Source organism: Bos mutus, chromosome 1 (genome assembly GCF_027580195.1).
Source record: "Bos mutus isolate GX-2022 chromosome 1, NWIPB_WYAK_1.1, whole genome shotgun sequence".
In the NCBI taxonomy this organism is placed as follows: domain Eukaryota; kingdom Metazoa; phylum Chordata; class Mammalia; order Artiodactyla; family Bovidae; genus Bos; species Bos mutus.
In genome coordinates, this window is record NC_091617.1 from 65,335,454 (window position 1) to 65,461,632 (window position 126,179).

Consider the following 126,179-nt stretch of genomic DNA (forward strand, 5'->3'; position numbering starts at 1 on the left):
TGCAGATGACACCACCCTTATGGCAGAAAGTGAAGAACTAAAGAGACTCTTGATGAAAGTGAAAGAGGAGAGTGAAAAAGTTGGCTTAAAGCTCAACATTCAGAAAACAAAGATCATGGCATCTGGTCCCATCACTTCATGGCAAATAGATGGGGAAACAGTGAAAACAGTGGCTGACTTTATTTTTCTGGGCTTCAAAGTCACTGCAGATGGTTATTGCAGCCATGAAATTAAAAGATGCTTACTCCTTGGAAGGAAAGTTATGACCAACCTAGATAGCTTATTAAAAAGCAGAGACATTACTTTGTCAACAAAGGTCCATCTAGTTAAGGCTATGGTTTCTGCAGTGGTCATGTATGGATGTGAGAGTTGGACTATAAAGAAAGCTGAGCACCGAAGAATTGATGCTTTTGAACTGTGGTGTTGGAGAAGACTTTTGAGAGTCCCTTGGACTGCAAGGAGATCCAACCAGTCCATCCTAAAGGAGATCAGTCCTGGGTATTCATTGGAAGGACTGATGTTGAAGCTGAAACTGCAATACTTTGGCCACCTGATACGAAGAGCTGACTCATTGGAAAAGCCCCTGATGCTGGGAAAGATTGAGGGCAGGAGGAGAAGGGGACGACAGAGGATGAGATGGCTGGATGGCATCACCGACTCAATGGACGTGGGTTTGGGTGGACTCCGGGAGATGGTGATGGACAGGGAGGCCTGGTGTGCTGCGGTTCATGGGGTCGCAAAGAGTCAGACACGACTGAGTGACTGAACTGAGACTGAGTATAGAAATTGGCTCAATTATTGGTTATAAAGGATGAGAATTCCCACAAGCTGGCTTCTGCAAACTAGAGAACCAGGAAAGTCAGAGGTATAATTTAGTCCCAGTCCAAAGGCCTGAATACTATGGGAGTCAATGGTATAACTCCCAGTACGATGCCAAGGGCTTGAGAACTTGGAGACTGCTGGCGTTAAGTCCCAGAGGCTGAAATGCCTGAGAACCAGAAGCTACTATGCCTTCCATCCTAGCTCAGAAAGAGACAATAAGAATTTGCCCTTCTTTCACCTTTTTTCTTCTGTTTGGGCCCTCAGCAGATGGATGATGCCTGCCACATTGGTGAGGGCAGATTTTCTTTATTCAGTCTATTGATTCAAATGCTAATCTCTTTCAGAAATGCTCTCACACACACCCAGAAATATTGTTTTACCAGCTGTCTGGGTATCCTTTAGCCCAATCAAGTTGACACATAAAATCACATATGCCACTGAACTTTTGTTTCAGTTCAGTTTAGTTCAGTTGCTCAGTCGTGTATGACTCTTTGTGACCTCATGGACTGCAGCACGCCAGGCTTCCCTGTCCATCACCAACTCCCAGAGCTTGCTCAAACTCATGTCCATTGAGTCGGTGATGCCATCCAACTATCTCATCCTCTGTCATCCCCTTCTCCTCCTGCCTTCAATCTTTCCCAGCATCAGGGTCTTTTCCAGTGAGTCAGTTATATCCAGTGATGTGCTTGTAAATGTTTAACATCTGGGGAAAATATTTCTTCAGGGGTACCATTTACTGATTTCTGTGGTGTAGGCAAACCCACCATGACTGAGTTCAATCTACTAATACATCATCACCAAATGTGCAGAAATGATGAAAAGCACACACAAAAATAGTATTTCCTACATACAGATACAATAGATATAATATTTTCAAATATGATTTACTGAATTGTCAGTTTATGTAATTTTATTTTTAATTAACATTGATATGTATTCAAATGTGAATTCATATTAATATATTAAAGTTGAAGTTAAATAAAATTAATTTTTACTCCTTTATTAAGAACATTCTTAAGTGAAGGTCTCATATTTTGTTTCCAATACTATGAATGCATCGCTATGAAGAATGCAATGGTTATTGCAGCAGTCAGGTTCCTCTGCCTTGATTTGTGCCAGCAGTCTCACCACCATTGCTTCTGTACTATCAGTGTAAATATCAACACAGTATAAAAGGCAAATAACATCTTAGTATTATTATGAAAATAGTTTTGACCCTTTGGTGACTGAAGGGGTCTCAGGACCACCTCTTACAGGGGTCCATGGGCAACAAACACATTGAAAATTGTTGTTTTATACTGTAGACTCCTGAAGGGAAAAGTGTTATTCGCCCAATCATGTCTGACTCTTTGCAACCCATGGACTGTAGCCTGCCAGATTCCTCGGTCCATGGGATTCTCCGGGCAAGAATACTGGAGCGGGTTGCCATTCCTGTCTCCAGGGGATCTTCCCGACCCAGGTATTGAACCCAGGTCTCCTACACTGCAGGCAGATTCTTTACCATCTTGAGCCACCAGGGAAGCCCAAAGGGAAAAGATTGATGTTAATTTTAAAGAAAAGTTATGTTGCCTGAGTTATATAATTTGAAACTCGTTAATCCAACTACTTCATACAGATTTACAACTCTCCAAACAATTTTTAGTCTTACAGACATGAGGTATGTGTCAGTTAACTTTTGCCTACAGAACACAACTCTTCAGTCAGTTCCTCTCTTTGGCTGACAAAGAAACTATAGAACCTCTCTTCAAAAAACTCATTTAAAAATTGAAGTAGAATGTTAAAAATTTTATTAAGAAATAGCAAACAATGTTTTGAAGTATAATTTTTAAGCCCTTTAATTCATGAGTGAGTAGCTATGGAAATACAGCTATGTTGCCATGAATGCCCTTGACACTTTGGCAAAGAATAAGTAAGGTCTATGAGAACATCATGTTTCCCTCATTTATTTGAAACATTTTCAAACTCAAGAAAATACATTTATAAGTCAGAAATAGACATTTTAAAACAAACTGGACCAATATTGGGATTCCTAGGTTGTGCAGTTGTAAAGAATCTGCCTTCCAATGCAGCAGATGCAAGAGATGCAACAAACATGGGCTCGATCCCTGGATGGAGAAGATCCCCAGGAGGAGGAAATGGCCTCTCAGTCCAATATTCATGCCTGGGAAATCCCATGGATAAAGGGGCCTGGTGGCCTACAGTCCATGGGGTCACAAAAGAATCGGATACAACAAAGTGATTGAGCACACATGCACAGGCCTAATGTTTCCACATCGTTGCTTTTATTTTAAAATTAAATGTGACCCGTGAGAGTGATTCCTATAAATGCTTTTTTCTCCCGTAGATCATATTTTAAATGTATAACCTCTCTGGCATCCTTTGAGACTTTACATATTGCTTACATATATGAATTATTTTGCAACAGTCCTAAATAGGAAATGACTAAGAGTCTATGGAAAAACCACAGCCATGAATCCATGGTATGTACACCGAATCATCCAAATGGTAGGGTTTCTATTTTCTTAGATGCTGTTGTCTTCAATCAGATGCCTGCCATCACCCAGATTCCTTCATAGAGATATTTGTTTCTTTATACCAGCTTTGACTATCTAATGTCCTTTCATTTCACCCTCCAGGACTCTCTTAAACATTTCTTGCAGGGCAGGTCTAGTGATAATCAACTTCCTCAGCTTTGTTTATCTGTGAATGTCTTAATTTCTCTCACACTCCTGAATTACAGTTTTGTCAGATAAAGGATTCTCCATTGACAGGTATTTTCTTTTAGCACTTTAAATATATTGGCCCACTGCTTTTTGGCCTGTAAAATTTCTGATGAAAATTCTGCTGATATTTTTTTGAGGATCTTTTGTACATGAAAAGTCACTTCTCTTTTGCTGCTTTTAAGATTCTCTACTTTTGACAGTAAATTAACTTTTAAATTGATTAAAAATAAGAAAAATTCTTTTATATTTAATTTTTACAATTTCCCTCACTTTTTTCTTTGTGTAGATCTCATCTCTATCTTGTTTCTTCTGTCTAAAAAATCTTTGTTGTTGTTCAGTCACTCAGTTGTGTCCAGCTCTTTGCGATACCATGGACAGCAGCACGTCAGGCTTCCCTGTCCTTGACCATCTCCTGGAGTTTGCTCAAACTCATGTCCGTTGAGTCAGTGATGCCATCCAACCATCTCATCCTCTGTCATCCCCTTCTTCTCCTGCCTTGAATCTTTCCCAGCATCAGGGTCTTTTCCAATGGGTCGGCTCTTCTCATCAGGTGGTGAAAGTATTGGAGCTTCAACTTCAGTATCAGTCCTTCCAATGAATATTTAGGGTTGATTTCCTTTAAGATTGACTGGTTTGGTCTTGCTTGCCAAGGGACTCTCAAGTCTTCTCCAGCAACACAGTTTGAAGGCATCAATTCCTTGGCACCCAGCCTTTTTTATTGTCCAGCTCTCACATCCGTATACCATACGGATATAGCTTTGACTAGATGGACCTTTGTTGGCAAAGTAATGTCTCTGCTTTTAGGTTTGTCATTACCTTTCTTCTAAGGAGCAAGCATCTTTAATTTCATGACTGCAATCACCGTCCACAGTGATTTTGGAGCCCAAGAAAATAAAGTCTGTCACAATTTCTATTGTTTCCCCATCTATTTATCATGAAGTGATGGGACTGGATGCCACGATCTTCATTTTTTGAAGTTATTCCTTTATGATCAGCTTTGTTTTTCTGGAAAAATCTTTACTTTCATTTTCTGGTAGATATTATTGCTGTATATGGAATTCTGAGTTGATAATTTTTGTTTAGCATTCTAAAGATGTCATTTCCATTGTCTTCAGGCTTGTATAGTTTCTGATGAGAAATCTAGCAAAACTCTATTTGTTCCTTGGTATATGATTTTTCTTTTTCCTCTGCTCTCATGATTTTCTGTTTATATTTGATTTGAAACAATGTAACTATCATGTATTTAGGTGTGCTTTTACATTTTTAACATAAATGTAATTTATACTGCTGAGATTCTCTGGGATTACTGGATCTACATTTCATTAATTTTCAAAAGTCGTTGGCCATTTTCCTTTACCTTCTTCTACCTCATTTCTCTTTCTTCTACTTTTGGAACTCCAGTTACTTGCATGTTATACTGCTAGTATGTTTCATAGCTCTTGGAGGCTCTATTCTCCCTACTTCTCCACCCCTCATCTTTTTTTTTTTCTTTTGGTGTTTCTGTTTGGAACATTTCTACTAATGTGTTGACAAATTCATATATTTTTTTTAATTCAATTCTAGTCTGCTAATGAACTTGTCAAAGCACTGCTAATGAACTTAACTTCTGATATTGTACTTTTCCTAGCATTTCTACTAATCTATTTTTAAACTTATATCTCTGAAAGTCCCCATTTCTTTATGCATGTTGTCAACTTTTACATTTTTATTTTATTAATCACAGTTATTAACATCTTTTTGTGTGTGTGTTCCAATATCTGAGTCATCTCTGAATATGGTTTTATCTCTTGATGAAAGTTGGTTTCTTTCCCTAGCTTTTTTGTGTGTCTCAGACTAAACATCATAGGAGAAGGCGATGGCATCCCACTCCAGTACTCTTGCCTGGAGAATCCCAGGGACGGGGGAGCCTGGTAGGCTGCAGTCCATGGGGTCGCGAAGAGTCGGACACAACTGAGCAACTTCACTTTCACTTTTCACTTTCATGCATTGGAGAAGGAAATGGCAACCCACTCCAGTGTTCTTGCCTGGAGAATCCCAGGGACGGGGGAGCCTGTTGGGTTGCCGTCTATGGGGTCACACAGAGTCGGTCACAACTGAAGCAACTTAACAGCAGCAGCAGCAGCAGCAGCATACAGTATAGAACAGAAAAGAATAAGGTAGATACAGCTTATGCCCAGATATGGGTACATCTCTCTTTATATCAGACAGTTAATATGTGGGTGTTTCATAGAAAAGGATATGTTCTTTGCCTTGAGTTCCTGAGATGGGGCTTCTAAACCCTTGAAATTTCCCAAAAGACAGGAGTGTGTTTATTATTTGTGGTGGGTGTAAAGGGACTAAGGTGTTAAGGCTTTGAGCCATATATCAGCTTGACTTCCTGACCATTGGAGAGGTGGCAGGGCTGAAGATTGATTTAAATCACATGGCAAATAGTACAATTAATCATGCTTATGTAATGAAACTCCAGTGAGAACTCTGAACATTAAGGCTCAGTTGAACATCCTGATTGGTGAGCACTTCAGTGTGCTATGGAGAGAGGGTAATGCATCCTGATTCCATGGGGAGAGGGCATGGAAGCTCTATGTTTGAGATCCTCCAAACTCTTGCCCAACAAATTCTTTACTTGGCTGAATCTTATTTGTATCATTACAGCAAAACTATTCAAAAGTATAAAATTTCCTGAGTTCTCTGGTTTGTTCTAGTGAATTATGAAACCTGATAGGTTTGCATCAACTCCCAAATTTGTGGTCAGTTGATCAGAAGTGTGGGCAGCCTGGGTACACCTGAATTTATGGCATCTGAAGTGAGGGAAGTTTTGTTGGAGATGACCTCAACTTGTGGAGTTTGAATTAATTCCAGTGGATAGCATTATGTGCCTAAATAACTTCTTGGCACAAATGGCCAAAAAATACATGAAAATGTGCTCAATATCAATAACCATCAGGGAAATGCAAATCAAAAGTACAATGAGATAACACCTCATACCTGTTAAGATGGCTTTTGTATTAAAGAAAAAAGACAATGAGGTAACAAGTGTTGAGAAAATATGGAGAAAAGGAAACCTTTGTACATAGTTGGAATGTGAATTCATTTAACCATTATGGAAAATAGTATAGAGATTCCTCAGTGCTCCCATTCCCCAAATAGAACTACCATGTAACTCAGAAATTCCCATTTTGGGTATATATCTGAAGAAAATGAAATCAGTATCTCAGAGACATCATTGCAGCCTTATTCATAATCATCAACAGGTTGTAAAAAAACCTAGGTGTTAATGGATGAATGGATAAAGAAGATGTGAGAAAATATAAATATGATATTATTTGGTCACAAGAAGGGAGGAAATCCTGCATTTGTGACAACAAAGATGAACCTGGAGGATACTGTGCTAAGTGAAATAAGCCAGAGAGAGAAAAACTGTGTGATTTTACTTGTATGTGGAATCTAAAAAAAAAAAAAAAGTCACACTCAGAAGGTAGAATGGTGGTTACCAAGGCCTAGAAGGTGAGAGAAATAGTGAGATGCTGGTCAACGCAAACAAACTTTCAGTTATAAGGTGAATAAAATCTTTAAAATTTAATCATTATAATAGCAATCATGCCTTTGGATTCTATTTTGTCATAATTTGAAAATGACTTAAACAGATATGAATATTCCGAAAATGAAAAACAGGATGCAGAATAGCTTTTCTATGGAATTTCTATTAACTAGCAGAAATTTCTATTTCTAGACACTCACTCTATGTTTATAAAAATAAATGTTATGTTTTGGGTCTCTATTTGTATTATACCCACTCTAGTACTCTATTCTGTATAGAAAATGAGCTATGATGTGAGCAAGACATCCAATAAAGTTGTTGCTGTTCAGTTGCTCCGTCATGTCCAACTCCTTGTGACCCCGTGGACTGCAGCACACCAGGCTTCCCTGAGTTTGCTTAAACTCATGTCCATCGAGTCAGTGATGCCATTCAACCATCTCATCCTCTGTCACCCCTTCTTCTCCTGCCCTCAGTCTTTCCCAGCATCAGGGTCTTTTCTAATGAGTAGGCTCTTTGTATCAGGTGACCAAAGTATTAGAGCTTCAGCTTCAGCATCAGTCTTTCCAGTGAATATTCAGGGTTGATTTCCTTAAGGATTGACTGGTTTGATCTTGCTCTCCAAGGGACTCTCAAGTCTTCTCCAGCAACACAGTTCAAAGGCATCGATTCTTTGGTGCTCAGCTTTTTTTATTGTCCAATTCTCACTCCATATATGACTACTGGAAAAACCATACCTTTGAATATGGAAAGTCAGCATATATACTTTGTCAGCAAAGTAATGTCTCTGTTTTTTAGTACACTGTTTAGGTTTCTCATAGGTTTTCTTCCAAGGAGCATACATGTTTTATTTCACAGTTGCAGTCACCATCCACAGTGATTTTGGAGCTCAAGAAAAGAAAGTCTGCCACTCACTGTTTCCATTTTCCCCCCATCTATTTGCCATGAAGTGATGGGACTGGATGCCATGATCTTAGGTTTTTGAATGTTGAGTTTTAAGCTAACTTTTTCACTCTGTTCTTTTACCTTCATCAAGAGGCTCTTTAGTTCCTCTTTGCTTTCTGCCATTTGGGTGGTATCATCTGCATATCTGAGGCTATTGATATTTCTCCCCTCAATCTTGATTCCAGCTTCTGATTCATCTAGCTCGGCATTTCTCATGATGTATTCTGCATAGAAGTTAAATAAGTAGGGTGACATTATATAGCCTTGACATACTTCTTTCCCAATTTTGAACCCAGTCTATTGTTCCATGTCTGGTTTAAATTGTTGCTTCTGAACCTGCATACAGATTCCTCAGGAGGCAGTTAAGGTGGTCTGATAGTCCCGTCTCTAAGAATTTTCCACAGTTTGTTGTAATCCACACACACAGTCAAAGGCTTTAGAGTAGGTCAAGGAAGATTTTTTTTTTTTTTCTCTTGCTTTTCTATGATCCAACCAGTCCATCCTAAAGGAAATCAGTCCTCAATATTCATTGGAAGAACTGATGCTGAAGCTGAGACTCCAATACTTTGGCCACCTGATGCAAAGAACTGACTCATCGGAAAAGACCCTGATGCTGGGAAAGATTGAAGGCGGGAGGAGAAGGGGACAACAGAGGATGAAATGGTTGGATGGCATCACCGACTTGATGGACATGTGTTTGAGTAAGCTCTGGGATTTGGTGATGGACAGGCAAGCCTGGCATGCTGCAGTCCATAGGGTCACAAGGAGTCGGACATGACTGAACAACTGAAATGAACTCAACTGAACTGAACAGATGTTGGCAATTTGATCTCTGGTTCCTCTGCCTTTTCTAAATCCAGCTGGTACATCTGGAAGTTCTTGGTTCACATACTGTTGAAGACTACGTTGAAGGATTTTGAGCATTACCTTGCTAGTTTGTGAAATTAGCACAACTGTATGGTAGTCTGAACACTCTTTGGCACTGCCCTTCTTTGTGATTGGAATGAAAACAGACCTTTTCTAGCCCTGTGGCCATTGCTGAGTTTTCCAATTTGGCTGGCATACTGAGTGCAACACTTTAACATCATCTTTTAGGATTTGAAATAGCTCAGCTGGAATTCCATCACCTCCACTAGTTTTGTTTGTAGTAATGCTTTCTAAGGCCCACTTGACTTCACATTCCAGGATATCTGACTCTAGGCAAGTGACCACACAACCATGGTTTTCCGGGTGTTTAAGACCTTTTTTTTTTTTTAAAGACCATTTTTGTACAGTTCTTCTGTGTATTCTTGCCACCTCTTTCACTCTCTTCTGCTTCTATTAGGTCCTTAGCATTTCTGTCCTTTATTGTGCCCATCTTTGCATGAAATGTTCCCTTGGTAGCTCTTAATTTTCTTTAAGAGATCTCTAGTCTTTCCCATTCTATTGTTTTCCTCTATTTCTTTGCACTGTTCACTTAATTTCTTCTCTCTCCTTGCTATTCTTTGGAACTCTTTATTCAGTTGGGTATATCTTTCCCTTTTTCCTTTGCCTTTCACTTTTCTTCTTTTCTCAGCTATTTTAAGGCCTCCTCAGACAACCATTTTGCCTTCTTGCATTTTCTTGGGGATGGTTTTGGCCACCACTTCCTGTACAATGTTACGAACCTCTGTCCATAGTTCTTCAGGCATTCTATCAGATCTAATCCCTTGAATTTATTTGTTAAGTCCACTGTATAATAATAAGGGATTTGATTTAGGTCATACCTGAATGCCCTAGTGGTTTTCCTTACTTTCTTCAATTTAAGTCCGAATTTCACAATAAGGAGCCAATAAAGTTAAATTGTGACAAATGTTGATGATCAAATAATTGACAGTATCACTTTTTAAAATGTCTTATTTTCCATTTATCTGAGTAATACTGAACTAGTTTTGTTATAGTAAACATAGCAGCGTTTTAAGTCAGAAAGTGAGACAGCCTTAAGTCAGAAATTAAAAGAAAAAAATGAATTATACTGCAGTGTTGCAGGGAGGCTAAGTTAAACTTCAGGAGTTTAGTCAGGTCTGGCTTTTCATTTCCAATGTACTATAGGCTTCAAGTGCCTGTATTTTTTAGCTGCTGTTACCTTATGCTTATAGTAGGGTCTGAAAAGCTAAGTTTTTTCTATGTTCCTGCTTTACTTCCATCTTCAAGCATCCCTGTTTGCCTTTGCCACAGGGTGGGGTGGGGGAGTGCGGGGAAGGGGTGTCTCTACATGCTTCCCTACCCCAGTGGTTAATACTGCTGCTTATTGCTTGGTGCTAGGCTAGTTGTTGAGACTTGGGTGGTCTTCCTAAATTTTAGGCCAAGTTTCTTCTTCCTGGGGTTGGAGATAGGGCTTTCTTATGCCATGGTAGTCAAACTGCTTCATATCTGTGGTTGATTTTTAGCAGGAGTTTGCTCCTTTTCATTAGCTTACCAGACATCTGCTTTGTGTGGATGTAGGATTTCTGGGCCCAATGTCATTTTCTGCCTCCCTCCCAGAAGATAGGGTTTTTATTTCCATACTTCCCTTAGTAACACTGGACTCACCTGTATCATGGTAGACTATTTCCTATCACCCCGTCCCCAGCACAGATAGCTAGGTTTTCTGTTTCTTCCTTAGATGCAATGGAATTTTGTCTGAGCCTTAGATGTAAGAGGGCTTGCTGCCCCTGCTTTAGCAGCCTAAGACCTTTAAGAAAAGGGTCTGGGAAAGCAGGTGAGGCTTTGGGCATGTCACCCAGTAGCAGTCTGTCATCTCCTGTTTGCCTATGACACAAAGGTATCTCTTCAGGTCTCCTGCCCTGCTCCCAAACTTTCTTGTATTTGGTAGAGCTCTAACTTCTAAAGTTCCTAGATATTCTGACATGCAACTCATACTTCACCTTTAAGAATCTGTTAAAATTTTAGTTTTGTCCAGCCACTTTTGTCTCTTGTGCTCTCAAAGATAAAATGGTTTATTTCATAGATACTGAGTCCCATTGATTTATCTTGAGGCCTCAACTATCTGATAGGCTCAAGAAAAATGATTTTCATAGATTACTTTGCAATTTTTTGTTGTTAAGATGGAAGAAATGTTCTCATGGAACTTTTTATATTCTAAGTGAAATCAGAACTCTCATCTGCTTATTGTTACAAATGAATTTTACTCATTTTCTAAATTATGAATAAAAGTTACATTAGATTTTTGACTAGAATTTTACTAAACTTCAGAGGGATTTACATTATAGTACTGGTATTTCTACTCATTTATAGAAAAAGCACACTCCAGGTTCCTTATGATATGGAGTCAATGATTTAATTGATTTTAACGTAAATTCTGTATTATCAAAACACAAATAGAGGTGGCTTTTGGTATTAAAACACAGAGATAATAGCAAAATTTAAAATTATTAGGCTAGAACCTAATAATCATGTAGACATTAAGAATCATAGCAGAAATTAAACACTATTTTAGTTTTGAGACTCCTAGGAGACAAGACCAAAGTGGAAATAGTAAGTTATATTGTTCTCTTAGTTTAATAGAAAGAATGCAGTTTTATTAGCAGAAATTTTTCTGGCATTGAATCCCAAGTGGACTTTTTAAATGTAGTTACTTTTAGAAATTACATTTAAATGTAGTTACTTTTAGAAATGGCTTCCCTGGTGGCTCAGAGGATAAAGCGTCTGCCTGCAATGCAGGAGACCCGGGTTGGATCCCTGGGTTGGGAAGATCCCCTGGAGAAGGAAATGGCAACCCACTCCAGTATTCTTGCCTAGAGAATCCCATGGACAGAGGAGCCTGGCGTGCTACAGTCCATGGGGTCACAAAGAGTCAGACACGACTGAGAGACTTCACATACACTTTTAGAAATAAGAAGAAAGAAGCTGAATTCAAACACTGGTAGAAAATAGTTAATTGTTTTTCTATTGACCATTTCTTTCTCTCAGCTTAATAAATTCCAAGAGTACGTTTCCTGTGAGTGCATGCACATTTGCTAAGTCATGTCTGCTTCTTTGAGATCCCATGGACTACAGCCCTCTAAGCTCCTCTGTTAATGGGATTTTCCAGGCAAGAAAAGTGGAGTGGGTTGCCATTTCCTCCTCTAGGGGATCTTCCTGACCCAGGGATTGAACCTGTGCCTCCAGTGTCTCCTATATTGCAGGCAGATTCTTTACCACTGCACTATCTGGGAAGCCTATTTAATAGAAAAATCAATAAATGTGAAAAGTTGAAGTAAACCTGACAAGTTTTTCAGAACAATTGTTGAAAATATTTATTGAGAAAACACCTTTAGTTGGAAAAAACAGAAACAAAAAAAGAAATATCACATTTCAAATATATATTAATAACAGAATACAATGCTGAGTTTAGTTTCATAATAAAAGCCATACCAATTTGTATGTGTGACCAAGGATGGAGGTGTGGAAAAAGAATTGAAATTGAGGTAGAAAATAACTCTTTGCCTATTTCCTTCAAGTCCTGTTTGAGAAGAACCTCTGGAAAGCCATGAGTTGAGGATAACACTAGTCTACTAGCATGTAAGAGGTAGAACCAATATAATCTCTTTAAATATAGATATATCATTCCTCCAGGTAACTCTTTTAAGGTGGTTTTGTTCCACCAATGAATAAAGTTCCTAATTCTACACTAAGTTCATCCTTTGGGATGTCAATATCATCTCCTGCTTCTTCCCCAAGCTTCTTCCACCAGGGTGCTTGTATATGTTTCAGGGTGGTAAGATGGGCCTGCTTGGCTTTGGCTGCCACGGGCCTGGATCTACTCAGGAAGAGTTCAGGATCTTTTCCTTCTGCCTCCTTCAGACTTGGTGCTTCTGTAGTAACAAAAAATGTTAACAGGTGAGTGGAAGAGTTCTGCACCAAACAAAGGGAAACTCAGAAACTGCAGAGCTGGAACTCTACAACAGCAGCAGAAACTAGATTCTAACTCTGAGTCTATTCTTGCCAGCTGTAGTTGGCATGTGACTATTCACAAGATGTAGCCCATCCTTCTGTGTTTATAGGGAAAGAATAAAGAGGTAGATTTTTTTAGATGGTTTATTTAAGAGTAGGAACTTAAAAACAAATAGCAGAATTCTTACAGATGAGAGGCTCAGTTCTGGACACCCATCCATTCAAAAATACAGAATTTACAAGTAAATGGCACTGAACAGAGGATCCTGACCCTTTCTGCTCCACAAGTAATAAAAGTGTTTCAGAACTTGTCTGAAACACTGGCTTCATGGATGGGATCTCTCATTTAATGCACCAGCAGTTGTGAGAAGCAGGTGAATTAATTTTTGTGAAAACAATTCATTAAAAATATAAAATGGCACCATAAAATACTGTCATTATCTACTTTTAAAGTAGGCTTAAGAAGCTTTTCTTACTCTATAACAGAGTCTGGCTAGTAGGGCTCAGCATCTTTGAAATTAATAACTTTGTCTGAGTTGGTACATATGAATGATATAAAGGCTGAGGGGAAGCAGTCAGGAAGGTTACGGGATATGCATCAGTTGAAAACATTGTGTGCTGATATGATCCAGAAGTAGAAATATAGGAAATGGGCTAATAGACCACTAAATGCTACTTTCCTTCTGAAGATTATGGCTGTCACCAAAATCTTGCATAGGGTGTTCCTTTTAGGAAACAAAAATGGAATGAGCACATACTCATCAACTGTTCAATGTTGGTGCTGATCTGAGCCATCAGTGCCTCCCTGTGCTGTTGAGATCTCTCTTCTAGAGCCCTGCCCATGAAGTAGCGTTGCAGTCGTTCTTGTGCTTGGGAATGGAGCTCCCTGCTGGTCACATCTGATATCTGAGAGCCCTGGGAACAAAGGACAGAAGAAAATTGTCACACAAAGGACACATGTATCAAAGTATGTTTCACTTTCAGTAGTTGCTGCATGTGGGTTCAGTTAAAAGCAGATTTCATTGAACATGCAAGTGGGCAAGATTCTTTTTTATATACTCCTACACCTCACTTCTTCACATAGTGTAATATTCTGGGAGAAGAGGTAAGATTGAGGAATCACAGTAACAATTACAAATAATTTGGTAAAGACACTGGCCTGGAGGAGTAACAGGACCAATCCCTTTGTTCTGAACCCCACCTGAGAAACTGCCTTACTTCTTATCTTATTCCTTCTCTCAAACTTACCTAAGCCATAATATAGCTTCTAATTTCACAGAACAAGGGACAGAATCATTCAAAGGATCATATTCTTCTGGCTAGTTAGCTACTTTAAAGGGAACTGACCTAATTATTAATATTTAGAACACGGATGACATAGCCTCAACACTGAAACTGATAAAGTTTCTAACACTACAGTTTTCTCAGGTATTCCAGTTCCTGGATCATGGATGCTGCCTTGTTCTAACCAACATCTTACTTGTCAGGCACAGAGTAACAGCTGTACTAGAGCATGGCTAAAGCAGTAGTTCTTTTTTAAATAGAAGAATGCATCAGAATCATGCACAGTGCATTAATAAAAAATAGAGATTAAAGCCCTAAACAATAAGGGCTAAAATTACAAAACTCTTAGAAGACAAGATAGAGGAAAAGCTTTATGATATTAGATTTGGCAATGATTTCTTTAATATGACACTGTGAAGGTATAGACAACAACAAAAATTAGACAAATTGTACTTCATCAAAATGAAAAAGTTTTGTGCATCAAAGGACACTATCAATAGAGTAAAAAGGCAGCCCACAGAATGGAAGAAAATATCTGCAAATCATATATCTGATAAGGAATTAATATCCAGAATATACAGAGAATTCCTAAAACTCAACACTAAAAAAAAAAAAAAAACCTGATTAAAAATGGGTAAAGGACTTCAATGGAAATTTCTCTAAAAAAGGATATACAAATAAGCAATAAACACAAAAGAGATGTTAAAAATCACTAATTATTAGAGAATGTAAATAAACCCAAATCACAATACCACTTCACGTTCATTAGGATGTGAAAATAATTAATGTTGATAAGGATGTACCAACAGTCTTGCTGATGCAGTATGGAAAACCACTAAGTTGAAGTGAAGTGTCCTTTACTATTGACTTTACCTTTATGGTCCACGCAATTATAAGACTCCAAAGCCATAGTAAAGTCAAGGTAATGCCATGGTAAGGCTACAATAAAGCCATTACATTACCTTATGCCAATAATAAATGTACACATACAACTGAGACGCTTATTTGTTGGTGAGTATCACACACTGCAAAAATGTAACACAAAAGCCTACACACTGGATGTCTTCTGATATAGTCATCCACTTGTTGTTTCAGTTCAATTCTGCGTGCATCAGTGACTTCTCTGAGTCCAGGCCAAGGAGCCAATAGCTTCTTTTTCTTACGGCATTTTGCTAGGAATTTAAGAGTCTGGGGGGGCGGAAAAAAAAAACAAAAACTTGTGATTTTTCTTCCCTGACTGATAGAACTATTTTCTTTCTACAACAATATATAGTAGGGACAACACTGTAATAGTTGTTAACTCATAGTGTGTATAGAGGGAGAGATGACAGATGTGACAGAGGACAATAACTTTTTAATCTTTTGTAGTGTTTTAATATTTTATAAGGATATATTCATGTATTATTTTTACAGAAGGCAATAAACAGAAATAAACGGGGAACCAGCTCTGAGTTCTAGTCTAAGTTCTAGTCCCTTATAAACCTGTTTGATTTTGGGCAAGTCACTCAATCTCCATAAGACAGGTTCTATGTCTACAGAAAACAAGGACCCCCAATTCTACTTAGCCAAAAGATAGTAAAGATCAAGGAGACACTGTATTAGAAAAAGTTTGGTAAACAAATGTGCTTCCTTTTGTTCTTCAGAATGAACTCCAGATAAGAAATCTTGTAACAGGCAAGATTTGGAGACAAATTATTTTGTCCAATTTTTTTCACTCTTCTCCTTTGTTCTATGTTCACATTATTAAAGGCAAAAGTTGGAAAATTATGGCCCACAGATCAAATCCAGCTGCTATCTGTTTTTGAGTAGGTGGAGAAGAATGATTTTTTTACATTTTGAAAGTGAAGTGCAAGTGTTAGTTGCTCAGTTGTGTCCGATTCTTTGCGATCCCATAGACTGTAGCCTGCCAGGCTCCTCTGTCCATGGAATTCTCCAGGCAAGAATACTGGAATGGGTACCTATTCCCTTCTCCAGGGGATCTTTCTGACCCAGGGATCGAACCAAGGTCACCTGCACTGCAGGCAGATTCTTTACTGTTTGAGTCACCAGAGAAGCCCTTTTACATTTTATATGATTATGAAGTTCAAAAGGAAAAGAATTATTTTATGACATGTGAAAATTAAGGGAAATTCAAAATTCAGTGTCTACAAATGTTTACTGAAACACAATCATGCTCATTTGTTTCCATCCTGTCAATTTCTTTTGTGCTTCAACTATAGAGTTGAAGAGCTGCAAGAAAACTGCATGACCTGCAACCTAATATATTTTACAATTTGATGTTTTCCAAAAATTTGTTGATGTAACTCTATTGTTTAAAGTATCAGTTTTAGAAGAACTGTTAAAAATTTACAGCTCTCTGCCCAGTTATCCTGTCCTCTCTGCTCAAAGACATCAACTTTAGTTTTTGTTTTTTTTTAAACTTTACAATATTGTATTGGTTCTGCCATGTATCGAAATGAATCCGCCACAGGCATACATGTGTTCCCCATCCTGAACCCTCCTCCCTCCTCCCTCCCCATACCATCCCTCTGGGTCGTCCCAGTGCCCCAGCCCCAAGCATCCAGTATTGTGCATCGAATCTGGACTGGCGACTCGTTTCATATATATTATACATATTTCAATGGCATTCTCCCAAATCATCCCACCCTCTCCCTCTCCCACAGAGTCCAAAAGACTGTTCTATACATCAGTGTCTCTTTTGCTGTCTCATATACAGGGTTATCGTTACCATCTTTCTAAATTCCACATATATGCGTTAGTATACTGTATTGGTGTTTTTCTTTCTGGCTTACTTCACTCTGTATAATCGGCTCCAGTTTCATCCACCTCATTAGAACTGATTCAAATGTATTCTTTTTAATGGCTGAGTAATACTCCATTGTGTATATGTACCACAGCTTTCTTATCCATTCGTCTGCTGATGGACATCTAGGTTGCTTCCATGTCCTGGCTATTATAAACAGTGCTGCGATGAACATTGGGGTACACGTATCTCTTTCAATTCTGGTTCCTCGGTGTGTATGCCCAGCAGTGGGATTGCTGGGTCATAAGGCAGTTCTATTTCCAGTTTTTTAAGGAATCTCCACACTGTTCTCCATAGTGGCTGTACTAGTTTGCATTCCCACCAACAGTGTAAGAGGGTTCCCTTTTCTCCACATCCTCTCCAGCATTTATTACTTGTAGACTTTTGGATTGCAGCCATTCTGACTGGCGTGAAATGGTACCTCATAGTGGTTTTGATTTGCATTTCTCTGATAATGAGTGATGTTGAGCATCTTTTCATGTGTTTGTTAGCCATCTGTATGTCTTTGGAGAAATGTCTATTTAGTTCTTTGGCCCATTTTTTGATTGGGTCATTTATTTTTCTGGAATTGAGCTGTAGGAGTTGCTTGTATATATTTATTTTATTTTATTTTATTTATTTATTTATTTTTTTACTTTTAATAATTTTTCTTAAAATTTATCCTGAACCCTCCTCCCTCCTCCCTCCCCACACCATCCCTCTGGGTCGTCCCAGTGCACCAGCCCCAAGCATCCAGCATCGTGCATTGAACCTGGACTGGCATCTCGTTTCATACATGACATTTCACATGTTTCAATGCTTGTATATTTCTGAGATTAGTTGTTTGTCAGTTGCTTCATTGGCTATTATTTTCTCTCATTCTGAAGGCTGTCTTTTCACCTTGCTTATAGTTTCCTTTGTTGTGCAGAAGCTTTTAAGTTTAATTAGGTCCCATTTGTTTATTTTTGCTTTTATTTCCAATATTCTGGGAGGTGGGTCATAGAGGATCCTGCTGTGATGTATGTCAGAGAGTGTTTTGCCTATGTTCTCCTCTAGGAGTTTTATAGTTTCTGGTCTTACATTTAGATCTTTAATCCATTTTGAGTTTATTTTTGTGTACGGTGTTAGAAAGTGTTCTAGTTTCATTCTTTTACAAGTGGTTGACCAGTTTTCCCAGCACCACTTGTTAAAGAGATTGTCTTTTCTCCATTGTATATTCTTGCCTCTTTGTCAAAGATAAGGTGTCCATATGTGTGTTGACTTATCTCTGGGCTTTCTATTTTGTTCCATTGATCTATATTTCTGTCTTTGTGCCAGTACCATACTGTCTTGATGACTGCGGCTTTGTAGTAGAGCCTGAAGTCAGGCAGGGTGATTCCTCCAGTTCCATTCTTCTTTCTCAAGATAGCTTTGGCTATTCAAGGTTTTTTCTATTTCCATACAAATTGTGAAATTATTTGTTCTAGCTCTGTGAAGAATACCGTTGGTAGCTTGATAGGGATTGCATTGAATCTATAAATTGTTTTGGGTAGTATACTCATTTTCACTATACTGATTCTTCCAATCCATGAACATGGTATATTTCTCCATCTGTTAGTGTCCTCTTTGATTTCTTTCACCAGTGTTTTATAGTTTTTCATATATAGGTCTTTAGTGTCTGTAGGTAGATATATTCCTAAGTATTTTATTCTTTTTGTTGCAATGGTGAATGGAATTGTTTCCTTAATTTCTCTTTCTGTTTTCTCATTATTAGTGTATAGGAACACAAGGGATTTCTGTGTGTTGATTTTATATCCTGCAACTTTACTATAATCATTGGTTAGTTCTAATAATTTTCTGGTGGAGCCTTTAGGGTTTTCTATGTAGAGGATCATGTCATCTGCAAACAGTGAGAGTTTTACTTCTTTTCCAATTTGGATTCCTTTTATTTCTTTTTCTGCTCTGACTGCTGTGGCCAAAACTATGTTTCAACTTTAGTTCTTTCAGGTTTTTCTTCTGATATTTATTTCTATCTATATTTTTGTGATTTTTTTCAGTAATCGGTATTATCTATTGACTTTCTTATATGAAAGGTAAGGACTTAGCTCTCTTTCACACATACTTTCTATATCTCTAAATATTCAATATTATTAAATCATAATTTTAGTTATGTTAATGTTCAGTGTTTACATTATGCCTGCTGCTAAGTCGCTTCAGTCGTGTCCGACTCTGTGCGACCCCATAGACGGGCAGCCCACCAGGCTCCCCCGTCCCTGGGATTCTCCAGGCAAGAACACTGGAGTGGGTTGCCATTTCCTTCTCCAATGCATGAAAGTGAGAAGTGAAAGTGAAGTCGCTCAGTCGTGTCCAACTCTTCGTAACCCCATGGACTGCAGCCTACCAGCCTCCTCCATCCATGGGATTTTTCAGGCAAGAGTACTGGAGTGGGGTGCCATTGCCTTCTCTGACATTATGCCTACATAAAGGCTATTTATTTTATGATCATATAGTATGTGATTACTTTTTTCTTCCTTGCATATTTTAATACATTAGAAAAATAAGGAATGAATAATTCTGTTATTGATTATTTTTATATGTATTTATCACTGATTATATATAACAACTTCTGCCCTAATTGACCATACAGTAAAACATATCAGGCAATCTACCAAATTAATTTTCTTGGATATATATTCTGGAGCTTTTTGACCTGCTCCAATCTGGATCAATCATTCTCTATGCTTGGTGTATAGCTGTCATCCTGATATCCCATCTTGGTGACTCTTCTCATTTTTCCTTTGTGTTTTCTGGATTCCTTTCTTGAGTTATTCCTTTGTTTCAGAGATTTATGATGCATAAATATATCTTTATAGTCTATCTTTATTTTTAACTGATGGTTTGGTTGGATGCAGAATTCTAATTGGAAGTCATTTTCCCTCAAACATGTGTCAGCCTAACTCTAATACCTTTTAGCTTCCAATTATGTTGTTGAAGAGTACTTTTGTTCCCAGTGTATTTCACAGTAATGTGAAATAAATGTGAGTGTATTTCTGTCATTGTATTGGACAGTTGCTCAGTCCTTTTGAACTGAACCACATGGTATTTGGTTTTGGGAAATCAAACTATTTTATTTTCTCTCCTCCAGTTTTTTTTTTCTTCTCTGTTTCACATGTTTGGATATTTGACCTCTTAGACTGGTTCTCTTTTCTTTTTGCCCTGCTCTCTAGATTTCCCAATCCTTCTTTCCTATCCCTTTTATTATATCTTGTATTATTTTTTCTGGCAAATTTTATTATATTTGTTCCCTGTTATACAGCATCTTGATTTTGTTTCATGTATTATTTTCTTTTAGCTCTCTGAGAAAATAATACATTTAAAATGTTTTCTTATGCCTGCAATAGCTGTTTCCACCGAGTAGTAGTATTCTGTTTGTTTGGCATTAGCTTTCCTCAGATGTCCAGTGATACTTTCAGCTGTTTAGAAATGCTGAGCAGGAGGGTAGGGTTAATCTACTATGTACTTCTTTTTAGGGCTACGGAACTGGGCTGTTTCATTGGAGCACCTCAAAGTGAGTTTAACTATTCTCTTGGACTGTTCAGATTTCCTCAAGAAAATGTTTTCAACAGGATTTAAGCCAGGGTAACAGCACTGAGAGCTGAGAAGTAAAAAGGGGCTGGAGGTTTTCACATCAGTATATAAACTTTCCTTATGTTTTTACTATAGTACTCAAGTCTTCAGCTGTGTTTTCATTCTCCTCTTGAGAGATTTTTCTCCTTTTCTTCTGTTCTTCCCTTTTCTTGATTTTTCTTCCTTGTATTTCCTATCCTTCCTCTGCCTCTTGTTTTTAGTACCAAGTCAGGTTTATGATGCTATGCTGGGAACTCAAAAGTAAAGTTTCCAGAACAGGGGAATTTTTGCCCTTAGATCAGACAAAGTTCACCTTGACATCTCTTTCTCTGTCTCTTCTTCATTCTTTGTTATTTTAGGACTCTCTGAGATTATATCTATCTCCAAATGTTTATTTTTTTCAACTGCCAATGTTTTGTTTCAGTAAGTGCTTTTGCAGTTGGTCTTCAATGGATATGTATACATGGAACTTTTCTTCTATAATCAGGTAGCAAGAATTAGCTACCATTCTGGCTCTAGAGAGGAGATGCAAGCAAACATCACCTTCTTTCTGAGCTTCTTATTTTTTGTAAAAGAACCAATAATTAGGTTTATTTGCTGGTGCCAGGAAATATCTCACATTCATTGCTGTAAAAACCATGTTTATCAGTGTGGAATTCTTTAGAAGCACTGGCAAAGTCAGCTTTGGAAACTGGATGCACTGAATATGAATAGGTGGATCCCACAAATGGAAAATTCTAGAAGGCAGTCAGACCTGCCCTTGTGCTTGTCACTCGTTTCCAATATTTGATTTTCAGGTTTTGGCTCTTTCAAAGTCATTTTCCACATTTCTGAAATCAAGAATGGTCTGAGAAATCTCTACCACTAAAATGGTATGCGTTCTGTAGTTCTTAGTTTCAAACAAACTCAGGCACATGTAAACAGCAAACAGTTATTTTCCCAGCATCTGATTCCCAAGGAGTATAAAACAAGTTTTTAAACTAGGATTGTGAATGATTTATAAAGACCAAATTTCAGATAAACGAATGCAATTATATCTCCCTCACCCATTGCAAGCTGTCATCAGGAATGACAATCTCTTTATTCAAAATATTCTTAGGCTTGGCTCTTTCACAACCATTTTTGAAGTTTTAGTTCTTTTTATCTTCTTTATTTTTTAAAATTGAGGTACAATATTATTGACATACAATATTATATTAATTTCAGGTGTCCAACATAATGTTGATATTTGTGCATATTCAGAAATGGCTGTCACAGTAGGTATAGTTAACATCTGTCGCCATACCAGTTACAGAATTCTTGTGGTAAGAACTTTAAAGATTTACTGTAGTTGTCAATTAAATAGCATTGGCTAATGTCAAGAACTGAACTGACTTGATAAAAAAAAATCTCATCATAGTTTTGATATCTCTGCAGTATATGAGGCTGTGTCCTTTCATGAAGGTCTAAGTTATGTTTGAAAATTAGCAGCACCTCACTGACAATAAATAGAAGATTACAAAAATTTCAAGTCAAGAAAGCATCACATTTTGGATTCTCTAAGGGTAAGTATACTTTTCCATGCTGAACAGCTGGTTCTCTTAATGGCTCCTCAAGAATTAGGATGGAGTGGCTTCTCTCAGGATCTTTATTCTCCACCTGGACACTGTCACCTTCCCGTAACACAGCTGTGTGATGAGGTTCTGTTTTTTGTTGCATATTATCTGTACAGTATACACATTTCCAGATATGGTACAAAGGGAGCTTGTCCATCCTTTAGGAATAGGCTGGGAATGCTTTGCTCCTTTGTCCAATTTGAAGTCCAAATATAAGGTTGGTGTGCAGATGTAAATCTTTGACTTGACTCCCAGGGCTTCTCCAGAAATGACAGCAATGGTCACATTATCCTTACTGGGTTTAGGGATTTCACTGCTTTTCAGTTCCTGGTAGCAAGGCTCTAATATCTTCTGTGAGGTCCTCAAATTAACCCAGAGTGGATGGTCATGGACTGGCTCCTCTGAGCAAGGCGTCTCCTCATACACAATGCCCCAGCCTGAGATCATCCAGTACAGGCCTCCTGAGTTCAACTGACCAACATGTCCATGGCAGTCTTCCTGGGCTATGCTACACCCTCCTTCCAGGAGATAAGATATTGTTTCAAAACCTCAGTGTGGGTGATCAAGAAATCCGCCTGGCCTGCTGCTGCTGCTGCTGCTAAGTCGCTTCAGTCGTGTCCAACTCTGTGCGACCCCATAGACGGCAGCCCACCAGGCTCCCCAGTCCCTGGGGTTCTCCAGGCAAGAACACTGGAGTGGGTTGCCATTGCCTTCTCCACCTGGTCAACTACCTTTAAATTCATCAAACAGTAAAAATGGAGCCAGATTTTAAAACTCAGGTCTGCCAATACTCCTGCAGACCCATGCTTCAACCCCTCTGACTGCTCCTGGCTGAGCACTAACAGGGTAACTTTAGAGGACACAATGTTGAAGGATAAAAAGAGAGCATTTGTAGGCTTAGCAGATCACAGTGCTCGGCAAAAGAAAAGTTGTCTGCCATTTGCACCAAATTGCAGAGGACCAGTTAAGCATCTCTGGCCATCTCTCTCAGAGACTCTCCTGGGAGTCTAAAGCCAGCCAAGGAGGGCAGTGTTCTGCTAACTGACCACCAGCACAGACCCTGCTTGGTCCTATTGATGCCTGGTACTCCCATGCTCTTGGGGGCCCCCTTTGAGTTTCTTAAGAGGTGTAAAAGCAAGAAAAGAAAATCCTGGAGCATTAAAAGGGTAAAGGCAGCTAATTCTTCAAATTTAATTCCAATACTATACTACTACAGAAAACCCTAAGTTGTCTACATGAGTAAGGATGTGTAATTTGAAATTAGTTGGTTTACACAGGGTAAAAGGTAAAAAGAGGTGAAGTTAGTATTTTGCATGTACTGAGTTACATAAGCATAACTCAATATAAGTAAAATATTAACATTTCAACATGTAATCAAAATAAAAAAATTGGGACTTCCCTAGTAGTCCAGTGGTTAAGACTCTGCACTTCTGCTGCACCACTGCAGTGGGCATGGGTTTGATCCTTGGTCAGGGAACTAAGATCCCATATGACAAGCAGCACAGGGGGGGAAAAAAAAAAGGAGGTAGTCATGAGGTGAAGGTATTAGAAAGGATCCAGAGGTTCCTCCTTTCACCATCAGTCTCTAACACTAGTGCTGTGCTATGCTTAGTCACTCAGTTGTGTCCAACTCTTTGTGATCCCATGGACTGTAACCTGCAAGGTTCCTCTGTCCATGGAGATTCTCCAAGCAGGAATACTGGAGTGGGTTGCCATGCCCTCCTCCAGGGCTAACACTGGTATCTATGGGTTAATCCTTAGACGGCCTTGCTTAGCAGAAGGTAAACAGCATGCATGGATGTGATTCAGTGACAGAACAGGACCATCTGTTGCAGACTTGGCCTGAATGAGAAAGATGAAGGCAGCAGACTCTTTCTCTTTCTCCTAGAGTAGAGTATGACTCTGTTTTTTGAATGGTTTGAAAAAGACTTTGTAAAAGCTTAACCAGAGAAATCAACAAAGAGATTGTTTAAAATCTATGACTGTGAAAAACTGAAACTGATCTAAAATTTTACAATAAGGGGTTATAAATCTAAATGCTTTGACTGAAATCCTAATATGAACATTAACCATGTGTAAGTAAATAACTACATATTAGGAAAACTAGATATTAAGTGAAATAGAGTTGTGCTATAAAATATTACTATGCTCCAGATAAACCCCAGGAAAATCACTGAAGAATGCCATTCTATAATTCAAGAATTATAATGATCCTATTATACCTAATATATTATCTATACATTGAAAACATCCAATATGATATGCTGCACTTAAACAGGACTTTACAATTGACAAAATACTTTCCCATATATTAGGTCATCTGATCCACAGAACAACTGAGTGAAAAACACAGGGTAGACATTCATTCATGTATCAAGCATATGGGAGAAGTTGACAATAAATAAGACTTAGTGACTTATCCTTGAGAGACTCATAGTTCAAGTAAAAACAAAAAAAATTAACAAATAACAACACTGAATTTTGGTAAATGATGCACAAGGTTCTATCAAATTAATAAGGACTGAATATCTAAATCATTTTGGCCCTAAGGAGGTTCTGACAGAGGAAGAAACAAAGGCTTAGAAAAAGCTAAGTTAAAAGACTTAACCAAGACTTTACAGCAGGTAAACAGCAAAAGTCAAGTTTGAACCCATGTCTCTGCCTACTAATCCAGTACTCTTTTTACTACATCAGACTTACTGCTCTCTGAAGTATGACAGCCGCTTTATATTCTGTAAGAGATGGCCTCTGTTGGCGAAAATTTTTCCTTTCCCTGTACCCTTTCCAATGTTTCTGGATAATCAATGCTGATTTCTCTTCTATTTCCCGATTATGTTTTTCCACCTGACCTAAAAAGATGACAGACACTATTACAACATACTCACTTCTATGCTTTCTCAAATTCTAGAATCAGGACAATCAAAGTAACAATCTTGTAGTCCTTTAATTATTTTCAATATGATTTTCCCAATTCTATTACTTTACAAGAGCTCCAAAAGCCTTCTCAGTTTATGCATCTTCTTTAGAAAAAAGACTCACATAATTATTTTGAATCCCAGGAATGAGAAAGGACTAAAAATCCAATAGCAAGAATATTTAGAAAAAAAGAATCATAAGTAAATAGAAAGTCATTCAGTACCACCAAAAGGAAAGGGCACATTGTGCATATACGTTACCTACTCTGTATGGTTCTAAATTTCTCTTTAGTCACTCATTTGGTTCTACAGATAATTTTCTTTTTAGTTTCTAGCAATTGGTCAGCATATATCCTAGGGTTCACAGTAGCTAATTTAATTTTTAAATTAAAAATTTTAATTTAAAAAAATTTTAATTTTAAAAATTAAAAGGGATATATTTGAGAGATAGTGCCAAAATTCATAGGACTTAGTAGTGAACTACATGTGGAAGGAGGGGAAAAAATTCCAGGATGTCTCACAGATGGTACATTGAGTAGACTGCTGGTGCAATTACCTGAGAGATTAGAAATACAGGAAGTGGAAATCTGTGGGGACAGATAATGACTAGCTTTGGGGATGCTTGTGGCTATCTAAGTAAAGCTAATCAATAAGCACCTGGCTACAGAGCTGAGCTGTCCAATGTAGTAAGCACTAGTCACAAATGGCTACTTAAAGACAATAAAATAAAATTTAAGGCCCTCAAGTGCACTAGCCACATTTCAAGTCAACAGCTATCTCTATCACTGACACTTTACTGAACAGTGTAGACAAAGAACATTTCATTTTGTAGAAAGTTCTGTTGGGTAGGGCTGATCTAGATCTTAGGAAAAAGGGTGAGGATGCAGACAAGACTTAAGAATGCTAAGCACTCATTTGGTAATTGAAACTACAGTTATGGATGGGATACCCCAGGAAGAGCAATATGAGAATAATGGGGTAAAGAAGGAACCCTGGGAAAGATCTGTATTTAAGGCAAAGGAAGACAAGTAAGAGGCTATTGAGGGATACTAGGAATAAGTAGTAGGAAGGGGAAGGAGAATAAAAAAGGAATCTTGAAATGACTCAGATTTCCCAGGCTACACTTTAATATTAATTTCAGCTTTGTGTGTCAAAGATGGCAAGAAGGTGTCACCAGGTTTATACTGAGGCATGAGTTAAGTTCTGAGAGCAGAATGTAGCAATATTCTAACACCTTACTTAAGTTCAAGGGGTTCTTTCTTTATGTCAAAGACATCTATCTTTAAGCATAAAATTTTGTTTCACTGATTTATCTGAAAATTAAGAAAAATTAGTGGAGAGATTGCTCATCATCAACTAGTAAGTCTAATCAGAAAAAAATAAGACTTTTTTTTTGACTGAAGAGATTTATTAAGATTTACCTGAAAAAGCTGAAACAGGGGTAAAGGTCCACATTTAAAAATTAACTCATCAGGTAGCTAGGAAATTTGGTTTATCAAAAGCTACCCTATCAATCTTATGCTTATAAACTGATAATGCCACACACCTGGATGAACTATTTCAAGCATATTCAGCCGTATTTCTCGGGAAAGTCTCATGGCTCTCTGCCTTTGAATTTGCAGCTGTAATCTGTGGTCCTCTTCTTCCTTCTGTCTACTTAGCTTCATTAACATCTTTGTTCGTTTAGATCTATGACAGAAACATTAAGTACACATAATTTTCATAATCATATATCTACTCAAGAAGTATATGAAAAAAGGCTTAACCTTGATAGTAATCATATAAGTACAGAGAGCAAAAAAATTTTTAAAGTGTAGTTAGAATATGATGAAATAAGTTTTCATGTGCTGCGTGTACAACATTTCTGAAGAAATATTTGGATATATGCATCAAATTTTTTTCTGGAGAAATATTTAAAATATGTATCAAACACCTTAAAAATCATAACCAATTAATTCCATTTCTAATACTCCTTAAGGAAAAATCTGATACATATGTCAATATTTATGTTCAAGGATTTTCTCCACAGCATTACAATAGTAACAAGTTGAAAACAAACCGTATGTCCTACAATGTTGTTGCTGTTTAGTCGTTAAGTCATAGCCCACCAGGCTCCTCTGTCCATAGGACTTCCCAAACAAGAACACCGAAGTGGGTTGCCATTTCTTACTCCAGGGGATCTTCCTGACCCAGGGATTGAACCTGCATCTCCTGCACTGGCAGGTGGATTCTTTACCATTGAGACACGAGGGAAGCACATATCCTACAACAGTGAGTTATATAAATAAATTCTGGTTCATTCACTGGATGGAATTCTATAAACTATGAAAAAATAAAAATTTCAAAGAAGCATTTAAAGGATTTTGTTCATTTAACTCAATCAACATTTATCTGAGTGACTGCTGCCTATAATCACTGTCCCTAAGGCAAACAAAGAGACACAGTTATGCCTTTGAGATCAATTTCAAGGGGAAGTTGAAAGGTAGTGGAATATGCCACTTTGGCATAAAGACTGTTTTGAGCTGGGGGCAAAAGAGAATGACGAAGCACAGAAAGAAGTCTTCCCAGAGTGTCTTTTAACTGACTAAAAGCAGAAACATCTGAGAAATGAGGACTGTCACAAACTTTTCCTCCCAAGGTTTGGCCATGAAGATGGAAAGTTATGCTAAGACGAACCTGCACAAATAACACATATCTTTCATTAGTTAGTTCCCCAACATATTTACTTTCCCCAATATACTTACCTTCCCACAGTTCACTGTCCTTAGAAGCCTAAAAACCTTTTCTTTTCACCTGTCACTTCTCTATAAATTATTCTTTATATATATATACATACATACAATATATATATTATATATATAAAATTAAGCCCAAGTTCTTTTCTTTTTTTAGGTAAGAAGTGGATTTATTTAGAGAGATACACATTACGTAGACAGAACGCGGTCTGTCTCAAAAGGCTAGAACAACCCTGGGAGAAACACATTCCACTGACAGAGTGTGGGCCATCTCAGAAAGCAAGAACTATATAAACCCCAGTTCTAACCACCCCTTAAGTTATGCATCATGTCAGGTTTCTTCCATGTGATGTGTGCTTCACATGTTAAGAAATTGTTTTTCTTTTGTTAATCTGTTTTTGTTTCTGTCAGTATAGTCTTCATGACTCCAACCAATGAACCTAAATAGATAGAGGGAAAAAAACTGTTTTCTTCCCCTACAAGTAAAACAAATAAGATAACTTAAATACCAGCACCATGTTAGAGGTAGGCAAATTGTGAGCTTTCCTGAGAGTAACTGAGACGGCTGTTAGCTGCTTCAGAAAACCTTGCTGAGGAAAAGGGCAGAAAATGAAATTTTAACAGAAAATGAAGTTTCTGACCATGAAAAATGATAAAATAAAAAAGAAAGCCCCAAGAAAGTGCTTTAAAAAGAGTGTGACTATACCAGAATATCTCTTGTTTAATCCAAAGCTCTGATGAATCTAGGTCCATGATAATGAGTGGTGGGCAGTCCCTCCCCCAAAAAAACATGGGGGAGGGAAATTACTCTGAGATAATGACCTGACCACAAAGAGACAGAAATAACCTTTGCAGAAAGCCCAGCTACAAAGGAAGCAAAAGAAATTTGCATAAACTGTTGCAACTAATAGAAGAGGAAAGGTGCTCAAGCCTGGAGCAAACTGGAGTTTAAAAAATTAAAAACATTATAATGTGAGATTTAAGCAATTTTGGCCTCATGGAAAATGCCTTTTAAGAGATATATTTATAACCACTCTGGTCTTGCTACATAAAGAAATGGAATTTCTATTTTAAACAGTGGACTATTAATTAGATTCCATAGATACATTTCTAAGTGGACAAAATCTGTAATTCTAGGATACTTTTAAATAGATTTTTTAATATTGCAAAGGAAAATAGACTGGCAAATTTGGCAACTACTAAACATTAAAGGTCTGAATCCATGGCACAGGGGCACCTTTAACTGTTTAAGAGGATGTACAGCGGAAAATGATAGTAGGTAGAATTCACGAGTGGTAACTATTCTACCTGAGTTCACTACAAAGGTAAAGCTATACCAAGAACATCTCAGATTCTTGTAAACAATATATTGTGACTCTCAAAATATCCATCATTTCCCAAATTTATTTCACCAAAGAAATAATTAATACTTTTAAAGAAACAGCAGGTAAGATATACAATAAACCTTGAGCAATGCCTGAATGGATTATACTTGCCTCTCATGTGTACTATTTATTTAATAGATCTGTCTGCCTAATTAGATATGTAAATCTTCAAGGGCAAAAAATGTGCATTTTCCTCCCTACCACATTCTCAGTGCCCAGTAACATGCTAAAAAAATTTTCTATTATTTTAATCTTGTGAGTTACACAATTATCCCACCTTATAGATGGGAAATGTGAGGCTAAGGGAGGTAGGGAAACTTGTCCAAGATCATTCAGCCCATAAGTTGCTGAGGAGGGATACAAACTCAAGTCTGTTTAATTCTCCCAATACCTAGGATAGGCTCTGGAATATATTAGGCACTTGAAACATGTTTAAAAAATTACATGTTTAAAAATTCCATTGGTAGCTTTTTTGCTACCAATGAAATTCATGCCCAATGATATCAGTTAACTTTTTAAGTCTTCTCTGAAGGAACTTTTACCAATGAAAAGAATGTCCATTAGGGGACACAGCCAGAGTGGCTTCAATACCTACCACTAATCCACACAGGTTCTTAGAGGCAACTGAAAGAAAACACAGATACAAACAACTTAGCTCCTAACGTCATTAATGATAAAGCAGGGCCATCTCACAGGTGTTTCTTCATGCAGCCTATTTTAGTTCACTATTTTAAAACATGTTTGTAACTGAGAAACACAGCTGCAGTTATTAAAATAGTTTCAGTTTTCTTAAAAAAAAAAAAACACTGACTTCTGGAATATGCAAGTGACACTTCAGTGAACCAAATTTAGCTTTAAGTTAGGTTACATGAAAACATCTCTGAGATGGCTCCAATTTATCAACAATGACCTAGGAGCTAACTCATATGTGTGTGGCATGTGTGTATGTTCTTTTTATTGCCTCTAAGAATCTAGATGTAGTCATGTAAAAACTGGGCCATGACTTCATTATTTCATTTTTAGTCTACTTGAAATAGAGATAAATGTCAAACTATGTCATACGTCAATGGCCAAATCTATCCATGACATATTTACTGAGCAAAATCAGGTTAATATACTTAAGCTTTTTAATATTCATACACATTTTTACCATAATTACATTTGAACAATTATGGCAACTTTTGGTTTTAAGGGTTTAATGAGATATTGACCATTATTGGCTCCCTCTGTAGACCTGGCTCACAAAAGTCTTAAGTGAATAGGATTAGGTATTTGTTACATTAGATTCCTGTTTCATGTTATGTCCTCTGTTTTTGAAAGTATAATAAGGTTAATGAAGTGCTGGCACTCAGAAATGTATGAAGCAAGAATGAAAGAAATACACTAGAATATTGAAAAAGAAAAAAAAAAAAACTCTAAGTTTTCACTCAGCTATACTCTAATAAGATATATCTAGCCCTTTCAGGGAGAAGGCAACAGCACCCCACTCCAGTACTCTTGCTTGGAAAATCCCATGGACGGAGGAGCCTGGTGGGCTGCAGTCCATGGGGTCGCTAAAGAGTCAGACATGACTGAGCAACTTCACTTTCACTTTTCACTTTCATGCACCGGAGAAAGAAATAGCAACCCACTCCAGTGTTCTTGCCTGGAGAATTCCAGGGACGGGGGAGCCTGGTGGGCTGCCGTCTATGGGGTCACACAGAGTCGGACACGACGGAAGCGACTTAGCAGCAGCAGCAGCCCTCTCAGATCATCAATCCTCTCACCCAAATTTTTTACCTGAAACTCCTCTGCAAAGTAATCACAGCAGATGGAAGCTTCTTCAATCTCTTTCTAGTCTGGAAACCCTTCCAATAAGCTTGAATCAAGCAAGCTGCTTTATGTTGTTTCTGAAATTAAAGGCCAGAATTAATTTAAAGATATCCCTAGGCAAGTTGTTTTTAGAAGTTTACTTCTTAAAATATCAGCCTGGGCAAGTATGAATCTCCATCTTTAATAAGTTGAGCAGAAGGCAACATTTGTATAAACCCAGGACAGGAACAGCCTAAGAATATTAAACCTCATCTCCCAAAGGAGGCTCAGTTAGGCAATATCTAAAAGGTATTCAAGATGCAGTCTGGTCAGCTTCAAATTCTCCCTAATTAATATCACTTCCATTCTCATTACAGGGATTTCACAATTTTGCTTATTTAATGCTTTAACATCTTTGCTTCCATTCTGATGCTTAGCTTCACTTATTCAAAGATACAAGGGTATGAAGGACTCTGTATAGATTAAAAAAAAAGGCTCTAGGGTTAAAAATTTAGAACATAAAACAACTTCTCTCATCAAACAATAGCTGCTCTGGATTTTAGGGGAGAATAAGTAAAGGAAGGGGAAGAGAAAGCAAATAAAAGATTCAGGAGACTACTACTAGCCAGTATTTTCAAACTAAATTGTTTACTGAAATTTTAGTAAATATGCAAATTATTTTTATAATTCAATACCTGGTCTTTTACTTCCTGACAGGCCTTAGGGCTTAAAAAACCAATGAGCTGTCCAAGTTCTTGACTAAACTCTGTCCCAGGTTCTTGTTTATTTAGTAGACTTCTAAGTCCTGAAATGGAATAACAAAGGCATAGCTATTAATAATAAAATATGATTTTGTTATCTAATCAGAATTTGAGGTTAAAATGTATAGTTTAGAAACAAATGAAAATAACAAGATTAATCACATGATTTTTCTTTTTCTTTTTCTCAAAAACTTCTAGATAGAGGTCTTTAAGATATTCTACTGTCCTAACAGTTCTGAGGTATTTACTTGTGAGATCTGATGCAAAATCTGCTTAGTCAATCTCTTTAATTAGAAAAAACAGGGAGGAGAGTGGAATCATTATGCTAAGTCAAAGGGTAAAGTTATATATATATTTTTTCCTGTTCCAACATAAATACCTTACACGAGAACATTTTTAAAAGATATTGAATATATACTGAGTAAATGCCTATCCTGTGGAAGTACTGAAGCTGGCTATTAGTTACTATTAATTAAAGGAAGTTATTATTAAATAAAAATATCAACAATGTATGTGATATGGGGTTAATTAATAGGCTCCTGAGCATTTATTATAGAAGTGTTATAACATTAAAATACTGCACTTCCATCCCAAATTAAAACTGAGTAGTAATGTAAGTTACAAAATAAGTACTATTTCTAAGGCATGGAGGAATGATTATTATAATGCATGTGTGCAATATACATAAGCAAGAGAATGGGCTTGGAGTGTACAACTGGGCTTCCCCTTGGGGGCTCAGATGCTGAAGAATCCTCCTGCAATGCAGGAGACCTGGGATGCCTAGATTGGGAAGATCCCCTGGAGGAGGAAATGGCAACTTACTCCAGTATTCTTGCCTGGAGAATACCCATGGACAGAGGAGCCTGGAGGGCTCAGTCCAGGGAGTTGCAAAGAGTTGGACACGACTGAGTATCTAAGCACACCATAGCAATATATGGGTCTTTCCATGTCTTCTACTTTAAGACTCAAGTTCTCAACAGTATTAATAACTGTAAAATATCTTGAGGAAACTGAATAAGTTCTACTGTTGAGAAAGAAAGGGAGACAGATTAAGATAGAATTCCTTTATAATGAACTCTGTTGGGCATTCACATTTCTATAGAAGAAATAAAATTACAGAAAGAATATGTATCTAGCATAGTACCTGGAGAAGGCAATGGCAACCCACTCCAGTACTCTTGCCTGGAAAATCCCATGGATGGAGGAGCCTGGTAGGCTGCAGTCCATGAGGTCGCTAAGAGTAGGACACGACTGAGCGACTTCACTTTCACTTTTCACTTTCATGCATTGCAAAAGGAAATGGCAACCCACTCCAGTGTTCTTGCCTGGAGAATCCCAGGGATGGGGGAGCCTGGTGGGCTGCCATCTATGGGGTTGCACAGAGTCGGACACGACTGAAGCGACTTAGCAGCAGCAGCAGCATAGTATCATCTAGAGTTTTATTACTGGGACTTCTCTCTCACAAAGTTCACAGTAATGACTCAAGTAAGGTATGTCACTCACATCTGTGTGTATTAAGTCCCTTCAGTCATGTCCGACAGACTCTTTGAAACCCTATGACTGTAGCCTGCTAGACTCCTCTGTCCATAGCATTTTCCAGGGAACAATACTTGAGTGGATTGCCATGCCCTCCTCCAGGGGATGTTCCCAACCAAGGACTGAACTTGCATCTCTTGTGTCTCCTGCATTGGCAGGTGGATTCTTTACCACCACTACCTAGGAAGTCCATTAAATATATCACATTGTATTCTAATTCTTGAAATTTTATATACAATATAGTTAGTTGCTCAGTCTTGTCCGACTCTTTGCGACCCCATGGGCTACAGCCTGGCTAGGCTCCTCTGTGCAAGGGATTCTCCAGGCAAGAATACTGGAGTAGGTTGTCATTTCCTTCTCAATATATAATATAAATTATTATTATTAATATATAACTCTATATTAATAAGATACTTAATGAACTAGAAACCTATTTCTTGACCATACTGAATAAGAAAATATATTGTAATAAATTCATGACTCTGCCTAACAAAGAAATAAAAGCTCACATTAAACTTTGCTTAGCAGTTGGAAAAAAAAAACAACTGAGTGATTTTGGATAAATTACCTACATGTTCCACACTTTTGTTTCCACTGCTATATAATGAGGATAGCAAACATCTCACAGGGTTGTTATGAATATTAAATATTCTAATACACATAAGGTATGCAGAATAGTATCTGACTTATAGTAAATGCTCAATTAAAGAAAAGCTATCATAAGGTAACGGTAATACACTGAACCCTTTCCTTCTCAAGTTTCTGAATTTTTATTCACATGATTTTGGGGGTGATGGGGATTTTTTTTGTCTTTGAGGAAAGGCAGTATAGGAGGTAAAGAGTAATTAATAAATGATGTAAAGATTAAAAGGCTGTCAAGCTCTCAAGCAAAGCTCTATTTTCTCAATAAAGTTAGGAAAGATCACTGATCTTTTCGGTCATTATGTTACTACACTACATGGCATATTTAACACACAATCTTTTGTGAGGAAGGGAGCAAATTATTCACTGTAACCTCATCGATAAAGTATCATATGCCATCTGTTGAGATATGAAGATGGCTGGATTATATAGTTTTTCCCCTGAATTGTTACCTGTTGTGACAGAGTTTTTATCTGCATGCTTTAATGACTTTTTCACAACACAGGTATTTTGTTTTCCATATACCATCAATAAAAATGTTCTTTTTAAAAATCTCAAGAAAAGAAAGAATATATGTATTACCTTTGTAGCAGGCACTTAGTCTCAGTAAAATCAAAATTTCCTGATGGGATTCAGCCATCAACAGTAGTAGCTTTGTAGCAGTACCTCTTATGACTGGACTAGGAGTTGATAAAAGTTTGAAAACAACTTCATCTAAAATTGAATGCAGGATTTTCCCTTCTATTCTGAGTAAATCACCACTAATAGAATAAAAGAATAAAAAATGTACCATTACTAAATGATGGATCAGTATCACAACAAATTAAACAAAAAAGGTGCAGCAACTTAATATCTATGGACTGATCCAGGAAATTAACCAATATTTTAAGTGGCTAGCTTAGTTTCAAGAATATATCACATTATATCAACTAATTGAATTCTTATTGTATGTAAGGCACCATGCCAAGTAAAACAGTGAATACAAAGTAGTCAAAGAAACCTGCAATCAATTATTGGAGAAAGATTAATGTGCAAAATAGTAAACAGATGGTTCAAAAGTTTCAAGCAATAATAAAAGGAAAATCACAGGACAGTAAGTACATGGTTCATTGCTTAATGATGGATGAAGACAAACATGTTATAGAAAATCAATTATCATATACTCAGGAGGAAATTTTTCTTTTAGTATTCCGTCATTACACAACAACTTCATGTTGCATTACTGATGTCATGAAAAATTATCTGAAACTCATAAACAGTCAAAAGGAATTACTAGGCGTCCTTTTACTCACCCCACCAAGCAGTATATGATTTTCTAGGGGTATGTTCCTTTGATTATCCATTTACTACTGATTAGGATATTTTACAATTCTGTAAAAGTAGCTATTGCATAAAAAGATGCTCAACACTGCTGATTATTACAGAAATACAAATCAAAACTACAATGAGGTATCACCGCACACCAGTCAGAATGGCTATCACCAAAAAATCTACAAAACAATAATGCTGGAGAGGATGTGGAGAAAAGGGAACCCTCCTGCACTGTTGGTGGGAATGTAAACTGACACAACCATTATGGAAAACAGTATGGAGATTCCTTAAAAAACTAGGAATAAATCTACAGTATGACCTAGCAATCCCAGTCCTGGGCATAGTCCCCGAGAAAACTGCAATTCTAAAAGACACATGTATCCCAATGTTCACTGCAGCAGTATTTATAATAGCTAGGACATGGAAGCAGCCTAGGTGTCCACTGACAGATGAATGGGTAAGGAAGCTGTGGTAATATATATACAACGGAATATTACTCAGCCATAAAAAGGAACACACTTGAGTCAGTTCTAATGAGGTGGATGAACATACAGCATATTATACAAAGTGAACTAGGTCAGAAAGAGAAAAACAAATGTTGTATATCAACGCATATATATGGAATCTAGAAAGATGGTACGGTTGAACCTATTTGCAGGGTAGCAATGCAGACAGGACATAAGAGAACAGACTTATAGACATAGGGCAGTGGGGTAGGGAGGAAGGAGAGGATGGGATGTATGGAGAGAGTAACACAAAACATATATATATATTACCATATGTAAAACAGATAGCCAATGGGATTTGCTGTGTGACTCAGGGAACTCAAACTGGGGCTCTGTAACAACCTAGAGGGTGGGATAGGGACAGAGGCGGGAGGGAGGTTCAAGAGAGAGGACATAGGTATACCTATGGCTAATTCATGCTGATGTTTGGCAGAAACCAAAACAATATTGTAGAGCAATTATCCTTCAATTAAAATGAAATAAATTTAATTATTAAAAAAGATGTAATAAAAAAGAATATGTATAAACAATAGAATATTACTCAGCCATAAAAAGGAATGAATTTGAGTCAGTTGTAGTGAAGTGGATGAACCTAAAGCCTCTTATACACAGTGAAACAAGTCAGAAAGAGAAAAACAAGTATTATATATTAATGCATATATATGGAATCTAGAAAAATGGTACTGATGAACTTAGCAGTGAATGACTTGTGGACACAGTGGTGCAAGTTGAGGGTGGAACGAACTGAGAAAGTAGTATTGACATATTTACAACTATCATGTGTAAAACAGATAGTCACTGGGAATTTGCTATATAACAAAGGGACCCCAGCCTGGCACTCTGTGATGACCTAGAGAAGTGACCTGTGGGGACAGGAGGAAGGTTCAGGAGGGAGGGGATATATATAATTATGACTGATTCATGTTGTTATATGACAGAAACCAACACTGTACTGTAAAGCAATTTTCTACCAATTTAAAAAAGAAAAAAAAAAAACCAGATGTTGGCTTGTAGAAAGCAAATAATGGCAAGGATTCCTATCTGAGAGCAATGCAAACAGACTCTTACTCAAAAATATAAATAAACTTTTGTCCAGTTAGAAAAAATAACCATGAATGTTTATAACTGATATTTTCCACTATTCAGCTTTTGTGGAAAAAGGTTATTCTGGTCTTCTTCCATCCTCTGTTTACAGATTTTTGACCTTATTTTTTGTTGTTGTTTTCTTTGTAGGCTTTCCTGTACACCCCTAAAAGGTTACTCCCTAGAATTCCATTTTGGGCCAATTTCTTTTCTTACTCAATTCATATTTTTCACTGAGCTCTTCTCTCATGTTTTTAACTATACTTTTTAGCCTGATAATTCGTAAGTCCATAATTCTAGTCCAGATCTCTTCCACAAGTCCTATTCACTGTCAGTGGACATTTGAGTTGTCTTGTCTTTGACTATTACAGATAAAGCTGCTATAAACATTTGTGTGCACAAATCTTTGCAGGCACTCTTGTTTCTCTACCTGCTGAACATATCTGTCTATGTTGGACAAACCAATATTGAATCTGTTTTGGCTAAGAAGAGGTGGCAAGAATACACAGAAGAACTATATAAAAAAGATCTTCATGACCCAGATAATCATGATAGTGTGATCACCCACCTAGAGCCAGACATCCTGGAATGAGAAGTCAAGTGGGCCTTAGGAAGCATCACTACGAATGCTAGTGGAGGTGATGGAATTCCAGTTGAGCTATTTCAAATCCTAAAAGATGATTTTAGGATTTGATGTGATTTAGATGTGAAAGTGATGCACTCAATATGCCAGCAAATTTGGAAAACTCAGCAGTGGCCACAGCACTGGAAAAGGTCAGTTTTCATTCCAATCCAAAGAAAGGCAATGCCAAAGAATGCTCAAACTACTGCACAATTGCACTCATCTCACATGCTAGCAAAGTAATGGTTAAAATTCTCCAAGTCAGGCTTCAACAGTATGTGAAGAGGAACCAGAGATCAAATTGCCAACATCCATTGGATCATAGAAAAAGCAAGAGAGTTCCAGAAAAATATCTACTTCTGCTTTACTGACTATACCAAAGCCTTTGACTGTGTGGATCACAACAAACTGTGGAAAATTCTTCAAGAGATGGGAATACCAGACCATCTGACCTGCCTCCTGAGAAATCTGTATGCAGGTCAAGAAGCAAGTTAGAACTGGACATGGAACAACAGACTGGTTCCAAATAGGAAAAGGTGTACATCAAGGCTGTATATTGTCACCCTGCTTATTTAACGTCTATGCAGAGTACACCATGCAAAATGCCAGACTGGATGAAGCACAAGCTGAAATCAAGATTTCTGGGAGAAATATCAATAACCTCAGAAATTCAGATGACACCACCCTTATGGCAGAAAGCGAAGAGGAACTAAAGAGCCTCTTGAAGAAAGTCAAAGAGGAGAGTGAAAAAGTTGGCTTAAAACTCAACATTCAGAAAACTAAGATCATGGCACCTGGTCCCATCATTTCAGGGCAAATAGATGGGGAAATAATGGAAACAGTGACAGACTATTTTTTGGGGCTCCAGAATCACTGCAGATGACTGCAGCCATGAAATTAAAAGATGCTTGCTCCTTGGGAAAAAAAGCTGTGACAAACGTAGAAGGCATATTAAAAAGCAGAGACGTTACTTTGCCAACGAAGGTCTGCCAACTCAAAGCTATGGTTTTTCCAGTAGTCATGTATGGTTGTGAGAGTTGGACTATAAAAAACGCTGAGTGCCCAAGAATTGATGCTTTGGAACTGTGGTGTTGGAGAAGACTCTTCAGAGTCCTTTGGACTGCAAGGAGATCAAATCAGTCAATTGCAAAGGAAATCTGTCCTGAATATTCATTGGAAGGACTGATGCTGAAGCTGAAACTCCAGTACTTTGGCCACCTGATGAAAAGAACTGACTCAGAAAAGACCCTGATGCCGGGAAAGAACGGAGGCGGGAGGACAAAGGAAGAACAGAGGGTGAAATGGTTGGATGGCATCACTGACTTGATGGACATGAGTTTGAGTAAGTTCTGGGATCTGGTGATAGACTGGGAAGCCTGTGTGCTGCAGTCCATGGGGTCGCAGAGGGTCAGACACGACTGAGCAACTGAACTGATACCACTGTCTACTATTCAATACAGAAAACTTGGTATCATACCTGAATTCATCTTTTATTTCATTCCATATCAAAATGTTCATCAAGACATGATGATTTTTTTATTTTGACCAGCTTTATTAAAGTATAACTGATATACAGCAAACTGCACATATTTAAATGTATAATTTGGTAAGTTTTGACATTCCCCCATCGCAATAAAGATAATGAATATATCCATCACCCCTTAAAGTTTCCTTTTGTTTCACTGTACTCCTTCTCCACTTACCCTCCCTGGCACCTTATTTACACCTCTGTCACTATAAATTAGTTTACCTTTTCTAGAATTTTATACATAGTTATGACTATAGATCCTATCTGAACATCATCAGTTTGCAGAAATGATTCCTGCAAGAAATGATTACTTTTTATTACTAAAGGAAGAGGGGGGGGGGAAAGAAATCAAAACAGAGATTCTATGATGGCCCAAGTTTGATTTTCTCATCTTATTAATGCCAAATCAAAGTATGACCATTTCTGCTAAACTTCCTGCCTTTGTACACTATTTTAAGATGTAGGCAGTTTCAATAACCACATGAAGTGAAACTGACTGGGAATAATTTGATCCTTTCAGATCTTGCTTTTATTGTTTAGATGATCTACAGTAGTGCTCAGTCTAGTGCTATTATTCCCCACTACCAAGATGAAACTATCCTGAGTACTCTACCTAATGCTCCATTTTTCATGAAGTTTTCCAGTTGTGCAGCTGGATCAGGCAGCATTCTAGCTCTGTTTGAGTTTCTGGTACTGCTCCTTTTAATCCTTCTGGATTACTGTTTCCAAGACATCGAGCAGTTTCCTCAAATGCATGTGCTGATCAATACTCTACTGAAAACTTGAAGGGGATTCTGCAGATCTCTGGGGTTCTTTGTGCAGCTCTCTCTTCCATGATATCTTGTCTTATGAACTCTAGCCTACTTTTCACGTTCTGTATGTTGTTTCTTATTTCTGTGCATTTGCTTATGTTGTTACCTCTGCCTAGAATATTGTTTTCTCTTCTCCTCACTGGTTAATTTCTCATCCTTCATCTCAGTATTACATTCTCCTCATCTATTTATCTCAGTTTCATCTCAGGTGTTACATTCTCCTGGAAGTATCCCCCACCTCAGTTTGGTTTAGGAGCGCCTCTTAATACTTAATTAACATTGTACCTTATTACCCTGTAATATAGTTGTATTTATGTATTAGTCTCTTCCACTATACTGTAAGCTATTTGAAGATAAGGTTCATATCTTAATCGATTTTATAAATCCAATGATAGACAATACTTGGCACATATACTAGATACTTAACAAATCCATATTGAGCTGAAAAAAATCAATGATTTCAACAGTGTTTACTCTGCCTTTCTATTTTAACCTGGGAAAATTTGTCTATAACTTCTTTTATACTCTAGAAGGGCATAGCACTTGGCAAATACTGAGCTTGCAGTCTGCTAAATAAGTACATGATTGTTCAGTCACTAAGTCGTGTCTGACTCTCTGTAACCCCATAAACTGCAGCATGCCAGGCTTCCCTGTCCTTCACTATCTCCTGAAGTTTGCTCAGATTCATGTCCATTGAGTCAGTGATGCTATTTGATTAGTTATTTATTATCGTGATCCCAATATTCTCCTTCAGATATCACAGTAATTTTTCTTCTCTAAGACTGAGATAGGGCTAAAATCTTAAGTTCTGAAATAAGATATAAATTCAGTAATAAACTTTCTTTTACAGTATTTTATATTTTTATATTCATTAAAAAATATAATGGTAATAACAAAGCTTCTTAAATGTTATATACAAGTCATATACAACTGATTTTAGTAAAACTGGCAATGCTTCTCATCAAAAACAAAAAAATTCTATATATTTTATAAAGCCAAGTCACCTATTGATCTGCAGTATGTTCTGTAGCAGAGTCATGACCATAGATCCTATTTGAACATTATCAGTTTGCAGTAAGCGCAAGAAATGATCACTTTTCAGTACTAAAAAAAGAGAAAAAAAGAAAGATTACGATTCTATGATGATACAACTGGGATTTACTTGTCTTTTCAAAACCAGATCAAAGCATAATCATTTCTGCTAAACTTCCTGCCTTGATATACTTTGCAATAAAGTTATACTTGTTTTTTCCATAACCATAATAAGGCAGTTATTCCATTTTTATGGACAATTACAAATAAACAGTAAGCTAAGAATGTATCATTATCTTCCCTTAAATTAAAAATAAAATATAACATATCCTAAAACTGAGTCTCCTTTTCTAACAGTGATTTCATTGAAGACAATCACATTTTCTGTGAAAAAAAGAATATGAAGGAATAGCAATAGTTCAGATGATTATAATCAGCAGCTCATGTACTTAAAAATTTAATTGTTATATAATGTACCATATTTGCTAATACCTTGTCTTAAATAATAATAAAATCACTAACTACCCAGAGGAATATTTGGTTTGTAATTTTTAGGCTCTGAATAGCCAGTTATGAAGACCTGGCACTATATGCTTATGTAAGTCACTTAACCTCTCAGAAAATGTTCTTCCCCTGTAAAGTGAAAACTAACAATTCTCTCACAGACTACTGTAAAATGTCCTAGAACAGGGTTGTTGTTATGTTCAATTGCTAAGTCATGTCAGACTCCTTGTGATGCTATGGACTGAAGCACGCCAGGCTTCCCTGTCCTTCACTATCTCCTAGAGTTTGCTCAAACTTAAGTCCATTAACTTAGTGATGTATCCAGCGATCTTGTCCTCTGTCATCCCCTTCTCCTCCTGCCCTCAATCTTTCCCAGCATCAGGATCTTTTTCAATGAATTGGCTCTTCACATCAGGTAGCCGAAGTACTGGTGCTTCAGCTTCAGCATCAGTCCTTTCGGTGAATATTCAGGGTTGATTTCTTTCAGGACTGACTGGTTTGATCTTGCAGTCTAAGGGACTCCCAAGAGTCTTCTCCAACATCACAGTTTCAAAGCATCAATTCTTTGGCCCTCAGCCTTCTTTTATGGTTTAACTCTCACATCTGTACAGGACTACTGGAAAAACCATAGCTTTGCCTAAACGGACCTTTGTCGGCCAAGTGATGTCTCTGCTTTTTAATATGCTGTCTAGGTTTGTCACAGCCTTTCTTCCAAGGAGCAAGCGTCTTTTAATTTCATGGCTGCAGTCACCATCTGCAGTGATTTTGGAGCCCAAGAAAATAAAGTCTGTCACTGTTTCCATTATTTCCCCATCTATTTGCCATGAAATGATGGGACCAGGTGCCATGATCTTAGTTTTCTGAATGTTGAGTTTTAAGCCAGTTTTCCTCTTTCACCTTAATCCAGAGGTTCGTTAGTTCCTCTTCACTTTCTGTCGTAAGGGTGGTGTCATCTGCATATATGAGGTTATTGATATTTCTCCCAGCAGTCTTGATTTCTAGTTTGTGCTTCATCCAGCCCAGAATTTTACATGGTGTACTCTGCTTAGAAGTTAAATAAGCAGGATGAAAACACACTATCTAGGTTTGTCTAGAAATAGCGTAGGTTCCCATTAAATTTCAGTTAATAGTCCTTTGTTCATTAACTGACTAGAATTTTAATTAAAGTGAGATCAGCTATGCTGGCAAGGCAGCTCTGTGAACACTATCCTAGCTTCTACACATTTTTTCCTCTTTCAGTCTCCTGAGGGGACATATTTGATTTCTTTCACATACTTACTACTGTTCTTCATTTCTGTTTACATAATCCAATATTTCACTAGTTACCATTTTAAAAAATCTAACAACTTCAAAAAACTTCTGATATTATTAAGTATTTTTATGGTTTTTTATTTTCTATTTTTCAATAGCAGAAAAATTCTCTGTAGCTGGGATAAGTGTATATTTCTATTTTTGTCTACCTAATGATGTTTATCGGAGAAGGCAATGGCAACCCACTCCACTACTCTTGTCTGGAAAATCCCATGGACGGAGGAGCCTGGTGGGCTGCCGTCTATGGGGTCGCACAGAGTAGGACACGACTAAAGTGACTTAGCAGCAGCAAAGATGTTTATTAATAACTCTTTAATTCTGAATTCACTGAAATCATGTAGTATGCAATGTTTATATATCTTTTCTCTATTTTGGAAAAAATATGATAAAATAATTTGTTGAAGTTATTCTACTTTAATAACATTTATCTTATTTTATTATAAGATTTATTTTTGGAGAAGGCAATGGCAACCCACTCCAGTACTCTTGCCTGGAAAATCCCATGGACGGAGGAGCCTGGTAGGCTGCAGTCCTTGGGGTCCCGAAGAGTCGGACATGACTGAGCAACTTCACTTTCACTTTTCACTTTCATGCACTGGAGAAGGAAATGGCAACCCACTCCAGTGTTCTTGCCTGAAGAATCCCAGGGACGGCGGAGCCTGGTGGGCTGCCGTCTATGGGGTTGCACAGAATCGGACATGACTGAAGAGACTTAGCAGCAGCAGCAGCAGTATATTGTTTTCAAGTATAGATAACTATTTGGTCTCCCAACAAAAACTGATATTTGCCAATTTTTTAAATTAAAGTTTAGAACATGTGTAAGAGTAGTATATATGACCCTGCATTTATTAGTCACTCAACTTAAACAATGATCAACTCATGGCCAGTCTTGTTTCACCTACCCCATCTATTTCCTGCCTCCCATTTTATCTGAAAGCAAATCCAAGACATCAAATAATTTTACCCAGAAATATTTCTATACATATTCCCAAAATATTATGTATGAATTATTAAAAAATAAAATATAGCTATTATCTAACCTAAATAATTATGATTACCTGATTTTATCAAATATCCAGTCACTGCTCCCATTGCCATTTTTTTGGTGAATTTTCAGAAGTTTACTTTAACTGGGATCCAAACAGGAGCCATACAATGTAACTAGTTATCTTTCAAATTTCTTTTAACTTATGGGTTTCTACTCTACCCTTTTTCCCTTTGAAGTTCATTTGTTTACAAAATTATGTCAACTGTCCTTTGAGCTTCCCACAGTTTACTTTTGCTTACTGCATTCCTCTGGTATAATTTAATGTTTCTCTGACCTTCTACAAATTGGTAGTTGGAGCTCCAGGTTCAAAATGATTCATGTTTGAATTTTTGTTATATACATGTCATATGTGAGGTTATAATGAGACATTACAATGAGGCACTTCATATCTGATTGTCTCTCCTTTTGAGATGTTGACAGTGATGGATAATTAATTCACTAAAGGTTGTAAAACTAAAGGTTGTAAAACCAGACTTTGACTGGTTCCTTCCTATCTAGTATTCAAGATACCTCTGGCTTACCTTGCGTATTTTCTATCTCATACCTATATACAGTCAGCCATTTCTCCAAGGAAGTGGTTCTTTTGAGAGAAAAACTTACTGGACATCCTATTTAATACCTATTTTATTGGTGTTTTAAACTGACAGATTGACCTGAGAAATACTGTCACTTTTGTTATAGTTATTATTTTGAAAAGGAATATGGCATATTTAAAACTTTTTTCACATATTCTGTCTCCTGCTGTCTCTCTTTTAACTAGGTTTTAGTATTACACCATACTGTAGCTAAGCTCTTTACATTTTGGTAAAATAGTTCTTATAGTAGGGAAGTTTATAATATTTTTTTCATAAAGGGAAATGAACAGATAATGCTTTTTTTTTTTTAAAGGAAGTATTTGAGCATGAAAGTAATTGCCTTTGGAAAATGGGAAATGGAGAGAGGTATGAGGGCCAAGGACTGTGTTTTAAATAATCCTTATGGAACTGACTCTGTAAATTATGTACATGCATAATTCTGAAAGCAAAAAATAAAATATTAATATTCAGCTCAATTTTTATTTTCTAAAAATATCAATGTTCTTATATTATTCCTATACATTACATTTTTCTTAGAGTAAATCTTTCAAGAAGGTAGGAACATTGTCACGCTTATTATTAAAAATTACTTTCTAGTCTTAAGGAAACATAAAACTAACATATATTTATATTTTTCAATGTAAGTATAGAAATAGCCTATAAAGTAACTTTCCAGTTTAGTAAAATGTCACCATATAAAAGCTTAATCTTACCTCAATAGTTAGGCTGTGAGTTAAATCATATCTATACTCTTTACATAAGGATTTCTGTCACACTAAGTCTAAAACACAACTGTAATCTTTGAAACAAACATAAAAAACTTTTCCCCTAGAATAAACTGTTAAAATTATTAAGCCTTATCTTAAATTTGCTACATAGAAAAAACTAAGGAGAAAGTTTTATTTTAGCAATATTCCCCTTAATGTAATATTATTGTTAATGTTGTCTGTTTAAAGCTGGAACATCCAAAAAAAAATAAAATAAAATAAAGCTGGAACATCCAAATTTGCCTTTACTTTTTGTGTATGGGGTTATTTCAATGTGCTTTTATTTAACTGTATTTAATTTTATTTAACTGTATTTACTTATCTGTATTTAATGAAGTATTTGTTTTTAGAAAAAAAAAATCAAACTGATAGCAGGTGACTCTACAATGACTATCAGTTACATTAAAAATCTTTTCTCTTACCATTTTGGATGAGTTGAACATGGCCTCCCAATAGCCAGAAGAGAGAATCAGTCACAACTTCAAAAAAGTGTAGTAATGCATCTTTTTCTTCACCCTTAACACACACACACACACACACAAGAATTGACTTCACTGTAATTGTTTTAATTAATAAAAAAGATAGACTTCTCTCCGGAGAGTCTTAGGACCAGGTTTTTGGATCTTAGTTATTTATGAGGTATACAATCTTGAAGCTTTTATTTTCTTAATTTATAAAACTGCGGTTAAGGCTAGTAATATATAACAGAAGTGGTTGCTATTCAGAGGTCAAATGGGACAATATAAGAAGCATAAGAACTGTAAGTTGATACACTAGGGATTTTTTGATACCAGTCATTCATAAGTATCATCTATGGAGTTTTAAAAATATACCTATGTACAGGTTTTAGTCCAAACATACTGAAATGTGAATCTCCAAAGTTAAAAGTCTAGACATCTACTTTTTACACAATTAAGTGGGTGACTTGGGTATGCGGCCAGGGTTGAACATCACTGCAATATGCACATATAGATGTCAATATATAAAGCATTCAGTGTATTTCAGCTGCAGCTTCTACTCTATGACTCCATGAGAGCATGAGACCATGTTATTTAGCTCTCCACTATACACCCATTACATACTATACACCCAGTGTCTAAAACAGTTCAAACACACAGTTAAATCAATATTTATCCAATAAATAAATGACAATTTTTTTCTGCTTCTTTCCTTCTGGAAAGCAGAGTGAGGAATTATTCTAGATTAGAGTATGTGTCAAAGTAGGAAATAAGAAACAATACATTCACAGTTCTGTCTTTCCCTGGCCATGTAATTTTACTGCAAAGTTAATATCAAGGCCATTAATCTCATCCACGTTCTGAATGTACTATGGCATAAAAGTAATAACAGCAAAAATACGATTGCTATGGTTACTCTTTATAATAATGAAAGCATTTTCTTTCTATTATTCTAGTTCAGGGTTAGATAGGTGCTTAAACAGACATGTACTAACAAATATAACAATAATCAAAAAAGAAAGAAGTGCCACATTAGATCAAGAATCCCTTTAGTCCAATAAACTGCCTTAGCGAGTTTCACTGAAAGAAAGGGCACATAATCTTCACTGCTACCAATCTCAAAGAATACTGCTGGGTTCCTAAAATTAGTACTTTCTTTTAAAAGCCCATCAGATAATGTCAACCTTAAATTCATGGCCTCTGAGACCGGTTAACAAAATTTATCCCTAAGTCACTTCAAAATTCTGGCATAGGTGCTTTTCTATTCTTAAACATAGAATATATGTTAGTATGTATGTGTGTGTGTGTATACACATATGTATGTATGCCTGTATGTATGTATATTTTAACAAGTTTTCAGTTTAGGCCATAAAATCCTATGTATGTCCTACTATGTACTCCACTACCAACATACCAACTAATTTAAAAATATATATATATATGACTTGGAAGGAAAGTTATGTCCAACCTAGATAGCACATTCAAAAGCAGAGGTACTACTTTGCCAACAAAGGTCCGTCTAGTCAAGGCTATGGTTTTTCCAGTAGTCATGTATGGATGTGAGAGTTGGACTGTGAAGAAGGCTGAACGCCGAAGAATTGATGCTTTTGAATTGTGGTGTTGGAGAAGACTCTTGAGAGTACCTTGGACTGCAAGGAGATCCAACCAGTCCATTCTGAAGATCAACCCTGGGATTTCTTTGGAAGGAATGATGCTAAAGCTGAAACTCCAGTGCTTCGGCCACCTCATGTGAAGAGTTGACTCACTGGAAAAGACTCTGATGCTGGGAGGGATTGGGGGCAGGAGAAGAAGGGACGACAGAGGATGAGATGGCTGGATGGTTATCACTGACTTGATGGACGTGAGTCTGAGTGAACTCCAGGAGTTGGTGATGGACAGGGAGGCTTGGCTTGCTGCGATTCATGGGGTCGCAAAGAGTTGGACACGACTGACCAACTGGACTGAACTGAACTGAACTATGACTGACAAACAACTAGGTAGACAGAATTAATACATAAGCTCAGTTTTCTTTTTATTCTTTTTTGACAGCAGAAACAGAATTTTAATTAATTTTAAACCAAAGTCCAAACTGTTTTGTTTTAGTCTGTGCTGCTGATGCCATGATAACCCATCAACAAACAAGTGCTACAGGAGGACCTAGATGGGCTCAGAGGCAGAGGCTGGGCCTTGAAGTCAAAGAGAGCCAATCCTCCTGCTCAACCAGCCTGTCCATCACACCAGCACCTGCTCCACTGGCACCTGAGTCATAGACTCAGACAGTAGCTTCCTGCCTGGATTATGGACACTACTTCTGTGCCCTTCTGGGCCTGTGCACTGAATCCTCTTTCTCTTGTCATCATGTTTTTTATCCACCAATTTTAATTTCTTCTGTGGTCAAGGGGCCCTCTTTTTTTTTTTTTTGTAGCTGATTTACTCCCTTTGATGGATATACTAAAAAAATTTTTATCTCTATACAAACACCATAGTAACAAATAGGAAAGTATTATGGAAAGTATTGAAGGACAATATGAATGAAAATAATATAATTATTACTGCTTTTAAATGGGGAATATTAAATAAAAGTGCTTTGATGAAAACATAAAGCTTTCATAATGGTCTGAGCTCTTCATGAGATGGAAATTCATTTTACAAAGGAGGAAACGGAGGAAGAATGAAACCAAGTGATTTGTGTAAGAATCCAGAGTTAGTTTTTGGCACAGCCAGAAAAAGAAATCAGATCCAGGGCTTTCCTGGTGGCTCAGTGGTAAAGAATCTGCCTGCCAATGCAGGAGACATAGGACTGAAATGACACAGTATGTTATCTGACTATGACAGAATTAAATTAGAAACTGATAACAATAAAATATGAAGAAAATCCTCAACTATCTGGAAACTAAGCAACATGCTTCAAAATAATCCATGGGTCAAAAAAAAAAGTACATATAGTATTCAGCATAATTCACTTAAGAAATATTTGTTGGACTGATATGAACCCAAATGTTTTGGCTGAAATATTTTGACCAGAGAGGATCTGAATGAGCAACAGAAAGTTCACCTTTATTCTTCTTTACCATTGGAGTTAACAAAGAAAAGCCTTGGGCTTAGAGAACAATACTTTCCTCTACTATTAATTACAGTAGAAATTATGCTATGGAAATAAATATCTATGGGTGTTGCTCAAAACTGAGTAGTAAAGCAGATACTTCAAAAAGCATAGTGTCATACAATATGCTTCAGTCAGCACTGTAAAATTTTCAACTGTAAAGGTTTTTTTTGTAGCTAAAATGTTTAAATCCAATACTCTAGTTGTTGTTTAATCACTAAGTCATGTCAGACTCTTTTGTGACTCCATGGACTATAGCCCACCAGGCTCCTATGTCCATGGGATTTCTCAAGAAAGAAGTATGGAATGTGTTGCCATTTCCTTCTCTAGGGGATCTTCCTGACCCAGGGATTAAACCCACGTCTCCTGCCTGGCAGGTGGATCATTTATCACTGAGCTACCTTGGAAGCCACTCTAATTGTACTTTCAGCCAAATATTGCACACCTGAAAAACAATGTGGAATATCATCTCAAGAATTAAACAGTTTTGGCTACAAAACACAAATCCCTAAGTAAACAAACATACCTTAGCTGCGTTGATAAAACATGTTTGTAATCGCCTCCCCAAAACCAGAAAATTTTCTGCAGCCGATGGAAGTAATTCATTGTAAAATTCTTCTGCATCTTCTCCTGGTTCCAAGCCCACACAGCAATGGCTGAAATAAGAGCATAAGTTTGTGACTCAGTTTGCACCAATTACAAATTTTAGACAAATGCTAAGGCTTCTAGACACTGTGTCTTAATGAGAATTTTTAGTATCTTTCTTTTGTTGTCAAGCCAGTAAAGAATTTTTAATGGACAGTTAGTGTAACAACTTTGTTAATAAGTAAACAGTGGTATGAATTTTGCCTGTATTTAGAGCTGCTGCTGCTAAGTCGCTTCAGTCGTGTCCGACTCTGTGCGGGTCATAGACGGCAGCCCAATCAGACTTCCCCGTCCCTGGGATTCTCGGGGCAAGAACACTGGAGTGTGTTGCCATTTCCTTCTCCAATGCATGAAAGTGAAAAGTGAAAGTGAAGTCGCTCAGTCGTGTCCGACTCTTAGCAACCTCATGGACTGCAGCCTACCAGGCTCCTCCGTCCATGGGATTTTCCAGGCAAGAGTACTGGAGTCGGGTGCCATTGCCTTCTCCAATATTTAGAGCTAGGACATCTATTTTCTAAAAACTTACTTGTCAGTTCTTCAGGAAACAAAATACACTTGACTCACAATAAAGAGAGAGGCCAAGTTTTCGGTGAATGGGCTACACACACTCTAAAAGCAATAGAATACCTTGAGAACCACTTCAGTACTCTTGCCTGGAAAATCCCATGGACGGAGGAGCCTGGTAGGCTGCAGTCCAAGGGGTCGCTAAGAGTCAGACACGACTGAGTGACTTCACTTTCACTCTTCACTTTCATGCGTTGGAGAAGGAAATGGCAACCCACTCCAGTGTTCTTGCCTGGAGAATCCCAGGGATGGGGGAGCCTGGTGGGCTGCCGTCTATGGGGTCGCACAGAGTCGGACACGACTGAAGTGACTTAGCAGCAGCAGCAGCAGCAACATATGTGTTAACTGATACATTTTAGACATCAGACAGCTGAAAAATAGCTAGGATAGTATTAGTCTACAAGGGACAGATTAGGAAATGGAACACTCTAATTTTATACCAATTCTTTCCAAGAGATCTCCTTTCCTAAAACCTGCAAAATATCTGATTGCATACTCCCTACATCAAAAGGACAAACAGCAAAAACTCTAGTAGACACATTCCACAGCATACAATGAAAGGTCATTTAGAGAAATGGTGGGTCCTCTTGAAACCATACATAAAGTCACTCCGTAGGTATGAAATGAGTATATTTAAAAGGTTCAATAATAAAAAGTATTTCTGCAAACTAATACCAAAAAAAGTCCCCAATCCAAGAACAGTCTCTATGTTTGTACTCTAATGAGTAAGTACTGATGCCTGAGGCTTGTGTAACAGTTACTACATATGTGTATACTAAAAACTTAATACATCCTTTCTTTTGCATATTGGTTCTGAAGGTCAAGAGACTTATACCCACATGCATCAGTTTCTCTTTTCCCTTTTGTTTCTAAAGTTAATTAAAAGTACTATTTTTACTGAAAATGTTAATAAATGAAATACATTTTTGTACATTCACAAATGTGGATTTCTTGAGACTTGGAGTCTACTTCTAAGAGTCTAGCTCAATCAATATTTCCATGAGCTAACATATCTAACAAAACAAAGACATAAGGCCTTATTTACTTCAGGAAATAATCTTGAAAATTAAGGTATAAAAATATTACATACAGTTGTTAAGGTATACCTAATGGTATACCTTGAATCTGGCCTTTATCTATCTTTAATTATGAGCAATCAGTTTCAAAAACTAAGATCCAATTAGTACTGCACATTTTCAGTTAATTAGGAAGCGGCTTAGACACTGAGAACATCTGGCTTATTTTACTGCTGCCTATATAAAAAAAGATTTTGATCTCTTTTTCTCTTAATTTCTAGCATGGCAGTAGATAAGTAAATGCCACTTCTAAATTTATTGGCATGATTTGGGTTACTAATGAAATATAAATTTGAGATAGCTAAATCAATATACTGTGAAATGAATAGTTTCTGTATCTCTCCTGAAATGCCTTTCATTTCAGCACCTCTTTCATTCTGCCTTGTATGATAAATCCACATGACTATCATCCCATCTCTACCATTAAGTTTTTCCAGTGTAGAGCCAGTGTCTTAATCTCTTTGTTTCTTCAATATTCTTTAGTCAGTAAAGAGTTTATAAGGTCCTTGGGATTCAGTGGTGAGAATGAAACAAGATCACCATCTTCTCAGAGCTTATGGAGTGAAATTTTAGACAGTGAAATATTCACAAGTACAGTTAGGAACAATATACATCCATAACATACCATGGAAGCAGCTGTCAATGTTTGTTAGCAAGATTTTAAGAAAAGAAAACAAATTTGAAAATAAGAATCTACTACTATATCCCTCAACAAAAAGCTGACTTATTGCTTCATTTTACCTTAATATCTGTGTTAGCTGGGAAACTGTAGTCCAACCACCCTGGATACGAGAACAATCTTGACTGAGGACCAAGAGGCAATACTGAATGAGATCATAACAATATATATCTTGTTTGATTTTCTTCAACTCTGAGCTTCCTAAAGGTGTGTTGTTTATTATTTCTAAGGCAAAAGGAAATAAGATATACTTATTTATGCTCAATAAATCCAAGAGCTATTTGTATTTCTATAGGCTGAATAAAAACTAAAAACACATTAAAAAGGAAGAAATCACTGCTTTATCACAATGTTAAGATTTCACTGAACAAATTAAAAACAAATGCTAATATGATGGAATTTGTTTTGTTACTTAAACAAATTAGCCAATCACAAAAAAGATTTTCTTACCTTTTAACTTCAACAGTATAACAGGGACATTCTGCTCAGGACTTTTTGCAACTTCAGCAGCCAGAGATAAGATTCTCGGGTCTGTACCTGTTGGCTTCATTTCTCATACCACCTATATTTAACAGAATCAGAAAGATAAAGGTCAACAGTCCTTAGTTAGGTCACCCCCTAAATAACGTATGAAACATAAATGGCAATAGCTTGGCTTGGTTTGAAAAGTGAAAGATAGATTTATCTCATTTCTTCCTTAAAGGAAGAAACATGGATTTCTAAAGTTAGAGATTCTTATATCTTAGTGTAACAGCTACAGTAGGTACTGCTTATTGTGCACTAAGTCCGAAACTGTGCTTGGTGTTTCACACTCACTCTAATCTGCACAACAATCCTAGGTTAGGAGTTCATTTTCTTTTATCATGAAAGAGAAAGTGTGCAGAAAAGAGCTAATCCAAGCCTGTGTGTGCGTGTGTGCTTAGTCGTGTCCAACTTTTTGAGATCTGTGTGTAGCCTACCAGACTCCTCTGTCCATGGAATTTTCCAGGCAAGAATTCTGGAGTTGCTATTGGGTTGCCATTTCCTGCTCCAGGGGATCTTCCCAACTCAGGGTTTGAACCCACATCTCTTGCATCTCCTGTACTGGCAGGCAGATTCTTTAGCATTGGGTCACCGGGGAAGCCCAATACAGGCCTAAGACTACTATCATTTTTAAAGGTCTCCTTATAAGGTTGGCTCTTGGCTGGTGTCTAAGAACTTGGATTTCAGGAGGTTTCCACCAATTTCTTAATATTAGTGTGGTTCACTGGGCCTAAACTGTTTGTAAAAACAATGTGGTTTATGTTGAACACCTGCTTTCCTTCCTGAAGTCTGGAATTCTGGTATATGGTAGCAGAGGACACCAACATGACCATCCTCCAATAAAGACTCTGGTCACTGAGTTGCTAGTGAGCTTCCCTGGTAGACTACACTTCAACACATTATCACAATTAATTGCAGGAAGAATTAAGCACTATCCTATGTGACTCCTTTGGGATAGGGGTCTCTTGGTAGAGAGTACATGTTTTCCTCTGAACTTCACCCCATGTGCCTTCTCCCTTTGCTGACTTTATTTTGTGTCCTCGTAGTATAATAAATCATAGCTATGAATATAATTATATCTTGAGAACTATGAGCCCTCCTAGCAAATCACTGAACCTGAAGTTAGTCTTGGGGATTCCCAACACATAATTCATAAATTTTATTATAAAATAACCAAAGCTTGTTTATAAATAGTATAGTAAACAAAATCAATTATCTTAAAAAAATCCATATCCTAATTTGTTGCTAAACCTTTTCTTTAAAAAAAGTTTTAAGGCATTCAAAGCTCAAAGAAACCATAAAAAGTATAGATGTTATTTATTTATAATTAATAAAGGCTAACGGAGCCTGGGGAGAAAGCAATGGCACCCCACTCTAGTACTCTTGCTTGGAAAATCCCATGGACGGAGGAGCCTGGTAGGTTGCAGTCCATGGGGTTGCTAAGAGTCGGACACGACTGAGCGACTTCACTTTCACTTTTCACTTTCATGCATTGGAGAAGGAAATGGCAACCCACTCCAGTGTTCTTGTCTGGAGAATCCCAGGGACGGCGGGGCCTGGTGGGCTGCTGTCTATGGGGTCGCACAGAGTCAGACACGACTGAAGCAACTTAGCAGCAGCAACAGAGCCTGGTGGGCTGCCGTCTATGGGGTCGCACAGAGTCGGACACGACTGAAGTGACTTAGCAGCAGCAGCAGCAACATAACATTGTTTACTTTGAATTAAGCGCCGTGTGAAGTGCTTTCATAAGCATTATCTCACTTAATCCTTACAACAGGACTATGAGGCAGAGCCTTTAATCATCTCCACTTTACAGATTAAAAAAAAGTAAAGTTTGAAGAAGAAACCTTCATCGTTCCACCATCCCTCCTCTATGTGGTAGAGTAAGTATCAATATGACTCAAATTTCCATTTCAATGTTCATTATATCCCTTCCCACATAAAAGAGTAAAAAACACGAAACATATTTCCAAAAACCTATTTCTAACACTTTTTATGCTATTGATCTTCATAAATGGCACCACAGTTCACATTTTTGGTCATAATACAGGCATCCAGAAAGCATTCTTTATTAGGTAAAATATAAAATTATTAAAAAAAAAACAAGTTTTCTGGAAATATTTTTTTAAAAAGCCCAGCACAACTCTTGGCACACAGAAGGCATACAACTTTCCAAGAAAGTAGACAGAGTTAATCTCATTCTTTCCAATGGCTGTATTACGCTATGCTTCCTTCATAATAGTGCATCAAAATATATTTAAGCATCTCCTCTATTGGAAGTCATTCAGAGTGTATGCCATTATAAGGAATGCTGCAATGAATATCAAAGTACATGTCTTATGTACTCATGATAGTTCTTTGTGGGATGAATTTTCCCCTTCAAGTCATACGGCTGGATGGCAAGATACATATTTTTAAATTTTTTCATTAGACAATAAACTTTCCTCCAAAGTGGATGTTCCAATTTACATTTCCAGCAACAATGTTTGAAGGTGCTCATTTTACTAAGCCGTTAATAGTAAATAATGTTATATTTTGCATTTTTGTCAATTTGCTAGGTGAAAAATGGTTATCATCTTATTTTAATTTCTGTTTCTTTGATTATTAGGGAGGTTCAACATGTTTCACGTTTACTGGTCATTTCTTTTTTTTACATATTTTCTATTTATACCCCTTAATTTTTCTATTAGCTTGTCTTATTCCTTTGTAGAAGCTTTAAGCTTTTTATACATGGATTAGACACCCTTTATCTTTTACATTGGCTGTAAACACATTTTGGCTTCCTGGGTAGCTCAAAAGGTAAAGAATCTGCCTGTAATGCAGGAAACATGGGTGTGATCTCTGGGTTGGGAAGATCTCCTGGAGAAGGGCATGGCAACTCACTCCAGTATTCTTGCCTGGAGAATTCCATGGACAGAGTCTGGCAGGTTACAGTCCATGGGGTCGCAGAGTTGGACAGGACTGAGGGACTAACACTTTCACTTTCATAAACACTTTATCCTTGTTGGCCATTTATCTTTTAAAGTTTAATTACGTTTTACCAGAGATTTACAATTTTCATGTAGTCAAGTATAACAATCTTTCCCTCTATGACTTCTACCTTTGGTGTCATGCTTACAAAGGTCCTTCCTATCCTAATAGCTAAAATATAATCTTCTAAATTTTTCTACATTTTTTATGATTTTGTTTTATTTGTATCTTCATTTACTTACAACTTAACCTTCAAAACATATGTAAGTTAGTTTTCTGAATGGTATATGATAGGAAGCTATAAAGTTAGATGAAGTTACAGATTGGTGAAAAAAGAACAAATGCACCTAGCTTTCATAAACTCCTGAGGTAATTTATCATGAATGGATACAAGAGAAGCAACCTGAAATGTCACCTCAATATATTTTTGGATTCTATTTAGTTCATTAATCTATTTCTTCCTGGGCTAGCTAGTACAATATAGTTTATTTAAATATATGTTTAGAGAAAATTCACATTAGAAGGTAAGCTTCACAAGGGCAAAACTCATACCATTCTTGGTGGCTGCCTTCTTATCTCTTTGATTCACTGGTATATTCCCAGAGGATAGACTGGTACTTGGTGGGTGGTAGGTACTTAATATCTTAATATTTATGTAGATTGAAAGAATGAATAAACACACAAATCTTGGGTATTCCAAAACTTCAGTTTCTTGAGATTCTACTTTTACCCTTGTTATATGATGGAAACTTTTGATTTCTGCTGTAAAGCCTTTTTAAAAGTAAGACAGGCTTATAACACTGTTCTTGATCTCTGGTTAACATAGTAAAACATTACTGAAACATTACCGTCATCACCAAACAAGCACACAGCTCTATGACAAAGGTAAGGGTCACCAAGATTTTATATAGGACAGATTCCCGGCTCACATTCAGATTAGGAAAGAAAAGTGTCCACATACTCATACATATACATATGTAAAATAAAATATTCTATAAAATATTTAAATGCCAAATACATAATATAGATAAGGATGAAAAACATATAGAGTCCGAAGACTGGGCTTCCATGAACAAGCTTTCTAACCTGTAAACAAAATAATAATTCCTACCTCTTAGAATAATTTAAAATTTGGAAAAGAAGGCAGCCACCAAAGATGGCCCTAAAATGTTACATAACAGTCAAATCTGAGAAATAATAACCATTCAGAGAGCTTTTACTTTATGACATTGTTTTAAATGCTTTCTTGTACTACCTCATTTAATCCTCTGAAAAAGTGTAAGTTATAAGGACCATTATTTTTTTTCCCAAAATTTTACTGATGAGCATACCTAACTTTGGTTCACACAAGTCACTCTGTGGAGTATGAAACTGGGGTTCAAACCCAAAGATTCTGGCTCCAGAACCTGAGTGCTTAACTACCACAGGAAACAGTCTCAGTACACTTTAAAAGAGCAGAATTTAGACAAGCAGATAGGCTAAGGCTGCCACGTTCACGTTCTTGCCTGGAAGAATACATGACAATTTGGAGAAGGTAGCAGTTAAGAAAAGGAGCTTTCAATCACCTTGAAAAGCCACCGCTGCTACGGCAACCATTCATGAACTTTCTCTTGGGTGCTTCTCTAATACAGCACATCTGTCATCTTTACTCTTAGAGTCATCAACTTTTTAGACGGAAAAAAACAAAAGACATTATTTTTCAATAATTAATGCTATTACCCAGTTGCCAGAGCAAAAGCTCTCTGGCCTTGATCTTCTGGGAATCTCTTTTTCCAGGCCGTGCCCTTAACGCCAAGGATCTTTGTGAAGAAAACAAATGAAGACAGCAACCCAATGCAACCTAGCTGCAACTGATCCTAAATACCTGCAGTTCCTAACTCTGAATCTTTATCCCCGCTTCTTAACACCCTCCCCTCAACCCCTCCCCCATCCCGGCACTAATACCACCTGGAACTTCCTTAGGAACATAAGGCGAAATAACTGCTGAGGTAACAGCGTTGCCCCCAGTCAGGTCCACGGACTGCGCTCTAAGGCCACGGGCTCCTTTACTCCGGATTCTAGACCCGGCTTTGGCGCTACCAGGCCTCAGACAAGACATCAGGCCTCGCGCCCACGCTCCGGCCCTCCCCCTCCTGTTTCCACACCACATCTCCTCAAAAAGGCCGGTTCTCCCGCTAATAGCTCCTAAAAGCCCGGTCACTTGGTCCAGAAGCCTGTGATCCTGCCCTCTGGGTATCCCGGGGCCGCCTCCTTCCCCAGGCGCCACTTCAAGTCGGCTACCTCATTCCCGCCTCGCGTCGCTCCACCAGAAAACTCGACTCCCACGGTGTACCTCAGAAGCGCGGCCTCCCGGGCGCTGCGTGCGTCGCAACGCGTGAAGTTGGCGCAGGGACCAGGAGCCTCGCGGCCAAGGGGCGGGGCGCCCTTCTCCAGGAAGCCAATCAGCGCCCAGTGGGACGGCGCTAGGCTGGCGCGGGGCGGAGTCTGTGGTGGCTGCTCTAGCAGCAGCAAGCGCAGCTGGTTCGAACAGGCTGAGGTGGCAACTGGTAGTCGGCGCTAGCGGCAGAGGCAAAGTCAGAGCCGCAGGAGAAGGATGAATGGAGCAGCTGGACCTTCGCATATTGACAGCCGCGAGCGAGTTCTCAAGTTAGGGGGCAGTTTTGAGAAGCAGCCTCGCTGCGCCTTCCACACTGTGCGCTGTGAGTGAGGACGCCCGAGGGGAAAGGGAGGAGTTCTGGTTTTGGGGGTGCAGAAGCACAATCCTCTCCAAGTCGTGTTCGAACAGATCCTCTTATTCTGTGGGAGAATGGGGTGCCCTGCGCGACCCGCTGCTTTAGCCGGAAAGTGCTAGGGAGTTGGTGGAAGCAGGCAGATGGAAGCCGCAGGTGTGGGTAATTCTGAGTGGAGTGATTTAAGGGAGACTAGCAGGGCTTCCCTGGTGGCTGAGACGGTAAGGAATCGGCCTGCAAAGCGGGAGACCTGGGTTCCATCCCTAGGTTGGGAAGATCCCTGGAGGAGGAAATGGCAACCCACTCCAGTATTCTTGCCTGGAAAATCCCTGTGGACAGAGAAGCCTGGCAGACTACAGTCCATGGAGTCGCAGAGTTGGACACGACTGAGCGACTACGCACGACAGCAGATAGAAAGGGACGCTATGTGGGATAGGTCTGCAGAGGCGACTATGGATGGAGTCAGAGCTGACTGGTGGCCGATTCAGAGGTGGAAAGGAAGGTACAGTTGACCCTTGAACCACGTAGGGGTTAGGGGTGTCGATCTCGCGCAGTGGAAAATCCACTTATTGCTGTCTGTGCCTCAGAAACGAGGGAGTCGATACACGACTCACCCGAGGTCCAGAAGCGGAAACCGTTGGGTAGAATCAGACTCAGACTCTAGTGTTTTGATTCCATGTGTGTGACCTCTAATGGAACACATACTTCTCCCATTCTTCATTAATTTAAAGATCTGTAAGATGAAAATACAGGTACTCTATTTAGTCGGGAAAAATTCAGCATGTAAGTGGACCTGTGAATCTCAGCCCCGTGCGTGTTACTCAAGGAACAACTGTAGTAAGGTAACAAGTGGATGGGGGGCAAAGGGAAATGGCAAGGAGAATGCCTTTAGGTTGGTAGGGAAATATTCTTTCCTGTCTTCAGTTTTGGTGTCTCTGACTGATGGGGGTTCTTATTTAGTATATTTCTGGGGAAAGGTTTTTGGATCATTCTAATATCTGTATCTGTTTTGGACCCCTGATTTCATTGAGTCATTTATCAAATACTGATGATCACAGTATTGAAGGGTGCACTATTAATTTATTAGAAAGCTCTTTTGTCCTCTGGAACTACTTTTGATACATTTTCCTCTTTTATGTTGTTGAGATAGGAAATAAAACTCTTTTGCTTTAACAGTTGGATGGTGTAGATTCCAGGAAGGAAATTATAATATATTATGATTTGGTATGTAAAACATTCATTCTTTGCATAATAACCCTCATGGAATTATAGAGTGGGAAGGAAACTTTGAGATCATTGAGTCATAACCTCTTATTTTTCTGTGGCAAAATCGTAAAGTAGGTATTTTTTTCACTTCCTCTTACTACAGTATCCTTCCTTAGTGTCTCATCATTCCACCCTTCTCAGTCATTCTGTCGTAAGACTGTTTTAGAGATCTTTATAGTTTTTGCTCTGAAGTGTTTCATGCTTTGTTAAAACTCACATTCTCCTTAGGTTTGCTTAGTTGTACACAATCTGATTATCGTAACTCACAGTGAAGATATCAAGAGCCTACAGGTTTAACTCTCCAAGGATATATTTTTACATTTTATGAAAGGGTTTTATTAAGCAAAATTAATATCCAGTTGATAGAATAAATGGGGGAATATTTGCAAACAGATCTTCAACACTGACCCTTCTTTACCACATTTTGTCTAGAGAGAGCTAGTGCTGGCTGTGCAGTTTCTCTCCTTCAGTTCCATTTTCCAAAAGTCTGGTAGAGTTTTATCTGGTTTCTCCACGCCTTTCTCTCAAATAATATCTTCCTTCTCCTTTCCTCTTCTTTCTCAGGTTTCCAGTCATCATAGTATTAATTTTTAAAATTATGTTTTAAGATTATACAAATTTGCTGAAGACTTGATTTTCATGACACTTGGGTATATCTTTTTAAGGGCATAAAACCCAAATTAAGTGAAAAAGAAATAGACTTCGAAAAGTGCTTTGCATATGCCTTAAAGTCTTTTGTTTATAAAAGTTCTCAGGATGCTGGAATTGTGTCTTCAGAATCAGGTATTGGATGATCCAGTTACAAGAATGAAAATAAACAGAACAGCAATGGTAGTAACCACAATAAACCGAGGTGTTTGAATATACTTTTAATCCTGTGGAAGACATTAGAAAGGTGTTCATCCCTTAGTTTTTTTCTTGTTGAAGCAGACAGAACCTTTCTAGATTTATTAAAATAAAACTAGTCATTATCCTTGAGGACTGGTTCATTTCCCATGTGATTCTTACCCCATTAAAGATTCAGAGTAAGTGATGAAAACTATAGACTTTCTTACAGGCAAGTGGACATCATTTGTTTATTTTAAAAGAGTATGCATTTTCTTTCTGGAAAACAAAAATGTTTATTATTTTTAATTATCACTACTATGCATAAAGATATTTTTTTCTGAAGGAGATTGATGGAGAACTGTTTCTATTTTTAAAAAAATATATTCATGTTTAGGCTCAGTAATGAAGTAGAACAGAAATACACACATAATATATTAATTTCAACTTTTCTATTAACTATGTAATTTAGAAAATTCACTTTAAATTGCTGAGCTTATCTTATCTATAGAATGAAGCAATAAATTCAGCATTCTCTAATTTTTTTATTATAATTATGAAATATTCTTAAATTGATAGATATGTGAAAAATACTGAAAAATATTTTCAGTATCAGTTTTACATAATGCTCAAAGCTTTCATTTATCCCCTAAATGTAAATATCTTTATAATCTTCTAAGGATTTTAACAGGTAAGGTTGTGAAATACATATTAAAAGTATCATAATTTTTAAGAATATATATTAGCATTTTTTAAAAAAAAAAAGTTTTTATTTATTTAAAAGGTTTTTATTGAAACAAAGCTGATATATGTTAGTTTCAGGTGTCCTATATAATGACTTTATATTTGCATACATTATGAAATGATCACCACCATAAATCTAGTAACCATTTGTCCCCATACAAAGTTATAATAATATTATTGACCATGTTCCTTATGCTGTGTATTATATCCTCAATACTTGTTATATCCTCAATACTTGTTTATTATGTAACTGGAGGTTTGTACCTCTTAATCCCCTTCTGGGTGGGCCTAATTTATAACAAACACTCAAATCAGTGTGACTTGGAAGACAGTCAGTCAGTTCACTCAGTTCAGTCACTCAGTCATGTCCGACTCTTTGTGATCCCATGAATCTCAGCACACCAGGCCTCCCTGTCCATCACCAACTCCCGGAGTTTACCCAAACTCATGTCCATCAAATTGGTGATGCCATCCAGCCATCTCATCCTCTGTCGTCCCCTTCTTCTCCGGCCCACAATCCCTCCCAGCATCAGGGTCTTTTCCAATGAGTCAACTCTTCACATGAGGTGGCCAAAGTATTGGAGTTTCAGCTTCAGCATCAGTCCTTCCAATGAACACCCAGGACTGATGTCCTTTAGGATGGTTGGATCTCCTTGCAGTCCAAGGTACTCTCAAGAGTCTTCTCCAACACCACAGTTCAAAAGCATCAATTCTTCAGCGCTTGGCTTTCTTCACAGTCCAACTCTCACATGCATACACAACCACTGGAAAAACCATAACCTTGATTAAACAGACTTTTGTTGGCAAAGTATCTGTTTTTAGGTAATTGGGTAATTATGCCTATTCAATACACTTAGGTTTTGGAAAAACCTGGATGTGAATTCTGACCTTCACCACCTATGTATGTAATATAACTTTGGAACATTCTCTGAGTTTTCAGTCTCAGTTTTTTAGATGTAAAATGATAGTAATAGCATTTACATTTCAGAATTTCAGAATTAAATAAGATAGTATAAACAACCTAGCATGGTGTTTGGTACATGGTAGAGTATAAATAGTAGTCACCGTTATTCTCGAAGGTTATATTCAAATGTGTATGAGGAGTGCCAGTAAATGTAATTTATTTAGACTTTCAGAAAGCATTTATCAGGGCTTGGCAGTAAAACCTATCAAAAGATAGCTGGCATGTGGTAGGGAAGATGTGGGGTGCTCTATAAATGATAAACCAAATGCTTAACTGCAGATGCCTCACTGGGTAGAAGCGTTTAAGTAATAGGACTCCCTAGAACAAGTGCTGAATTTGGGCTAGCACTAGTTTTGCAATTTATATCCAGATAAGTGAATAAAGATTGAAATTCCTAAGTTTGTAAATGACACCATTTTTTGCTGTCGTAAAATGATGAGCTCATGGACAGTGACTGCAGGAAGACTGTGAGGCACCAAGTGGAGCCATTCCTAAAAAAGTGGTTGTTAAGCTTTGGTGTGAGAAAATATTAGAGAGTACAGTAATGAACATACGATTGAAATTATATTCACAGTAATGTTCTTCTGATTAGTGTAGTATAACGGAAAGGGTATGTATTTTGGAGTTAGTTGAATTAGTTCAACTCTCAGGAAATAAATTTATGATACTAATTGTGGGCTCCTTTGTGAAGATACTGACATTGTGTGATGCTACAGCCAAAACAGTCAAAAAGTAACAGAAAAGTATTGAAAACAAAACAGGAAATGGTTTTCTACTCTTAATGTGGTATAAGTAATTGTGTTGTAAACTTGAAGAAAATAATACAGGTGAAGGAAATCCAGAGAAAATAAACAAATGATAAAATTAGTAGTGGGGTTTCCAAACCAAGAAAAACTGAAAGAAATAAACTTCTTAGTCTGGAATCATAGCAACTTAAACATTAGAAAGCATATGCAAAGTATGACATGAGATTATTCAATAAATTCTGTAATTTTAGAGCTCTATTTAACCCCTTGAAACACAAAAGTTGCATACTTTAAAAGAAATTTATTGTGTGAGGTAAATAAAAGATAATACTATTTAATATAAACAAGTAAAAAGTGGAATTTATTAATTCCAACAGTAATCATTAGAAATGTAGATTCAGAATAGTTCAGAATAGTGTTGATAGACTTATTGATTATAAATTCCAGCTTATCATTAAGCAAAGCTACAGGTGTGTTGAGTACATTTCTGTATGTTATGTGTATCTCATATACTATAGGCATTTATTCATAGACTTTTAAGGGCTTGTGAATCCCCTGAAATTATATAGTATTTGATATGTTTTTTTCATAAATGCATTTTTATGCAAACAGGATCTATAGCTGGTCTATAATTTTCATCAGATTCCCAAAGGGACTTACGACTATTGCTCATCTCCTATCACCAACCCCGAGACACACACATATATACAAAAGTTCAGAGCTGTGGATCTAAAGCAAAGAAGATAGAAGGGTAGAGTATAATATAGAACGGTGTGGTCACTCACCTAGAGCTAAACATCCTGGAGTGTGAAGTCAAGTGGACTTAGAAAGCATTACTACAAACAAAGTTAGTGGAGGTGATGGAATTCCAGCTGAGCTATTTCAAATCCTAAATGATGATGTTATTAAAGTGCTGCACTCAATATGCCAGGAAATTTGGAAAACTCAGCAGTGGCCACAGGACTGGAAAAGGTCAGTTTTCATTCCAGTCCCAAAGAAGGGCAATGCCAAAGAATGTTCAAACTACCATACAATTGCACTTATTTCACATACTAGTAAGAATATGCTCAAAATCCTTCAATCTAGTCTTCAGCAGTACATGAACTGAGAACTTCCAGATGTACAAGCTAGATTTAGAAAAGGAAGAAGAGCTAACATTTGTTGGATCATAGAGAAAACAAGGGAATTTCAGAAAAACATCTGCTTCTTTGATTATGCTAAAGCCTTTGACTGTGTGGATCACAGCAAACTGTGGAAAATTCTTAAAGAGATCAGAATACCAAACCACCTTATCTCTCTCTTGAGAAACCTGTATGCAGGTCAAGAAGCAACAGTTAGAACCAGACATGGAATAACTAATTGGTTCTAAATTGAGAAAGGAATACATCAAGGCTGTATATTGTCACCCTGCTTATTTAACTTATATACAGAGTACATCATGCAAAATGCCAGACTGGGCCAGATTCATAGCCCTTAAAAGCCTATGAATAAATGCCAGACTAATGGCAGAAACTGAAGAGAAACTGAAGAGTCTGTTGAGGGTAAAAGAGGAAAGTGTAAAAGCTGGCTTGAGACTCAACATTTAAAAAAAAATTAAGATCATGGCATCTGGTTTTATCACTTCATGGCAAATAGAAGAGGAAAAAGTGAAAACAGTGACAGATTTTATTTTCTTGGGCTCCCAAATCACTACAGATGGTAACTGCAGCCATGAAATTAAAAGACACTTGCTCTGTGGAAGGAAAACTGCCAAACCTAGATAGAGTATTAAAAAGAAGAGACATAACTTTGCCCCAAAAGTCCATATTGTCAAAGCTATGGTTTTTCCAGTAGTCATGTATGCATGTGAGTGTTGGATAATAAGGAAGGCTGAGCACTGAAAAATGGATGCTTTTGAATTGTGGTGCCAGAGAAGACTCTTGAGACTCTTTTGGATTGCCAAGAAGATCAAACCAGTCAATCCTAAAAGAAATCAACCCTGAATGTTCACTGGAAAACTGATGCTGAAGGTGAAAGTCCAATACTTAAACTTGATTCAAACAGCCACCTGATGCTGAGAAAGATGGAATGCAAAAGGAGAAGGGGGAGACAGAGGACAGATAATTACATAGCATCACCAACTCAGTGGTTATGAATCTGAGCAAGTTCTAGGAGACAGCAGGGGACAGAAGGGCCTGGCGTGCTGCGTGCTGCAGGGGTCACAAAAAGTTGAACACAACTTAGCGACTGAACAAGAATAGTGGCTTAAGATCCTGAGTTATCTTTTACTGGCTTCATTACTTAGAGGAGTTCACCATCAGTAAAATTTGGGTGAGAATATTAAAATCAAAATGTTGTTGTGAAGATCGAAAGTAATGATATAAAGAAAAAGAATCAGTTTTTAAACACTAAAATAGAGATTATAGATTTATAGCCTACTGGCAGATTTTGACTTTACAGATGTTTTGTTTGACCCCCACAGATGTTGTTTTAACATGAATTAGTTGTAAATCCTAAAAATCAAGATCCTTTATACAAAAATATGGATTACGAATGCCAAGTTGGTTTATTTCTCTTCCTTGGTTTTTATCTCATCACAACAAAAATTGGAAACAAGGGACTAAACCCCATTCCAGACACACCCAGGAGATCTCACAGATATGCTACAAAAATAACCACAGAGACTATTCCAACTCCTGCACACAGCACCCTTGGCACATAGTGGATACAAACTAACCACAGGCACATCTCCAAGTAACCTTAGGCAGCTAGGAGCCCTTTAAGGGTTCGTAAATATTCTACACATACATATATCTGATCATAACAGATGAAATTGTGAGAAGACATACACAACAGAGTCTGTTGTTATATAACTTGCAGTTGCCAGTTGGCCTTGAGTGTATGCCCATTTGTATTTCCTTTCCTTGACTGGTGGTAGGTACAAGCCCTATTTTGCACTGGGCACAACCAAAAGGAGGAGACAGGAAGTATAAAAAGAGGAAGCCAACAGGGATGAGGAAGACAGCCGCTTTGGGATCAGCCTGCTCCCATGTCTTGGGAGTGTCTGTCTAATAGAAAATCTGTCTGTTTGAGTGGAACTGAGCTGTAACTTGTCTGTTGTTTTAAACCCTTTAGTCCATTGTTCCACATTTTTGTTTTAGAGGTCAGCTTGCATCCTTTTTGGATAGGCCACCCCTCATTGCTCGTGCCCAACTTCGTACCTAACACCAGCTTCTCTTTTGAAAAAATCAGAAGATGACAACAGTGAAGGAATTCTATATCAGAATTATTATCAAACATTGATGTATACTGATGTGAATTAGTTTTAAGTGATTTTCATATCTTAGTTTTTTAAACTTATTTATTTTTAATTGAAGGATAACTGCTTTACAATGTTGTGTTGGTTTCTGCCATACATCAACATGAACCAGCCATAGGTATACATATGTCTCCTCCCTCTTGAACCTCTCTCCTACCTCCCATCCCATCTCAACCCTCTAGGTTGTCACAAAGCACCGGGTTTGAGTTCTCTGCCTCATACAGCAAATTCCCACTGGCTCTCTGTTTTACATATGGTAATATATATGTTTCCATGCTCCTCTCCCAATTTGTCCAGCCCTCTCCTTCCCCCACTTTGTCCACAAGTCTGTTCTCCATGTCTGTGTCTCTGTTGCCACTGTGCAAATAGGTTCATCAGCATCACTTTTCTAGATTCCATGTATATGTGTTAGTATACAATATTTGTTTTTCTCTTTTTGACTTATTTCACTCTGTATAACAGGCTCTAGGTTCATCTACCTCATTAGAACTGACTCAAATCTCAAATGCATTCCTTTTTATGGCTAAGTAAATTCCCTTGTGTGTATGTGTGTGTGTGTATGTGTATATATATATATATATATATATATATATATATATATCACAGTCCATTCATCTGTCCATGGACATCTAGGTTCCTTCCATGTCCTAGCTATTGTAAATAGCGCTGCAGTGAACATTGCTGCTGCTGCTAGTCGCTTCAGTCGTGTCCGACTCTATGTGATCCTATAGACGGCAGCCCACCAGGCTCCCCTGTCCCTGGGATTCTCAAGGCAAGAACACTGGAGTGGGTTTCCATTTCCTTCTCCAATGCATGAAAGTGAAAAGTGAAAGTGAAGTCGCTCAGTTGTGTCTGACTCTTAGCGACCCCATGGACTGCAGCCTACCAGGCTCCTCCATCCATGGGATTTTCCAGGCAAGAGTACTGGAGTGGGGTGCCATTGCCTTCTCCGCAATGAACATTGGGGTACGTATATCTTTTTCAATTATGGTTTTCTCAGAGTGTATGTGCAGGAGTGGGATTGCTGGGTCATGTGGTATTTCTATTCCTAGTTTTTTAAGGAATCTCCATAGTGTTCTTCATAGTGGCTACATCAATTTACACTCCCACAAATAATTCAGGAGGGTTCCCTTTTCTCCACACTCTATCCAATATTTATTAGTTTTAGATTTTTTGATGATGGCCATTCTGTCTGGCGTGAAGTGATAACCTCATTGTAGTTTTGATGTGCATTTCTCTACTGATAAGCAATATTAAGCATGTTTTCATGTGTGTATTAGCCATCTGTATGTCTTCTTTGGAGAAATGTCTGTTTCAACTTTTTGATTGGGTGGTTTGTTTTTCTGTTCTTGAGCTACATGAGCTGCTTGTGTATTTTGAATATCCTTTGTCAGTTGTTTCATTTGCTATTATTTTCTCTCATTCTGAGGACTGTCTTTTCACCTTTTTTTATCATTTCCTTTGCTGTGCAAAAGCTTTTCAGTTTAATTAGGTCACACTTGTTTATTCTAGTTTTTATTTCCAATACTCTAGAAGGTGGGTCATAGAGGATCTGCTGTGATTTATGTCAAAGTGTTCTCTGCCTATATTTTCCTCTAAGAGTTTTATAGTTTTTCGTCTTAATGTTTAGATCTTTAATCTAGTTGGAGTTTCTCTTTGTGTTCTTTGAGGTTTCTAAGCTTGTTTAGTATGTGAAATACTTATATCTCAGCATCCTAAGTTCATGTAGGTGATATATTTTAATGACATACTTTAATCCAAAATGAAAGCTTATTTTAATTTCTTATGAAGTGGCAGATTTGGTTAAATTTACACATCTTTTAGTGGTTTATATATCCATGAGAAACTCAAGCTGTTAAAATAAATAAGCTTTCTTTAAAGTTTCCCCATGAATATGTGTTTGCTGTATTTTCATTCATTTCATATTCTGCTAGCATAGCAGAATTGCTTGGTTCCCTGTTGGCTCAGAAGGTAAAGAATCTACCTGCAATGCTGGAGACCAGGGTTCGTTCCCTGGGTTAGGAAGATCCCCTGGAGAAGGAGATGGCTACCCACTCCAGTATTCTTGCCTAGAGAATTCTATGGACACAGGAGCCTGGTGGGCTACAGTCCATGGATCGCAAAGAGTCGGACACGACTGAGCGACTAACTCTCTCACTTTTCCACAGGACAGCAGACAAGTGGTAGTAGGAGATCAAGGTGGTTTAAGAAGAATTTAGGGGAAAACAACAACCTGAACATAACAAACTGTGGAAAGCTCTTCAGTTCAGTTCAGTCACTCAGTCGTGTCCAACTCTTTGTGATTCCATGAATTGCAGCACGCCAGACCTCCCTGTCTATCACCAACTCCCAGAGTTCACCCAAACCCATGTCCATCGAGTCGGTGATGCCATCCAGCCATCTCATCCTCTGTCATCCCCTTTTCCTCCTGCCCCAAATCCCTCCCAGCATCAGAGTCTTTTCCAATGAGTCAACTCTTCGCATGAGGTGGCTAAAGTACTGGAGCTTCAGCTTTAGCATCATTCCTTCCAAAGACCTGATCTCCTTTAGAATGGAATGGTTGGATCTCCTTGCAGTCCAAGGGACTCTCAAGAGTCTTCTCCAACACCACAGTTCAAAAGCATCAATTCTTCAGCACTCAGCTTTCTTCACAGTCCAACTTTCACATCCATACATGACCATTGGAAAAACAATAGCCTTGACTAGATGGACCTTTGTTGACAATGTCTCTGCTTTTGAATATGCTATCTAGGTTAGTCATAACTTTCCTTCCAAGGAGTAAGCATCTTAATTTCATGGCTGCAGTCACCATCTGCAGTGATTTTGGAGCCCAGAAAAATAAAGTCTGACACTGTTTCCACTGTTTCCCCATCTGATTTCCCATGACGTGATGGGACCAGATGCCATGATCGTTTTCTGAATGTTGAGCTTTAAGCCAACTTTTTCACTCTCCACTTATACTTTCACAAGAGGCTTTTTAGTTCCTCTTCGCTTTCTGCCATAAGGGTGGTGTCATCTGCATACCTGAAGTTATTGATATTTCTCCCAGCAATCTTGATTCCAGCTTGTGCTTCTTCCAGCCCAACGTTTCTCATGATGTACTCTGCACATAAGTTAAATAAGCAGGGTGACAATATACAGCCTTGACATATTCCTTTTCCTATTTGGAACCAGTCTGTTTTCCATGTTTGGTTCTAACTGTTGCTTCGTGACCTGCGTATAGGTTTCTCAAGAGGCAGGTCAGGTGGTCTGGTATTCCCATCTCTTTCAGAATTTTCCGCAGTTTATTGTGATCCACACAGTCAAAGGCTTTGGAATAGTCAATAAAGGAGAAATTGATGTTTTTCTGGAACTCTCTTGCTTTTTCGATGATCCAGTGGATGTTGGCAATTTGATCTGTGGTTCCTCTGCCTTTTCTAAAACCAGCATGAACATCTGGAAGTTCACGGTTCACGTATTGCTGAAGCCTGACTTGGAGAATTTTGAGCATTACTTTACTAGCGTGTGAGATGAGTGCAGTTGTGTGGTAGTTTGAGCATTCTTTGGCATTGCCTTTCTTTGGATTGGAATGAAAACTAATCTTTTCCAATCCTGTGGCCACTGCTGAGTTTTCCAAATTTGCTTGCATATTGAGTGCAGCACTTTCACAGCATCATCTTTCAGGATTTGAAATAGCTCAACTGTAATTCCATCACCTCCTAGCTTTGTTCAGAGATGGAAATACCAGACCATCTGACTTGTCTCCTGAGAAACCTGTATGCAGGTCAAGAAGCAACAGTTAGAACCCTGCATGGAACAACTGACTGGTTCCAGATTGAGAAAGGAGTACAAAAGGGCTGTCTGCTGTCAGTCTGTTTGTTTAACCTATACACTGAGCACATCATGAAAAAGGCCAGGCTGGATGAATTACAAGCTGGAATCAAGATAGGTGGGAGAAACATCAATAACCCAGATATGTGGATAATACCACTCTAATGGCAGAAAGCAAAGAGGAACTAAAGAGCCTCTTGATGAGGGTGAAGGAGGAGAGTGAAAGAGCTGGCTTAAAATTAAATATTAAAAAAAGTAAGATCGTGGCATCTGGCCCCATTACTTCATGGCAAATAGAAGTGGAATAGGTGGATGTATCGTGACAGATTTCCTCCTCTTGGGCTCTAAAATCACTGTGGATGGTGACTGCGGCCATTAAATCAGAAGACAGTTTCTTCTTGGCTGGAAGGCTATGACAAACCTAGACACTATGTTGAAAAGCAGAGACATTACTCTGCCAACGAAGGTCCGTATAGTCAAAGCTGTGGTCTTCCCAGTGGTCATGTACAGTTGTGAGATTTGTACCGTAAAGAAGGCAGAATGTCAAAGAATTGATGCCTTCACACTGTGGTGCTAGAGAAGACTCCTGAGAGCCCCTTGGATTGCAAGGATATCAAAGCAGTCAATCTTGAGGGAAATCAGTCCTGAATACTCATTGGAAGGACTGATGCTGAAGCAGAAACTCCAGTATTTTGGTCATCTGATATGAACAGCCGACTCACTGGAGAAGTCCCTGATACTGGGAAAAATTGAGGGGAAGAAGAGGGCTTCAGAGGATGACGTGGCTGGTAAGCATCACCAGTGCAATGGACATGAACTTGGGCAAACTTTGGGATATGGTGAGGGACAGGGAAAGCTGGCATGTTGCAGTCCATGGCGTTACAAAGAGTCAGACACGACTGTGCAACTGAACAACCACAAAAACCTGAAAGTTGAAAATGTTCTACTGACAATTGATTTTAGCAAATTGTGAAGACACTGACATTATTTGATTTTTAGCAGTGGAACATCTTAGTTTGGATGATCTTGATATAAACAGATTCTAAGGGATCATGATGTTGAGGAATACTGTTTTAGAGTGTAGTTATTTCTTTTTTTTTCTCAGAATTATATATACAGAAAAACTGGATTGTATTCTATTTGTTTATTTTTAATAATAAGACTCTTCTAATCCATTTTAATTACTGGCTGCCGGAAAAAGATTTATCACTCTGAAACATGCTCATTTTTTGATATCCACATATTTCAGGTATTATTCCATCTTATAAAAAACTGTATCTGTATGTATTTTTAGATGACTTCAAACCTGCCTCTATTGACACTTCTTGTGAAGGAGAGCTTGAAGTTGGCAAAGGTGAACAGGTGACAATTACTTTACCAAATATAGAAGTGAGTATATATATTAATATTTAAACTGAAGAGATTTTTAATAGAATTTTTACTAAATTTAAATGAAAATAATTGCACAGTTAATATAGTGATGATCAGTTAAAGTAATTAATAAATACAGCAAAGCAAAAAATCTTAATCTATCTTAAATAAAACAATATTAAAATGCTTGAAACCTTAAACTTTACTTTGTAATTTTCAAGAACTATCTTATTAAATGATGTGAAACAATTAGAGATCTAAACATATTTATTAAATCAGTATTATGAACCAGATTTTGTACTACAAATTAGGAATAATAACATATCCTCTGCCACCTAGTCCTAATTTGTTATAGCAGACAGGCACATGAACATCTAGTGCTATAGATTAGAGCGCTGATAAAATTCTGTTTAAGCATGTGAACATAATTAAATGCTCTGCCTGGTGGAATCTTGAAAGGCTTCACAAAGCAGATGCTATTTGGGCCAAGACTTAAAGGACAGGTGGAATTTCACCAGTTATAAGAGGAATAGAATATTCTAGGCAAAAGGAACAATATGTGAAAGGTTTCTATGGAGAAAGGACTAGAATTTTGTGACTAAATGAATGCATGTAGTAAATTACAGAATGATGAGAAATGATTGATATGAGACTGGAAAGGTATAATTGGGATCAGATTATAAAGAATCTTTTATTTGTAATATAGAATTTGAAGTTTATCCCATAGCTATTAGAGAACCATTAGAGGTTTTTAGAGTTCCCCTGATGGCTCAGTGGGTAAAGAATATGCCTGCAAATCAGAAGTCACAGGAGACAAGGGTTCAGTTCCTGGATCAGGAAGATCCCTTGGAGAAGGGAATGGCAACCCTCTCCAGTATTCTTGCCTGGGAAATTCCATGGACAGAGCATGGGTTGCAAAGAGATTGAGCATGAGTTAGTCATGACTGAGCGACTAACACTTCACTTTCAGAGGTTTTTAAGCAGAGAAATAACATGGTTAGATTTGTGCTTTAGGAGTGAATGTAGCAATAACTTACTTAGGGAATGGGTTGGTAAAGAGAGAGACTAGGTCAGGGGGCCTTAACCAAAAGTTTTGCCCATTTCAAAAATCTTCAGATGTTATCAAATATTGTTTACATTGTATGCTCTAGTTTTCTCAATCCTTGAGTTAGAAATTTCTCAGCATGCATCTTGTTTCTTTTATACTCATTTGATCTATTCTCAAAGAAAACCAAGATTGTAAATTGATAGTTTAACATAGAAAACACCAGACTTTCTGAGATTTTTTTTCCTTTGTCTTGTTTAATTTTTGTAATAGGAATGGTTTTGTGCTAGTTCATCCACATTCTCTTATATACATTTATGAGATGGCTTGTCATGGTTAGAGATATAGCCAGTAAGCTCTCTATCCTCTATCTAGCCTTCCATCTTTTTCTTTTTAGCAGCCAACACTATGTATTGAGACCTCACTTTTATGTCAGACTGTATCAGTTGGTGCCTGTGAAGTTTTCCCTAATGTTAATTAAATTCATAGGGGCATTTTATTGTATGTTTCTCATATGCTCCCTTAGAAACTGAAGGAAATTAAAAATAGATTTCAGTGTGAAACAGTGTAGATAAGTAAGCCTTTGCATTACTCTGTTATTAAAAAGTGTTCAGATTCTGGTGTCTCTAAAATAGTTAGGAAATTAAGTACCCAGTAATCTAAGGCTTTTTTTGCTTTGTGAGGTTTATTAAAGAAAAACCTAAATTTAAAATGTATTGAAAAACATCAGGTGGTTTTTCCCACATAATATACAGCACAGCAAAAACAAAACAAAACAAAAACAAAAAACAGAGGTAGACTAGATGTGGTAGGTGTCCTAAAAAGTATTACCGTTTAATGAGAAAGATAGGAGATAATTGATTAAAGTTTCATAATGTAAGGAACTATCATAAAGGTATACACAGAATATTATGGGATTACAAAGAAGGGGTCATTCAGCCTGGAGAGGGAAAGGAGACATTGGGAATGCTGTCTTGGAGGATGAGTTGAAATTACCCAGGTGAAAGAAAGAGAGAAGGACTTCTTAGGCAGAGAAAAGAAAGATATGGGCTACAACAAAGCAACAAAAAAGTCTGTTACATTTGAAGAACTACATATAGGCCACTATGGCTAGGTAAGAAAGGGTGCCTATAAGGACATAGTGGGAGATGGAAAGATATTTAGGAATCAGATAAAGAAGGGCCTATTGTGTAATGCAAAAGAATTTGAATTTTATCCTGTACTGTGACTCTCACATAGCTGAAATGGAAAAGAATTGTTAAAATTACTGTTTGCTAAGAGCAGTTTTTTTTTTTTTTTTCTCCAGGGCATACAGTCTGTAAACAATTGTGAATAAGACTGGAAACTATATTCTCAAATTTTGTGGCGTTTTCCTCCTTCATTTGGCTTCCCTGATAGCTCAGTTGGTAAAGAATCTGCCTGCAATGCAGGAGACCCCAGTTCAATTCCTCGTTTGGGAAGATCCCCTGGAGAAGGGAAAGGCTACCTATTCCAGTATTCTGGCCTGGAGAATTCCATGGACTGTATAGTCTATGGGGTCACAAAGAGTTGGACACAGATTCCTTTCACTTTCCTCCTTCATTAAAGAACTTTAGGTAGGAGCTTTACATTCCTTCACTTTTCTTAATTTTGTGGGTGTTTGTAGAAATGTATTGATTATTAATTTGAGGCATTTAGATTCTCCTGTTTTCTTTATCAACTTATTTTCATCATCTTGGTGAAAATGCCTAGAAGCTTGGAGGCATTCCATAAAATAGAACTTTTATTATTCTTTTAAGAATACCTTAAGATTCTGGTGGTTCTTTGATAGGGTAAATTTTCTCATTTTCATTTCTCTAGGTTTTCTTTGATAGTTTGAATAAAAATTAACACTCTTAAGGGAGTCAGCATTGGGCATTTACAAGTCTCTCATTTTTACAAAAAACTCTCTATGTTTGACTGCTATAAAATTTCAAAATGTTGAATTTTGAAAGGAAAAAAGATACTTGACTACTAATGATTTGTCACTGGTGCTGTCCAAGTCTGGGATATGTTTAGTGTTATCTTGTGAGGTACTTTTGTGGGCTTCAGTGAAATAGCCCACAGGAAACTTCCAGGTACACGTCATATTATGCAATGAATGTATGTCTGGTGGTTGCTCAACAACTCTAGCTCTCACACCCTGGACATGTGAGAGTTCATTATGTCTGATGGCTACATGCCTTTGACTCTGTTGGTCAAAGTCCCTTCCAAGATGAATATAGTCTGATTCTTTGCTTTAAGTTTACATAGCTCACTTGGGAAAGTAGCCCACCACATTCTTGGAACTTTAGCTTATTTTAGGACTAGAGCCCTATTTTAATGTCCTATTACAATTATACTTTTAAATGAAGTATATCTTTTATCATTGTATAATAAACCTTTTTTACCTTGTTTTTGTGATTTTAAGCTTAAATATCACCTTGTTTAATATTAATTTTGCCACCTTTGCATTCTTTTTATTTGCATGTTCATGGAATCTTAGTGTCTTTTACTTTTATTTACTTACATTTTTAAGTATACCTTTTATTAATGGAATATTCTGTGTTTCAGTTTTATACCTAATTTGCACTTTCTATTTTTATTAGGAGAATTCTATCCACATTTAGTTCAAAGTTGATATACTTGATTTTTATTTCTGTTATGTTATAGTATATATATATATATGTATATATATTCAGTTCAGTTCAGTTCAGTCACTCAGTCGTGTCCAACTCTTTGAGACCCCATGAATCGCAGCACGCCAGGTTCCCTATCTGAGTGAACTCCTGGAGTTCACTCAGACTCAGGTCCATTGAGTCTGTGATGCCATCCAGCCATCTCATCCTCTTGTCGTCCCCTTCTCCTCCTGCCCCCAATCCTCCCAGCATCAAGGTCTTTTCCAGTGAGTCAACTCTTCGCATGAGGTAGCCGAAGTATTGGAGTTTCAGCTTCAGCATCAGTCCTTCCAAAGAACACCCAGGACTGATCTCCTTTAGAATGGACTGGTTGTATCTCCTTGCAGTCCAAGGGACTCTCAAGAGTCTTCTCTAACACCACAGTTCAAAAGCATCAGTTCTTCGGCACTCAGCTTTCTTCACAGTCCAGCTCTCACATCCACACATGACCACTGGAAAAACCATAGCCTTGACTAGACAGACCTTTGTAGGCAAAGTAATGTCTCTGCTTTTGAATATGCTATCTAGGTTGGTCATAACTTTCCTTCCAAGGAGTAAACATCTTTTAATTTCATGGCTGCAGTCACCATCTGCAGTGATTTTGGAGCCCCAAAAAATAAAGTCTGACACTGTTTCCATTGTTTCCCCATTTATTTCCCACGAAGTGATGGGACTGGGTGCCATGATCTTAGTTTTCTGAATGTTGAGCTTTAAGCCAAGTTTTAATTTGTTTTCTCTTTTTGTTAATAAGAGAATAAGATCTCAATAAGATGTTTATGAAGCATCTCTTCTTTTTTCTTTTTCTCTTTGTTTTCCCTCATGTTACTTTGGGAGTACTATTGTGCTCTTCCACTCTATTACTGATTCCTTTCCTTTCCTGTTATTCACCATCCAAAGTGCTCAGATTTGCCTGTCAGGAGATGGAAAACAAAACTAGAAGGAAAGAAGGAAGGAGGGTAGCAATAATCTAGGTGAGCTGATAATTGCGTTCTGAAGTGTTCAGCAGTTATTCAGAAGCAAAGAGAGTTCATATGCTTAGGAGTTTCCTGGCACCTTAGTAGTTTAATACCCCTTTCTTCAGACCTGAAGTAAGGTCAGAAATTGAAGTTGAAAATAAGAGTGGTGCTCAATTTAATGAGCAAAAAAGTTTAATTAAAAAACTTTATTTGCAATCTTCCTGGTGATCTGATGGTTGAGAATCTGCCTTGCAATGCAGGGGACATGGGTTTGATCTGTGGTTGGGGATCTAGGATCCTAGATGTTACTGGGTAACTGAACCTGCATGCCATGACTAAGGCCCAACACAGCCAAATAAATAAATATTTTTTAAAAATTGTTCAGAGTATAGAAGGCAGGCATAGGGATTGTGAACAACCTGTTTAACTTTTATTTATAATAAAAAATGTTCATATTACTCATATGAACATTCATTGAGTATCTGTGCAGATCTTGGTACTGTAAAGTAAATGCTTGGAGCAATAAAAAAAAAATTCTATTCAGTCTTCCTTCTTCAGAAACTCAGAGTAACAATAAAGTATTGCATTTTAAAATGTTTTCTATTCTAAGAATACAGATATTTTTAAGGAGAATATATTATGTGAATCTCTTAAATGTTACATGGAGCCCTTGGGTTGCTATTTGGGGATATCTTACTCACTTGTTTTCAGTGAAGACATCTAAAAAATATATTTACCAGCCAAGTAGGTATATTTGTTAAGATCATGCTTCTGGCTCTGTACCTTACCAGGGCTTCTCCTGAGTGATCCACATCTCACTCTTTCTTGTAGGCCACTCCAGATGTGTCCTCTTCTATGTGCTGTGCCTGCTTAACTTCCTATAGTTTTGTCTTAGAAAATTTTGTTTCTTTCTTTTGGCTTCATCATGTTTTCTCACAACCTCTCAGAAGTCTCTAATCTATCCCTTTTGTATGGCAGCCTCAATTACAAAATTTATCTCATACTCCTCCTTGTGGTCATGTGTACAATCTCTGCTGCTGCTGCTGCTAAGTCGCTTCAGTCGTATCCGACTCTGTGCAACCCCATAGACGGCAGCCCACCAGGCTCCACCGTCCCTGGGATTCTCCAGGCAAGCAAGAACACTGGAGTGGGTTTCCATTTCCTTCTCCAATGCATGAAAGTGAAAAGTGAAAGTGAAGTCACTCAGTCGTGTCCGACTCTTCTCGACCCCATGGAGTGCAGCCTACCAGGCTCCTCCGTCCATGGGATTTTCCAGGCAAGAGTACTGGAGTGGGGTGCCATTGCCTTCTCTAATAATTGTTAACTTTTAAAATATGATATGCCCTTTTAACCTTTCTGGTGGCTCAGATGGTAAAGAGTCTGCCTGCATGCAGCAGACCTGGGTTTGATCCCTAGGTCAGAAAGGTCCCTTGGAGAAGGGAATGGCTCCAGTATTCTTGCCTGGAGAATCCCATTCTCCAGAGGAGATGGCGGGCTACAGTCCGTGGGGTCCCTAAGAGTCTGACAGGACTGAGCAGCACTTCACTTTAGTCTTTTATGGGGGTCTTCCAGGTGGCTCTGGTGGTAAAGAATCCACCTACAATGCAACTAGTGGTAAAGAATCTGCCTACAATGCAGGAGTTCAATCCCTGGGTGGAGAAGATCCCCTGGAGTAGAAAATGGCAACCTGCTCCAGTATTCTTGCCTGGAAAATTCCATAGACAGAGGAGCCTGGTGGGCTACAGTCCATGGGGCTGCAGATTTTTAGAAGTCACCTTGTTCTAACTTGATTTAACATTACTATTGTGTTTGACAAAATTATTATAATTAGTGCTGTAAAAATTAAATGCACTTCTATAAAGTTCAAAACCAAGCAATTATAACAATATATTGTTTAGGGATATGCATATGTGGGATAAAATAAGAGAATGAGAAACATAAAATTCCTTCAGGGTTGAGGAAAGTAGGAACAAAGGATAGAAGAGGAGCATGTCAGTAAATGTGGGTTATTAGGAGTGAGCCAGGGTTCTTTAACCTTTTATTATGGAAAATAGAATAGTATAATGAACTCCTATGTACTTATTGAGTTTCAAGAATTATCACCATTTTGCTGTTTTTAATATAGTCTCCTACCACTTCTTTTTCCTGTCATATTTTAAAAGCAATCCCAGATATTCACAAATGCTTATGTATATATCCTTAACTGATAAGGATATTTTTACTTTCACTTAAGGACCATGCTAACCATCACTTACCATGAAATTAATTATAAGACCTGGTCCATATTTATGTTTTCATGATGCTTTCAAAAATGTCTTTTTTCAACTTTTCTCCCTAGAAATCCATATAAAATCCTTATATAGCATATTTATGTATTCATTTATTTTGTATTGAGGTATCGTTAATTTACAAGGTTGTGTTAGTTCAAGTATATATCAAAGTGATTCAATTATACATATCCATCTATATTTTCAGATTATTTTCCATTATAAGTTATTATAAGATATTGAGCATATTTCCCTTTGCTGTAGAGTAGATCCTTATTGTTTACCTATTTTATTTTATTTTATTTTTTTTTGTGAGAATCATAAAATATTTTATTTTGAGAGTAAAACTCTAGTTCAGGCACATTTAAACTACAGTAAATGCTAAATACAGAAATCTTGGCCTAATGCTTTATCTGGTGACATAATTAAATTTTATTTTTATTTAGTAGGCATCTTAAAAATTGTAGTCTTTGCTTCAAAAGAGATTTGTCTAAAGCATTGTATCTGCCCTGGAGACAGTGGTTATAGACTGATATAGGGGCACATAGGAAAGTCCTTTATTAAGTACACTCTGCTGTCAGTGTGCACAGTCTACATAAAATATGCTGTAGGCAAGTAGAAGAGATTAATGCGAATATAGGTAGAGTGAGTCATATGGGATAAAAACAGTAAAGCAAAGAAGCAGCAGTATTTCTCCTAAATAGATAACAAAAATAAACTATAGTAAAATACTCAGTAATTTTTTAAAATTCATAAGAACTTTCAGAACCACACACAAAAAGCATTCCTTTCGCTCACCAGCCATGCTATCCTGAGTTCATTATTTAACAGTCCTGAGTTTGTTTTCTTATCTGTAAAACTGCAATAATTATACCCACCACCTAAGATCGCTATGAGAATGGAATAGCAAGTGTCCAACACAAACCACAGCACATGGTGAGCCTGCAGGATGTCCTATGCTCTCTTAGTGTATTGCCTACAGACAGTAGCTAATAGTGATTTATCTGGCTTGATAGATACACTGGGATGGAAGATGGAAGAGCATCTGCGTATTTTAAAATGAAGTTAGAGAAGAGCTGCTTTATCAAAGTACAATGTTAAAACAGATTACTGAGTTTACACTTGTAAATACTATACCTTATTTCACTAAAGTTGAAATAAAACACAGGTTTTTGAGTTTCAAATATTTCATACTGTTACACAAAATAAAGACCTGTGTTCACCTCTGGGAGACAATGGGCCATGCATAGGTTTTTACATGTTTTCTTATCTGGATTGAAATTTAGTGCAAATTAATGCACAGTAGTAAGTTGCTGCAGTAAAAGTCCTGTTATAGGACTTTGTTCCATTCGATTATAAATGCATTTTTATTTTACTCCTAGGAGGTAATGCACTTCTGACAGGTATTAAAAAGTATTCCAATGAATTTTTACATAAAGTATTACAAGAAAGTTAACATCTTCTATACAAAACAAAATGACCATGATTTGTTGTTCTTAGTTTTCTGGTTTCCTAAGGTAAATTTTATGTGTAAGACTTCTATGCACATTTGTTTTAATGAAAATTATAGAGGAAGGATGATATCTTTAAACTAGATACAAACCCTGAGAAATCCCATGATTAAGACCTCTTATCAACTGCCAGTTTTCAGCTGCTGCTTTTTGTACTAGAGTCTCTCTCTCTTTCTTTTTATTGTGGCTAGTACTGATATCTCTTTATAAATAAATAAGATTTTCATATTTTAAACCATGTGGACTTCTGCACATGTTTTATCAGTAATTTTCATAATCTTGAAGATAAAATATGACCAAGATCTCACTTAAGGTTTTAAATGTCTCCATTTGCAAGAAACTGAAATCAGGACTTTAATGGATATGGCTCCTTATTAAGACTAATTAATCCAATTTCATGTTTACCTATTTTATATTCCTATATTGCATTCTGATATTATGTTTCTTATCTCTTTTATTCTGTAAAATTCCCTGACCTCTATTATGACATCAGTTTGCTGGAGAAGCCAGATTAGTTGTTCTAGAGGATATACCCACATTCTGGATTTCAAATAACTTCTGTCTGGTATTATGTAACTTGTTTCTCTCTCCTCATGTTTCCTATAAGCTGGTAATTATTTTTAAAGGCTTGATGAGAATTAGATTCTTTGTAAGTTGTTGTTTTTTTTTTCTCAGGCAAGAATGCTTTGTAGATGGTGCCTTGTACTTTCTTTTGTATTACATCATGAGGCATATAATGTCTACTTGGCCCACTTTTAAGGGTGCTAAAATTAATCAGTTGGTTTAATGCAACATGTTTCTTGATACATTGATTTTACTTAATCTGCATAGGGGAGCACCCCTTTAATAAGATTTCAGATTTGACAAATTAAAGAAGGAAGAAGAGGGGTAGGGAATATAATTCAGAACTTTTGTCCCCTTATTGTAAAGTATATTGGCTGTATTAGAATTGAATCCCAATTGCCTGTTGTAGACCAAATCTACAAAGATTTATGAAACAAATCTTTACTGGCTTAGTGCAACTACTTCCTCTAGTCTCTTTCCTCAAGACAGCGATTTTGAGATCTCAGTCTCTCTTCATCTGTGTTTTTTACTATAATCCTTATTGCTAGAGTAGTAAATTAAGGTAATTAACTTAGGTGACTTGAAGTACAATATAGATTGAAAAAGACAGAAGGTCTCAAGTGAAAGTCGCTCAGTCGTGTCTGACTCTGCAACCCCATGGACTATACAGTCCATGGAATTCTCCAGGCCAGAATACTGGAGTGGGGCTGTTCCCTTTTCCAGGGGATCTTCCCAACCCAGGAATCAAACCCAGGTCTTCCACATTGTAGGCGGATTCTTTGCCAGCTGAGGTACCAGGGAAGTGAAGATCTCAGTCTCTTTTAACTGAATTTCTATGAAAAATTTCAATAATAATAAACTTTTTAAACAGGGTTCAACTGCACCAGTAACTGTTTTCAAAGGTTCAAAGAAACCTTACTTAAAAGAATGCATTTTGATTATTAACCATGATACTGGGGAATGTCGTCTAGAAAAACTCAGCAGCAACATCACTGTAAAAAAAACAAGGTATGTGGTTAATGAAAGAAATATTTTATCAACACATAAATTGCTAAGAAAATGTCAATGAAAAAAGTTATTGGATTAAGTCACATTATTATATAAGGATTTTTCTATGTGGTGCAAGGTGTTTTGATTTTTTTGCAAGTTTAAATTTGATGAAGATCCTTTAGCCAGAAGTTTTTACCATTTCTCCCTATGATATATAAAAGCTTCTTTTGTTTCTAAATGTTTTCTTATATTTAGTTATATCTTTATTCTATTGTAGATATGTTTGTAGAACTGGACTGAAAGGAGTCATTATGCACTCTCCAAATAATATCATTATTGTTAGTAAAATTTTATCAAGCACCTAGAAAACGTGAAGCAAGAAAAGGGAGAATTTCCAATACAAATAGTAACCTCAAAACGTCTACATTTTAATTGGGTTAACATATAATTGCATTAAAAAAACTCAGATTTTGGAGGGTGGGGTGGGGATAGGCAGTAGATTAATTAACATGTAGCATAAAGGGCTATGCTCTAAAAGCCATAAAAATATTAATAGTATAGACAAAACTTGTTCTAGGAATTAAAAGAAGGGAGAAGTTATGGTTCACCAGAGCATTAAGGGAGCTCTTATTGATGTACCTTAAGAGGAGGATAAAATTTAGGACTGTTTTCCCCAAACATATTTGGTGATAAGAATTACCTTTGTGTGTTTGTTAAACATATGAGTTCCCAAACTCAACTGATCAGGGAAGAGGCCTAGGAAGCTTTTTGTTTTTTTTTTTAATTATCCTCTCCTCTCAGATGATTTTTATTGGTAGAAAAGTTTAGAAGATACTGATTTAATTATCAGAGAGAACATGAGGACATAATCAAGGTAGGAATTTATCTGAATTATTTGGAACCTATGAATAAGACTTACTTGAATAGAGCAGAAATTTGTTTCTTTGCTTGTGTACCAATATTAGAAATGGGGAATGAGGCTGGAAGAAGCTAGAGTTAGGTGAGCTAATGCTTTCAATATTAACTATGAAATTAGTACAGTGTCTTATTGGCGGTGGTTATATACTGTATTAAAGTTCTTTTAAGCAGGGATCGACATGCTTACATTCTTGTTTTGCAATGTAAATATCCCAAGCAAATCGATTTAAATGAAACCATGTGGGAAACAGAAAAATGCATAAACCATGATTCTTGAGAGTAGGAATGAAGAGAAAAGTGAAGTTCTAAATACTTCGTGAAGGAAGAACTAGCAGGATTTGGTGACTGGAAATGGGAGCAACAAAGTCAAAGCATAACTGTATTATTTATACATACTCTTTTCTTAAAAGTTTTGAAAGGAGAGTATACAAATCTTCTTTAGTAACATGTCTTAATGTTTTAAATGAAAATGAAAAATGTGGGAGTGATTTAATTTTAACAGGATGAAAGTTTCAAAATTTATGGAATATATTGTACCTCTTGTATACTTATGTATAATTTCATTTTATTTCAGTCATTTGTGTATGTCTTATCTCTTCGATTTGGAGCAGTGGTTTTGTTTTTATTCACATTTGTATCCTTCAATGAACCTGTGTGTATGCCATGTATATAGCCGGGCTCAATAAACATTTGTTATATAATGAATTAAATTAATACTTTAATCTTTGAATGTCATTTTAAAGATCTCTAGAATAAAGAACACGGAGAAGGCGATGGCACCCCACTCCAGTACTCTTGCCTGGAAAATCCCATGGACGGAGGAGCCTGGTAGGCTGCACTCCATGGGGTCGCGAAGAGTTGGACACGACTGAGCGACTTCACTTTCACTTTTCACTTTCATGCATTGGAGAAGGAAATGGCAACCCACTCCAGTGTTCTTGCCTGGAGAATCCCAGGGACGAGGGAGCCTGGTGGGCTGCCATCTATGGGGTCTCACAGAGTCGGACACGACTGAAGTGACTTAGCAGCAGCAGCAGAATAAAGAACAAGCTGTCAGTTTTAGCAGCTTTGTAAGTTGAAATTGTTGTTATATTGCAATCATCATACTGGTTTTGACCTTTTGCTATTCTTAATGGCAGGTTTGAAGGAAGCAGTAAAATTCAGTATCGAATAGAACAGCAGCAGCAACAAATGCGAAATTCAGCTAGGACTCCTAATCTTATAAAACATTCTCCATCCGAAGACAAGATGTCCCCAGCATCTCCGATGGATGATATTGAAAGAGGTAAAATATATGTGTATGCAATGTCCCTTTATAAGAAATTATTAATAAATGTTAAGTGAAATCTTTCATTTTAATTGACAAGCAAACTAACCATAGAATTCTAAAAACATGTTTTTAATTATGGATTTTTCTAGGGGAAGAACATAGTTTAATGATTTTATGTACATGAGCCTACGTATAACAGAATTTACATTTTTTATTATTCAGAGGAACAAGTATTTATTATTTATTATTCAGAGGAACAAGTTCAAATACATGTAATTGGAGTTTTCTTCTCTTTGACAGTTATGATGATTCAAATTCAGGTCTTCACAGCATCTTCCTGTTGAAGTTTTTTTATGTATAGCCAGACTATAGATGTCTAAGATGTCGCCAAACCAATAGTGAAGTGAGGAAATGTAGGAAGCCAAAGCAGCAGGCAAGTTCTTCTGAATTGATGCTCACTTCTCAGCAGGAAGGTGTTTCTAGGGAAGTACAGTCCCTTTGAAAGTAAGGAAACTTATATATCTATTTCTTTTCTAGCTGCAGTTTGGGTGTTTGTGTTATTGTAATTAAATGTGGTAGGAGCAAGATCCTGATCACCAAAGTTTATTTGCTTCTACACTTAGCCTTCATAACTTATATATCACTGTTTCCTCTTGCCCCCTCCTAAGCCCAGTATAGTATTAGATCCCTAATATTTTAGTGTTCACTTTACAAACAATAAGGAAAATAAAATCTCAGAACTCTTGTTGCTATAATGGTTAGAGTACACATAGCCCTTCCAGGTGGCCTAGGTTTCCTCACAACCTAGTGGCTAGGTTCCAAGAATAAGTGTTGAGAGAGAGTGAAAGGAGAAAGGAAGTGTGGAGGTGAAATCTTTATTTTTTTAATTACACAGGCTCAGAAGCCATGTAGTATCACTTGTGCATGTGTTTGTACATGTTTTAACAGCTTTATTGAGGTATATCTGACACAAAATCTTCAGGTATTTAAACTACAGTCTGTTAGGTTTTGATATTTGTACATCCCGAAGTTACAACCACAACCAAGACAGTGAACTTATTTATCACTCTAAAAAGTTTCTGCCTGGTCATTTGTAATACCGCTATGCCAGTCCTCCCCACCCCATCCATTCCTAGGTAAGTACTGATCTGCTTTATGTCACTATCATTGGTTTGTTTATTTTAGACATTTATATCAGTGGAATCATATAGTATGTCCTCTTTTTTTATGTCTAGATTTTTGCACTAAGCATAATTATTTTGATAATCATCCATTATTGAAGCATTTATCAATAGTTCAATCCTTTTTTACTGCTGAGTAGTGGTCTTCTTTATGGATAGACAACAATTTGCTTATCTGCTCAACTTGAAGATGGACATTTGAGTTGCTTCCAGTTTTTGGTTTTTACAAATAAAACTGTTATGAACATCACATATAAATTTTTGAAAAGACAAATATTTTATCTTGAGTAAATATGTAGAAGTGAAATATGCACTGGAAGTAATGAATAGATTCAAGGGATTCAATTTAGTTAACTACGCCTGAAGAACTATGGACAGAGGTCTGTAATATTGTACAGGAGGCAGCAAACAAAACTATTCTAAAGAAAAAGAAAAGCAAGAAGGCAAAGTGGTTATCTGAGGATATCTTTACAAATAGCTGAAGAAATAAGAGAAGCAAAAAGCAAAGGGAAAAGGAAGAGGTACATCCAACTAAATACAGAGTTCCGAAGAATAGCATGGAGAGATAAGAAGGCCTTATGGGCATAGTAAGGACAGATGGTAGAAAGCTAGTTGACACTGAAGAGATCAAGAAGAGATAGAATACATGAAGAACTGTACAAAAAATATCTTAAAGAACCGATTACTACGATTGTGTGGTCAGTCACCCAGAGCCAGACATTCTAGAGTGCAAAGTCAGAACCTTAGGAAGCACTACTGTTAATAAAGCTAGTGGGTGCGATGGAATTCCAGTAGAGCTATTTAAAACCCTAAAGGATGATGCCATCAGGGTGTTGCATCCAATATGTCAGTAAATCTGGAAGACCCCACAGTGGCCACAGGACTGGAAAAGGTCAGTCCTCATTCCAATTCCCAAGAAGGGTAGTACTAAAGAATGTGCTAACCAGTGGATAGTTGCACTCATCTCCCATGCTGGTAAGGTCATGCTTAAAGTCTTGCATGCTATGCTTCAGAATTACATGAACCAAGAACTTCCAGATGTCCAAGCTGGGTTTAGAAAAGGCAGAGGAACCAGAGATCAAATTGCCAACATTTGCTGGGTCATAGAGAAAGCAAGGGGATTCCAGAAAGACATCTATCTCTGTTTCATGGACTATGCTAAATCCTTTGACTGTGTGGATCATTAAAAGCTATGGAAAGCTCTTAAAGAGATGGGAATACCAGACCATCTTACCTGTCTCCTAAGAAACCTATATGTGGGTCAAGAAGCAACAGTTAGAACCCTGTATGGAACAAATGATTGATTCAAGATTGAGAAAGGAGTACAACAGGGCTGTCTGCTGTCACCTGTTCGTTTAACCTCTACACTGAGCACAACATCTAGGCTGGATGAGTTACAAGCTGGAATCAAGATAGGTGGGAGAAACATCAACAACTTCAGATACGCAGATGATACCACTCTAATGGCAGAAAGCAAAGAGGAACTAAAGAGCCTGTTGATGAGGGTGAAGGAGGAGAGTGACAGAGCCGGCTTAAAACTAAGTATTAAAAAAAAGTAAGATCATGGCATCTGACCCCATTACTTCATGGCAAATGGAAGTGGAAAAGGTGGATATAGCACGACGGATTTCCTCCTCTTGGGCTTTAAAATCACTGTGGATGGTGACTGCAGCCATTAAATCAGAGGACAGTTTCTTCTTGGCTAGAAGACTATGACAAACCTAGATAGTGTGTTGAAAAGCAGAGACATTACTCTGCCACCGAAGGTCTGTATAGTTAAGGCTATGATCTTCTCAGTGGTATGTACAGTTGTGAGATTTGGACTGTAAAGAAGGCAGAATGCCAAAGAATTGATGCCTTCAAACTATGGTGCTAGAGAAGACTCCTGAGAGTCCCTTGGATTGCAAGGATATCAAAGCAGTCAATCTTGAGGGAAATCAGCCCTGAATACTCATTGGAAGGACTGATGCTGAAGCGGAAACTCCAGTATTTTGGTCATCTGATATGAACAGCTGATTCATTGGAGAAGTCCCTGATACTGGGAAAAATTGAGGGGAAGGAGAAGAGGGCTTCAAAGAATGACGTCGCTGGTAAGTGTCACCAATGCAATGGACGTGAACTTAGGCAAACTTCAGGAAATGGTGAGGAACAGTGAGGTCTGGCATGTTGCAGTTCATGGGGTTGCAAAGAGTCGGACACGACTGGGCGACTGAACAACAACAACAACAACAAGTGAAATAGCTGGATCATATGGTAGGTGTATATTTAACTCTTTAAGCAACTGCCAAATTGTTTTCCAAAGTGGTTGTATGATTTTACATTTTTCTAATGTATATCAAAGCTTGGATTCATTTTAATAAGATGCGTAGTGGTATCTCATTGGGTCTTTTTAAAAAATTTATTTGATTGAAATATAATTGATTTACAGTGTTGTGTTAGTTTCTGGTATACAGCAAAGCAATTCAGTTACACATATATATATAATATATAATAGTTTGCATTTGGTAATCCCAAACTCCCAATCCATCCCTCTCCCACACTCCACCTTGGCAACAACAAGTCTGTTCTCTATGAATCTGTATCTGTTTTATAGGTAAGCTCATTTGTATTCATATTTTATATTCCATGTGTAATGATATAATATCAGATCAGATCAGTCACTCAGTCATGTCTGACTCTTTGCGACCCCATGAGTCGCAGCACGCGAGGCCTCCTTGTCCATCACCAACTCCCGGAGTTCACTCAGACTCACGTCCATCGAGTCAGTGATGCCATCCAGCCATCTCATCCTCTGTCGTCCCCTTCTCCTCCTGCCCCCAATCCCTCCCAGCATCAGAGTCTTTTCCAATGAATCAACTCTTCACATGAGGTGGCCAAAGTACTGGAGTTTCAGCTTTAGCATCATTCCTTCCAAAGAAATCCCAGGGCTGATCTCCTTCAGAATGGACTGGTTGGATCTCCTTGCAGTTCAAGGGACTCTCAAGAGTCTTCTCCAACACCACAGTTCAAAAGCATCAATTCTTCAGCGCTCAGCCTTCTTCACAGTCCAACTCTCACATCCATACATGACCACAGGAAAAACCATAGCCTTGACTAGATGGACCTTTGTTGGCAAAGTAATGTCCCTGCTTTTGAATATGCTATCTAGGTGGGTCATAACTTTCCTTCCAAGGAGTAAGCGTCTTTTAATTTCATGGCTGCAGTCACCATCTGTGGTGATTTTGGAGACCAGAAGAATAAAGTCTGACACTGTTTCCACTGTTTCTCCATCTATTTCCCATGAAGTGGTGGGACCGGATGCCATGATCTTTGTTTTCTGAATGTTGAGCTTTAAGCCAACTTTTTCACTCTCCACTTTCACTTTCATCAAGAGGCTTTTGAGTTCCTCTTCACTTTCTGCCATAAGGGTGGTGTCATCTGCATATCTGAGGTTATTGATATTTCTCCTGGCAATCTTGATTCCAGCTTGTGTTTCTTCCAGTCCAGCATTTCTCATGATGTACTCTGCATATAAGTTAAATAAACAGGGTGACAATATACAGCCTTGACGAACTCCTTTTCCTATTTGGAACCAGTCTGTTGTTCCACGTCCAGTTCTAACTGTTGCTTCCTGACCTGCATACAAATTTCTTGGTATTTGTCTTTTTCTTTCTAACTTAATTCACTAGGTCCATCCATATTGCTGCAAATGGCATTATTTCATTCTTTTTTTATAGATGAGCAGTATTCCATTATATATATACATATCTATCTATATATAGATGTATAATATACATATAGATATATACATATCATTATCTATATAATATATAATGTATGTGTGTACATGTATATATAATATATATATTTTAGATAATATGCATGATGTATACATATAATATATAGATATATTATTGAGCCTAGTGGCTCAGTGGTAAAAGTCCACCGGTCAATGTAGAGACGTGGGTTTGATCCCTGGATTGGGAAGACTCCCTGGAGAAGGAAATGGCAAACAATTCAGTGCAATCCCAATAAAAATTTCAACAAGCTTTGTAAGAAATTGAGACGCTAATTCTAAAATTCTTGTGAAAATGGAAGAGTCCTAGAATACCCAAAAGAACTTTGTAAGAAAAGAACAAAGATGTAAGACTAAAACTTCCTGATTTCAAAATTATTATAAAGCTAACAAGACAATATGGTGTTGGCATAAATATAAACAAATAGATCTATGTGTTAGATAAAAGTTCAGAAATAGACCCACGTATATATGGACAGTTTTTTTTTTTCCTCACAGTATCTCTCTCCATTTATTTAAATATTTAATTTCTTTTAGAAATGCTTTATGGTTTTCAGCATACAGGTCCTTCAAATATTTTGTCAAAATTATCTATGTTGTTGTGCAGTCACTCAGTCATGTCTGACTGCGACCCCATGCGACAGCACTCCAGGCTTTCCTGTCTTTCACCATCTCCTGGAGCTTGCACAAACTCATGTCCATTGAGTTGACAATGCCATCCAACCATCTCGTCCTCTGTTGTCCCCTTCTCCTGCCTTTAATCTTTCCCAGCATCAGGGTCTTTTCTAATGAGTTGGCTTTTCACACTAGGTGGCCAAAGTATTGGAGTTTCAGCTTCAGCACCAGTCTTCCCAATGAATATTCAGGATTGATTTCCTTTAGGATGGGCTGGTTTGATCTCCTTGCAGTCCAAGAGACTCTCAAGAGTCTTCTCCAACAGTCTTCTAAGAAGAAGACTTCCAAGAAGTCTTCTTAACAGTCTTCTCCTTTTGATGGTTCAAAAGCATCAATTCGTCAACACTCAGCCTTATTTATGGTCCAACACTCACATCCATACATGACTACTGGAAAAATCATACCTTTGACTAGATGGACCTTTGTTGGCAAAGTAATGTCTCTGCTTTTTAATATGCTGTCTAGGTTTTTCATAGCTTTTCTTCCAAGGAGCAACTGTCTTTTAATTTCATGGCTGCAGTCACCATCTGCAGTGATTTTGGAGCCCCCCAAAATAAAGTCTCTCACTGTTTACATTGTTTCCCCATCTATTTGCCATGAAATGATGGGACCAGATGCCATGATCTTAGTTTTCTGAATGTTGAGCTTTAAGCCAGCTTTTTCACTCTCCTGTTTCAATTTCATCAAGAGGCTCTTTAGTGCCTCTTTGCTTTCTGCCATGGGTAGTGTCATCTGCATATTTGAGGTTATTTATATTTCTCCCTGCAGTCTTGAGGCCAGCTTCTTCTTCATCCAGCCCAGCATTTTGCATGATGTACTCTGCATATAAGTTAAATAAGCAAGGTGACAATATACTGCCTTGACATACTCCTTTCCCAATTTGGAACCAGTCTGTTGTTCTATTTCCAGTTCTAACTGTTGCTTCTTGACCTGCAAACAGGTTCCTTAGGTGGCAGGTAAAGTGGCCTGGTATTCTCATCTCTTGAAGAATTTTCATCAGTTTGTCATGTTCCACACATTCAAAGGCTTTAGCGTAGTCAGTGAAACAGAAGTAGATATTTTTCTGGAATTCTGTTGCTTTTTCTATGATCCAACAAATGTTGGAAGTTTGGTCTCTGGTTCCTCTGCCTTTTCTAAATCCAGCTTGAATATCTGGAAGTTCTTGGTTCATGTACTGTTGAAGCCTAGCTTGGAGAATTTTGAGCATTACTTTGCTAGCATGTGAAATGAGGGCAATTCTGTGGTAGTTTAAACATTCTTTGGCATGCCTTTCTTTGGGATTGGAATGAAACTGATTTTTGTATATTGTCCTTGTTATATTTAACCTTGCTAAACTCATTATTCTTGAACTTTTTTTGAAGGTAACTTAAGATTTTCTACATTTATAGTCATGTTATCTGTAAATAATGACAATTTTACCTCTCCCTTTCCAATCTGTTGATACTTATTTCTTTTTCACAACTTATTGTACCAAGTAGAACCTTCAATTCAGCATTGACTAGAGGTGGTCAAAGTGGAAAACCTCATTTCTGACGATAGAATATATTCAGTCCTTTAGAGTTACATATGATTTCAGTTCTTTACAATTATGTATGATTTCAGCAATAAGTTCTTTCTAGATGTCCTTCATCAGGTTAACTTCTATTTCTATGATGCTGAAAGTTTTTTTCCTTTTTTTTTTTTTTGTCAAGAACTACTGTTGAAATTTCTGCTGTTTTGAGATGGCTTTTATTTTTCAGGTTTTAACAAAGTGAACTATATGGATTGATTTTTAAAAGTTTGTATTCCTTGGAAAATCCCACTTAGTCATTATATATTGTCCTTTTAAATATTAGCACTTCTCAGCCTCAGCAATATTGGCATTTGGAATTGGATGGTGCTTGGTCAGGCGTTGACTTATGTATTGTAAAGTACTTAGCAGCCTCTCTAGCTTCTACCCAGTAGATGCTGGTATCACCACTTGCCCCCCATTGTGGCAACCAAAAATGTTTTCAAACATTCCCAGATGTCTTCCTAGGTGAGAAAATTGTAGCTGGTTGAAAACCACTGGTATATATTATTAAATTTGATTTACTAAAATTTTGCTTAAAAGTTTTGTGACCAGGTTCATAAAGGACATTGGGTGTTTGGTTTGGTTTGGTTTGGTAATGTCTCTATTGAATTTCTGTATCAGTAATTCTGGCCCTATGGAATGAAATGGAAAGTATTCCTTCCTTCTTAATTATACAGAAGAATTTGCATCAAGCTCGTATTATTTCTCCCTTAAATAACCAGTATAATTCACTAGTGAAGTCTTCTGTCACTGGAGATTTGTGTGCAGGGTGTGGGGAAGGTTATAACTACAACCTAATTTTTAGGGATATTTAGGCTGTTTCTTCTTGAGTGAACCTTAGTAGTTTGTGCCTTTCAAGGAATTGATCCATTTCATCTAATTTACTATGTTTATGGGCATAAAGTAGTTCACAATCTTCCTTCCTATTCTTTTAATGCTGTAAGATCTGTAGTGCTGTCACCTCTTTGACTCCTTATATTAGTAATTCATGTTTGGTGATGGTGGTTTAGTCACTAAGCCATGTCTGACTCTTGCGACGCTATGGACTGTTGCCTGCCAGGCTCCTCTGTCCATGAGATTCTTCAAACGAGAATACTGGAGTAGGTTGCCATTTCCTTCTCTAATTCATGTTTAGTGTCTTTTTTCTTGATAAACCCAGCTGAGTTTTATCAACATTATTTATCTAAAAGCAATCAATTTTCGTTTCATATATTTTCACTCTTTTGGTTCTTTCTTGTTTTTTGCTCTTAATTTTTTTTCCTTCTGCTTGTTTAATTTTGCTCTTCTTTCTCTAGCTTCTTACGTACAGCTTCGTTCACTTAATTGAAACGTCTTTTTCCCCCAACATAATCATTTAATGTTTTAAATTTTTTTCCAAAATGTACTTAATTTTTATTCCACAGATTTTGATAAATTGTAGTTTCATTTTCTTTTAATTAGAAGTATTTTCTAAAATCTTTTTTATTTCTTCCTTGATCCATGGGTTTTTCAGAAGAGCATTTACTTCTCAAATATTTTAAGATTATCTAGGTTCCATTTATAACTTTTAAATTTTATTTTGTTTTGGTAGAAAACACACTCTGTATAAATTCAGTCTTTTAAAATGTATTGTGGGACAAGATGACATAGACTTATCTGTTTCTGCTTCTTCCCACAAAGTAAAACTATACACCCAGGAAACAATGCAAAAGACAACCAAAGGAGAACTCTGAAAGATGAAAAGAGGAAGGTAATCTGGTTAGAGACCTCAGAAAGGACGAGAGGAGGAATAGCATAGTCAGGATATCTTATAACCTACCCCTTCAGAAAACTCTTGGTTGGGTGATAACAAAGACCACACTCAAGCTCTAACGACAGGTGAATTGGGTGTCAAAATCTAAAATGCCATTTTCCAAGCAGAATTTTAAAACATATATGGTGACAAGAAACTGTTAGGAGTGATTATTCCTGGAGAGTAGGATTAAAAGAACTTGAGGATGGGGTAGGAAGTGGGGTTTTACTTTTCATTTTGTACTAGTAGAGGAGCTTTTTAAATAAAATCATAAAATGCTGTGAATGTATACATTATTTATTCCTCATCAAGTTTATTAGAAACTGACACGTTCAAATTTTATTATGTTTATTTAATATTTATAGTTAACATTATTTATTAACTATATATTTAAATATATAGTTAACATTATTTTGACCTAACTGTTAAATTCTGTTTAATTTTCAGAACTGAAAGCAGAAGCTAGTCTAATGGACCAGATGAGTAGTTGTGATAGTTCATCAGATTCCAAAAGCTCATCATCTTCAAGCAGTGAGGACAGTTCCAGTGATTCAGAAGATGAAGAGTGCAAATCCTCTCCTGATCCAGGGAACTATATCTCAGAACATCCTACCATGTCTATCATGCCACAGTGCAGGATTCCTGAGATAGTGGCTGGTCAGAATAAACATCATGACAACAATGGTCTTCTGATGAATACTTTAAGTAAGTATACATAAGCATGAGTAATTGGAAAAGTAAGAATTCACAATGGAACCACACTGATTACGACCTAAAATTTAAATAGAATTGTTTCTTTTTTATTAACAGAAATCACCATTATTTAACATAAATTATTTAACACAAATTATTTGTGTTAAATAACACCATTATTTATTTATAATAAATAAAAATTTAAAAATTTATTTGTGTTAAATAACAAAATATAAAAATTTATTTGTGTTAAATAACACCGTTATTTAACACAAATCACCATAATTTAACAGAAATCACCTTCTTATTAAGTTATTCATTTTCTTTTGATTCTGTGACATAATGCCTTACTGGCTTTTCTCCTTTCTTTCAAGACACTTTTCTGTCTTTTCTTTGCTGGCTTATAATCTTCTACTCAGTTATTACAGCTGAAGTTTCTCAAAGCTTAATTCTAGGTCATTTTTTCTTTTTATTCTATAATCTTTCCTCAGATAAGTTCTATATTTCTCTTGCAATCAATACTTGTATACATATAACTTGTAAATTTGCATCTCTCACCCACACCTCTCAGCTCTAGACACAGAAGTCCTACCTACCTGCCTACCTCAGGGACTTACACTAACTCTCTATTCAGCTAGAAATATATCTTTCTTTTCATGTAGATAATTTATTCTCTAGATTATATTCCAGGATTTACTTGGTCAAGAAAGTCTTTCTTGACTCTTCTGACAAGATCAAATCCCCCTTGTTATAGACCTTCAGAGCAGTATCTTCTTTATATCAGTTGTCATTTACAAATTTATATGTTGTTTGATTTATTATCTTATAAGCTCCAAGAGGGCTGTGATCTTGTTTATTTTGCTTATCACATAATACTAGCACTGACAAAGTACCTGTTTCTGTTTCTTAGATAGGTCGATTCGTGTCATCTTTTAGATTCCACATGTAAGTGATATTGTATGGTATTTGTCTCTTTTATTCTGACTTATTTCAATTAGTATGATAATCTCTAGTTGCATCTGTGTTGTTGCAAATGGCATTATTTTGTTCTTTTTCATGACTGAGTAGTATTCCATTGTAAATATGTACCATATCTTCTTTATCCATTGATCTCTTGATGGACATTTAGATTGTTTCCATGACTTGGCAATTTTGAATAATGCTTTCTGTGAACATAGGGGTGCATATATCTTTTTGAATTATGGTTTTCCTCTGGATATATGCCCAGGAGTGGGGTTGCTGGATCATATTGTAATTCTGTCTTTAGTTTTCTGAAAAAACCTCCATACAGGTTTCCACAGTGGTTGCACCAACTTACATTCTTACAAGCAGTGTAGAAGGGTCCCTTTTTCTCCACACCCTCTCCAGCATTTCTTATTTGTAGACCATTTAATGATGGCTGTTTAATGTGAGGTGATTTGCATTTTTCTAATAATTAGCTTTGTTTAGCATCTTTTAATGTATCTATTGGCTATTTGTATTTCTTCTTTGGAGAAATGTCTCTAGATCGTCTGCCCATTTTTCAATTGGGTTCTTTGGTTTGGAACATTAAGAATACTAATATATTGGAAATTAAGCCCTGTCAGTTGCATCATTTGTGAATATTTTCTCCCATTCTATAGGTTGTCTTTTCATTTGGTTTATGGTTTCCTTTGCTGTGCAAAAACTTTAAAGTTTGATTACATCCCATTTGTTTATTTTTGTTTTATTTCTATTGCCTTGAAAGACTGAATATGCCTGTTCTAATAGTAAATATGTAGAATCTTACAATATAAAAATAAAAAGCAGGTATACTTTCAAGAATATGAATGTAAAACATTTATGAAATTAATTTCTACTAGGACAAATGAACACATTTAAAAGAAATCATATTTTATTAATCATCATATGACTATAGACAATGAGAATATAAATAAATAACAAAAAATAGTTCAAAATACATGCTTAGAAACTTTGGAGCACATATCTAGTGATTTATGTGTTAAAAGGAAATTACAATGAAATTAAAAAATATTTGTAATTAAGTAATGTCAAGAATATCTCAGCAGTTTTGGGGTACCACCTAAAAGGTACTTATAGGGAACTTTATAGTTTCAAAATGTTCTTTTTTTAAAAAATTAAAAATAAATGAGTGAGAGTTTCACCTTGAGGAACTAGAAAAACAATAGTATCTTAAAGCAGGGAAAGAAAATATTGTATATTAGAATTGAAATTAGTGTAATAGATAACAAAGAAACATTAGAAGATCAACAAGGCTAGAAGTTACTTCTTTGAAAACTAAAAAAAGACCAACTTCTAAGGTGGATGAAGAAAGAAAAAGAAAAAAACACAATATTAGGAATGAAAAAGTGGTTAAAATTATATATTTTATTTTTAAAATTATGCTGCTGCTGCTAAGTCGCTCCAGTCGTGTCCGACTCTGTGAGACCCCATAGATGGAAGCCCACCAGGCTCCCCCGTCCCTGGGATTCTCCAGGCAAGAACACTGGAGTGGGTTGCCATTGCCTGCTCCAATGCATGAAAGTGAAAAGTGAAAGGGAAGTCTCTCAGTCATGTCTGACTCTTAGTGACCCCATGGACTGCAGCCTACCAGGCTCCATCCATGGGATTTTCCAGGCAAGAGTACTGGAGTGGGGTGCCATTGCCTTTTCCGAACTTTACAAAAAATTTATCTCAGTAAATTTGGCATAAACACAAATGATTTTGGCTTCTCTGGTGACTCTGATGGTTAAGAATCTGCCTGCAGTGCACGAGACCCTGGTTCAATCCCTGGGTCAGGAAGATCCCCTGGAGGAGGAAATGGCAACCCACTTCAGTATTCTTGCATGGAGAATTCCATAGACAGAGGAGCCTGGCGGGCTTCAGTCCATGCGGTTGCAAAGAGTAGAACATGACTGAGTAACTAACACACATATGGATGATTTTCTAGGAAGAAAAATAAAATTTAGCCAATATGACTCAAAAAGGAGTGGAAAATCTGAGGAAACCATTAACAATTAATGACTCTTTCTCCTTAACCCTATTTCCATATCCCCAAGATGCTAGAAAACTGAAGATAATTTTACAGATGAATTTTAACAAATCTTCAAAGAGCAAACAATTCTTCTACAAACTATTTCAGAGAGTAGAATACTGGGAGAAGCAATTCAATTCTTTTATAATTTTAGGATAATCTCAATACCAAAACTGAACAGAAACAAGACAAAAAGCATTATAGACCAATTTCACTTAACATGAATCTAAAATTACTAAGATATTAAAACAAGCATGCTAAAATCACAAACCAATAAAGCTCATCACAGAAATGTAATATATGTTCAATATCTGAAATAATATCAATAATAGTTTACCATATTACCAGATTATAGGAATAAAGCCATATGATCATTTCAACAAATTTGATTTTGACAAAAGCCAATATTTATTAATTTTAAAACTTTTACTTAAGATTGTAAGGAAATTTCCTTAATATTATAAAAGTTCATTACAAAAAGCAAAACTACTGCCAATATTATACAGACTCCAGAAACATTTCCATTAAAATCAGGAAGAAGGTAAAGAGGACTAATATCATTATGTCTATTCAATGTTTTTTTTAAATATAAATTTATTTATTTTAATTGGAGGCTAAATTACTTTACAATATTATAGTGATTTTGCCATACATTGACATGAATCCACTGTGGGTGTACATGTGTTCCCCATCCTGAACCCCCCTCCCACCTCCCTCCCCATCCCTCTGGGTCATCCCAGTGCACCAGCCCCAAGCACCCTGTCTCATGCATCGAACCTGGACTGCTGATCCATTTCAAATAGGATAATATACATGTTTCAATGCCATTCTCCCAAATCATCTCACCCTTAGCCTCTCCCACAGAGTCCAAAAGACCCTTCTATACATCTGTGTCTCTTTTGCTGTCTCACTATAGGGTCATCATTACCATCTTTCTAAATTCCATATATATGTGTTAATATACTATATTGGTGTTTTTTTTCTTTCTGGCTTACTTCACTCTGTATAATAGGCTCCAGTTTCATCCACCTCATTAGAACTGATTCAAATGTATTCTTTTTAATGGCTGAGTAATATTGCATTGTGTATATGTACCACAGTGTTCTAATCTACTTGTCTGCCGATGGACATCTAGGTTGCTTCCATGTCTTGGCTATTATAAACAGTGCTGCGATGAACATTGGGGTACATGTGTCTCTTTCAATTCTGGTTTACTCGGTGTGTATGCCCAGCAGTGGGATTGCTGGGTCATATGGCAGTTCTATTTCCAGTTTTTTAAGGAATCTCCACACTGTTCTCCACACTGTACTAGTCTGCATTCCCACCAACAGTGTAAGAGGAATCTCTTTAAGGAATCTCCACACTGTTTTCCATAGTGGCTGTATTAGTTTGCATTTCCACCAACAGTGTAAGAGAGTTCCCTTTTCTCCACACCCTCGCCAGCATTTGTTGCTTGTAGACTTTTGGATAGCAGCCATTCTGACTGGCATGAAATGGTACCTCATAGTGGTTTTGATTTGCATTTCTCTGATAATGAGTGATGTTGAGCATCTTTTCATGTGTTTGTTAACCATCTGTATGTCTTCTTTGGAGAAATGTCTGTTTAGTTGTTTGGCCCATATTTTGATTGGGTCGTTTATTTTTCTGGAATTGAGCTGAAGGAGTTACTTGTATATTTTTAAGATTAATTCTTTGTCAGTTGCTTCGTTTGCTATTATTTTCTCCCATTCTGAAGGCTGTATTTTCGTTTCCTTCATTGTGCAAAAGCTTTTAAGTTTAATTAGGTCCCATTTGTTTATTTTTGCTTTTATTTCCATTACTCTGGGAGGTGGGTCATAGAGGATCCTGCTGTGATTTATCTCGGAGAGTGTTTTGCCTATGTTTTCCTCTAGGAGTTTTATAGTTTCTGGTCTTACATTTAGGTCTTTAATCCATTTTGAGTTTATTTTTGCGTATGGTGTTAGAAAGTGTTCTAGTTTCATTCTTTTACAAGTGGTTGACCAGTTTTCCCAGCACCACTTGTTAAAGAGATTGTGTTTTCTCCATTGTATATTCTTGCCTCCTTTGTCAAAGATAAGGTGTCCATAAGTGCGTGGATTTATCTCTGGGCTTTCTATTTTGTTCCATTGATCTATATTTCTGTCCTTGTGCCAGTACCATGCTGTCTTTATGACTGTAGCTTTGTAGTAGAGCCTGAAGTCAGGCAGGTTGATTCCTCCAGTTCTCAAGATTGTTTTGGCTATTTGAGTTTTTTTTGTATTTCCGTACAAATTGTGAAAGTATTTGTTCTAGTTCTGTGAAAAATACTGTTGGTAGCTTGATAGGGATTGGATTGAATCTATAGATTGCTTTGGGTAGTATACTGATTTTCACTATACTGAGTCTTCCAGTCCATGAACATGGTATATTTCTCCATCTGTTTGCTTCCTCTTTGATTTCTTTCATCAGTGTTTAATAGTTTTCTATATATAAGTCTTCTGTTTCTTTAGGTAGATATATTCCTAAGTATTTTATTCTTTTTGTTGCAGTGGTGAATGGAATTGTTTACTTAATTTCTCCTTTTGTTTTCTCATTATTAGTGTATAGGAATGCAAGGGATTTCTGTGTGTTAATTTTATATCCTGCAACTTTACGACATTCATTGATTAGTTCTAGTAATTTTCTGGTGGAGTCTTCAGGGTTTTCTATGTAGAGGATCATGTCATCTGCAAACACTGAGAGTTTTACTTCTTCTTTTCCAATCTGGATTCCTTTTATTTCTTTTTCTGCTCTGATTGCTGTGGCCAAAACTTCCAAAACTATGTTGAATAGTAGTGGCAAGAGTGGGCACCCTTGTCTTGTTCCTGACTTTAGGGGAAATGCTTTCAATTTTTCACCATTGAGGATAATGTTTGCTGTCGGTTTGTCATTTATGACTTTTATTATGTTGAGGTATGGTTCCTCTATGCCTGCTTTCTGGAGGGTTTTTATTATAAATGGGTGTTGAATTTTGTCAAAGGCTTTCTCTGCATCTATTGAGATAATCATATGGTTTTTATCTTTCAATTTGTTAATGTGGTGTATTACGTTGATTGATTTGTGGATATGGAAGAATCCTTGCATCCCTGGGATAAAGCCCACTTGGTCATGATGTATGATCTTTTTAATATGTTGTTGGATTCTGTTTGCTAGAATTTTGTTAAGAATTTTTGCATCTGTGTTCTTCAGTGATATTGGCCTGTAGTTTTCTTTTTTTGTGGCATCTCTCTCTGGTTTTGGTATTAGGGTGATGGTGGCCTTATAGAATGAATTTGGAAGTTTACCTTCCTCTGCAATTTTCAGGGAAGAGTTTGAGTAGGTTAGGTGTTAGCCCTTCTCTAAATTTTTGGTAGAATTTAGCTGTGAAGCCATCTGGTCTTGGGCTTTTGTTTGCTGGAAGATTTTTGATTACACTTTCAATTTCTGTGCTTGTGAAGGGTCTGTTAAGATTTTCTATTTCTTCCTGGTTCAGTTTTGGAAAGTTGTACTTTTCTAAGAATTTGTCCATTTCTTCCAAGTTGTCCATTTTATTGGCATATAGTTGCTGATAGTAGTCTCTTATGATCCTTTGTATTTTTGTGTTATCTGTTGTGATTTCTCCATTTTCATTTCTAATTTTGTTGACTTGATTCTTCTCCCTTTGTTTCTTGATGAGTCTGGCTAATGGTTTGTCAATTTTATTTATCTTCTCAAAGAACCAGCTTTTAGCTTTGTTGATTTTTGCTATGGTCTCTTTTGTTTCTTTTGCATTTATTTCTGCCCTAATGTTAAAGATTTCTTTCCTTTTACTAACCCTGGGTTTCTTCATTTCTTCCTTTTCTAGTTGCTTTAGGTGTAGAGTTAGGTTATTTATTTGACTTTTTTTCTTGTTTCTTGAGGTAAACCTGTATTGCTATGAACCTTCCCCTTAGCACTGCTTACAGTGTCCCATAGGTTTTGGGTTGTTGTATTTTCATTTTCATTCATTTATATGCATATTTTGATTTGTTTTTTATTTCTTCTGTAATTTGTTGGTTATTCAGCAGCATGTTGTTCAGCCTCCATATGTTGGAATTTTTAATAGTTTTTCTCTTGCTCAGTTCAGTTCAGTCGCTCAGTCGTGTCCAACTCTTTGCAACCCCATGAATTGCAGCACGCCAGGCCTCCCTGTCCATCACCAACTTCCGGAGTTCACTCAAACTCACGTCCATCGAGTCAGTGATGCCATCTAGCCATCTCATCCTCTGTCGTCCCCAATTCCTCCTGCCCCCAATCCCTCCCAGCATCAGAGTCTTTTCCAATGAGTCAACTCTTCGCATGAGATGGCCAAAGTACTGGAGTTTCAGCTTTAGCATCATTCTTTCCAAAGAACACCCAGGGCTGATCACCTTTATAATGGACTGGTTGGATCTCCTTGTAGTCCAAGGGACTCTCGAGAGTCTTTTCCACAGTTCAAAAGCATCAATTCTGTGGCGCTCAGCTTTCTTCACAGTCCAACTCTCACATCCATCCGTGACCACTGGAAAAACCATAGCATTGACTAGATGGACCTTTGTTGGCAAAGTAATGTCTCTGCTTTTGAATATGCTATCTAGGTTGGTCATAACTTTTCTTCCAAGGAATGTGTCTTTTAATTTCGTGGCTGCAGTCACCATCTGCAGTGATTCTGGAGCCCAAAAAAATAAAGTCTGACACTGTTTCCACTGTTTCCCCATCTATTTCTCATGAAGTGATGGGACCAGATGCCATGATCTTTGTTTTCTGAATGTTGAACATTAAGCCAACTTTTTAATTCTCCTCTTTTACTTTCATCAAGAGGCTTTTTAGTTCCTCTTCACTTTCTGCCATAAGGGTGGTGTCATCTGCATATCTGAAGTTATTGATATTTCTCCTGGCAATCTTGATTCCAGCTTGTGCTTCTTCCAGCCCAGCATTTCTCATGATGTACTCTGCATATAAGTTAAATAAGCAGGGTGACAATATACAGCCTTGACGTACTCCTTTTCCTATTTGGAACCAGTCTAATGTTCTATGTCTAGTTCTAACTGTTGCTTCCTGACCTGTATATAGGTTTCTCAAGAGGCAGGTCAGGTTGTCTGGTATTCCCGTCTCTTGAAGGTAATTTTTTATAGTTTATTGTGGTCCACACAGTCAAGGGCTTTGGCATAGTCAATAAAGCAGAAATAGATGTTTTTCTGGAGCTCTCTTGCTTTTTCCATGATCCAGTGGATGTTGGCAATTTGATCTGTGGTTCCTCTGCCTTTTTCTAAAACAAGCTTTAACATCTGGAAGTTCAGTGTTCACGTATTGCTGAAGCCTGGCTTGGAGAATTTTGAGCAGTACCTTACTAGCATGTGCTGCTGCTGCTGCTAACTCGCTTCAGTCTGACTCTGCAACCCCATAGAAGGCAGCCCACCAGGCTCCCCCATTCCTGGGATTCTCCAGGCAAGAATACTGGAGTGGGTTGCCATTTCCTTCTCCAGTGCATGAAAGTGAAAGTGAAGTCGCTCAGTCGAGTCCGACTCTTAGTGACTAGCATGTGAGATGAGTGCAATTCATAACTGACATGTAATCTTACTGCATTGTGGTCAGAAAAGATGATCGGCATGATTACAGTTTTTTTGAATTTACCAAGGCTAGATTTGTGGCCCAGGCTGTGATCTATCCTGGAGAAGGTTCCATGTGCACTTGAGGAAAAGGTGAAATTCATTGTTTTGGGGTGAAATGTCCTGTAGATATCAATTAGGTCTACCTGGTCTATAGTATCTGGAGAAGGCAATGGCACCCCACTCCAGTACTCTCGCCTGGAAAATCCCATGGACAGAGGAGCCTGGTAGGTTGCAGTCCATGGGGTCACTAAGAGTTGGACATGACTGAGCGACTTCCCTTTCACTTTTCACTTTCATGCATTGGAGCAGGCAATGGCAACCCACTCCAGTGTTCTTGCCTGGAGAATCCCAGGGACGGGGGAGCCTGGTGCGCTGCCGTCTCTGGGGTCGCACAGAGTCAGACACGACTGAAGCGACTTAACAGCAGGTCTATTGTATCATTTAAAGTTTGTGTTTCCTTGTTAATTTTCTGTTTAGTTGATCTATCCATAGGTGTGAGTGGGGTATTAAAGTCTCCTACTATTATTGTGTTATTGTTAATTTCCCCTTTCATACTTGTTAGCATTTGCCTTACATATCACAGTACTCCTATGTTGGGTGCATATATATTTATAATTGTTATATCTTCTTCTTGGATTGACCCTTTGATCATTATATAGTGTCCTTCTTTGTCTCTTTTCACAGCCTTTATTTTAAAGTCTATTTTATCTGAATTGAGTATTGCTACTCCTGCTTTCTTTTGGTCTCTATTTGCATGGAATATCTTTTTCCAGCCCTTCACTTTCAGTCTGTATGTGTCCCTTGTTTTGAGGTGGGTCTCTTGTGGACAGCATATATAGGGGTCTGTTTTTGTATCCATTCAGCCAGTCTTTTGTCTTTTGGTTGGGGCATTCAGCCCATTTACATTTAAGGTAATTATTGATAAGTATGATCCCATTGCCATTTACTTTGTTGTTTTGGGTTCAAGTTTATATACCCTTTCTGTGTTTCCTGTCTAGAGAAGATCCTTTATCGTTTGTTGGAGAGCTGGTTTGGTGGTGCTGAATTCTCTCAGCTTTTGCTTGTCTGTAAAGATTTTGATTTCTCCTTCATATTTGAATGAGATCCTTGCTGGGTACAGTAATTTGGGTTGTAGGTTTCTCTCTTTCATAACTTTAAGTATGTCCTACCATTCCCTTCTGGCCTGAAGGGTTTCTATTGAAAGATCAGCTGTTATCCTTATGGGAATCCCCTTGTGTCTAATTTGTTGTTTTTTCCTTGCTGCTTTTAATATTTGTTCTTTGTGTTCGATCTTTATCAATTTGATTAATATGTGTCTTGGGCTGTTTTGCCTTGGGTTTATGCTGTTTGGGACTCTCTGGGTTTCTTGGACTTGTGTGACTATTTCCTTCCCCATTTTAGGGAAGTTTTCAACTTATTATCTCTTCAAGTATTTTCTCATGGTCTTTCTTTTTGTCTTCTTCCTCTGGGACTCCTATGATTCAAATGTTGGGATGTTTAACATTGTTCCAGAGGTCTCTGAAGTTGTCCTCATTTAATTCTTTTTTTCTTTTTTCCTCTCTGCTTCATTTATTTCTACCATTCTATCTTCTACCTCACTTATCCTATCTTCTACCTCCATTATTCTACTGTTGGTTCCCTCCAGAGTGTTTTTGATCTCATTTATTGCATTATTCATTATATATTGACTCTTTTTTATTTCTTCTAGGTCCTTGTTAAACATTTCTTGCATCTTCTCAATCCTTGTCTTCAGGCTATTTATCTGTAACTCCATTTTGTTTTCAAGATTTTGGATCATTTTCACTATCATTATTTGGAATTCTTTATCAGTAGATTCTCTATCTCTTCCTCTTTTGTTTGGTTTGGTGGGCATTTATCCTGTTCCTTTACCTGCTGGGTAGGTCTCTGCCTTTTCATCTTGTTTATATTGCTGTGTTTGGGGTGGCCTTTCCACATTCTGGCAGTTTGAGGTTCTTCTTTATTGTGGAGGTTCCTTGCTGTGGGTAGGGTTGGACAGGTGGCTTGTCAAGGTTTCCTGGTTAGGGAAGCTTGTGTCAGGTGTTCTGGTGGGTGGAGCTGGCGCTTCTGCAATGAAGTGTCCAGTAGTGAGTTTTGAGATGTCAGTGGGTTTGGTGTGACTTTGGGCAGCCTATATATTGAAGCTCAGAGCTATGTTCCTGTGTTGCTGGAGAATTTGTGTGGTATGTCTTGCTCTGGGACTTGTTGGCTCTTGGATGGTGTTTGGTTTCAATGTAGGTATGGAGGCTTTTGATGAGCTCTTATCAATTAATGTTCCCTGGAGTCAGAAGTTCTCTGGTATTCTCAGGTTTTGGACTTAAGCCTCCTGCCTCTGGTTTTCAGTCTTATTCTTACAGTAGCCTCAAGACTTTTCCATCTATACAGCACCAATGATGAAACATCTAGGTTAATGATGAAAAGTTTCTCCACAGTGAGGGACACCCTGAGAGGTTCACTCAGAATTACATGGAGAAGACAAGAGGAAGGAGGGAGATAGAAGTGACCAGGAGGAGAAGAGGGGGAATCAAAAGGGGAGAGAGCAAGCTAGCCAGTAATCACTTCCCTATGTGCTGTCCAGAGTCTGGACCCCTCAGAGATATTCACAGAGTTACACAGAGAAGAGAAGAGGGAGGAAGGAGACAGAGATGGCCAGGAGGAGAAAAGGGGGAATCAAAAGGAGCAAGACAGATCCAGGCAGTAATCAGTTCCCTAAGTGTTCTCCACAGCCCAGAACACACACACAAATTCACAGAGTTGGGTAGGGAAGAGTAGGGGGAGGGAGGTGATGGAGGCAACCTGGTGGAGAAAAAGGAGAGTCCAAAGGGGGAGAGAGCAATCAAGCCAGTAATCTCACTCCCAAACAAAAATGGGTACTGAAGATTGGGTTCTTAAAGGTACAAAATTGATAACAAATACCAAAAAGCAGAGATTAAAAATCTAGAGTAGAGGTTAGATTTTCAGAAATACAATATTAAAAAAAAAAAGTCACAAAAATTATAAATTTATATAGGAAGTTTGCTTTAAAAATAGGGTCTTTTTTTTTTTTTTGCAAGGTAATCAGTTCAGTTCAGTTCAGTGAATCGCAGCACGCCAGGCCTCCCTGTCCATCACTAACTCCTGGAGTTCACTCAAACTCATGTCCATCGAGTCAGTGATGCCATCCAGCCATCTCATCCTCTGTCGTCCCCTTCTCCTCCTGCCCCCAATCCCTCCCAGCATCAGAGTCTTTCCCAGTGAGTCAACTCTTCGCATGAAGTGACCAAAGTATTGGAGTTTCAGCTTCAGCATCATTCCTTCCAAAGAACACCCAGGACTGATCCCCTTTAGAATGGACTGGTTGGATCTCCTTGCAGTCCAAGGGACTCTCAAAAGTCTTTTCCAACACCACAGCTCAAAAGCATCAATTCTTCAGCGCTCAGCTTTCTTCACAGCCCAACTCTCACATCCATACATGAACCACTGGAAAAACCATAGCCTTGACTAGATGGACCTTTGTAGGCAAAGTAATGTCTCTGCTTTTGAATATGCTATCTAGCTTGGTTGTAACTTTCCTTCCAAGGAGTAAGTGTCTTTTAATTTCATGGCTGCAGTCACCATCTGCAATGATTTTGGAGCCCCCAAAAATAAAGTCTGACACTGTTTCCCCATCTATTTAACCATGAAGTGATGGGACCAGACGCCATGATCTTCATTTTCTGAATGTTGAGCTTTAAGCCAACTTTTTCACTTTCCTCTTTCACTTTCATCAAGAGGCTTTTTAGTTCCTCTTCACTTTCTGCCATAAGGGTGCTGTCATCCGCAAATCTGAGGTTATTGATATCTCTCCTGGAAATCTTGATTCCAGCTTGTGCTTCTTCCAGCCCAGCGTTTCTCACGATGTACTTTGCATATAAGTAAAATAAGCAGGGTGACAATATACAGCCTTGACTTACTCCTTTTCCTATTTTGAGCCAGTCTGTTGTTCCATGTCCAGTTCTAACTGTTGCTTCCTGACCTGCTTACAGGTTTCTCAAAAGGCAGGTCAGGTGGTCTGGTATTCTCATGTCTTTCAGAATTTTCCACAGTTTATTGTGATCCATGCAGTCAGAGGCTTTGGCATAGTCAAAGCAGAAATAGATGTTTTTCTGGAACTCTCTTCCTTTTCTATGATCCTGCAGATGTTGGCAATTTGATGTGTGGTTCCTCTGCCTTTTCTAAAACCAGGTTGAACATCTGGAAGTTCACAGTTCATGTATTGCTGAAGCCTGGCTTGGAGAATTTTGAGCATTACTTTACTAGCGTGTGAGATGAGTGCAATTGTGCGGTAGTTTGAGTATTCTTTGGCATTGCCTTTCTTTGGGATTGAAATGAAAAGTGACCTTTTCCAGTCCTGTGGCCACTGCTGAGTTTTCCAAATTTGCTGGCATATTGAGTCCATCACTTTCACAGCATCATCTTTCAGGATTTGAAATAGCTCAAGTGGAATTCCATCACCTCTACTAGCTTTGTTCATAGTGATGCTAAGGCCCACTTGACTTCACATTCCGGGATGTCTGGCTCTACGTGAGTTATGACACCATCAATAGATTATAAAAACAAAAATTAAAGGATTAATAGAGGACTTAAAAAGTAAAAAAAAATTTTTTTAATTCAAAAAATGATAATAGTAAAAATATATCTAGGACTTTCTCTGGAGCTGTTGCAGACAGTGTGGGGTCAGTTCATTTTCAGATAGTTTGGCTCTCTGGCTTATACTTCTCAAGATCTATAGGCCCCTTCCTATGTTAGTCGGTGTAGTTAGTCGGTGCTAACTACAGGGTTTTAATCTGTTGCACGTGTCACTTCCAAAGCGGTTCCCTCTGTTTATTTTAGCTTCTGTTTGCTGGTCTCTTCGGTGTCTAATTTCTACCCTGACACAAGGGGGCGATGGTGGTCACTTTTTTAGGCTCACTTGTTCAGTCGTGCTTTGGGGAGGGAGGAACACTGCAAACAAATATCAGTGGCGTGTGTGGGGAGTGCTTGCAGTGTTTTAGCCACACTGGGTTTGCTCACGGTGTGTGTGCTTTCATGGTCTACAGTTTTCAGGCTATAGGTTGCTCTGCTGGGAACTGTCTGAGGCGGACCCTGGGTTGCATACACTTCCCAGGTCTAAGCCACTCAGGTTCAGGTTCTCAGGTACTCCACAAAGGTGCAGACTTGGTTGGGCCTGCGTTTTGTGCCCTTCCCAGGTCCGAGCAGCTGAGGTGGCCAGGTGCTTGGCGAGAACAGTCACCCCCAGGTGCGGGGGTGCATCTTATCACCTCCCCTGTCCCAGCCGCTCAGTTTTCTGGGTGTACGATGGGCACGCCTTCTCAGGTGTGCCATGTGTCTCTTCTGGGGAGCTAATCTCTGGCTGTGACCATCCTGGCGGATGTCAACCGTCCAAAATCCCAAGAATTCTTGGTCAGCAATGAAACCTGCTTACAGTTTGGTAGAGGATGCCTGTCTGGGGCTGCGATTGCCCCCTTCCAGCTCTGGCTGCCCTCGCCTGCCTGCCTGTCTCCGGCAGGGGATGGGCCAGTCCGCCGCTGTCTAGCTCTGTTCAGTCCTTTGTTCTGTGAGCGGGCCTGGCGGTGTCTTAGGTTAGGGCTTTTCCCGGGATAGTTTTTTTTTTTTTTTTTCCTCTCTCTCTCTCTCCTTTTTTTTTCTTCTCTCTCTCTCTCTGGCTATCCCACAGTCTGGGTTCCTATCTCAAGTTAGTTCCCTCAGATTGCCCTCGGGGCATTCAGGCCTGATCCTTACCCTAAGCAATGCAGCCCCCGCCTCCCTGTCCAGCCCCCACTTACTAGTGGCGGATGCTAGTGTCTGGGCTGCTTCTCCACTGGGAGCTGCTGTTAGGCACGTAATCTGTGGGCTTTAATTATTTATTTATTTATTCTTCCTCCCAGTTATGTTGCCCTCTGAGATTCCAAAACTCCCCACAGACCCGCCTGTGAGAGGGTTTCCTGGTGTTTGGAAACTTCTCTCTTTTTATTTTATTTTATTTTTAAACTTTACATAATTGTATTAGTTTTGCCAAATATCAAAATGAATCCGCCACAGGTATACATGTATTCCCCATCCTGAACCCTCCCCATACCATCCTTCTGGGTCGTCCCAGTGCACTAGCCCCAAACATCCAGTATCGTGCATCGAACCTGGACTGGCATCTCATTTCATACATGATATTTTACATGTTTCAATGCCATTCTCCCAAATCTTCCCACCCTCTCCCTCTCCCACAGAGTCCATAAGACTGTTCTATACATCAGTGTCTCTTTTGCTGTCTCATACACAGGGTTATTGTTACCATCTTTCTAAATTCCATATATATGCGTTAGTATACTGTATTGGTGTTTTTCCTTCTGGCTTACTTCACTCTGTATAATAGGCTCCAGTTTCATCCACCTCATTAGAACTGATTCAAATGTATTCTTTTTAATGGCTGAGTTAATACTCCATTGTGTATATGTACCATAGCTTTCTTATCCATTCATCTGCTGATGGACATCTAGGTTGCTTCCATGTCCTGGCTATTATAAACAGTGCTGTGCCCGAGACGAATCTCCATCCCTACCTCTTTTGTCTCTCTTTTTATCTTCTATATTTTGTCCTACCTCCTTTCGAAGACAATGGGCTGCCTTTCTGGGTGCCTGATGTCCTCTGCCAGCATTCAGAAGTTGTTTTGTGGAATTTGCTCAGCGTTCAAATGTTCTTCCGATGAATATTTGGGGGAGAAAGTGGTCTCCCCATCCTATTCCTCCACCATCTTAGGACCACCCCGTGTCTATTCAATGTTGTACTGAAGGTTCTGGAAAAATACAATAAAACAAGTAAAGGAAATGAAAGTAAGAATTGGAAACAAGAAATAAAATAATCCTTATTTGTAGACAATATAATTGTCTACATAGGAAATCCAAAGGAATCAACAAGCTATAGAAATAATAAAAGAATTTAGAAATATTTTGGATATAAAAATGTTATGGAGAGATCAGCAGCTATTTTGTTATACCAGTAATAACAAATTGGAATTTAAAAAAATAGTGAATTTCTTTTCTTGATATAATTTATCCAAACTGTAGGTTTCCTAATAAGAGGAAATAAACCCTTTTTTACTGTTACTATAGTCATCCAATTTCAACCTTAGCAGACTCAACACCCTTTTTCATAACATAATTTAAATCCCTTTTACTAACATGAAATGAATTTAATAGTTTGATATCATCTAAAAGATATACATCTTTGAAAATGATTAATATAATATTAAGACAAACATTTATAGTAAGGTAATATATATTCTATTTTGTTCAGGCATGGCCAGAAGATGCAACAAAGTGCTATATGTTTGCCCTTACTTTTAATGATTATATGTGGGATTAAGAGAAGCAAGACAATATTCAACTCATATGTTCGTAATATTTCTTATTTAACTTGTTAAAATAAGGAGTGGGAAAGTATATACATTATATTCATAGAATTGCATACACAGACACATTTTGAAGGGCAGTATTGCTGACCCACAGACATTGAGCAGCATAGATAATTGCTGTGTTTTCAAAAACAGTTTTAAAAAATCTTTGTAAGATTCTGAAAAAAAATAAAGTTTTCTTTCAGTTTATCTATCAAGGATGATAGTTACAGCCTTATAAATTTTGTGTGTCTGTGTTAGTCACTCAGTCATGTCCAACTCTTTGTGACCCCATGGACTATATAGCTCACCAGGGCTCTCTGTCTAGGAATTCTGTAGGCCAGAATACTGGAGTGAGTTGCCATTGCCTTCTCCAGGGGATCTTCCTGACCCAGGGACTGAACCCTGGTCTGTATTGCAGGCAGATTCTTTACAGTCTGAGCCACCAGAGAAGCCCTTGTAAATTTTAGAGAATTTTAAATCTATACAAAAGAATACTTTTAGTGTCTAAGAATGCAATTAGTCCTGGCCTTAAAATTACAACCAGATCTTACAAGTACATGAACATCCAACTGGACTTTCAAAAGTTTTGCAGAATATAGAAGAGTTCTTTATTGTGCATGGCAGTTCTTGCTTTGGTAGATATTTAAGCTTCCAAAATTCCCCTTCCACAGTGTGCCACTAGCAATCTATGAAGCAGTCTGCAAGTCACTGGGACAAGCAATCTCTCACATACATTTCTGTAACATCTACTAAAGGAGCAGTATTGCTCTCATTGAGAAACATTGGTTTAGGTATCAGAATGCATTTGCTATGGGTAAACTCTTTTTCCCAAGTTGTAATTACCATTTTAATTGAAAACCTATTTTCTTTACTAAGCATCTCATATTCAAAGGCTAATCTCATATCTACATAACTGAACATTTCAACCAACAGCATTTGTAATACTGTGCTTATAACCTCCGTAGAATGAAGTCTATTAAGAAAAGTGGAACTCAGGACATTTGGGTTTCTGTCACTTGAGAATCTCATTGTACCGATATCACATAAAGTTGAACATTCTTATGCCATACAATAATTGCATAATAAGTAGAAACTTGAGCCTTGAAAATGACAAAATGGTCCTGTGAGACCTTTAGCAGGTTTCTTTATCAAATCACATAATTAGTTCTGGAGTACATGCAATGGGCTAAGTTGTCTTACAAGTTATATAGAGCCTAAAAACTATTCCTATTAATTTGGATATTAATTTTAGAATATATCAGCTTTTGTTGATTGTGGAGTAGTTTAAAAATAGAAAAAAATTTTAACCATTTAAATTTACTACCCAAAAGATTTATCCAATCCTATAGCTCCAAATAAACCCCCTATAATCAATGACTCCCAGATAGTTTTCAGGTCTAGCCTTACCTTGAGCTTCAGATTTATATATACAATTGTATATACCATATATACTTGAATATTTACTAGGTATTGAAAATGTACATTTTAAAAATTGAACTTGTGATTTTTCTTACATAGTCTTGTAATCTGCTGCTTCTCATCTCAGTAAATGATACCACAATTTATCCAGTTGGTAAGACCAGAAGACTTGAGGGTCATTCTTCACTTTTCTCTTTCTCTTATGCACTAAGTCTAATACTGTTGATAGGCCTGTAAGCTCTATCTTCAGAGCAAATTATAAATCTGACCACTGATCACCACCTTCACCTGAATCACCTGAGTCTAAAACCAATATTATTTCTTCTTTCCCAGTTTTATTGAGATGTAATTGACATACAGCACTGTATAATTTTAAAGTATACAACTGTTTGACTACATACATCCCGAAATGATTACCACAATAGTTTTAGTGAATATCCATCATCACATATAGATAAAACATCAAAGAAATAGGAAAAAAAACTTTTTTTCTTTGTGATGAGAACTCTTAGGATTTACTCTCTTAACAGTTTTCTTTTATAACACACAATAGTGTTAATTATTTTTATCATGTTATGCATTACATCCCTAGTATTTATCTTATAGCTGGAAGTTTGTACCTTTTGATTGCCTTTTAGCTAATTCCCTCATCCTCCACCCCCTACTTTCAGTAGCCACAAACCTGATTTTTTCTATGAGTTTCAATATATTTATTAAATATATATGTTACATCTATATATTTAAATGTGATCACATTGAAAAGTCTAGTTGTCATCTATCACCATAGAAAGATGTAACATAGTTGTTGACTATATTCTTCCTACTGTAAATTTCAAACTTGTAACATATGTTTTATAACTGAGAGTTTATACAACTTGCTCTCCTTCACCTTTTTCTCTCCTCACTCTACCCACCTCCACTTTGGCACCTGTTTCAGTATTTGTCACTCTGTTTCTCTGTATATTTGTTCATTTGTTTTGTTCTTTAGATTCTACATATAAATGAAATCATACAGTATTTGTCTTTCTCAAAGACAATATTATATCTTACATGAGAAACTGTATAGACTCATAACTAAATGTCCTCCCTGATTCCATATTTCTTCCACACCATTATAGTCTGTTCACTGATATACAGTGTTTAAGTCAGTTGCCTTTTTTAAATTTTCTAATGAATTGAAAGTGAAAGTCGCTTAGTCGTGTCTGACTCTTTGAGACCCCATGGACTATATACAGCCCATGGAATTCTCCAGGCCAAAATACTGGAGTGGGTAGCCTTTTCCTTCTCCAGGGGATCTTCCCAAATCAGGGCTCGAACCCAGGTCTCCCTCTTCACAGGCAGATTCTTTACCAGCTGAGCCACCAGGGAAACCCAATAATACTGAAGGGGGTAGCTTATCCCTTCTCCAGCAGATCTTCCCGACCCAGGAATTGAACCAGGATCTCCTGCATTGCAGGAGGATTCTTTACCAGCTTGAGCTACAATGAATTGAGTCCCCATTATATTTCAAACAAAATTCAAAGGTTCTACCATGACCTACACACTATTTGTTGTTAAGTCACTAAGTCGTGTCCAACTCTTTTGTGACCCCATGAACTGTAGTCCACCAGACCCTTCTGTCCATGGGATTTCCCAGCAAGAATGCTGGTGAGTTACCAGTCCTTCTCCTGTGGTCTTCTGGATATCTTTATGACCTATTTCCTAACATTCTTTTCCTCATTCTTTCTAGTCTAGCCAGAGTGGTATTCTTGCTGTCTGAGAACACAAAAAGCATGCTTCCGCCTTGGGGCATTTATATTTGCTTTTTCCTGATCCTGGACAGTTTCCTCCATACTCATGTATTTTCATGCGTCTCTCCCTACATTTGGATCTCTAATGTCCCACCCTGAGGAGGCTTTCCTAACTCCCCTATCTAAAATATTACCTCCCACCCTCTTTCCATACCCATCTAAATTGCATAATATTTATCTCTACTTAGGATAAATATTACATAATATACGTGTTTATTGTTTGTCTCCTCCACTGGAATATAAGTTCCATGCTGTAAGCACGTGGATAAATTACGAAAGATTCAATGATGAGTTACTCTTAACATATACTATTTAATGACTGACTGAATTTGAAATAATTACACAACTCTCTTTCACTCTTCGAAATAGTCTGATCTTCTAAACCAATGGTCCCCAACCTTTTTGGCACTAGGGACAAGTTTTGTGGAAGACAGTTTTTCCACAGTCAGTGTCAGGGGTGGGGGGAATGGTTTGGGATGATTCAAGCACAACACATTAGAGTTATTTTGCCACCGCTGATCTGACAAGAGGCAGAACTCAGGAGGGAATGTGAAGGTGGGGAGTGGCTGCAGAAATAAAGCTTCGCTCACTCCCTCACTCGCCACTCACCTCCTGCTGTGTGGCCAGCTCTTAACGGGCCACAGACCAAAACCTGTTCTTGGCCCTGGCCATTGGCAACCCCTATACTAAACTACATTTTCTCATTTCTTATGTAATTAAGTCAGTGGTATAAAAGAAGGGTGATGTTGGTGTGTGAAAGAAGACTAAAATAGACACCAAGTGATACTAAAACTGCTGAAGATTAATGGTTTGTCTTTTCTTTACAGGCATTATTAATTAGTTACTACTGATGTGACTAATAATCAGATTGCTTATTCTATAATTTAAGAATATAATGCTGACTAAACAGGATCACCTTGGGGTTATATATTGCAAAATATCTGTGTTATCAAAAAACATTAAAATATTAAATATTTGATTACTAGAGTTTTGCTTTTTTTTATTTTAGGAAATGATTTGCAGCTGAGTGAATCAGGAAGTGACAGTGATGACTGAAAAAATATTCAGCTATAAGTGTAAAATTTGCAAGATGTGATAATTTATCTTAGGAATAAAAATTTCTAAGACTGAGGAAAATGTATCCTAACTTTGATAATAAATTTAATCTGATTCAGAATTTTCAGTTGATGTTACATTTTTTACCTTTTATGGGTACCAGCATTTTCATGTGTTTTTATTTAATCTTAACAAAACTCTCATGAAGTTTTACAGATGAGAAAACAAACTCAGAGTTTAAGTTACTTGCCCATGTATTGTTAGTTAACCAGTGGCAGATCAGGTGTTCTAAAGTTCAAGTTCACTGTTCTGTTTTACCACACTCCTGTCTTCAATTGTGAAATGTCAAAACTTGATTTGTAATAAACGTCCTGGTTTTAATTATGTCTCTGAGCCTTTCTGATATTCCTTAAATTTTGGTTGAAAATTAAGCTAAAATTGAGGGTTAAGATGAAGCTAAGTAGTTGTTTTAATGAAATTGTTATTGCTCACATATTTTATCATTTTCTCATCTCTTTGATATTGTTTAATCCTTTTATTTTGCTTTTAAGATAAAAATAAGCAGTTATGTTAATGAGATAAATACTTAATCTTTATACCTGTAACATTTTTGAATTTGAGGGAAATATAAACACCAGATGGAGAGTCACTAATGAACAGCAAGTTTTTTATTTAATTAATAAACTTTATTTTGAAGAACAGTTTTAGTTTCACAGCAAAATTGAGCAGAAAGTACAGAGACTTCTCATATACTTCCTCTTCCCATACATGCATAATCTCCCCTACTATGAACATCCTGCACCAGATTGGTCCCTTTTTAAATAATTGATGAACCTACATTCACACATCATCATCTAAAGTCCGTATTTTACATTAGAGTTCACTCTTTGTGTTGTATATTCTATGGGTGTTACCAAATGTATGATTGCACCTTTGTCCACCATTGTAGTATCATACAGGGTGGTTTCACTGCCCTAAAAATCCTATGCTCTGCCAGTTCATTCCTCCACATCCCAACCCCTGTCAATCACTGATCTTTTGACTGTCTCAGTTTTGCCTTTACCAGAATATCTTATAATTGGAATCAGACATTATGCAGCCTTTTCAGATTGGTTCTTTCACCTACGTACTTAAAGTTTCCTTGATGTCTTGTTCATGGCTTGGTATGCACCTAAGTTTCCTCCATGTCTTATTCATTTCTTTTTAGTGCAAATAATATTATATTATGTAGATGTAATGTTATGTATCCACTAACTTACTGAAGGAATCTTGGTTACTTCCAAGTTTTGGAAATTATGAAAAAAAATTTTATTAAACATTACCTCTTATCATAGGAAGTTTTCTAGCTATATATATATGTATATAAGTATATGTATGTATAAATATACATACATGTATGTGTGTGTGTATATATATATACACACGAACTGAACTGATAGATGTCAGGCGAGTGTATTCTCCTCAGTTCTGTCTCCTCTCAACAAAAATTTGAATCAACGGATGTTAAAGCCCTCAGGGCATCACAGCTCTCAGACAGACCATGTTATAGATCTCGGGTCTTGGACAGACCGTGTTATAGCTCTTAGACAGATCAGTGTTACAGCTTTGTGTTACAGCTCAATTTTATTTAGAAAATAGCAGGAAAATACATCCTCGAGGGATGAGGGCATGCTGACCCAAAGACATGAAGAGAAGAGAGAGGGACGAGAGAGAGAGAGAGAGAGAGAGAATGAGCACGTGTGTGGGAGAGGTGAAAGGGAGGCCTCCGGCCCTTTGGCTCCTATTTTTATGTTTTTTCCTCCCCCCGGGCCTGCCCTATGTAAATTGGGCTAGCCAGGAGTGCTATTTTTTCTACCTGAGGCCCTCACTCTGGTCCTCAGACCTTCCTTTGTTCTATTTTCACAGGCTTTTCCCTTCCTTGTCTTTTAGCCACTGCCATTCTGAATTCCATAACTCATCTCTTCCCCCTTTTATTATTTCCCACATAAATTAAACATGTTCTTAAAGATCATTTTGATGGATTGAATACATAGTATATCATTCTCTATACCCCACTCATTTAAATATGAGTAGCTTAGAGAGGAATGAGATAATATCTTCTTTGCTTCAGTTATCTCCTTATTTGATTCATTTTCAGACATTAAAATATAGGGAGCTGTGGATGAGACAAGTTCTCAGATATGACATTCTCTGCCAGAACAATCTTCACATGATTCTAAGCACATACCTTTTTTCTCCCAGCTTTATAGAGAAATAATTGACATATAACATTGTATAATTTTAAGCTGTATAGTGTGATGATTTGATATGTGTTTATATGAAATGATTATTAAAGTTAGTTAACATAATCTCATTATTCTTTTAGCTTGACCTTTCTGAGTGGTTTGATGAAACTGATAATAAAAGTATCAAAGTAGTGAAAGTAAATTGGCTACAAAGGAACAAAAATCAGTGGCTTTGAAGGATTCCAGAACACTACACTGAAACTCTAAAGTTAGTAAAATTGCATCTGTACAAGGGTATGAGTGTGACCTATGAATTACATATTCATCAAGTATTATCATCCACGGTTTGGTAAGACGGCATTCTTAGACATGTCAGAATTCAGTAATTATATTATTTACATACCATTGATGTAAAATTTAGATTAATAATTTTCAATGTGTTAAGATGAATCAAAATTAGCAACTCAAGAATGGAAAAAAATATTATAAAAATATATTCTAAAAAGGTTGGCAGCTTCTTCAAAGGGACTGGCAAAATTCATAGTTCAGTTGAGTCACTCAGTCATGTCCGACTTTTTGCAACCCCATGAACCGCAGCACACCAGGCCTCCTGTCCATCACCAACTCCCGGAGTCCACCCAAACTCATGTCCATTGAATCGGTGATGCCATCCAACCATCTTATCCTCTGTCATCCCCTTCTCCTCCTGCCCTCAATCTTTCCCAGCATCAGGGTCTTTTCCAGTGAGTCAGCTCTTCACATCAGGTGGCCAAAGTATTGGAGTGTCAGCTTCAACATCAGTCCTTCCAAAGAACACCCAGGACTGATCTCCTTTAGGATGGACTGGTTGGATCTCCTTGCAGTCCAAGGGACTCTCAAGAGTCTTCTCCAACACCACAGTTCAAAAGCATCAATTCATGGCACTCAGCTTTCTTCACAGTCCAACTCTCATATCCATACATGACTACTGGAAAAACCATAGCCTTGACTAGATGGACCTTTGTTGACAAAGTAATGTCTCTGCTTTTTAATATGCTGTCTAGGTTGGTCATAACTTTCCTTCCAAGGAGTAAGCGTCTTTTAATTTCATGGCTGCAATCATCATCTGTAGTGATTTTGGAGCCCCCAAAAATAAAGTCTGACACTGTTTCTACTGTTTCTCCATCTATTTGCCATGAAGTGATGGGACCGGATGCCATGATCTTCGTTTTCTGAATGTTGAGCTTTAAGCCAACTTGTTCACTCTCCAATTTCACTTTAATCAAGAGGCTCTTTAGTTCTTCTTCACTTTCTGCCATAAGGGTGGTGTCATCTGCATATCTGAGGTTATTGATATTTCTCCCGGCAATCTTGATTCCAGCTTGTGCTTCTTCCAGCCTGGCATTTCTCATGATGTACTCTGCATAGAAGTTAAATAAGCATGGTGACAATATACAGCCTTGATGTACTCCTTTTCCTATTTGGAACCAACGTGTTGTTCCACGTCTAACTGTTGCTTCCTGACCTGCTTACAGGTTTCTCAAGAGGCAGGTCAGGTGGTCTGGTATTCCCATCTCCTTCAGAATTTTCCACAGTTTATTGTGATCCACACAGTCAAAGGCTTTGGCATAATCAATAAAGCAGAAATAGATGTTTTTCTGGAACTCTCTTGCTTTTTCCATGATCCAGTGGATGTTGACAATTTGATCTCTGGTTCCGCTGCCTTTTCTAAAACCAGCATGAACATCTGGAAGTTCACAGTTCACGTCTTGCTGAAGCCTGGCTTGGAGAATTTTGAGCATTACTTTACTAGCGTGTGAGATGAGTGCAGTTGTGTGGTAGTTTGAGCATTCTTTGGCATTCCCTTTCTTTGGGATTGGAATGAAAACTGACCTTTTCCAGTCCTGTGGCCACTGCTGAGTTTCCCAAATTTGCTGGCATGTTGAGTGCAGCACTTTCACAGCATTATCTTTTAGGATTTGAAATAGCTCAACTAGAATTCCATCACCTTATCATCAATTCATAGTCGTAGTATAATATATAATGTATGTAATGTATTATATATAAGTAAGTAAATATTTATTAAAAAATATATATAATCTTATCTGGGTGGTGGTTGTGTGAGTTATACATATGTAGAAAAAATACTACAGTCTTAAACTTAAGATTTGTGCCTTTTAAGTTACATTTTAAAAGTCCACAAACAAAATCAGTAAAAAACTATTAGCAACGTAGAGGGCAGAAGAGAATTAATATAAATGATATAAAAGTAGATCTTATAAGCTTATAAGAAGAGGACAAACAACTCAATAGAAAACAGGGAAATGAATCGGCAGTTCTAAAAATTATGAAACACTTTTTGTCACAGAAATATTACTTCCAGAAATTCATTCTACAGATACATTTGACTAATTTGCAAGGTTATTACTGCCATATTATTTATATTGCAAAAGACTTAAAATCTGAATATGAGTCTTTTTGTCATTGATTTTTGAAGTGATTTATGTAGTTTGGATACAAATCCTTTGCCAATATATGTAGTATGACTGTTTTCTACTACTTTGTGAGTTGTCTTTTTACTCTTAATGGTATCTTTTGGTGAACAAAAGTTATCAATTTTAATGCTATACCATATATTAATCGCTTATGGTTGCTATATGTCTTATTTAAAAGAATCTTAGAGGGAGGAGCCAAGATGGCGGATGAGTAGGACGGGGAGAACACTTTCTCCCCCACAAATTCATCAAAAGAGCATTTAAACATCGAGTAAATTCCACAAAACAACTTCTGAATGCCGGCAGAGGACATCAGGCACCCAGAAAAGCAACCCAACTCTTCGAAAGGAGGTAGGAAAAAATATTAAAAACAAAAAAAAAAGAGACAAAAGAGGGAGGGACGGAGTTCCGTCCCGGGAAGGGAATCTTAAAAAGAGAGAAGGTTCCAAACACCAGGAAACCTTCTCACTGCCGAATCTGTGCCGAGCTTTGGAAGCACAGAGGGCAACATAACAGGGAGAAAAAATAAATAAACAATTAAAACTCGCAGATTGCGAGCCCTACGGTAACTCCCCCAGCGGAGAAGCAGCGCAGACGCCTGCATCCGCCATTAGCAAGCCGGGGCTGGGCAGGGAGGCGCGGCGTGGGCTGCATCGCTGAGAGAATCTGGCCTGAATACCCTGAGCGCTATCTGAGCGAAATAATTTGGGCTAGCAAACCAGACTGTGGGATATCTACCACGCGAAAAGCCAGCCCTAACCTAAGACCGCCAGGCCCGCGCACGGAACAGAGGACTGAACAGAGATAGCCGGCTGCAGATCTTCCCCCTCCGGTGACAGGCAGCCAGAGCCGGAAGGGGGCAATCGCAGCCCCAGAGAGACATTATCTATAAAACTGTAAGCAGGCTTCTTTGCTAACTAAAACTTCTTGGGGGTCTGGACGGTCAACATCTGCCTGAGAAGGTGCGCCGGTTTTACACCCAGATAACCGAGTGGCGGGGAGGCGATAAGTCGCAGCATTGGCGCTCGCCAAACACCTCATCACCTGAGCTGCTCGGACCTGGGAAGAGCACAAAACGCAGGCCCAACTGAGTCTGCGCCTCTGAGGACTACCCGAGTGCCTGAAGCTGAGCGGCTTGGACCTGGGAGGTGCATGCAGCCCAGGGCCAGCCTCGGATTGTTCCCGGCGGAACAACCTAGAGTCCGAGCAGTGTGGACAGGGGCTACTACACGCGCCGTGAGCGGGCAGACCCAGGGTGGCTGAGGCACTGCAGCCCACGCCAGTGTTATTTGTTTGCAGCATCCCTCCCTCCCTCCCCACAGTGCGACTGAACAAGTAAGCCTTAAAAAAAAAAAAAAAAGTGTCCTCCGCCGTGCCCTTTGTGTCAGGGCGGAAACCAGATACTGAAGAGACTAGCAAACAGAAGAAGATATAACAGAGGGAAACGCCTTGGAAGCTACAGGCAATAGATCAAAACCCTGTGGTTACTACGGACTACATAGGAAGGGGCCTATAGATCTTGAGAAATATAAATCTGACCAAGGAACTAGCCAAAAATGAACTGAACCCACAACACCCACAAAAAAAAAAAACAAAAAAGTCCTAGATATATTTTTATAATTTTTACGATCATTCTTTATTTTTTTTTAATTAAAAAAATTTTTTAAGTCCTCTATTGTTCCTTTAATTTTCACTTTTATAACCTATTACTTTACAAAAAAAAAGACCCTATTTTTTCTTCTTCAGCAAACTTCATATATATATATTTTATAATTTTTTGACCTTTTTTTTTTTGTTGTTTTGTTTTTTTCTTTTTCTTTAACATTGTATTTTTGAAATTTCAAACTCTACTCTAGATTTTTAATTTTCGCTTTTTGGTATATGTTATCAATTTTGTACCTATAGTTTTTTTTTATATAATTTCTGTGACTTTTTTTTTTTTTCTTCTCTGTTTCTTTCTCTTCTTCTTTTATATAACATTGTATATCTGAAATTCCAAACTTTACTCTAGATTTTTAATTTATGCTTTTTGGTATTTGATATCAATTTTGTACCTGTATTTTGTGTATAATTTTTGTGACATTGTTCGTATTTGTTTGTTTGTTTTCTCTCTTTATTTTTCTTCTTCTTCTTTTTTTTTTTTTTAACATTGTATTTTTGAAATTCCAAACTCTACTCTAGATTTTTAATTTATGCTTTCTGGTATTAGTTATCAATTTTGTACCTGTACTTTCTTTATAATTTTCGCGACCTTGTTTGTTTTTGTTTGTTCATTTTTTTCTCTCTTTCTTTTCCTTCTTCTTTTTTCTTTAACATCGTATTTTTGAAATTCCAAACTCTACTCTAGATTTTTAATTTTTGCTTTATGGTATTAGTTATCAATTTTGTACCTGTACTTTCTTTATAATTTTTCATGACCTTGTTTGTTTTTGTTTGTTCGCTTTTCTCTTTTCTTTTCCTTCTTCTTTTCTTAACATTGTATTTTTGAAATTCCAAACTCTACTCTAGATTTTTAATTTTTGCTTTTATGTATTTGTTACCAATTTTGTACCTTTAAGGACCCAATCTTCAGGACCCATTTTTCACTAGGGAGTGAGATTACTGGCTTGACTGCTCTCTCTCCCTTTGGACTCTCCTTTTTCTCCACCAGGTCGCCTGTGTCTCCTCCATAACCCCTCTCTACTCTACCCAACTCTGTGAATTTCTGTATGTTCCAGACGGTAGAGAACACTTAGGGAACTGATTACTGGCTGGATCTGTCTCCCTCCTTTTCATTCCCCCCTTTTATCCTTCTGGCCACCTCTGTTACCTTCCTCCTTCTTCTCTTCTCTGTATAACCCTGTGAAAATCTCTGAGTGGTCCAGTTGTGGAGTGCACATAAGGAAGTGACTACTGGCTAGCCCACTCTCTCCACTATTGATTCACCTCATCTCATTTGAGTCACCTCTAACTCCCTCCTCCCTCTTCTCTTCTCCATGTAACCCTGTGAACCTCTCTGAGTGACCCTCACTGTAGAGAAACTTTTCATCTTTAATGTAGATGTTTTATCAATGGTGCTGTATAGAAGGAGAAGTTTTGAAACTACTGTAAAAATAAGACCGATAACCGGAAGCAGGAGACTTAAGTCCAAACCCTGACTCCAGGGAACTCCTGACTCCAAGGAACATTAATTGACAGGAGCTCATCAAATGCCTCCATACCGACACTGAAACCAAGCACCACACAAGGGCCAATAAGTTCCAGGGCAAGACATACCAAGCAAATTCTCCAGCAACAAAGGAACACAGCCCTGAGCTTCAAGATACAGGCTGCCCAAAGTCACCCCAAAACTATAGACATCTCATAACTCATTACTGGACATTTCATTGCACTCCAGAGAGAAGAAATACAGCTCCACCCACCAGAACACCGACACAAGCTTCCCTAACCAGGAAACCTTGACAAGCCACCTGTGCAAACCCACACAAAGTGAGGAAACGCCACAATAAAGAGAACTCCACAAACTGACAGAATACAGAAAGGACACCCCAAACTCAGCAATTTAAACAAGATGAAGAGACAGAGGAATACTCAGCAGATAAAGGAATAGGATAAATGCCCACCAAACCAAACAAAAGAGGAAGAGATAGGAAATCTACCTGATAAAGAATTCCGAATAATGATAGTGAAATTGATCCAAAATCTTGAAACTAAAATGGAATCACAGATAAATAGCCTGGAGACAAGGATTGAGAAGATGCAAGAAAGGTTTAACAAGGACCTAGAAGAAATAAAAAGAGTCAATATATAATGAATAATGCAATAAGTGAAATTAAAAACACTCTGGAGGCAACAAATAGTAGAATAACAGAGGCAGAAGACAGGATTAGTGAATTAGAAGATAGAATGGTAGAAATAAATGAATCAGAGAGGATAAAAGAAAAACGAATTAAAAGAAATGAGGACAATCTCAGAGACCTCCAGGACAATATTAAATGCTACAACATTTGAATCATAGGGGTTCCAGAAGAAGAAGACAAAAAGAAAGACCATGAGAAAATACTTGAAGAGATAATAGTGGAAAACTTCCCTAAAATGGGGAAGGAAATAATCACCCAAGTACAAGAAACCCAGAGAGTCCCAAACAGGATAAACCCAAGGAGAAACACCCCAAGACACATATTAATCAAATTAACAAAGATCAAACACAAAGAACAAATATTAAAAGCAGCAAGGGAAAAACAACAAATAACACACAAGGGAATTCCCGTAAGGATAACAGCTGATCTTTCAACAGAAACTCTTCAAGCCAGGAGGGAATGGCAAGACATACTTAAAATGATGAAAGAAAATAACCTACAGCCCAGATTATTGTACCCAGCAAGGATTTCATTCAAGTATGAAGGAGAAATCAAAAGCTTTTCAGACAAGCAAAAGCTGAGAGAATTCTGCACCACCAAACCAGCTCTCCAACAAATACTAAAGGATATTCTCTAGACAGGAAACACAAAAATGGTGTATAAACTCGAACCCAAAACAATAAAGTAAATGGCAACGGGATCATACTTATCAGTAATTACCTTAAACGTAAATGGGTTGAATGCCCAACCAAAAGACAAAGACTGGCTGAATGGATACAAAAACAAGACCCTACATATGTTGTCTACAAGAGACCCACCTCAAAACAGGGGACACATACAGACTGAAAGTGAAGGGCTGGAAAAAGATTTTCCATGCAAATAGGGACCAAAAGAAAGAAGGAGTAGCAATACTCATATCAGATAAAATAGACTTTAAAACAAAGGCTGTGAAAAGAGACAAAGAAGGTCACTACATAATGATCAAAGGATCAATCCAAGAAGAAGATATAACAATTATAAATATATATGCACCCAACACAGGAGCACCACAGTATGTAAGACAAAATGCTAACAAGTATGAAAGGAGAAATTAACAATAACACAATAATAGTGGGAGACTTTAATACCCCACTTACACCTATGGATAGATCAACTAAACAGAAAATTAACAAGGAAACACAAACTTTAAACAATACAATAGACCAGTTAGACCTAATTGATATCTATAGGACATTTCATCCCAAAACAATGAATTTCACCTTTTTCTCAAGCGCCGTGGAACCTTCTCCAGGATAGATCACATCCTGGGCCATAAAGCTAGCCTTGGTAAATTCAAAAAAATAGAAATCATTCCAAGCATTTTTTTCTGACCACAATGCAGTAAGATTAGATCTCAATTACAGGAGAAAAACTATTAAAAATTGCAACATATGGAGGCTGAACAACACACTGCTGAATAACCAACAAATCACAGAAGAAATCAAAAAGAAATCAAAATTTGCATAGAAACGAATGAAAATGAAAACACAACAACCCAAAACCTGTGGGACACGGTAAAAGCAGTCCTAAGGGGAAAGTTCATAGCAATACAGGCACACCTCAAGAAACAAGAAAAAGTCAAATAAATAACCTAACTCTACACTAAAGCAACTAGAAAAGGAAGAAATGAAGAACCCCAGGGTTAGTAGAAGGAAAGAAATCTTAAAAATTAGAGCAGAAATAAATGCAAAAGAAACAAAAGAGACCATAGCAAAAATCAACAAAACCAAAAGCTGGTTCTTTGAAAGGATAAATAAAATTGACAAACCATTAGCCAGACTCATAAAGAAACAAAGGGAGAAAAATCAAATCAACAAAATTAGAAACGAAAATGGAGAGATCACAACAGACAACACAGAAATACAAAGGATCATAAGAGGCTACTATCAACAATTATATGCCAATAAAATGGACAATGTGGAAGAAATGGACAAATTCTTAGAAAAGTACAACTTTCCAAAACTGGACCAGGAAGAAATAGAAAATCTTAACAGACCCATCACAAGCATGGAAATTGAAACTGTAATCAAAAATCTTCCAGCAAACAAAAGCCCAGGACCAGATGGCTTCACAGCTGAATTCTACCAAAAATTTAGAGAAGAGCTAACACCTATCCTGCTCAAACTCTTCCAGAAAATTGCAGAGGAAGGTAAACTTCCAAACTCATTCTATGAGGCCACCATCACCCTAATACCAAAACCTGACAAAGATGCCAAAAAAGAAAACTACAGGCCAATATCACTGATGAACATAGATGCAAAAATCCTTAACAAAATTCTAGCAATCAGAATCCAACAACACATTAAAAAGATCATACACCATGATCAAGTGGGCTTTATCCCAGGGATGCAAGGATTCTTCAATATCCGCAAATCAATCAATGTAATACACCACATTAACAAATTGAAAAATAAAAGCCATATGATTATCTCAATAGATGCAGAGAAAGCCTCTGACAAAATTCAACATCCATTTATGATAAAAACTCTCCAGAAAGCAGGAATAGAAGGAACATACCTCAACATAATAAAAGCTATATATGACAAACCCACAGCAAACATTATCCTCAATGGTGAAAAATTGAAAGTATTTCCTCTAAAGTCAGGAACAAGACAAGGGTGCCCACTTTCACCATTACTATTCAACATAGTTTTGGAAGTTTTGGCCACAGCAATCAGAGCAGAAAAAGAAATAAAAGGAATCCAAATTGGAAAAGAAGAAGTAAAACTCTCACTATTTGCAGATGACATGATCCTCTACATAGAAAACCCTAAAGATTCCACCAGAAAATTACTAGAAATAATCAATGACTATAGTAAAGTTGCAGGATATAAAATCAACACACAGAAATCCCTTGCATTCCTATACACTAATAATGAGAAAACAGAAAGAGAAATTAAGGAAACAATTCCATTCACCATTGCAACGGAAAGAATAAAATACTTAGGAATATATCTACCTAAAGAAACTAAAGACCTATATATAGAAAACTATAAAACACTGGTGAAAGAAAATCAAAGAGGACACTAACAGATGGAGAAATATACCATGTTCATGGATTGGAAGAATCAATATAGTGAAAATGAGTATACTACCCAAAGCAATTTATAGATTCAATGCAATCCCTATCAAGCTACCAACAGTATTCTTCACAGAGCTAGAACAAATAATTTCACAATTTGTATGGAAATACAAAAAACCTCAAATAGCCAAAGCGATCTTGAGAAAGAAGAATGGAACTGGAGGAATCAACCTACCTGACTTCAGGCTCTACTACAAAGCCACAGTTATCAAGACAGTATGGTACTGGCACAAAGACAGAAATATAGATCAATGGAATAAAATAGAAAGCCCAGAGATAAATCCACACACATATGGACACCTTATCTTTGACAAAAGAGGCAAGAATATACAATGGATTAAAGACAATCTCTTTAACAAGTGGTGCTGGGAAATCTGGTCAACCACTTGTAAAAGAATGAAACTGGACCACTTTCTAACACCATACACAAAAATAAACTCAAAATGGATTAAAGATCTCAACGTAAGACCAGAAACTATAAAACTCCTAGAGAAGAACATAGGCAAAACACTCTCTGACATACATCACAGCAGGATCCTCTATGACCCACCTCCCAGAATATTGGAAATAAAAGCAAAAATAAACAAATGGGACCTAATTAACCTTAAAAGCTTCTGCACATCAAAGGAAACTATTAGCAAGGTGAAAAGACAGCCTTCAGAATGGGAGAAAATAATAGCAAATGAAGCAACTGACAAACAACTAATCTCAAAAATATACAAGCAACTCCTACAGCTCAACTCCAGAAAAATAAACGACCCAATCAAAAAATGGGCCAAAGAACTAAATAGACATTTCTCCAAAGACATACAGATGGCTAACAAACACATGAAAAGATGCTCAACATCACTCATTATCAGAGAAATGCAAATCAAAACCACTATGAGGTACCATTTCACACCAGTCAGAATGGCTGCGATCCAAAAGTCTACAAATAATAAATGCTGGAGAGGGTGTGGAGAAAAGGGAACCCTCTTACACTGTTGGTGGGAATGCAAACTAGTACAGCCACTATGGAGAACAGTGTGGAGATTCCTTAAAAAACTGGAAATAGAACTGCCTTATGATCCAGCAACCCCACTGCTGGGCATACACACTGAGGAAACCAGAAGGAAAGAGACACGTGTACCCCAATGTTCATCGCAGCACTGTTTATAATAGCCAGGACATGGAAGCAACCTAGATGCCCATCAGCAGATGAATGGGTAAGAAAGCTGTGGTACATATACACAATGGAGTATTACTCAGCCATTAAAAAGAATACATTTGAATCAGTTCTAATGAGGTGGATGAAACTGGAGCCTATTATACAGAGTGAAGTAAGCCAGAAGGAAAAACATAAATACAGTATACTAACGCATATATATGGAATTTAGAAAGATGGTAAATAATAACCCAGTGTACGAGACAGCAAAAGAGACACTGATGTATAGAACAGTCTTATGGACTCTGTGGGAGAGGGAGAGGGTGGGAAGATTTGGGAGAATGGCAATGAAACATGTAAAATATCATGTAGGAAACGAGTTGCCAGTCCAGGTTCGATGCACG

At 37.4% G+C, this 126,179-nt stretch overlaps 2 protein-coding genes and 1 pseudogene across 9 annotated transcripts; 1 reads left to right on the plus strand and 2 right to left on the minus strand.

The window, feature by feature from the left end:
- Positions 1 to 11,364: 11,364 nt before the first annotated feature.
- IQCB1 (IQ motif containing B1) lies at positions 11,365 to 57,462 on the minus strand. Of its 8 annotated transcripts, none has more exons than XM_070370026.1 (15): positions 57,347 to 57,390; positions 56,786 to 56,865; positions 52,025 to 52,136; positions 51,637 to 51,799; positions 49,137 to 49,266; positions 45,472 to 45,565; positions 40,817 to 40,916; positions 34,533 to 34,711; positions 31,707 to 31,816; positions 31,000 to 31,109; positions 26,647 to 26,789; positions 24,886 to 25,034; positions 15,259 to 15,390; positions 13,677 to 13,833; positions 11,368 to 12,839 (listed from the first exon to the last, which is right to left on the minus strand). In XM_070370026.1, the coding sequence occupies exons 3-15, from the start codon at positions 52,122 to 52,124 to the stop codon at positions 12,610 to 12,612; spliced, it is 1,797 nt and encodes a 598-aa protein (XP_070226127.1). In that variant the 5' UTR covers positions 52,125 to 52,136; positions 56,786 to 56,865; positions 57,347 to 57,390; the 3' UTR covers positions 11,368 to 12,609. The 8 variants fall into 8 exon arrangements, with proteins under 8 accessions (XP_070226140.1, XP_070226146.1, XP_070226143.1 ...); XM_005896076.3 differs by lacking the exon at positions 56,786 to 56,865 and adding an exon at positions 56,632 to 56,730 and having other exon boundaries at positions 11,369 to 12,839; positions 57,347 to 57,451; XM_070370031.1 differs by lacking the exon at positions 56,786 to 56,865 and adding an exon at positions 56,632 to 56,730 and having other exon boundaries at positions 12,699 to 12,839; positions 15,255 to 15,390; positions 57,347 to 57,451.
- On the minus strand, positions 19,348 to 22,737 carry LOC138987846 (pirin pseudogene; annotated as a pseudogene).
- A 113-nt stretch (positions 57,463 to 57,575) lies between the features above and the next one.
- Positions 57,576 to 113,338, plus strand: EAF2 (ELL associated factor 2). Its single transcript, XM_005896075.2, has 6 exons — positions 57,576 to 57,765; positions 70,743 to 70,837; positions 80,709 to 80,845; positions 82,885 to 83,030; positions 92,417 to 92,674; positions 112,926 to 113,338. The coding sequence occupies exons 1-6, from the start codon at positions 57,660 to 57,662 to the stop codon at positions 112,970 to 112,972; spliced, it is 789 nt and encodes a 262-aa protein (XP_005896137.1). The 5' UTR covers positions 57,576 to 57,659; the 3' UTR covers positions 112,973 to 113,338.
- The last annotated feature ends 12,841 nt before the right edge of the window (positions 113,339 to 126,179 follow it).

Excerpts from the sequence above, each read along its gene's own strand:
- IQCB1 (XM_070370021.1), bottom strand. The coding sequence starts at position 52,124 with ATGAAGCCAACAGGTACAGACCCGAGAATCTTATCTCTGGCTGCTGAA. Across the intron at positions 15,391-24,885 it reads CTGTCATACTTCAGAGAGCA|ACTCTTAAATTCCTAGCAAA; the intron begins GTAAGTCTGATG and ends CCGCCCCCCCAG. Across the intron at positions 12,840-13,676 it reads CAACATTGAACAGTTGATGA|AAGCACCAAGTCTGAAGGAG; the intron begins GTATGTGCTCAT and ends TTGTTACTACAG.
- EAF2 (XM_005896075.2), top strand. The coding sequence starts at position 57,660 with ATGAATGGAGCAGCTGGACCTTCGCATATTGACAGCCGCGAGCGAGTT. Across the intron at positions 70,838-80,708 it reads TTACTTTACCAAATATAGAA|GGTTCAACTGCACCAGTAAC; the intron begins GTGAGTATATAT and ends CTTTTTAAACAG. Across the intron at positions 80,846-82,884 it reads ATCACTGTAAAAAAAACAAG|GTTTGAAGGAAGCAGTAAAA; the intron begins GTATGTGGTTAA and ends TCTTAATGGCAG.